The following is a 143070-nucleotide window of genomic DNA, read 5'->3' on the forward strand; positions in this document are numbered from 1 at the left end:
AGTGTTCACCACAGTGGCAGAAGCAAAGCAGTTGGAAGGGGAGTGGAAGGCCCCTGCTGGACACTATGTGATGTTACCCTGGTGGTAGTGTTTGTTTAGAGTGGGGTGAATGCCAGCACAAGTCTGTGTGCCTTCTCTGTGTCCTGCATGAAGAATTGATCACTCAGGGTATGGGAGGATTCTCTGTCCTCTGTGCAGCATCAGGGAAAGGCGGGCACTGGCCAGACAGGGATTTCTGGTTGTGTGCCCATCAAGGCTCTGTCTGCAATGCTGCAAAGGTTGTCAGTGATTTTAGTGAATGTGGTGGGGGGCGTGGAGGGATGCACTGCAGCCCTGTGTGCTGTTGGGTCAAGTAGAACAAAACCCATCCATGCAGACAGACACTCAACAAAGTGGTGTGAGGAGTTTCTGTAGGCTCAGGGGAAGCTGCAGTATGGGAGAGAACATGCAGACTGGTGCACAGTGGTAGGGGCTGTCTCAGTGGAACTCTCTATCATTCAGGCCTGGTCCTCTGTTGCAGAAACTATGATGTGGATCCCCAGGGTATCAAAGACTGCCCTGTAAGTAGGCATGACAAGGCTGGGGTCCCAGGGTAGGGTAGAAGATCAAGGAGTGCTCAAGTCAGACCAGCCTCATCTGATGTGCAGGATCACCATGCAGGGATCAGGTCTGACTCTTACCCGAGGGCTAGGGTCTCTTATTAATGAAACTTGAACTTGAAGAGATCTCCACACTTTGCTACAGATTCTCCTGCACCCACCCCTCTGGACTCCATATCAGTTGGCTTGCTTCTTTGCTACTGTGTTCCTGTGGCTTCATCTCAGAGAGATGCAAGTCAGCAATGGCTCAGTGTCTTTGCTCCTTTGTTGGTCCAAGGGAGGCAAGGAAACTTCCATTGCAGAGGCAGTGGTCGAGAGGCTTTCTGTTGCCCCAGGGGCTCTCTCCAAAGAGTTGCCAAGTTGCTACTAGCTAGATAGATTGGGCAGGTGTTGGCTAGAAACTCAGGCCTGGAAAATCTGCCTGATGAGGACATACAGGAGCAGGCAACCACATTAGACTCTGAGCATTTTTTTCTGTAGGGTTGCTGTGGTATGCTAGGGCCCACTCCAGTCACTAGTCACCTCAGATTTTCTAGTACCTGGAGGTATCACCAGTGAAGGCTGAGAAACAGGAAAGATAGAAGCCTGCCCTTTTCTTTGGTAGCTCCATCCCAGGGAGATATAGACCTGTTTCTGGCACAAAGACACCTCTAAGAGGTGGCTGGAGGCTGCAGTTGGGAGATCAGACCCATACTCAGAAGGAATGGTATCAGGGACCTGTTTAAGGTAGCCAGTCACATTTTCATAAAGCAACTATGCTGTGCTAGGGGTATACTTCAGCGCATGTTGCCTTGGACACTCCAAAGCTAGGAGGCTGGAATGGCTAAGTTGCCCAAACAGCAAAGATGTCAGCCAGCCCTGCCCCCTGGGGTCTCTTTACCAGGAATGCCTGGAAATTCTGTCAGCCAATACCAGAGGTGGTAGCTAAAAATCCCTGTTGGGAGGCTCCATCCAGTAATGAAGATGAGGATCAGAAACTCAATTAAAAAAGCAGTCTGGACCCATTTTTATATGGTTGTTGGGTTCTTCTAGTGTATCATTTTCACCCCAGTCACCTTGGGCTCTTCCAAGCTTACAGACTGGAATTGATAAGTTCCTCAAACAGCAAAGATGCCGGCCCATACCTCTTTCTGAGATCTCTACCACAGGGAGTTTTCAAATCTCTGTAGACTCAAGAACACTGATGGGAGTGTCTGGAGTCCCCTGTTGGGAAGTCGTACCCAGTGAGGAGGAACAGAATCTGGTAGCTACTTAAAAAAGCAGTCTGGCAATGTTTCTGTAGAGCAGATGTTCAGCAACTGGTGGATTCCTTCCACCACCAGTACATTTGGACTCTCCAAAGCTTGAAGGGCAGAACAGCTAAGTTGCCCAAACAGCAAAAATGGCAGCCCGCTCTGCACACCACGCTTCAGTTGAAGGTGCTGTGTATAAATTATGTGTAAACAAAGTATACAAAAAAAAGGTTATGTTTCTGGAAACTCTTCTAAAATAAATTACATAAGACAAGTGATGTGTCCATACAAGAACATTGATATTAGCTCAAAGATAACACTTGTAAACATAAAAGGGACATTAAACACCCTTGTGTAAACAGGTCACTTATCTTAATTTATCTTCTTGCCATATACATGCTCAGACTGTTAATCTAATGATAATATATTTACTTTGAAGTGTAAAAGTTACGTTTGAACTTCGTGATTGATTTATCCATGGATATAACCATAAGAAATGACAGAAAAAAACAACAAATGGGAAAAGGCATTGCATTGCACCAGGATGTATATGAAATGGACTTCAGTTTTTTTGCTGACACAGCTGAGCTGTTACATTAGCTCTGGGAGTTGTGGAAAGGTACTGGTGTGGCCCACCGATTTCAATCATTGGATGAATGTAAAGACAATCATGGATGAGCTTGTCCAGAGGGGTCATGAGGTGACTGTATTGGCATCTTCAACTTCCAATTTTTTTTTTTTTAAATCCCAACAGCCCATGTACTCTTAAACTTGAAGTTTATCCTGCATCTTTAACTAAAACTGAGTTTGAGGATATCATCATGGTCAGACCTTCCATAAGACACATTTTGGTTATATTTTACACAAGTACAAGAAATCATGTGGACTATTAATGACAATTAGAAAGTTCTGTAAGGATGGAGTTTCAAATAAGAAACCTATGAAGAAACTACAAGAATCAAAATTTGATGCTGTTATTGCAGATGCTATTGTTCGCTGTGGGGAGCTGCTGGTTGAGCTATTTTAACACACCCTTCATGTACAGTCTCCCCTTCTCTGTTGGCTACACACTTAAAAAGCATAAAGGAGGATTTCTATTTCTACCTTCCTACATACTTGTTGCTATGTCAGAATTAAGGGACCAAATGACTTTCATGGAGAGGGTAAAAAAATATGATCTATGTGGTTTATTTTCAATTTTGGTTCCAAATATTTAATATGAAGAAGTGGAATCAGTTTTCCAGTGAAGTTCTAGGTAAGTAATTTTTTCAGTTGGTAACATGGAGATCTAACTTTCCTGTGCCTTTGAAGCTGAGCTTATATAAAGCAATAAAGTCAGAGTACATGGTTTTTTTAACTCCTTTTTGTTTTGTTTGTTTGTTTTTGGTGGAGTCTTTCTCTGTCTTCCAGGCTGGAGTGCAGTGCTGCAATCTCAGCTCATTGCTGGGATTACAGGCGTGTGTTAGCACGATTGGCTAATTTTATGCATTTTTAGTAGATATGGGGTTTCACCATGTTGGCCAGACTGGTCTCAAACTCCTGACCTCAAGTGATATGCCTGCCTCGGCCTCCCAAAGTGCTGGGATTACAAGCATGAGTCACCACACCCAGCTGGTAGCGGAGTTTTTTTGTAAGTGAATTTATGAAATGAAAACACAAGATGATCTATCAATTGCACAAATATTATTGAAAACCTTAAATTATAAGGTCAGTTAAAACCCTGTGGCCATTGCTCATACAGAACACTCTAGGAAGTCATAAACCTGTAAATTAGTGCACCTAATATTTCTTTAAACAATCACGCATCTATTTTATTATTAATTATTTTTCATTTTAAAAAAAGTCAGGCCCATCCACAAACATCTTACTGAATGCATACATGTAGATTGAGTAGTTACACAATTTTCTACAACAACTGTCTAGGCAACATTGCAGAAATTGTTTTTCCTTGTATACCTCAGTTTCCTTAATCAGAAACTAAAATATGTTCCCATGTTACCAGAAAGTTTCCTTCACAGTTGAGAGAAATAGTGCCTCTATCTCAAACGCAAAAACAAATAAGGGTAAATTGTAGTTTCTAATGTCTTTACATTCCTTCACTGAAAGGTTGGAAATTATTATTTTAAGACCAATCATCTTGTTGAAGTCTGAACATTGTTATATCTATATAGCTTTCAAAAAAAAAAAAAGTCTCTGTATTACAAAATATGAGCCAAATTAAGTTTGGTACAAATCTCTATTTGAATAATTTCTCAAAATTTTCTGTCTGCAATTTGCAAATATATTTACTTAAAAGCCAATATGATTAATACCTTAGCATGAATCAAAAGCTGTAGTGGGTATAAAGATTTCAGTTACACTCTCAAAAAGCCCACAGTTCAGTTGAATAACCAAAGATAAAAGAATTAGCTTAATGAACTGTGAAAACTAGACTATTTATTAGAAAATTGTTTTATGGGTACATCAGAATTAGTTGATCATGGAGCTCGAAGAGTAGTTTAAATGTTTATATGCTACTATTGAAGCTTTAAAGGGTAAAGAAATGGATGTTTACTTCTCTCTAGATTATTTTAATAATGGTTTATGATTGTATTCTGATGTGACCTTAGCATGATGATGTAGTTTGCCCTCAAAATTCTCTTATCACTTTGCTTTTCTTATAAACACACATGGGCAAAATATATAATACATAAATATTAAATTATGCTTATATTTGAATATATGTTTATGTATATCAAAGTACAGACACTTTGCCTACATTTCTGTCTACATTATTCTAATCCCTTTCAGAAAATTACCTAATGTAATTATCTTGTGTCAGCCATCTTTTCTTTGCTTTTGCTTCTCAGGAAGACCTATTACCTTATCTGAGACAATGGGGAAAGCTGACATATGACTTACTCAAAACTCCTGGGATTTTCAAATTCCTCATCCACTCTTACCAAATGTTGATTTTGTTGGAGGACTGCACTGCAAACCTGGCAAATCCTTACCTACGGTAAAGATAATTTTGTTGGTTTTGTATTGTTGGCTTTGAAATTTTAGTAGGAATAATTCTACAGTCTTCATGCAGAGTGTTTGAGTTACACAGAAAGAAAGATGGGCAGTGGGCAGGGTAAAGCAGATACCAATTAGGAACTCGTGTACATGTTGATTTGTCGATACCATCACAAGTACATGAGTTTCATCATTATTATAGATAGAGAGGGATACTAAGAAGATTTTGAAAATGGGGTTGGTTACATTTAAGTCTTGATTATGCAACACATAAGAAGGTATTGGTCATTCATTAAAAGAATTTTTATAAAAAGTTTAAGACAAACCACAGGCAAGAGGAAAAAAAAAATAGACACAATTTCTGTACCCACACACATTACATTCTATTTCAAAAGATAGAATATATGCAAGTAATAAAAATTGCGCAAAAGCTATTATCTCAAGGAAAAACACATTGTCAAGATAGCATCAGTGGAAATAATAGAAAGTATCCTGGACTCAGTGATAATGAAGCTGAGAGCTGAACAATGTGTAGAAATTGGTGAAATAATGAGGGGTCAGGAAAACACAAAAAAGAAAAGAAGGTAAAGTATTGAGGAAAGTTCTCAAGACCCCAAATTTAGTTTACAGGGAAAGGCTGAGTGAGAATCAGATGATGCTGAGACGCAAGTTAGAGCCAGATATTTATTAGGAGTTAATATATTTATTAAGCACCTTTGAGAACTACTAAAAAGAGTTAGGAAATGAAGATATATGATAAGGTTATTTAAAAAAAAAAAGAAACAAAGAAAGAGCAGACCATTTGGGAAATTTTGCGTGGAATCTGGTAACAGATGATGGAAAAGTGAACTAGAATGTTGATTGAAACAGTTATGTCTACATTTACAGTAATAGTACCCACTTCACACCGTGTTTTGTGGAAAAAATGTTAATACAGACAAAACACTTAAAATGTCTCTGTTATATAGTTAGTGATTCAGAAATATTAATTTTGCAATTATGATTATTTTGTTAGGATTACTAACACTACTAATTACTTAACATATGCTAGTCACTTGAGATATCATTCTTCATTTAATAGAACCAGATTGTTCAGCACATCAAGATTACATTCTCTTGAAAAGTCGTGGATGACAGATATATTGTGGACTTGAATAAAAGAATACTAGATTTGCCAGTAAGATGGGCAAGTTGCACATGTGCCCTAGAATTTAAAGTATAATAGTAATAAAAAAAGAAAGCTATTCTAAAATTCTACTGTAAGTGATGCAGATCTTAAGTATTCTAACTTAAAAGAATAACTCAGTGATATAAATGTGTACTCCTAATAATCTTTGCAGCCAAACCCAGTGTTCCCTTGATTTTACTCAAGAATGTAACTCATTCTACGCTGAGATACCAGAAGTTTACATCTTAGAACAGAAACATGCCCTACTAGAGAAGGTGTTTTCAGTGTTATGACCAGCAACTCAGTACGGCTTCCTGATGGAACTTGTGTCTAGACACCAAATCTCCCTACAGAAAAGCATGGAGAAAATGAACGATGCTTATATTATAAATAACAAATAATTTCTATCACTTGTATCTGTATGGTAGTAAACTTAGTTTACAATAACGAAAGAATTCTGTCTGCTTAGAAGATGATATTCTTTATGAAGGAACACAAGACCCTCATGCGTTTTAAATTAAAATCATACTTTTAAGACATATGTAGAAAGTAAGCATTCTTTAATAGATAATTAAGTAATCTCTTAAGATTTTTGTCTCCATAAAACTGAGAATGTATTCCATGGTTAAAATACAATATCTATGTCGAATGCAAATTGTATGTGCTTTATAACTTTTGAAAGGGACAAAAGTTGAGGTAAGACTAATGAAAATTCTATGCCACCCTACCCTACTATTGAAAGATTTCCCTGTTCATATTAAGGGAAAGCAATAGTGCCAATAGGAGGGGAAGAGAGTAGGAGGTGTAGGAGGACAAGGAAAAGGATGACTAGTAGTACAATAGTGATAATTACTAATAGTAGCTGTTGTTATTAATTTGCAGAAAGATTTGAATGAAAATCAATGGTTGTAAAATTGTTTCTCTAATTGTTTATTATGTAGAATAATTGTTAACCCAAGTTGTTTCCTTTTCATTCAAATATTAAATTCTCAGAATATATGTGTATATTTTAAGAGAAAAAGACACGGCAAAATGATTCTAGTGATTTAAAAATGCACATAACCATTGGTTTCATAATATAGTCTCATGCAATCATACTGAGAAAAAAAAATAAGTCAAGATGTGCATATTTAATATTTATGGAAAATATTCATAAATTAACATTGGAAGTAATCTAACATCTTAAATGAAGGAATGCTTAAAAACTTATACTATGTGCATACTATGGCTTTACAATAATTTTATCAAATATTCAATTACACTGTGAGCCAAAATGCAAGTAAAGTGAGGTAGAAAATGGTAAATATAACAAGATGACAAATTTTTTGTAGGAGGAAAATGTACACACAATAAGGTTAAAACTTTCTAAATAAATGGCATGTGTGTACATGTGTAAATAGAATAAAAGCCATGATGAGAACATACATATTTTACATTGGTAATATCTCTAGATAGAAATTTTAGAAATATTTCCTTTTCTTTTTTAAACTTTTCATACTTTTATTAAATTACTTACATTGATTTTGTATTATTTTTATGAAGTTGTCACAGAGTGGGAAACAACTAGACCATATCAGTGATGAATCAGTAAACAGAGGTTAGATTACTTCAACACTGAGTGGATGAAGAAGACTCCGGGCATCAAGACACTGAGAGTAAACACTGAGCATGTGTTACATTACATGTGGCAACAGGTAACTGCAATCACACAGAATGCCTAGATGCCCCATGTGTCATCTGGAATAGTGGTACAATGACTCTCACAATAACATTGATGTCTTAAGATTAAAAATCATACTTGAAAAAATATACAGCAATATATGGTCTTCACAGTCAATATTTGGATCTTTTTCTTTGTTTCATAAACAACAATTAAAAACAGTTTTACCCTAATGATTAAATCTGAAGCTTTATAAATTTAAATATTGGCATAGCTTTGAGAAAACAAATCAGAATAAATATCAATCAATTTTAGCCAAGCACATCTTCACCAGGAAGTGTAGTGTGAGTGAGCTTCTCATGAGGGTGGCAGATCTCCCCTGCGGAAAGCCCTGGGGGCATCTCCCATTATGGTACAAGTGCTGCTGCCTCCGAGACACAGCAAAGTGATGATGAGAGCTCCTCACATGCAGTTATAGATAACCCATCAATTTAACAGTGTGATTTCAGGGAAAAGTCCTTCCACCTAAACAATAACCTGAAAAATATGATCATTCAACCATCTAACTATATACTGTATAATTCTGTATTATAAACGAGACTCTCAGGACTAATTCATAGAAATTCCAAACCACAACCAGACTCCAGAATGTCAGTGATTCTTCACCACCTTTCACAGTTACTTTTTTTCTTTTTTGAAAAAAGACTGGAAACCTCTGACAAAATTTAAGGAAATGTAAAGAATTATAGAGGAAGATAAATGTAGACATAAAATCATCCCAGATGTGAGTAACTTATCCTCAGGGCTTATAGTTAGGGAAGCAAACCATTGATGGCTTCAAACCAAAACAATTCTGTGGAAAACCTGCCTGAAATAAACATATGTGATTTAGTAGGATGACTATATAGAATTAAAGCCAGGTAGTGTCACTTTCCAAGGACCTATATTAGTAACTCTAATATTATAAGTGAAGAGTCTGGGTATAATATTTTCTAACATTATCTCCCTGACTACTACGTAATAGCTCCATTTCATTTCTCCCTTATGCACACACACATATTTACATAAATACCCTTAGTAGAGGCCCACTGTCTCATATTACACATCTTCTTGATAAGAAACTGAGTGATTGAGTCAGTTAAAATACATAATTTCCTCCAATAATTCCTAGTAATACTTGATTTTCTCTCTTTAGTAATTTGTACCAATTATTTCAGTAGTGCCTGCTGTGCTGTTACTCTTTTGTGATGGAAAAAATTCTTTTGTCACGGGAAATGGAAGAGTTTATCTAGAGTTCTGAAGAAAATGGTGTTGTGGTATTTTCTCTGGGGTCAATGGTCATTAACATGACAGAAGAAAGGGCCAATGTAACTGAATCAGCCATTGCCAAGATCCCACAGAAGGATAGATAAAGTTCCTTACTGGTATGGAAAACTACTAAAAGAGCCTGTGAAAGTCTGTAAATAATTCAATTATAGAAATTTCCTGCCTAGAAATGTAGCTCCTGGAAAAGCTCTAATTATCAGATATTAGTTCAAAATAAAAAATATAGGCTGGGCATGATGGCTCACACCTGTAATCCCAGAACTTTGGGAGGCTGAAACAGGCAGATCACGAGGTCAAGAAATTGAGACCATCCTGGCCAACATGGTGAAACCCCGTCTCTACTAAAAATACAAAAAAAATTAGCCGGGCCTAGTGACGGACTACTGTAGTCCCAACTACTCGGGAGGCTGAGGCCGGAGAATGGCATGAACCCGGGAGGCAGAGCTTGCAGTGAGCCAAGATCGTGCCCCTGCACTCTAGCCCAGGTGACTGAGCGAGACTCTGTCTCAAAAAAATAAAAAATCTGAAATATACATGGAAGAGGCTAAAATAATACAAAGGGTATTCTCATGGATCACAAATGTGGCACTAATATTGTGATCAGGAATAAATATATTAAGACGTGTAGGTAAAGTTTTGATATTATCATGATATTGGGATCGCATAAGAGATATCACCAAATTATTTGCCTGTCATTTGATACTTATGTTTAGGGATTTCTGAGGGTGTTGGACACACTACAGATGTTATCAGAAGAAGTTACATTTTAACGGGTAACTTCACTAGCACAATAACGATAGCAGGTATTTCAAAATATCTAACATGCATCATGCAGTTTAGGCTAGCCATGTAATCCAGCCTCATATACTGCCTCTACACATTTTGGAATAGGCCTATCTGAATGATGTTCAGGGTACTATTCAGAGAAAGAATGGCCTAGGCTGACAGACTTAGTCCAAGTTCCCACCAGCCATGTAGATTTAGAGAAAGAGTAAAAGCAGCCTCCCTTGCTGGACTGGGCCCAGCCAATGTCTGAAGCAGGAAGATGAATGAGAAAGGATGGAGATAGATCCTGACCTGAAGGTGAACCTGTGCTGCATAAAATGTGGTCCCACAAGGACTCAGCACTAACTCTCAGATTAACAACTCCTCCCAATAGAGGCAGCAGAAGGAAATATAGGAAGGAGTCAAACAGAAGGAAGCCAGGTGGGGGAATAGGTTCAGATGCTCCCTCCATAGAACATAGTAGGAAACATATTTTCTTCTGTATAGAATAAAATGGTGACATTTGTGTATTTGTCAATTACTTTTTTAGTTCCCTATCTGATACAGTCTTCTTGTAATGACCTATACTAACGTTTTTTGCTGAAAACTCAGTTATTTTAATACTGATATAACAAGTAAAAGTTAAACACTGTAAATTATTGTTCAGTTTATGAGGATTGCTTGGGAGTTCCCAAATTAGTAACTTAAACATAAAAATGTCTTGGCTATAGTAGAACATATTCATCACTGTTGTCAAAGCTTTGTAGCACATTGTCTAAGTGTTAAGAATCAATTGACCAAATTCAGAAAAACACAATTTTGAATTTATTCAACAGCTCTATCTTTATTTATGATACCAAAATGTTCCTCATTTCAGTGCTGAAAAAAACAACCAAAATTAGCAATACTGATAATGCTCTAAATTTGTCTCAGAAATTGTCCCTTGAAATTTATCCTTGAAGTAGTGCTTGATAATTTGTAATTTGAAAGAAATTATACATAGTCCCTTTGTAGCATTGATTTATTTCTTACAATTAGCTTATTTTATCGACTTGCTTTTTTGTCCATCAAAGAACACAAAACTCTAGTATAACAACTTACAGACAAGCAGAATTACATGAACTACTTCCTATGTTACTAAAAAATGAATAAATTAATATTTAATGTGGAAGATGAAAACTAGTATAAAACACATAAAAAAATAAACATATAGGTCACTACTAAATTGTTACTACTTATTCTCACTAGAATTATAAAGACTATTTAAATTGTTTTCATACATATAATTTTTTAGAATTTTTATATGTTTAAAATTAAATTTATTTTTTTTTTAACTTTCATTTTAAGTTCAGGCATACAGGTGTAGGTTTCTTACATAGATAAATCTGTGTCATGGGGTTTTGTTTTATATATTGTTTAATCATCCAGGCATTATGACCAGAACCCATTAGTTATTTTACCTGATCTTCTCTCTTCTCCTGCCCTCCACCCTCCAATACACCCCAGTGTATGTTGTTCCCCACTATGTTTCCATGTGTTCTCATCTTTTAGCTTACCCTTCATAGTGAGAACATGTGATATTTAGATTTCTGTTTCTATGCTAGTTTGCTAAAGTTAACAGCTTCCAGCTCCATATATGTCCCTATAAAATACAAAGTCTTTTTTTTATGGCTGCATAATACTCCATGATGTATATGTACTCCATTGCATTTTCTTTATTCAGTCAATCATTGATGGACATTAAGGTTGGTTCCATATCTTTACTATTGTGAATACTATGCTATTAATAAACATATGTATGTGCCTTTATAAGGGAATCATTCTTCATCCTTTGCTTGTATGCCCACTAATGAGATTGGTGAGTTGAATTGTATTTTAGCCCCTAGGTTTTTGAGGAAGTGCCACACTGTCTTCCACAATGGTTGAACCAACTTACACTCCCACTAACAGAGTATAAGCATTCCTTTTTCTACACAATCTCACTAGCATGTACTACCTTTTGAGTTTATAATAGCCATTATGACGTGCAAAAGAGTATCTATTGTGATTTTGATTTGCATTTCTCCAATGAGCATTGATATTAAGCTTTTTTCATATGATGGTTGGCCACACATAGGTCTTCTTTTGAAAAGTGTAACAATTTTTTAAATACTTGAACTTTTCATTTATAATCTCATTTTTCGAAGCTATTATTTGGAAGATCCTGATTTCCTGATGTATTTAACTAATTATAGAAGTTAAGAAAATGAAATGTTGGCATCCTGTTTACATCAGTCTTTGAGTAGTTTTATTACCCAGCATCTCCTGATCTCATTCTTAATCTCTTTAGTGCTCTAACATTCTATAACTTTGGAGTTCTACTCATGGAATAAGATATTTTCTTTACTGTAGCAGGTTCTGTGGAGATTTGATGGGAATAGACCACATGCCTTAGGATTCAGTACTCGGGTGTACAAGTGGATACCCTAGAATGATCTTCTTGGTATGACTCTGGAGTACAAATACTGCATATATTAGTAACAGCCCATTGGAGCATTCATAACTAATCATGAAATAAGCTTATGGAAAATGTATTATGGAAAAACTTAAAAATAAAATGAAACTTCTTTATATTTATTTTCCTGTCCTATGGGGATAATCATAAGCTAGAATTGTCGGCATTTTATGATATACATTCACATTCTTTATGGTCAGAATCAGACTGTTTTTACTTCAGGTGTTATTACGTCTCATCGAATTTTTTACAACTTCATAGATTGTCTTTTTGTCTCCTATTTCTATAACTTTACACCTGTTCTTTCTTTTTATGCAGGTTATTTCAAATGTCACTAAAAATAACAGCTCTTCTGCTATCACCAGGGACTCTGCATTTTCTGTAGGATTAAATTCCTAATCTTAATCATAATGTGATGACATATTTCAAGATGAAGTGTGACCTGTCCTTTCTCAATCTTAGCACCACCACCACCCCACTGCCTGCTGCCTTGCACATCTCACATTTCACATTCTGTGACTGCATTTAGAAGAACACATTCTTACATGTTCACGTTCATCTCTTTTCTTTGCTTTTTTTTTTTTTTTTTTTTACACATTTTATTTAGATTGCACTTTTTCTTCAGTCCAATTGGTAATCTTGTTTAATTTTTTTTCAGTCTGAAGTCACACACACCATACAGCTTTCACTTACATCTCCAGCAGAAGTAGGCGTTCCTTCCTCTGAGGTCGGAAACACAATATTAATTTAGTTCCATGTTTTAGCTAGAAAACACTGTCACTTGAGCGTTTAGTTGTTCATTCCTCATTTTATTCCTATGAATAATATTGCTAAAATTTATCCAATCCTAAGTCATCCAAAAACCAGGATTTTTATAACTCATGGTGGATCCAATGGCATCACAAGGTGATCTACCATGGGATCCCTATGGTGGGCATTGCATTGTATGAGGAGTAACCTGATAACATTATATAAATGAAGGCCAGGGAAGCAGCTGTTAGATTGGGCTTCAACACAGTGTCAAGTACAGACTTGCTCAATGCACTGAATACAGTAACTAATGACACTTTGTGAGTGTAACAATATTTTTGTACTAGGTGGTATTTTTAGATAGCTTATCTATTCAATAGTAAGCATGAGTTTCATCCTTTTTTTAAGAGTCTAATTTTGAAAGAATTTACATGATGTAACCAACCTAAAATCATCTTTTATTTTTGAGCGGTTATTTAAAAATTGTGTTTTGAACTCCATACATGTAATGGGTATCCAATAGTGAAAAAATTTTCTACACAAAAGTAATTTTAAAGTAATATAACTAATATAAAAAAGGCAGTTTTTTAAAAAAATTATATGATCAATCCGCAGTAGAAAGGAAGGACAAACTTAAAGAAATATGGTAAAATATTTTAATTAAATATCTAAAATGTCTAAAAGTATAACTATTTTCTTGATGAAAAATTCATTTTTGTTTTCATTATTTTAACAGGCTTGATAATTACATGTAATTTTCATGACTTAAAACCCACGTATTTAAGGTGTAAAATCCCAATATATTTAGAATGCTTACGAGTCATGAAGCCATCTGGAATGATACAATTTAGGGTGTTGTGAAAGTGACTTCTTTCACTGAGCATAATTTTTTTTTTTTAAATAGTTTTTAGATTCATTCATGTTGCAGTGTGTATTAATACTTCATTTCTTTTTGCAGCAGTATAATATTTTATGGTATGGATATGCCATATTTTCTTTGTTCACCTAGTTCATTGGCCTTTTGATTGTGTTCAGCTGTGGCTACTAGGAACACTGCTACACATGTTTTTGCATAAATATGTTTGTCTTTGGGATTGATACTATAAGTGGAATTCCTGGCTCATGTGGGAACTATATGTTTATGAAGAGCTGCTAAACTGTTTTCCAAAGTACTTGTTCCATTTGTCATTACTACCAACAATGAAAGAGGGTTCAAATTCCTCCACACTGTTGCCAACACGTGTTATTATCTTTTTGCTGTAGCCTTCTTAGTGAGAGTGAAATGATCTCTCATTGTGGTTTTCTATTGGATTTTCATTACAGCTAAAAATGTGGAGCATTGTTACATGTGCTTACTGACCATATATCTTCTTTGGAAAAATGTCTATTCCAATCCTTGAAACATTTTTAAACTTTACAACTTGTCTTATTATTGAGTTTTAAGAACTAATTATATATCATGAATATTATGTTAGATATATGATTTTCAAATATGTTGTTTCATTCTTGGTGTGCTAACATTTTACTTTTTTGACGATGGTTTTTGAAGCACAAAAATTTTAACTTTAGTAAATTAAATTTTTAACAATTGATTTTTTTTATACTCCGAAGATACAACGTGCAAAATATCTACCCAGTCCAGTTACCATCAATTCAGCATTTATAACTACTATCAATAATGTTTTTATGTAAGAAAGTTATCACCTAAAGGAATGTTTTTATAACAGATTGTACCATAAACGGGTTGGACCAACATAAAAGAAACATAAAATAAAGTGGTTTGTTTAAATGTAAATATACAGATACTTCCATTAAATCTAAACAGACTTTAAAAAGAGGAGCAAATAATGAGAAATGACATAGAACATTAGAAGAACACAGTTAACAAATGGAACTTTATAATGTAACATGATACACACACACACATGCATGCATATATATACATATATATGCACACATATGTATTTTATATATATCAACTGGAAGACACATTTTCTTAAAGCATATTGAAGTTTTTTTTTTTTTTTTTTTTTTTTTTTTTTTTTTGAGACGGAGTCTCGCTCTGTAGCCCAGGCTGGAGTGCAGTGGCGCAATCTCGGCTCACTGCAAGCTCCGCCTCCCGGGTTCACGCCATTCTCCTGCCTCAGCCTCCCGAGTAGCTGGGACTACAGGCGCCCGCCACTGCGCCCGGCTAATTTTTTTCTATTTTTTAGTAGAGACGGGGTTTCACCGTGTTAGCCAGGATGGTCTCGATCTCCTGACCTTGTGATCCGCCCGCCTCGGCCTCCCAAAGTGCTGGGATTACAGGCATGAGCCACCGCGCCCGGCCGCATATTGAATTTTTAATAATTATTTGAAGTGATATGTGGTGGGGCATAAATAAAGTTTTTTCCTAAAATTTATGGCAAAATGTTTATCATTTTAGAGCTTTATTCATTTCCACAGTGGAATGTATGTGAAATTAGAAATATAGCAACTGCTACCTGCTTCCTACATTAATATTGAACTATTTTACAATATCAACAAAATCAAGACATCTTTGTCCAAAAAGAAATTAGAAATGTAGCAACTGCTACCTGCTTCCTACAGTAATATTGAACTATTTTACAATATCAACAAAATAAAGACATCTTTGTCCAAAAAAAAAATTAGAAATGGAGAAATAAGTGAGTGAGTGGTGGAGAGAACACTGGACTAAAAGTCAGGAGAGCTGGGGTACAGTCCCACACTTCTGCTGAACCAAACTTTCACCCTGAGCCTCAGTGTACCCATTTTTTTCTGGTCACTTAAAAATATTCATCTCGTTGATTTTATTCTATTTTAAATTATTTCAATAGATTTTAGGGAACAGGTGGTGTTTGATTAGGTGGATAATTTATTTAGTTGTGATCTCTGAAATTTTGGAACTCCTATCACCCAAGCAGTGTACACAGCACCCAAAGTGTAGTCTTTTATCCCTCTTCCCATTCCGACCTTTCCCGGAGTGCTGACAGTCCATTATATTACTCTTATGCCTTGGCGTTTTCATAGCTCAGCTCCCACTTAAAAGTGAGAACATCCAATGTTTGACTACCTAATCCTGAATTACTTCACTTAGAATAATGGTCTCTAACTCCATCTAGGTTGCTGTTAATGGCATTATTTTGTTCCTTTTTATGGCTGAGTAGTATTCCAAGGTGTGTGACTGTGTGTGTGTGTGTTTGTGTGTGTGTGTGTGTATCACATTTTCTTTATGCACCCATTGGTTGATGGACACTTAGGTTTGTTCCATATTTTTACAGTTGGGAATTGTACTGCTGTGAAGATGTGTGTGCATGAGTGTTTGCATATAATGACTTCTTTTTTTCTGGGTAGATATCCAGTAGTAGAATAGCTGGGTAAAAATGTAGATCTATTTTTAGTTCTTTAAGGAATCTCCATACTGTTTTCTACAGTGGTTGTACTAGTTTACATTCCTACCAGCAGTGTAAAAGTGTTCCCTTTTACCACATCCATGCCAGTATTGTATTATTTGGGGGTTTTTAATGATGTCCGTTCTTATAGGAGGACAGTGGTATTGCATTGTGGTTTTGATTTGCATTTCCATGATAATTAGTGATGTTGAGCATTTTTTTTATGTTTGTTGGACATTTGTATATTTTTCTTTTGAGAACTGTCAATTCATGATCAGCCTACTTTTTGATGATATTATTTTTTTTTTCTTGTTAATTTGTTTGAACTCTTCATAGATTCTGAATATTAGTCTTTTGTCAGGTGCATAGTTTGTGAATATTTTCTCCCATTCTGTGAGTTGTCTGTTTACTCAGCTGATTATTTCTTTTGCCGTGCAGAAGCTTTTTAGTTTAATTAAGCCACATTTATTTGTCTTTGTTTTTGTTGCATTTGATTTGGGTTCTTGGTCATGAAGTCCTTGTTAAGCCAATGTCTAGAAGAGACTTTCTGATGTTATCTCCTAGAGTTTTTATTGTTTCAGGTCTTAGGTTCAATTTTTTCATCCATCTTAAGTAGATTTTTTAAATAAGTTGAGAGATGTGGATTCAGTACCATTCTACTACATGTGGTTTGTCAATTATCCCAGCACCATTGGTTGAATAGGGTGTTGTTTTTCCACTTTATGTTTTTGTTTACGTTGTCAAAGATCAGTTAGCTATAAGTATTTGGCTTTACTTCTGGATTTTGTATTCTGTTCCATTGGTCGACATGCCTGTTTTTATACCAGTGCCACCCTGTTTCAGTAGCTACAGCCTTGTAGTAGTTTGAAGTTGGGTAGTGGGACACCTCCAGATTTGTTCTTTTTGCTTAATCTTGCTTTGGCTATGCAGACTTCAAACTGAGAATCAAATCAAGAATTCAACCCTTTTCACAACAGCTGAATCAAAAAGGAAAAAAAAAAAAAAAAAAAAAAAAAAAACATAAAATACTTAGAAATATACTCAACCAGGAAGGTGAAAGACCTCCACTAAGAAAACTACAAAATACTGTCAAAAAAAATCATAGGTGACACAAACAAATGGAAACATCTCCCATGCTCATGGATGGGTAGAATCAATGTTATGAAAATGAGCATACAGTCAAAAGCAGTCTATGAATTCAGTGCAATTCTCATCAACATATCATCATCATTCTTAACAGAGCTAGGAAAAACAATCCTAAATTTCATATTGGTTTTATTCTCATTTATGACCTTTAGTAGCAAATGTAAGTTCTTAATTTTAGTTTGTGATAATATAGGAAATGCATTCTAAAGGGACTTAGTGATTTTTCAATCTTTCTAAACATACATGCACATATACATGTCCATTTCTTTTGAAACAAGACACAGAATCACTTTACTATCTAATAGGTATGTTGGGAAATTCAATGTGTTTATTGAAGATAATTTGAAATAATAATAATTATTCTACATAACTATACTTTAAATGATGTCTAATTTTTTCTCTTTTCCACAGTCGTTTGATCCTTCCCTCCTATAAATATAATGTGGCAACATTAAATTTTTAGTATAACAAAAACATATATACAAACAATACAAAAAGTTTATCAATTTTGTGGAAAATAGCTAAATCACGCCATATACCTTTAATCTGCACATCAGTGAAGCACTTTATGATCACAGTGGTCCAAACTGACAGAAACCTATTTGTCTTTGTTAACCAGAAGTCTCATCATTAAACAAGTTTCCCAACAAATATTCTTGAGCCTAAGGCATGATTTAAATATATTTCACTATATATATATATATATATATATGTGTGTGTGTGTGTGTGTGTGTATATACACCCACATATATATCACTGTATACAGATCACTAAATATACAGCTTTATATTTGTATATGTATATATAAATTATGTCATACACAGACACACATACACTAAAACACTGATGTTAAAAAAATTACAGGAAGTGTTTACAACAGAATATTTTATACAAATCATCCAGGTATTGATACAGAAAAGCAGGAATAATAAAGTGGCAAAGGTTAATAATGTTGTTTTATCATTCTTATAAGCCTGAATTAATTCACATTAAACCTATTCTACAACACACTTAAAAAATGGGTATCTATTGTTTAGAAAGTACTACAATCACCAACCAAAAAAGAGAAATATTCCAATATAAAACTTTATGCAACTATAAATGTGCACTTCAAAGTAAAAATTGCCAAAAACATATAAAAGATTATAAAGTAACTGGTGCTCAGGAAAAGAGAAACAATGTCAATAAATTAATACTATAGAGATTTGCAATCTACAAAAATCTGAGAAATCTCTTTTTGAGGGAGTATAATGCAAAATAACCTTCTAAAATAAAATGCCAGCATACAGTTTGAAACTGAAGTTCTACATCTAGAAATCTGTCATGCAGAAATCCTTCCACATAAGCACATGTATGAACAGAATATTTCCTCCAGCACTTAATTGGCTCCAGTCAATGAACACATATAGTTCCAACAAATGTATGAGTGTAGCCATTGCAGAGAACAGTTTATTCCACTGCTAAATAGAAAAAGTAGTTTCCAGAAAAAAAAGTCTTCCTTGCAATGAAATTAATTAAAATATATGTAAACTCATACAAGGAAAAAAAATATCTAGAAGAATACACATAAATCCAAGGATGGGAATATTAGATTTTATTCTCAGAATTCTGCAGTATTTAACTTTTTACAATATTTTCATGTGTTATTTATGAGGTTTAAAAATTAATTTGTGAAATAAACATAAAATCAATACAGGAAGTTTGAAAAATTAACATCTCATTATTAATTCATTAGTATTATTCAAAAAACTTGATCATGTTTCTCATATGTGATTTTATTCATGTGCAGCTTTTTTTTTAGAACATTTATTCCATGTTTAAAATACCTATGGATACATACAATACAGTGTTTAAAATTTGCAGGAACTGTAGATATCTAAATTCTCAAAATTTTCATATTTGTTTTTTTATTATTTTTAATATTTTATGAATCTTACAATAGCTTAACAACTTCTGCTGTCTTCTTCAAAAAGTTATATTGGTTGTGATTTTGTGACATGAATATAAATACTTTGACAATTATCCTGTCAAGTAAACTCCCCTCCCTTAGAAGTTTGGCAGACCTTGTAGCTGTCTCAACAAAAAACGATGTAGTGGAAATAATGCAGTTTAACTTTCAAAGTTCTGTTTGAAACACAACGTGTTCTCTCTCTCTTTCTCTCCCTCTTTTTGGATCTTTTGTTTATATGTTTCTTTTTCTCTCCACTCCTCCTCAACTCAATCTGTAGTCCCCGTAATAAATGACAATTTGGCAGAGAGATACAAATATATGCCTAAGAAATCCTGGGAGCCCACAAGCACTTTTATCCCTTCAACTTGAATCATTAAGTATGTAACCGAATGACCTTCAGATAATTATAGAGCAAGGCACCATAGGAAAGTAGCTACATAAGAAACTCTGTGGAAGGAACACATACCTTAGCCCAACCAACAGCCCCAAACTCTGAGCAATGATAATAAAATTGTTACAGTTGTTTTAAGATCTGACATTTGGAAACAATATGTCATGCAGTGATACATAACTGGAATAATGAATCTACATGTTTTAAATTATACATTTGTAAAAAAATTATCATTAATATATAGCTACAAGAGTTGAAAATAGGGAATACTATATTTTGAGAATATCTGTTCCCCAAATAGAAGAGTCAGCATAACATGGTGGTTAAGAGCTGGCACTCTGGATCCAGATGCCCTTGATTCAAGTCTCTGAGAAAGCACTACATGATGATGTGGGGTTGGACAAGTTGCTTGGGCTTTATTTGCTTCAACTTCCTCACCGATGAAATGGCAGTGGTGGTCACAGTATTATCACTCTCATGGGGTTCCTGAAAGGATGAATTCATTAATATTTCAAAGCACCAAAAACAATTGTATATATAGCACAGTAAAATTTTTTGGAACACTGAATTGGCAAGGTTTTTAAATATCACACCAGGAGCAGAAGCAACCAAAATAAAACTGATAAACTGGGTTTCATCAAAATTAATATTTTCACACATCAAACAACACCATCAATAAAGTCAAAAGAGAAACCAGAGTTTGAAGTATAATTTGCAAGTACATACCTGATAAGTGACTTATATAAAAAATATATAAAGAAAGCTTACAGCTCAATGTTAAAAAGACAAATAACCTAATCAAAAGATGTTTAAAAGATCTAAACGGGAATTTTACCAGGGAATATGTAAACGTCCAATAAGAACATGAAAAAAATGTTTTATATTAGATTATACAGTTGTGAGAAGTATATAACGTTTTCCCAATAACAAGTAACTTTTCCTTTGTGCTCATAGTCAGGTAAATAAATCCTCATGACTAAACAGAAAAGCTGCCTGGAATAAATACAAGTTATTTAGCAGAACTATAAAAATATAAAATTAAAGATAAACAAATAACACTAGTTTTCCTAAGAATCCATACAAGTGATTAAAATATTATAAATGAAGAGTCTGGTTTCCATATTTTTTAACAATATCTTTCCCAACCACTGTGCTAAGATGCTATTTTAATTCTTACTATATGTACTAAGTCAAACACGCACACACACGCACACCTGCATGACTATGCATTAATAATAGAGGAAATGTATCTTGTGGCACATACCTCGTTCCAAAGGAACTGAGTGATGAGGTTTGTTTAAAAAATTGGCACTACTGAAAACAGTGTGAGGTTTCTCAAAAACATTAACATAAGATTACCATATGATGCAGCAATTCCTCCTCTGGATATTTATCCATAACAATTAAATCAGGATCTCAAAGAGATATTTACACATCCATATTCATAACAGTACTATTCTGAAAGCTCAGACCTTGAAGCAATCCCAGCATCTATCCAAGCAAAGTGTAGGACCAACCGGGCCTGATTGGTCTAAAATGAAAGGAAAGGTGCTTGTGCTGTGTCATAACCAGGAGGGAATGGGAGGAAAAGCATCGAAACCCACCCCATTGGAAAGCATGTTAAAGAACTTTAAGAAAGGCTTTGCGGGGGGTTAGGAAGTCAAGTTAACCCATCGAACGCTGAGAGCTCTCTGTGAATTAGAAAAGCCCTCTTTTGGTGTTGGCTGGCCGACCCAATGTACTACAGATAGGGAGACCATTGGCCATGTGTTTAAAGGGGGTGACCGGAGTCGGAGAACAGTCTCCGCCTTCAGACCAAATTTTCTTATACGAACTCATGGCCGAATGCCGCCCTGTTTAGCAGCTTTTTGCGGAATGCTCGCACTGGAGCAGAGAAATCAGCTGCGCTGGCAGCTACAAAGACAAAATGAAAGCTTTACCTGTAAACAGAGTTAAAGAGAAAGTCATAGGAGCTGGTAGCATGAGCTGAGCAGAGAGTGAAAGCTTCTCTGGCAAACAAGGAGACAGAAAGAAAGCTGCAGGAAAAACCGGTTTTGCAAGAATCAATGGAGGGAAAAGAGACCCCTCCTCCATATGTTCCAATCTACCCCCCTTTACCCAGAGTTACTGACTCTGAAGAGTCAAGCTCAAAAGGATACAAGCCCCCAGTCTCTGCTGAGATGAAAATCTGAGCGCTCCATCCAGGAAGTTAAGGTGAAATGCTAGGAAGTCAAGCAAGCTGTCTCTAGTCAGGTCGTGTTCCGGCTATGCAAATGCGTCTCTGGGAAATAAGGGGACCCCCATAGGATCCAAATGAGGCAGCCCAGCTACAGCAGCTGCCCAGATACCAAGAGGCACTCCTGCAAAATTTAAGTGAAGGCGGGAGAAAGGCAATTTAGGGAAAATCTCAGAGGCGCTTCAGGGCGCAGATGAAAGCCCCAGTCAGTTTTATAAAAGACTTAGTGAGGCCAGCCCATGGTGAACACCGCATTTGTATTGCAGGCCCAGGGGAATATCAGGCGAAAATTGCAGAAAGTGGAAGGTTTTGCAGGCATGAATGCTACTCAGCTCACTGAAGTGGCCACAAGTTGTACATTAACCGAGATCGGGAGGCAAAGAGGGAGGCTCATTGAAGGCTTAAGAAAAAGGCTGATTTGCTGGCAGCAGCCCTCACAGGGAGGGAAGCTGGCTTTGCAAGGGGTCGTGATGTGGGCAAGGACGTGGGCGGGGAAGAGGCCAGTATGGACAGGGATTTGAGAGCGGACCGAGGCTGGAAAGAGATCAGTGTGCACCGTGCAAAAGACAAGGACACTGGAAGGATGAGTGTCCAGAGAATAATATCAAGGAAAAGTGTCAGGGCCATGGTATACTAAGGCCACCAGTTGGGGGCTGCCACACTCAGGAGAAACCAGACACTGATCTGATCAGACTGGCAGGGGATGAAGGATATGAGGACTAGGACAGACCAGGCTGCTTCACTTTGGGCCCGGAGGAGCCCACATCAGATTAGAAGAGAGAGGCCAGCTAATGGACTTTACGTTAGACACCAGAGTTAAACACTCAGGAGTGACCCAACCTATAGGGCCACTATCCAAGAACTGTGCAGCTATTGTAGGAGGCACTGGAGTCTCTGAAAAGAGGCACACCTGTCGGTCAAAGAGGTGTGTTATAGGAGGATGAGAAGTCCAACACGAATTCCTATACCTCCCAAATTGTTCAGTTCCTTTGCTGGGAAGAGACCCACTTCAAAAACTGCAGGCACAGACTATATTTAGGCCAAAAGGGAATGTAACTTTAAACCTACCTCGCGAGAGGCTATGATGTTAACCCTTATTGTTCCGTAAACTGAAGAATGGAGACTATATGCAAATAAGACTCTGGAACCAGCAGTAAATGAAATGCGTAGGTTGCTTACTAAAATTCCCGGAGTTTGGGCTAAAGTATCCACCTGGACTGGCCGTAAGTCAGGCACCAGTGGTGGTAGAGTTAAAACCGGGAGCAACTCTGGTTCTGGTCCGACAGAACCCGGTACTCCCCAAGATCCTACGGGGTGTCCGCAAACACTTAGAGCAGCTTCATAAGCATGGAATCATAGTCAAATGCCAGTCATGACGGAACACCCCTCTCTTGCCAGGGCGGAAGCCATCTGGTGAATATAGACCAGTACAGAATTTGTGTGTGGAAAATCAGGCCACAGTAAACATCCACCCAGTGGTGCCAAACCCATCTACTTAATGGGACATATTCCAGCAAGGGTCACTGGGTTTACAGTCCTAGATTTAAAGGGCACATTTTTCTGTCTCCGGCTTGCACCAATCAGTCAGCCTATTTTTACTTTTCAATGGGGTGTATCACAATACACTTGGACAAGATTCCCACAAGGATTTAAAAACTCTCCTACAATCGTTGAAGAGGCACTGGCCTCAGACCTTAAAGCATACACTCCACCGAAGAGTGACTGTGTCTTGCCCAGTACATTGATGATCTTCTTCTAGCAGTCCACACCCGAGAGGACTGCTTCCAAGGGAACCAAGACCTCCTGCACCTGCTATGGAAGGCAGGGTATAAAGTGTCAGAGAAAAAGGCTCAAATCTGCCTAAAAGTGGCCAGTATTTAGGCTTCTATATAAGCCAAAGGAAAAGATGGCTCACTAGCAAATGGAAGCAAGCTGTTTATGTGCTTTCTACTCCAATCACCCGGTGACAAGAGAGTTCCTAGGGGCAGCAGGATTCTGCCACATCTGGATCCCAAATTTCTTGCTCGTGATTAAGCCATTATATGAAGCCAAAAAGAGGGGAAAAAGGAGTCCTTCCTCTGGAAGTCTGACCAGGAGAAGGCCTTTAAGGAAATCAAAGAAGCCTTGACTCAGGCCCCAGCTTTAGGACTGCCAGATCTAACTAAGCCTTTCTTTTTATACGTCCATGAGCAAAAAGGAATGGCCATAAGAGTTCTAACTCAAGCCATAGGGTGATGACATCACCCGGTGGCACACTTATCCAGGCAATTGAATTCTGTGGCACTTGGATGGCTTCCTTGTTTTAAGGCACTAGCTGTCACTGCTTTGCTGGCACAGGAAGCTAATAAACTGATTTTAGGACAGCAACTGACAATCCAAGTACCATACTCAGTTATAACTTTGACCGACCAAAGGGGACACCATTGGTTACCAAATCTGAGAATAACTCAATAAAAAGGGCTCCTATGTGAAAATCCCTGCGTAACTTTAGAAACTGCGCATACCCTGAACCCAGCTACCTTGCTCCCCATTGAATCAATGCCAGGAAGCCCCCTTCATTGCTGAGTGGATGTGGTAGATGAAGTGTTCTCAAGCCAGAGAGATTTGACAGACCGATCCCTCAGAGACCTGGACATTAAATATTTTACTGATGGGAGCTGCTTCATACTAGAGGGGTCTGCCACACTGGGTATGCAGTGGTGACTTTGGACTCAGTAGTAGAGGCACAGTCTTTGTCTACAGGAACTTCCTCTCAGAAAGCAGAGGTCTTATAGCAGCAAATATTTACATACAGTCTAAATATGCTTCAGTCATTTTGCATGGTCATGGGGCTACTCACAAAGAAAAAGGACTCTTAACTCCTGGAGGTAAAGAAATAAAGTACAATGAAGAAATTCTACAGCTCTTAGATGTGGTATGGACCCCCAAACAGGTAACAGTAATGCAATGTAGGCAAAAAGCAGGAACATTAGAGGCTAAAGGACACAGAAAAGCAGACAAAGAGGCAAAGCAAGCTGCAATGGCAACTCCACCTTCTAAAGAAGAAGCTTTAACTATGCACCCTCCTCCCGGAGATTTCCCTTCCAGGGACCCCCAACCTACACTCCAAATAAAACGGCTTGGTTTGCCCAGGAAAATGGGAATGACTTTGAAGGAGGATGGTGGAAATTCTTCAATGGGAGGCTAGCCATACCTGAAATGTTGGCCCCCAGATTTGTAAAACAGTTCCACCAAGGAACTTACAGGAGAAAAACGGCGCTGGAGACATAATTAGGGCATCATTTTCTATGTGCTATGGCTCACTGCTATTACTTGAGCCATTTGTAATCAGTGTTTAACTTGTGCTCAGAACAACTCCCGAAAAGGGCCCACTCAGCCCCGGGGAATTCAGGAAACAGGAGCCGTGCCCTGTGAAAACCTGCTTATGGACTTCACCGAATTGCCCCGAGCAGGGGGATATCAGTACATGTTGGTGCTTGTCTGTACCTTTTCAGGATGGCTCAAGGCCTTCCCCACCCAGACAGAGAAGGCATGAGAGGTGACCAAGGTGCTGTTAAGAGACATTATTCCCAGATTTGAACTGCCCCTAACTTTGGGGTCAGATAATGGACCAGCATTTGTGGCTGAAATAGTTCAAGATTAACTTGACTATCAGAAATAAAATGGAAGTTGCACACAGCCTGCCAGCCTCAGAGCTCAGGAAGGATGGAGTGCATGAATCCGACACTCAAGCAGCTGCTGAAGAAATTTTGTCAGAAAACTCATCTGAGGCAGGACCAGGTCTTGCCCATGGTCCTTCTCTGAGTCAGGTGCACGCCCACAAAACAAATCACACTGGCTATTTGCCCGGTGAGATTTTGTTCGGCCAGCCACCCCCAATCATAAGTCAGATTAAAGGTAATATCCATGAGCTACAAAAACTAACTTTAAGGAAGCAAATGCAGGCTTTAGGTATGGCCATGAAAAACGTCTATTTTGGGCACAGGAAAGAATGCCTATAAGTCTGGCGGACCCAGGGCACCCTTTCAAACCTGAAGACTTTGTTTAGGTTAAGAAATAGAATCCAACTACTCTGTGCCCCATATGGGTTGGGCCCCATACTGTCCACTTCCACTGTTGTTAAAGTTGCAGGTGTCGTGCCTTGGATCCACCACAGTCAGCTGAAACCATCTGCCCAGGACCAGTGGATAAGCCAGCAGGACCCAGACCATCCGACCCAGCTGATCCTGCAATGAGACCACGGTGCCGGTGGAGACAACAGCCCTGCTCTGGTCACTCTGGAAGATGACCAGTCTATGCACGGTGGAAGCTTGAGAAAACAGCAAGCCCTGCTCTAGTCACACCAAGAGTTGACTAGTCTATGCATGGCCAAAGCTTGAAGAATCATCATCAAACAAGTCAATATGACTAGAAATCTTAGGCCAACTAATCTTCTTTGTATTATTCATTATATTGCTCTTGTGCTATTGCTTTAACCAACCACCTACATACCTTTACTGCCCATGCTGGCCGTAAGAATGCGACTGTTTGCTTTGTTTGTGCTGATCCCCATATCTGTGCTAGAAGGAGGAGGACCCATATTAGGATGCCCTCACTCCACGCACACTCCATTGATAAGAAACATAGTAGTTAAGACTTTATTGTACCATACATACTGTAGGTACCTGGACACAAGATAAGTCAGGGGGTACTGTACCCCTATTTACACGCTTAACCACATCATAAGATTGGAGGCAGTACTCGAAATCATCACTAATGGGACAGCAAATACGTTAGACTTACTAGCCCAGCAGAAATAAGGAACACCATCTATTAGAATAGACTGACATCAGACTACCTCCTAGCCCAGAAAGAGGGAGTATGTGGAAAGTTGAGCCTGATGAATTGCTGCCTAGAAATTAATGATATTAGGAAAGCCATCATAGAAATAACTGCAAGGATGTGGAAGAGAGCTCATGTCCCAGTTCAGATCTGGAATTCGGATGGTCTCCAGATTCCCTCTTAGAAGGTTGATTTTCATCCTTTGTTGGTTTTAAAACATTAGGGGTCATGTTGGCTGTATTAAAGCATTGCCTAATGCTCCCTTGCCTTTTACCCCTCCTCATCAGAAGCATCCAATCAACCATAGACTCTATAGTTAACAGAACCACCTCCACTCGACTGACGGCACTCACGAAGTATCAACCTGTACCAAACAGAGAAGAACTGACTTGTAATGAGGAACCAAATGATAGTGATGCCTTCCATTAAATTCTATTACAGGAGGCATCAAAGGGGGAGATGAAGTGGGAAAGAAAGAAAGAAAGAAAGAAAGAAAGAAAGAAAGAAAGAAAGAAAGAAAGAAAGAAAGAAAGAAAGAAAGAAATTAAAAAGAGAAATAAGCTTTCCTTTATTAGACTAACATGTCCCAGAGGCAGCAATGCGTGAAGTCCAGGCCCAGGGAAAGTCTGGGTAATACTATCTAAAAAAACAGGACACACACCAAAAAAATGTGGTCTGGAAACTCTCCCAGCACTCCTTCAACATAGGGAGAAAAAAACAAATTTTCCTCTGTTTTATGGTATGAGTTTATAGATTTTTTTCTCTCTAACTAGCAACTTCAAATATTCTGTTTTGTCTAAAAAGTACAGTGAAGGTCATGAGAAGCCTGAGCAGGCCTGAACTACAGCTGTCTGGGCACCACATTGAAGATTATAAGGTAAACCAATGCAGGCTGTTTTGAGCAAAACCTAGATAACAGACATCTAGGTTGCAAAGCAAAAGTCATGCGTAATCCTGACTTATGAGCTTTCACAATTTGATCAATTGTTCTCCCTCTGTATCCCTGCTTTTGCTCCACTGTAAGCCTATATCAAGTTAGCCCACCCCTTTTGGAAAGTGTGTATAAAAGTCAAGTGCTGTCTTTGTTGGGGTCCCAATCTTTGGATGTTAAGTCCACTGAGTCTGAGTGTACTCAATAAAGATATCCACTTGTATACACCCCAAGGTCTCTCTCTGGTCCTCCTTATTCCCACAATAGGATGTCAGTTTAAAAACAATATACATGACAGATGATAAAATAGCACAAAGAGTGTTGTTGATTAGTAATACTTTGCCATTAACATTGTGATTAGAAAAAAATACGTGATTAGGAGGTGCAGTGTGGCATTTTGGTATTATCACGATAGTGGAAGCAGGTAATGGATATCACCAAATTCTGCTCTGCCATTCATTTCTATAACTTATAGGATTCCTAAGTGTGCTGTACATACCATAAATGTTATCAGAAAGGAGTTATACTTTATGTGTTACTTCACTAGCACAATAACAATAAATAGGTTTGAAAAAAAATGGAAACGTATCATGGAGTTTAGGCTTTCCATGTAATCTGGGCCTCTTTACTTACCCTAATTTTGAAATAGGTCTATTCAGTGTATTGTTCAGAGGGCTATTCAGAGAAAGGAAGCTCAAACTCATCCACCCTGAGTCTAAGTACCCACTTAGCCATGTAGATTTGGAGAAATAGAAAAACCAAACTGCCTTGGTGGACGGACTTGGCCAATATCTGATAGGAAGATGTAATAAAAAGAGGGGGATCAAATCCTGCCCTTAAGGTAGACAGAATCTGTCAGCGCTTTAGAGTATACCGTCAAAGAGTTAACAGTCAGCAGAACAAAATTTAGCACCATCACAATTTTGGAAGTTTTTTAACAGCCCTATTATTTATAAACTACCAATCAATATTTTTACATTTAAATAATTTGCAGTGGTAGTAAATGTGATAACATTCTCGATATATGTGAAAAATATCATTTACAATTTTTTCTTGGAAGAAGCACTTAATAATTTGTAATCAGAAACAAATTATATGTACTTTCTAAGTAGATTAATGGATCTCTCATATAGATGATGACATAGATTTTCATTTTTAGTAAATTATCAAATATAAGACTCTAATTTATGGAAGAAGTGAAAATAAGTAAACTCCCTTCCATTTCATTTTTTATAAATGAAAAGATTAACATTAAATTTGTAAGATGAATGTATATGTAGTAAATACATTAATAAAATAGGTGTAAACCATTAGTAGTAACTTTTTACTCTTCTTTATACTAGGATTATGTCTGCCTAACAATTACTTAAATGTTTGAAGTTTTAATTTATTATCACAATTCTCTAAGCCACTATATATGAAACCTCATGATTGCATTTAGCTTCACAATATAAAAATTAGTGAAGATAATATCGTTGTTCTATTTACTTCAGTCTTCTAATAGTTCTCGTTACTTAACTTGTCCTCTTTTCCTTATTAGCCATATGGAAGACATTTGACTAGGTGATCTCAATCTGTTTAGAATTCTAACAGACATGCTATAAATTTAATTTTACTCATAGAACAAGGTGCATTCATTTTTAAAACTTTTAAATTCAGGGGTACATGTTCCAGTTTGTTACATATGTAAACTTGTATCATGGGAGTTTGTTTGACAGATTATTTCATCACACAGGCATTAAGCCTAGTACCCATTCGTGATTTTTTCTGCTCCTCTCCCTCATCCCACCCTCCATCCTCTGCAAAGTCTCAGTGTATGTTGTTGCCCTCTATGTGTCCACGTGTTCTCATCGTTAGGCTCCCTTATCTATACAGTTCTATGGAAATTTGATGACAGGAAATCAGATACTTTAGTACCAATATTCAACAATATAGTGGGTATTCCAGAATCACCTTCTCAGTAAGACTCTGAGGATCAAATATTGAAAACTTGGGTAACAGCATGTGAGGATGAAAATGGCTCAGTGGAAAACACACTGTTGAAATAATAATTGATTCAACATTTATCATTTAAAAAGTCAAAAATAAAATCTAACTTCTTTATATTTATCTTCCAGTCCTAGGAAAAATATAATAAACTAAAAGGGGTTGACATTTTATTATGCACAGTGGCATTCTTTATGGCCAGAAACAAACTGTCTTTATTTCAAGTGTAGTTACCTTTCACAAAATTGTTTTTCTATAATTTTCTGGGTTGTCTGTCTCCTAATTCAATCATCACACCTACTCTTTCTCCTAATGTATAGATGTCACAAATGCAACAGAAAAATGACAGTTCTTCTTTCATTATCAGTTGCTTCATTTTCTATGAGAGTAAATCCCCTATCTTTATCATGGAGTGGTGGTAACACATTTCATGATGGAGTGTGGCCTGTCCTTCCTCTATCCAAGCACGACCACCACCCCTCTCCCTGCTGTACTGGATACTGTGCCCTATCAAACTCAGTGACTGCATCATTTCTCTAAGAGAACAAGTTCTGGCATGTATGCTGCTTCTTTTTTGGGGGAGGGTGGTAATGAGAAATGGGTGATACACCATTATCTTTATCCACAGTGTTCTCTATTTGTCCACATGACAATCTTGTATGATTTCTTCAAGTCTCAAGTCACATACCATGTCTTAATGTGTAACCTTCACTTACTGCCCCAGAGGACTTGGTGCTTCTTCCTTTGTGATCTGAAACCAATTTTAATGCAGTTTTACTGTTACAATAATTTGTGATCTAGAGAACAATGCCTGTCTCATTGACTCATACTGTGCGTTGCTCATTTTATTTCTAAGACTTATAATGCATACTTTTTCAAAAAATCATCTACTCTTAGGTCATCCACAAATGAAAGCTTTTATAACTCATGATGGATCCAATGGAATGTATGAGGGAATGTACCATGGAATCCCTACGGTGAGCCTTCTTTTATTGCAGATCAACCTGATAACTTTGCTCACATGAAGGCTAAGCGGGAAGCTGTTAGATTGGACTCAAAAACAATGTAAATTACAGATTTGCTCGATGCATTAAAAGTAATCATTAATGACCCTACAGGAATGTAAATTTTTTAAGCTCATTGCATGTATTCATACTTTCTCACATGAAGGCCAAGGGAGCAGCAGTGACTCTGAACATGAACACAGTGCTGAGTACATATAGTTTTTGTAACACTGAAAGGCCATGATCAATACATTATTGTATCACAATATGTTATTTTCTTTGTTTGATTTAGTGACAACATTTGTCCGAGGTTTTAGGATAGTGCATAAGTTCTAAGATAGCCAAAAAGCGAAATAAGAGGAATTGCTAAAGATGGTAACAGAAGGATTATAAGGAAGATTGAGGATAAAGTTGAAGCAGAAAACTGCAAATATTATTAGAGTATTGACTAATTTTCAGCACACTTATGTTGTCTTTCAGCATGAGAATTCATCAAACGTTCATTTTTAAATATTTTTTGTGTATATTGAAGGTATATAAAATGATATTATGGAATACAAATACATGTTTAAAAAGTTACCATAATAAAGCAAATAAACATATTCATGATCTCCTGTTAGTTATACATTTCTTTTGTTTTTAAAGCATTCCTAAGATGATTTATTTTCAGTAATCATCATGACATAATCAATTTCTAATCACATCATGTTCAATGTTTTGCAAATTTTCACACTACATTTTGACCCCACCATTGATAATTTGTAAACAGCTAGAGCTTTCAAACTTGCCTTTTAAAAATTATTGAAAAGAGGAGATATTAGTATAAATGTAGCCATTTCTTTGTTCTTACAGTGGTGGTTGATTTGCTTATTTGGAAGAATTATAAAATCAAAAAATAGATGACTTGAAAGAGATATGTTGGAATATTTCTGTTTAATAGTCAAAATGTATGAAACCAGAAATATGTGGTTGAAAAATTATTTCGGCCGGGCTCGGTGGCTCAAGCCTGTAATCCCAGCACTTTGGGAGGCCGAGACGGGCGGATCACGAGGTCAGGAGATCGAGACCATCCTGGCTAACACGGTGAAACCCCGTCTCTACTAAAAAATACAAAAAACTAGCCGGGCGAGGTGGCGGGCGCCTATAGTCCCAGCTACTTGGGAGGCTGAGGCAGGAGAATGGCATAAACCCAGGAGGCGGAGCTCGCAGTGAGCTGAGATCCGGCCACTGCACTCCAGCCTGGGCGACAGAGCCAGACTGTCTCAAAAAAAAAAAAAAAAAAAAAAAAAAAAGGAAAAATTATTTCAGCACATACATTAATTTCAGTTATGCTATTACTATTATATTAGTAATAGCAATAATTTTTAATAAACATAGCTCTGGTATTGAAAAATGACAATTTTTAATTAGCTGATACATACTGAATGTGTGTGACACACATTCTATTGGTTATTTGTATTATGAAACCCAATTGTATGAAAAAATATATCAGAATTGGTGCCATCTTCTGAAAAATACCGTTCCACCACGTGCTCTTTTAAGTAACAAGGAGAAAAGTTACCTCCATTGCTATTGTTATGGTGCCATGCTTTAGCACTTTGTGGTTTTGACTTGGTGAGCAATATACTTACATGCATCCTTATTCTTTGTCTATTAGTCCATAATTATTTCAACACTAGAAACAAATGTAACTGCAACACCTCAAAGTGAAATATTGAAAGCCACTTAGATTCTAAAATACCAATACAAGAAAAATAGTAATGACAGTGATCATTTACTGATAATCACTTTATGATGAGAATAATTCTACCAAGTATTCTGAGAATCATTACATGACGACTCACAATAATCAGGCAGGAAAGATACAATTCTTATTCATTCAAATTAACAATTAAAAAAACTTGGAACAGATACAATTTTTTTTAAAAAAAAGGATCAGTAGATATCAGGTTAGGATTCAAACTAAGGTCATCTACTTTCATACTTTTAACCATGAATCCACTGATGTAATGTTAATTCCAACTCTTGGTCAGTGCCAACTTCTTATGAGCTTTGCCCTGACATGTGCCTGACCTCGTCAGATTTGTCTGCTATCTCTAGACTTTGATATTATTTTGAAACTTGTACACCAGGTCCATTAATTTTTTTTTTCACTGGCTAATTCAATTTCTGTACTCTCAAATGATTTTTTTAACCCTTTGGACTTATCTGATTTCAATTTCTAGGCTAAAAATACTTGTTCTCTCTTAAATTATCTCTTTACATCTTGAAATCTTATGCATGAAACAAATTCTAGCCCATAAACCAAAATCTCTATAACCACCATGAAATAAAATATTTTATTTTTCATCCATTTTTATGTGGCATTCATTTTTAACATTTACACAAAAATTTCACATATTTGTCTTTTCTGGTTCATTATATAAGTTTATGTCTATTTGATTTTCCAGTAGCTGTAAAAAGAATGTGACGTAGTTTCAATCATTTATTATGATCAGTCTCTGAAGCCCTTGAACCAAAAACTCTTCTGGATTGAGTTTGTCATGCACCACAATGGAGCCAAGTACCTGCTGCCACCTACCCACAACCTCACCTGGTTGCAGTACTGCTCTATGGATGTGCTGGCCTGCATGGCAATTGTTACTCTCTTTTTCATAATATGTGGCTTGATTATCAACTGTTTGTTAAGGTAAGAAAGAAAGAAAAGAGATTAGATCTGTTTGAGATCTAAGGCAGGCAGGCATGATACAGAAAATCATGCCACTTAATGCCACCACTATGTATCAAGGTATGGACTAAATTCTTTACTGCATTTTACAAAATCTGTGCCTTCTTGATTTGTTTGAAATTTTTAATCTTTGTTAAGTATTAAGTAATGTTACTTTTAATTCACTTTTAATGTAGTAATTCACTTTTAATGTTTATCTATGTATATTTTTAAACTGAAAATAAAAAGAGATTCATTAGAAACTCAATCTGTTTCCTTGAGAGGGCCAGAAAGACTAGATATATTTTGCATTTTAAGAAATTTCTTCTTTTATATATATATTTATATAATATATAATAAATTCATATATTATGCATTTATATAACATATAAAATAAATATATTTATATATTATATTTTTATTGTTTAATTTTAACTTTTATTTCAAGTTCAGAGATACATGTGCAGGATGTGCATGTTTATTACGTAGGTAAAGAACACTCTTCTATATAAACAAATACAATTATATGGAATATATGTGTGCATGTCAGAAAAAAAAAGAAACACTGAGCAACATCCTTGTCAAAAATTGCAAGACAAATTTTATTTTGACTAATGAAGTAGGGGATAGAGACTGCAATATGAACTGAACTCAACCCCAACTAAGACAAAAGTTAACTGAGACTTTTAAAGAAAATCTATTTGTGAATAAAATGGGAATATGAGGAAATAAAAATAAGGAAACCAAAAAGAGAGTAGTTGGCTATATGGAAATAGAAAATTACATAAATATTAAGTGTAAATGATTGATTATTAGACAAGATGAGTTAGACAGGGTAATTTTGCAATTTGACAGGATCACATTTTATTGAGCAAAGCCTCAGCATGAAGGCTAGGGTCACCTTCCAGGACAAATCCATGACATAGCGCACATATAAGCTGGACTAAACTTAGCCAACTCTCTTAGCATGGTGTTTACCAAGTTCTTTGTGTTAAATGGGTGTTTCCAATTCATATCCTTCATGAAATGCCATATATTTTCTTATGAAAATTTTCTTTATTTCAAAACTCTAGATAGTCATAACTGGCTTCCTATGTAAAACTATACAACCTGGTAAAATGTTTGGTTAGAAAGACTGAAGATATTTTCCACATGAGACCTTGACTAACTTGAGTTACTATTTTTACTTTAGTAATGACAATTTGCAATTGGATAGTAATACATAAAAGAACAGAAAAGAAAAGGCTAGTTCCCTTTAGTCAGGAATGATAGATATGGTCCAGCAGGTTTAGTCCAGTCCCTCTAGATTATAATGTTACATGATTTCTCTCCTGCAATAAGATCTCACATTTCTTGTCCTTACTTTGTCAAGTATGATATCTCCACCTACTTTAATGCCTGGAATACTGAGGATATACAAACCGGAAATGTATATAATTATTTACTTATTCTCTTCACATAATATATTAAAAACTAAATTGTAGGTGGAATAAGGAGCCAAATATCACATACAACAATTTTTAAAGTCTATGCTGGAGATAATGTTGTAAATGGCAAAAAGCTCTCCGATACCTTCATTCAACTGTTGTTCATTATAGCCTTTGACTCAGAACAAGGTTTTAAAAGAAAATAACAGAGAAGAAGGGAACCAACTTAAGAGCAGTTCTTCTGTCTGAAAAGAGTTGTGTCTAAAACAGTTGAAAGAAAGAAAGGCATAATGATTATTTCTGACACAAGAAATAGACTTTTATAGTACTCTTCTCTAGGAGAAACTGTTGTAGCAATAATTGGTACCAAAATGAATTATTATAATATCTAGAAAAGAAATATACAGTAAATATTTTGCTTTACTACACTTTGAATATATAGTCATGCTACTAGAAAGAAAAAAATAACAAAGTACAAGAAAAAAAGTGTAATGTACTAGTGCTTTTTATAGAAATGTCTTCTTTATAAAAGGGGAAACCTTATAGATAAATATTAGTCTGGGGAAATAATGTAACTCAATGTGTACTACACAAACTAAATTTTAGTCTATTTATATTTTCTTAATGAAACAACTTCTGAAAATTCATCAAGGACCTTGCCAAAATAGATCTTCTTTGAAATTCGTAGACCATATAGCCAGATACCAAAATCTATGTCTATTCATGAGTTATCAAAGAATACTTTCATTTGTTTTCATATTGAGAAATCTTTTCACATAAAATACTATGTACACATATAGTTAGGAAAGTATGCAAATGTGAAGGTTTACCTGAGACTCATAAAATCACATAGTATATCAAATTCCAAAAATGTCAATATTGTGCATGTGTCTGTTTCTCTGAGATTGATTCTAAAAGCTTTTAAATATCTCAGGAGTTAACAAAATGTAAACACAGTAACTCTAATCACCTAGAATCATTGAATCAAAATAATATTCTTCATCTCCGTGATCATTTTTTTCTATAAAATTTTGAATATGCTGCTTAAATACTGGAATATGGAGCACTACAGAAGTTGAAGACAAAAATAACATAATTGTGAATTTAATGATGAAAGCAACATGTGAAGCTGAATCTGTTTGTGTCAAGGACAAATGGTTTATGTAGTTTTCTGAATTAATATCTATGCAGAAGGCAATGTTTCTTAAAAGATAAAACAAATGTGCTAATTAGAAGTTTCCTTCTTATATTCTTTAAGTATATTCTTTAATAGTCTTAAATATATTCTTTCACATACAAATTCTTAAAACCCAATAATAATTGTAAAAATTGCTAAATAACAGTAAAGGGTAGGGTCTTAGTAGGGATGTGTCTTCCAGCATCTAACACCTCACAATCACTCCAGTATTCTCTATTGATGAAGCTTAACATTCAACTAGCTGGCAAAGGAGGAATGTTTACAGGATCCATATTCAGTATCATGAAGTTGTATTTGCACCCAGGGGACAATAAATTGAAAACTCATAAAGCATACATTTTCAAATTTTTCATTTGCTATCATTCTAAAAGTTGTGTTCCTTCTGACACTGAATCTTGGAAAAATTTGAATGAGTAAGAGGCATGACTTTCTTTTTAAAATAACATTTTTGAAAGTGGGGGCATGTAGAGGTTCTGAGAAAGATGGCTTAGAGTTGGCCCACTGAGTTCACCACCCCCCTGGTGGTCATTTCCCTAATGTCCAAATGTATAATAAGAATTGGCGTACTAGCAGGTTGGATTTTTTATTTCAGTAGTGGCTAACTCAGACTTGGTTAGAGGAAGTTTTGTTGTGCTGGACCCATGCATACCCTTAGCCTATCACCACTCTATTCATACTCCCAAAAATCAACACTGGAGTAGCCAGGTATTTAGTGTTTTACCTATAATGGATATTAACCATCACCAATTCAAGCATATCAAGATGTCTCATTGATTTCATTGCAAGTTCCTAATTATTAGCCTCATTAATCACTTTTTGGGTTTGTGATTCAGTGAGAATTTCATTCATGTACTGCACTGATTTTTTCAAGTGACAGTTTTCTATAGATTCGTCTTTGGTATAGAGACTTTATTTAAGGATGAATTTGTTCTTCATAATAGATCTAGAATCCTGACTCATCATGACAGTTTCTCAGAGTGATTGTCTAAAAGAAGATTGATAAAGGTCAGATAAACAAGTAAAAATTAATGAATAATCCTCAGTCAGATAAGGTGAACTTTGCTGTTGGATTAATCCATCATGATGAGGACATGCAGCTTGCAAGCGTTAAGACAGAATGAAATACAACTTGAGACAAACACATTGAATCAGGTTATAAATGTTTGATCAAAGCATATAATGAGTAGTTAAGACCAAGAAAACAACTAGAAACAAGAGAGTTTTGGGAAAAAACTGGTAATCAGAAAATTTCTAATGTAAGGTGCTAACAAGTAATGCTTTTAGGTTTTAATCTGTTTACTGACAATTTCTAGAGCATTAGGTGATTCCTCTTGGGGGCTCTACCAGTCATGCATTTGATTTCATTTTATTTCATGCACTCAACCATTATTTCGTATATAATTAGGGAGCCTATTTCTGATTTCAGAAATATCTGATGTTTTTTTATTCATCCTTCTCACCTCATCCCATTCTTGTCTTAAATTAGTGATGCTTGCATCTGTGAACATTTGAATCATGCTTATTTAAATATCTCATTTTGCCCAGGCATGGTGGTTCACATCTGTAATCCCAACACTGTGGGATGTTGAAATAGGACGATTGACCCCAGGAGTTTGAGATCAGCCTGGACAACCTAATGAGAGCTCATCACTACAAAAAATTAAAATACTCGTTGGGTGCGGTGTCATGCATCTGTGGTCCCAGCCACTTGGGGGACTGAGGTGAAAGCATCACTTGAGCTTCGGAGGTTGAGGCTGAAGTAAGCTGTGATCACACCATTGCACTCCAGCCTGGACAACGGAGTGAGAGAGTCACTTGAGCATGGTAGGTTGAGGCTGCAGGGAGCCCTGAACACACCATTGCATTTCATTCAGCCTGGACGACGGAATAACACCTTATCTTAAAAAATACATATATAAATTAAAATCAAAGCGTCATTCTGTTTATGTCCTCTATCTACAATCCTTGGTTGAAAATCTTCCAACTGTGTATCACTGGTTATTTCCTCATATGGTTTTCTTGAAGAAATCTTCAACATGTGTTGTTTTCTGCAACATTCCTCATATTCTCTATTGTAAGAGAATCCCTTCACAATATTTAAAATTGCCTCCGTTGCAGTCTAGGGAGATCTCCAGTTACACACATATTTTATTATTTTTTTTTTTTAACAAAAGTAACTTCACTCTGTACATTTTTGTTTCTTACTTCAAGGTACTGTGCCTCATTTGGTTTCCTCCCAAAAGTCACTTTTTCATAATTTTCACAAGCATCTATTCATCGAATTCCCTCCAATTTTAACAATTGGTGGGCATTCTTCCTTCATTTTATACTAGGCTATATAAGTCTTTTGACATCATTTTTTAATGCATGTATATGTGTCTGGAGCAGAATAAGTTGGAAAAAGTTGAGTCACTTATGATCACCTCAGTATACTACGTCATTTAATTTATTAGAGTCTAGTTTTTAGGACACCTATTTCATGTATAAAAATCTATGAGTAAATATTTTAAAATGCTTAATGAATGATTCAGTAGTTATAAAAATATAAATTCACATACATTTTATGATTTTATTGTGTTTTTAATGTCTATATGTAATGAATTTCATAGTTGCTTAGAGGCTTCTGTTGACCAAATCAATAGCTTAAATTTGTGGAATTTTGAGAGATCACTGCAAATACTTTGACATTCTTATTAAACTGTGGTCCCTCCTCTTGAAATGTGGCAAGGCTTGTGGCTTGCTTAGCTAATAAATTATGGTGAAAGTGACAGCATAATTTTGAAGACTGTGTTAGAAAAGGCAGTACATTATCTTCATCTCTCTGTCTCTGTCTGTCTGTCTCTGTCTTCTACTTACACTTTTTTCCTTCTTTCTTTCTCCTTCTCCCTCTTTCTCTTTTTCTCCCTGTATACACTTTGGAGCCCAGTGTCACTCACAAAGTCCTGATGATAAAGGACAATTTCAAGGAGAGATGCAAAGAGGAGACTAAAAAGTCATGATTATTCATTCTCACAGGAATTTGGATCTTTTGACATCAATTACCAAGTATGTGAATGAATGACCTTCAGATGATTACTTCCCCAGCCACCATATGAAAGTAATGGCCTGAGAAATACTATGTATGAACCACCTGACTGAGGCTACCCAATACTCACGCTATGGGAGTTTTAATAAAATGCTTGCTGTTTTTCAAAATACCCACAATTGAGGGTAGTTTGTTATAAAGTGATAAATAACTGCAAGGATATTTCTTTATTGTATTATGTTTATTATACTTTAAGTTCTGGGATACATGTGCAAAACATGCAAGATTGCTACATCGGTATACGTGTGCTATGGTTGTTTGCTGCACCCATCAACCTGCCACCTATATAAGGTATTTCCCCCACCTCATGACAGGCACCATTGTGTGATGTTTCCCTCCCTGTGTAAATGTGTTCTCATTGTTCAACTCCCACTTATGAGTGAGAAGATGCACTGTTAGGTTCTCTGTTCTTGTGATAGTTTGCTGAGAATGATGGTTCTAGTGTCACCCATGTCCATGCAAAGGACCTGTACTCATCCTTTTTTATGTGTGCATAGTATTCTATAGTATATATGTGCAACATTTTCTTTATCCAATCTACAATTGATGGACATTTGGGTTGGATCCAAGTCTTTGCTCTTGTGAACAGTGTCACAATAAACATATGTATGCATGTGTCTTATAGAATGATGTATAATCCTTTGTGTATATGTCCAGTAATAGGATTGCTGGGTCAAATGGTATTTCTAGTTCTAGATCCTTGAGGAATCACCACACTGTCTTCAACAAAGGCTGAATAAATTTACACTCCCACCAACGTGTAAAAGCATTTCTATTTCTCCACATCCTCTTCAGCATCAGTTGTTTCATGACTTTTTAATGATCACTATTCTAACTGGTGTGAGATGGTATTTCCTTGTGGTTTTGATTTTAGATTACAAAAATGTTTCCCATTCTCTAGGTTGCCTTTTCATTCTGATGATAGTTTCTTTTGCTATGCAGAAGCTCTTTAGTTTAATTAGATCCCATGTGTCTATTTTGGCTTTTGTTGCTATTGCTTTTGGTGTTTTAGTCATGAAGCCTTTCCCACACCTATGTCCTAAATAGTATTGCCTAGGTTTTCTTCTAGGATTTTTATGATTTTAGGTCTTATCTTTAAGTCTTTAGTCCATCTTGAGTTAATTTTGTATAAGGTATAAAGAAGAGTTCCAGTTTCAGTTTTCTGCATATGGCTAGCCAGTTTTCCCAGCACCTTTTATTAATTAGGGAATATTTTCCCCATTGCTTGTTTTTGTCAGGTTTGTCAAAGATTAGATGGTTGTATATGTGTGGTGTTATTTATGAGGCTTCTGTTCTGCTCCATTGGTCTATATATCTGTTTTGGTACCATTACCATGCTGTTTTGGTTACTGTACAATTATAATAGTTTGAAGTCAGGTAGCATGATACCTCCAGCTTTGTTCCTTTTGCTTAGGTTTGTCTTGCTTCTGCAGGCTTTTTTTGGGGGGTTCCATATGAAGTTTAAAGTAGTTTACTTTTTTCCAATTCTGAGAAGACAATCAATGATAGCCTGATGGCAATAGCATTGAATTTATAAACTACTTTTATAAAGTAGTTTATAAAAGTACTGTTTCTTCCTATCCATGAACATGGAATGCTTTTCCATTTATTTGTGTCCTATCTTATGTTCTTAAGCAGTGGTTTGTAGTTCTCCTTGAAGAGATCATTCACACTCTTTGTAAGTTGTATTCATAGGTATTTTATTCTCTTGTATCAATTGTGAATGGGAGTTCGCTCATGATTTGGCTCTCTGGTTGTTAAATCATTATTATGATTATTGGTGTATAGGAATGCTTGTGATTTTTGCACATTAACTTTGTATCTTGAGACTTTGCAGAAGTTACCTGTCAGCTTAAGGAGATTTTGGGCTGAGACAGTGGAGTTTTCTTAACATATAATCATGTCACCCGCAGAGACAATTTGACTTCCTCTTTTCCTATTTCAATACCCTTTATTTCTTTATCTTGCCTGATTTCCCTGTCCAGAACTTGTAATACTACGTTGCATAGAAGTGGTGAGTGAAGGCATCCTTGTCTTGCACTGATGTTCAAAGGGAATTCTTCCAGCTTTTGCCCATTAAATATGATACGGGCTGTGAATTTATCATAAGTAGCTCTTATTATTTTGAGATATGTTCCATCAATACCTAGTTTAATGAGAGTTGTTAGCATGAAGTGGTGTTGAATTTTGTCAATGGCCTTTTCTGCATCTATTGAGATAATCATTTTTTTTTTTTTTTTTTTTTTTTGGTTCTGTTTGGTGTCAGGATGATGCTAGCCTCATAAAATGAGTCATGCAGGATTCCTTTTTTTTCTATGTTTGGAATAGTTTCAGAAGGAATGGTACCATCTCCTTTTTGTACCTCTGGTAGAATTCACCTGTGAATCCATCTGGTCCTGAACTCCTTTTGGTTGGTAGGCTATTAATTACTGCCTCAATTTCAGAACTTGTTTTTTCTTTCTCTTTTCTAGATGCTCTTAGGGGTTTAATTATGAAATAAGATGAATTCAGTTGACTATCTTTGATTCTAGTCCACTCCTGGGTCTTAGAGAAGCCCCTTCTGATTACTTTCTCCATGCCTGTGTGTCTTTTGTTAAATGCTGTGGCCATGTGTCCTACTCAGGAAGGGACCATAGATGGCACACAAAACCATAACTTTGACTTGTCAGCCCTAATCTGCTGTCTTTGTGCTTCCTGAAGTTCAGATGAAAGTGGGAATGCTACGTGCGTTGGAAGCTCTTGCAGATATGGCCCATCTGATTATGGAAGGTGGGGACAAGTGAAGTTATTTGCCATGCTGTCGGTGTGTTACCAGGGTAATAGGAATCTGCAACGCCTAGTGACAAGTGGCCGTGGTTGGTGGAATGTAACACATCCTGCCATATGAGTGTTTCCTGGGGGTAACAGTAGGCTACACACTTTACCTGAACTCACACAAAGCAAGACTACTAGGCTGGAAGCTCTATCAGGTATTACTTGCCTGGTTACCAGTGACAGGTTCAGGTGGAATATGCTGTGCTATTCAGGTATTTCCTGGTACAATAGGAAGCTGAGCCCTCCAGCTGAGTTCACACAAAAAGGAGGCCACTTGGCTGGAAGCTCTAGCAAACATTGTCCATCTGGCTAACAGCAGCAGAATGGGTGAGGTTGTGTGCCATGCCATCTGGGTGTTTCCTGGGACAACAGGAAGCTGCACCCTTCTGCTGCATTCAAATAGAAGTGAAACTGCTGGACCAGAAGCTCTGGCAAGGATGATAGTAATACAAGTTGATTCTTAATAATTAATGTACATAGAGGAGCTGATCCAAAAAGACAAACACTGTTAAATCTCTCAGAGTTTAAAAATACAGTCATATTCATTTTTCACAACATAGCATATTGTGACTGGTCTTTCTTGGTTTACTACATTTACTTATTATCCTCTGAAGTACATCTTTATACCTGAATTTTACCTAAGCTTCAATCTTCCATTAACTCTGCATTCATTCTTAATTTTTGTAAACCACTATATTTTCTAGAAATTGGTGATTATATTCTAGAATCACTGTAGTCACCAAATCATATGAATACTTGTTTGACCTCTCTGGATAGGGTCAAGTTTCTCACATAAGCATAATTTACTTTTATTTGGCATATACAATGTGAATATAATCTTAAAACCTGAGATTGGCTTTTGGTGTTATTAATAAGGTTTTTAATCCAATTTGTGTTTTTTACAGAAGTGATACAGCCATTCTCTAATCCTAGCATGTCTGAATTTTGCATATAACTTCGTAATGATATTTATTGTCAAATAATTTTAAATATTTAACTTTCTTCTAAGATATTTATTAATCCCAGCATCTTTTTCTTTTTTTGCATTCCTTCCCCGTGAAGTGCCATTCTCACTATCAATTACTTCCAGAAAATCTGTTGTCACCTTGACTATTTATGCAAAGCAAATCATTCTCCAACTATTGACTCTAATCTTTCCTCTGAAATAGCTTCTGCTAAGTAAATGAACCTGAGTCTCTGAGTCATTTGTTGTATCAAAGCATAACAACATTTACAGTAAAACAAAAAATATTGGGAAATATGAAATATCTGATCCTTTCTCCCTCTCTCAAAAATTTTATCAGCAAGGTGTGGTGGCTCACACCTGCAATCCCAGCACTTTGGGATGACAAGACGGTTGGATCACCTGAGGTGAAGAGTTTGGGACCAGGGTGGACAACGTGGTAAAACCCCGTTCCTACTAAAAATACAAAAATTACCCAGGCATTGTAGCACATGCCTGTAATCCCAGCTACTTGGGAGACTGATGTATAGAACATGTAGTGTTTGGTTTTCTGTTCTTGTGATAGTTTGCTGAGAATAATGGTTTCCAGCTGCCTCCATGTCCCCACAAAGGACAAAAACTCATCCTTTTTTATGGCTGCATTATATTTCATGGTGTATATGTGCCACATTTTCTTAATCCAGTCTGTCACTGATAGACATTTGGGTTGATTCCAAGTTTTTGCTATTGTGAATAGTGCTGCAATAAACATAAGTGTGCATGTGTCTTTAAAGCAACATGATTTATCATCCTTTGGGTATATACCCAGTGATGGGATGGCTGAGTAAAATGGTATTTCTAGTTCTAGATTTTTGAGGAATCATCACACTGTTTTCCACAATGGTTGAACAAGTTTACAGTCCTACCAACAATGTAAAAGTGTTCCTATTTCTCCACAACCTCTCCAGCACCTGTTGTTTCCTGACTTTTTAATGATTACCATTCTAACTAATGTGAGATGGTATCTCATTGTGGTTTTGATTTGCATTTCTCTGATTGTCAGTGATGATGAACATTTTTTCATGTGTCCGTTGGCTGTATGAATGTCTTCTTTTGAGAAGTGTCTGTTCATATCCTTTGCCCACATTTTGATGGGATTGTTTGTTTTTATCTTGTAAATTTGTTTGGGTTCTTTATAAGTTCTGGATATTAGCCCTTTGTCAGATGAGTAGATTGCAAAAATCTTCTTCCATTCTGTAGGTTGTCTGTTCACTCTGATGGTAGCTTCTTTTGCTGTGCAGAAGCTCTTTAGTTTAATTAGATCCCATTTGTTTTTTGGCTTTTGTTGCCGTTGCTTTTGGTGTTTTAGACATGAAATCCTTGCCCATGCCTGTGTCCTGAATGGTATTACCTATCTTTTCTTCTAGGGTTTTTTTTTTTTTTTTTTTATGGTTTTAGGTCTAACATTTAAGTCTCTAATCCATCTTATATTAATTTTCATATAAGGAGTCAGGAAAGGATCCAGTTTCACCTTTCTACTTATTTCTAGACAATTTTCCCAGCATTGTGTATTAAATAGGAAATCCTTTCCCCATTTCTTGTTTTTTCAGATTTCTCAAAGATCAGATAGCTGTAGATGTGTGGTATCATTTCTAAGGGCTCTGTTCTGTTCCACTGGTCTATATGTCTGTTTTGGTACCAGTACCATGCTGTTTCAGTTACTGTAGCCTTGTAGTATAGTTTGAAGTAAGGTAGCATAATGCCTCCAGCTTTGTTCTTTTGGCTTAGAATTGTCTTGGCAATGTGGGGTCTTTTTTGGTTCCACATGAACTTTAAAGCAGTTTTTTCCTATTCTGTCAAGAAAGTCATTGGTAGCTTCATGAGGATGGCATTGAATCTATAAATTACCTTGGGCAGTATGGCCATTTTCACGATATTAATTCTTCCTATCCATGTGCATGGTATGTTCTTCCATTTGTTTGTGTCCTTTTATTTCACTGACCAGTGGTTTGTAGTTCTCCTTGAAGAGGTCCTTTACATCCCTTGTAAGTTGGTGATTTGTGATTGGTGATTGTTCATATTACTATTGTAATTGGTTTGGGACATCACAAATTATGCCCATATAAGATGTTCAACTTAATAAATGGTGTCAACTGAGTGCCCCACACATCAGTTGTTTCCTAATCTCTCTCCCACCCCTCAGGCCTATTTCCTGAGACACAGCAACATTGAAATTAAACCAGTTAATAAACTTACAAAGATCTCTAAGTAGAAGGGAGAGTACCACATCTTTCACTTTAAATCAAAAGCTAGAAATAATTAAGAAACATGAGGAATGCATGCTAATAGCTTGGAAAAACTAAAAGCTAGACCTCTTGGATCAAATGGCCAACTTGTGATTTACAAAAAAAAAAAAAAGATAAAGCAATGTTCATGAAGGAAATTAGAAGTGTTACTCCAGTGAATGCCCAAATGGTTTAAAAAAAAAAAAAAAAAAAGAAAAAGTAAAACCTCATTATCATTGATGTGAAGACGTTTTAATCTGGATATATCAAACCAGCCACAATCATAACTTAAGTCTCGCTCTAATCCAGTGCAAGACCCTACCTCTTTTTAATCTTTGAAGGCTGAAATAAATGAGGAAGCCACAGAGAAAAATTTGGAAAGCTAGCAGACATTGGCTCATGAGGCTGAGAAAGAAAAAAAAAAATCTATCTCTATAACAAAGAAGTACAAAGTAAAATAGCAAGTGCCAATGTAGAAACTGAAGAAAATTATCTAGGCAACCTAGCTAAGATCATTTATGATGGTGATTACACTAAACAACAGAATTTGAATGTTGAACAAACAATCCTTTACTGAAAAAATATGTCATCTGAGACTTTAATAGCTAAAGATGGGAAATCAATGCCCGGCTTTAAAGTGTTAAAAGACAGGCTGATTCTTTTGTTAGTGGCTAATTCAGTTAGTGAATTTAAGTTGAAGACAATGTTCATTTATTATTTTGAAAGTACTAGAGTCTTTGAGAATTATGCATTGAGAGCCCTTGAGAATCCGCTCTGCCTGTGTACTATAAACAGAAAAACAATGCCTAGATGACAGCACATCTGTTTAAAGCATGACTCATTGAATATTTTAAGTTAATTGTTGAGATCTACTCCTCAGAAGATAAAATTTATTTCACAATATTACTGTTTAATGACAATACACATGGACACCCAAAAGTTCTGATGAAAATGTACAAAGAGATTAATGTTGTTTTCATGCCCACCAACATTACATCTATTCTACAGCCTACTAATAAAGGTGTAAAGTTACTTTCAAGTTTTATCATTTAAGAAATACATTTTGTAATGCTATTGTTGTCTTAGATTGTGATTTCTGTGATTAATATGAACAGAGTAAATTGTAAACCTTCTGTAAATAATTTATCATATTAGAAACTAAAACATTTGTGATTCATAGGAACAGGTCAGCATGTCAACATTAACAGGAGTTTGGAAGAACTTGATTCCAATCCTCATGATGACTTTAGGAGTTCAATACTTTGTAACCATAGATGTGTTTTCTTTCATTTCTTTCATCAATGTTTTATCACTTTTATTGTGACGATCTTATATCTTCATGGCTAAATCTATTCCTACATACTTCATTTTGGTAGCTTTGTAAATGTGCTTTCTTTTTTTCACTTTTTTTTTTTTTTCATTTAGATATTAGAATACAGAAACACAACTGATTTTTTGGATGATGATTTAGTAACCTCTGCCTTTACCAGATGTGTTGATCAATTTTAAGAGCTTCTGATGGAGTCCTTGGATTTTCTATGTATAAAATCATGTCATATGCAGAGAAAGATAATTCGAGTTTCTCCTTTCCAATGGATGCCCTTTATGTCTTTCTCTTGGCTAATTGCTCTGGCTAGAAACTCTAATGTTTTATTGAATAAGAGTGGTCAACGTGGACATATTTGTCTTGCTCCAGATCTTGGAGACAAAGCTTTCCAACTTTCTTTTTCTAGTGTGATGTTACCTGTGCATTTGTCATATATGGCCTTTATAAGTTTGAAGTGTTTTCTAATATACTTTATTTGTTGAAAGTTTAATGTTTTCTTCATGAAGAAATGTAAATTTTATCAAGTCCTTTTTGTGCATCTACTGATAAAATTATATGTTTTTTCTTAATTCTCTTGATATAATGTATCACATTTACTGGTTTGAATATGCTTAACCTTCTCTGCATCCCTGGTATAAATCGCAGTTCATCATTGTGTATAATCTCTTTGATGTGCTCTTGGATTTGGTTGGCTAGCAGTTGTTGGGCATTTTTGCATCTATGTTCAACTGGATTATTGGTCTATAAATTTTTCCTCCCTCTCTCTCTCTGTCTCTCTCTCTGGCTCCTTCTTTCTGGTTTTAGTATCAAGGTAATCACACTCTTGAAAAATTATTTTTAAAGCATTTACTTTAGCGTTTTAGAAAAAACACTTGAGAAAAATTGATTAATATTTTAATTATACTTTTAGTTCTGGGATACATGTGCAGTTCAGGCAGGTTTGATACATCGGTATACATGTCCCATGGTGGTTTGCTGCACCCATCAACCAGTCACCTAGATTTTTAAGGCCCACATGAATTAGGTATTTGTCTTAACACTCTCCCTCCACTTGCCACCCACCGCGACAGGCCCCAGAGTGCTATGTACCCCTCCATGTGTTCTCATTGTTCAACTTGCACTTAGCAGTGAGGACATGAAGTGTTTGATTTTCTGTTTCTATGTTAGTTTGCTGGCAATGATGGTTTCCAATTTGGTCTATGTTCCTACAAACAACACCAACTCATTATTTCTTATAGCTGCATAGTGTTCCATGATGTATATTGCCACATTTTCTTTATCCAGTCTATCATTGAGGGGCATTTGTGTTGGTTCTAAGTCCTTGCTATTGTGAATAGTGCTGTAATAAACATATTTGTGCATGTGTCTTTATAGTAGCATGATTTATAATCCTTTGGGTAGATTCCCAGTGGTAGGATTGCTGGATCAAATGGTATTTCTAGTTCCAGATCCTTGAGAAATCGCCACATTGTCTTCCACAATGGTTGAACTAATTTGCACTCAAACCAACAGTGTAAAAGCATTCCTATTTCTCCACATCCTCTCCAGCACCAGTTGTTTCCTGAGTTTTTAATGATTGCAATCCTAAATACTGTGATAGAATTTTATCACATTCTCATTGTGATATCTCTTTGCAGTTTTGCGGTATCTTATTGTGGTTTTGATTTGCATTTCTCTAATGATAATGATGAGAAGGTTTTTTTTATATGTTTGTTGGCTGCATAAATGTCTTCTTTTGAGAAGTGTCTGTTCATATCTTTTACCCAGTTTTTGATGGGGTTATTTTCTTTTGTCTTGTAAATTTGTTTAAGTTCTTTGTAGATTCTTGATATTAGCCCTTTGTCACATGAATAGATTGCAAAAATTTTCTCCCTGTCTGCAGGTTTCCTGTTCACTGTGATAGTTTATTTTGCTGTGCAGAATCTCTTCAGTTTAATTAGATCCCATTTGTCTATTCTGGCTTTTTTTTGCAATTGCTTTTGGTGCTTTAGTAATGAAGTATTTACCCATGCCATCGGTTTATGGTTTTTAGTTTTTGATTTTGATGTGAGTTCTTATTACTGCTTCAGTCTTTTTACTCATTATTTCCCTGTTCATGCTTCTATTTCTTTTAAATTCAATCCTGGATGGTTGTGTGTGTCCAAAAATTTTTCTATATCCTTTAGATTTTTTTATTTGTTGACATGAACTTGTTTAAAATAGTATCTTATAATCCTTTGTATATCTGTGTATCAGTTGTTATGTATCTTTTTCATCTCTCATTTTATTTATTTGAGTCATCACTTTTTGTAGTTAATGTAGCTGAAGATTTTTCAATTTTATGTATTCAATAAACCAACTTTTGTCTTGTTGATTTTTAAATATTTTAAAAATCTCTTTTATCTATTTCCACTATAATTTTGTTATATCCCTTATCTACTATTTTTTAGTTTAATTTCTGTTTTCACATTTCTTGAGGTGGTATAGGTTGCTTATTTAAGATATTTCTGCATTTTTAATGAAGACATTTATTGGTATGTATTTGTTGTTTTAGAACATATTTTTTTCTATATCTTCTAGGTTTTTTTATGTTGTCTTTCCATTTTTATTTTTCTCATATATTTTAAAATAATTTATCTATATACCTAAAGGTTGTTTATGAGCACAGTTAATTTTCATATAGTTACACATGTTCCCATATTCTTTCTTTTATTGATTTCTAGTTTTATTCCGTTGTGGAAAAAATTGACCTAATTTTGATTCAAAAAAATGTTAAGCCCTATTTTGAGCTAAAATATTGTCTATTCTAGAAGAAGTTTCATGTGCTGTTGAGAAGATTACATATTCTGCAAATGTTCAGTGGAATGTTCTGTAAATGTCCATGTTACGTTTATCTTACCTAGAGTGTAGTCTAACTCTGAGATTTCTTCTTTGATTTTCGGTCTGAATTATATTTTTATTGTTGTAAGTAAAGTGCTAAAGTCTTCTACTATCATATCATAGTAAATCCCTCTCTTCAGCTCTGTAAATTTTGCTTTATATATTTGGATGTTCCAGTGTTATGACCATACATATTTACAATTTTATTCTGTTGCTCTATTGTGCTCGTGATTATTATATAATGGCCAACTTCTTATCAATCCTGACTTAAAATATATTTTAACTAAGTATAGCTACTACTGTAATTTTTTTATTGTTTACAATGACAAGAAACAAAATTTTCTATTTCTTTCCTTTTAGTTTGTGTATGCCTTCATGGGGAAGTGAGTTTACTGTTGGGACAATAGAGTTAAGTTTTAATTATTTATCCACTCAGTCACTCTATATCTTTTACCTGGATCATTCAATAAATTTCATTCTGTAATATTATTAATAGATAAAGATTTACTACCTCCATTTTGTTAATTGTTTTCTGGGTTACTTTTTGTATATCCTTTCTCTCTTGATCTTTCTCTCTTTCTCTGTCTCTATCTCTCCTTCTCTATTTCTCTCTCTCTCTCTGTCTCTCTTTCTCTCTCTCTCTCTCTGTCTGTCTTTCTATCTCTCTTTGTGTCTTCCTTTATGGTTAAGTAATTTTCTCTAGTAGTAAGTTTTGATTTCATGCCACTTTTGTGTATTGTGTCTAAGTTTGACTTCTTAGTTAATGTAAGATTTATAAAAATATTTTATTGTTAGATAGTTTAAACTGATGACAACTTTGAGCACAAAGAAAAATAAACAAAACTGTATTTTGACATAATTTTGTCTTCCACATAATGACTTTTTGATGTCTCCATTTATATCTTTTGAAATTTCCATCTCTTAACCAATTGTAGTTACTACTTTCTTTAATATCTTTGTCTTTTGCATTCATGATAAAGATATAAATGGCCTACATACCACAATTATAGTATTACAGCATTCTTAATTTGTCTTTATAATTGCTTTTAGAAGTGCTTTTTACACCTTCAGATGTTTTCTTATTACATGTGAGTGTCCTTTTCTTTCCAATAAAAAATTTTTCCTTCCTATTATTTCTAAGATTGGTCTGGTAAAGCCTTAGCTTTTGTTTGTGTGGGAAAATGTTATCACTCTTTCAGGTTTTAAGAATTGCTTTGGTAGGCACAGTATTTTTGTATGGCAGATTTTTTTTTTCAGCACCTTAAATGTGTATCTTATTGTCTTCTTGCTCACAAGTTGATTTTTTTTTTTTTTTTTTTTTTTTTTTTTTTTAGAAATTTGATGAAACTTGAATTAAGACATTGTTTAATATGGTACAAACTTTTTCTCATATTGCTATCACTATTATTTCTTTGTATTTACCTTTTAACCATTTAAATAGGATGTGCCTTTGGGAAAGACTCTGTAGATTAAATTTGATTAGGGTACCTGGATACTGTCATCTTTCTCTAGATTTACAAAATGTTCCATCATTATTTTCTTAAGTATGCTTTCTAGACCTTTTTATTTCTTATCTCCTTCAAGAATTCCTATTATACAGAGGTAGTTTGCTTAATACTCTTTGGTTCTTTCCATAGGATTATTTCACTAATGCTAATTATTTCTCTTTTTTTTGCTCTTCTGACTGGGTAATTACATATATTTTATCTTTAGGATTGTTGATTTCTTACTCTGTTTGACCAAGTCTGCTGTTGAAGTTTTCTAATGAGTTTTTCAATTCACTTCACTTATTTTTTATCAATTGAATTTCTTTTTATTTTTAAAATATTTCCATTTCTTTGCAAAATTTATCATCTTTTTCCTGGATTATTCTCTAAAGTGTGTTTTTTTTTCAACTTTCTATCCACATGTGCTGTGATTTCTGAATTTTTAAAATGGGTGTGCACTGAATTTCTTATCAAAAATTTTACAGAGCATCGGAACTTTAATCCTGCACTGGAACTGAAAACCAGACTTGCAGTGATTTCTAGGTCTTGGAGAGACTTAAGCAATAACGGAAACTTAATCTCAAATGTTATACTTGTTTACAGGTCATAGAAAAGCTCCTTATGAGGACCTGAGAATTGTAAAAAATACGTGCCAAAGATTCAGACCTTCTTTTGGATTTTGGCCCCTGCAGTATTATGGTACTGGTCAAACTCTGCAGTGTGGCATTCCTGCTAATAGGAATGCCAAGCAGTTGCTGAGATCTGTGTGCATGTCAGTGTGATTAGTACTCCCACTCTCATTTCCAGTTCACCCCAGGTCATTCAACCCCCTAGCCGCTCCTAATGCCTCTCCTGGGGTAGGACAAAAATGGGCTTACCAAAAAGAATCACAGATCCATGAAGAAACTGAACATTCCCCTCACATTTCCTACTCTGATCTTGGTAACTTCAGATAAAGTTCTCTCACAGTGCTGTCTTCTTGGTGTGTGGAAGGGGTGTCATAATCCAAAAGAATTATTCATCTTACAGATCATGAGTTTTCCCATGTCTATGAGTCTTGGGATTTTCTTCTCTTTTTTTAGCTCTGGTGAATTCAGTGTGACTTTTTGTATTTCCATAGTTACTAGTTGTATTTTTGTGTGAGAATTAATTTGGGGGGCGTTATTTCATCATTTTACTGACATCACTCCTCAAGGAATATTTCTGTGAGTTTGTAAACCATTATGATTTTAGAATTTAGAGTATCTACCAAATACTTAAAAAGCTGTATATTTATTACTTAAGTGTCCTGTATAACTATTTGGTTGGGTACTGTTTCTACTAAATAATTACTATGTATTGAAGCCATGCATTTCTAACACAAACTTTCTTGTAGAGATGGAAGTATATGGCAGAATATAGGAACAATATAACTGTACATATGGAAACTTCTTTAGATTTTTATTAAAGCGGAAGTAAACTACATTATTCTACATAATATTGCATCGTTATGATGCAGAAATTATTTTCTTTGTAGGAAATGAAAGAATTTGTCCATATCTCTGGCAAAGATGGTACTGTGGTGTTTTCTCTGGGACCAGTTGTGCAAAACTTTACAGAAAAGGCTGATCTCATTGTTTCAGACTTGGCCCAGATTCCACAGAAGGTGAGTACAACCTTCAATCCTTACAAGCAGCCATTTACACAGTGAAGAAAGTGTGGTTTTCCATTTGGAATTTGAATCTCATTTTCTACTTTGCATTAACAGGCACTACTTCTACATAAAAAATTTTAAAGTATTATAGTAGTGTATGTGGGAGCAACTAATCATTTGCCTATGAATTCTTGAAATTACTTTGGAAATACTTATCTTTGTTGTCATTTGTTTGTGACAAAATGAAAAGAAAATATTAAGTTTCTATCTCACATTTTGTGATTTTAAATCTTTTTTTTTTTTTTTTTTTTTTTTTTTAGACGGAGTCTCACTCTGTCGTCTAGTCTGGGGTGCAGTGGCCTGATCTCGGCTCACTGCAAACTCTCCCCTCCCTGGTTCATGCCATTCTCCTACCTCAGCCTCCCGAGTAGCTGGGACTACAGGCCCCTGCCACCATGCCCACCTAGTTTTTGTATTTTTAGTAGCCGAGTAGTTGGAACTACAGGCACCCGCCACCACGCCCGGCGAATTGTTTTGTAATTTTAGTAGGCGAGTACCTGGGACTACAGGCGCCCGCAACCACGCCCGGCTAATTTACTGTATTTTTAGTAGAGAGGGGGTTTTACCGTGTTAGCTAGGATGGTCTCAATCTCTTGACCTCTTGATCCATCCGCCTCGTCCTCCCAAAGTGTTGGGATTACAGGCCTGAGCCACTGCTCTCGGCCAAGATTTTAAATCTTAAGGTCTGTGCTAACTACTCAAAAACAAACAAACAAAAACAACGCTGAAGTGTGCTAACTCCAGGGAACATATAAAGGGAGGGCCGATATAAGAAAGATAGAGAAGAATTATGCCCTAGAATCTCCTCAACATATTTGATTACATAAGAACTCCATCCAGTGTACTTGGATGTGAAAGTAGAAGCTTAGATTCATGTAGTCTTTCTTATGAATTAGATTTTTCTAGAATTAAAAGGCGATTACAATTTTGATATTATAGTCCAGCAATCAGTTAATTTTAACTTTCTTGTTATTGCAATTGTAGATTTCCACTCTTTAGGTAGTACTATTTATACACTATTCAATGAGTTTTTAAAAATTTAATGGTTAATTAAATTTCATAAAGCTCAATAAAAGCAAGTATGCTAATTAGGAATGTGAAATTCATTTTGCTTATGAAATTGGAACATCTATGTATTTCTATGTTTTCAAATGTAATATTTTCATATAGCTTTCCGATTAACAAAAAAGTGTGTGACAAAGGCATAAAGATGAACAAAATTCAACATTGAACATAAAATCTAAGTAACTTCATTTTCTTTTTTAATTGAAAATAAATAAATATATAAAATCAAGGAGCGAAGGAGGCATGAAGAAAAGCAGAAAGTAAGAAAACTATCCAAAAACAAATAGCAAAATCTAAAGCAAAGATTTTCTATGAAGAGAATAGCATGGAAAAGACTCATCTCCATGATTCAATTAATTCCATCAAGTCCCTCCTACATCATGTGGACATTGTGGTAGTTACACTTCAAGATGAGATGTTGGTGGTGACACAGCCAAACCACATCAGGCCATTATGATCTCCTGTTTTGGTTACAAACGCACTGTTTTAATAATCCTTTCTAATTTTAAGGTCTTGACTTTACATGCCAATATTAGTTGATACAGTTGCTTGCTAAAGGAAAATCTTGATTTCATAACTGTCATCCTTTAAAAGATGTGTAAGTAAATTTTGGTGGAGTATTAAACTCAAATCCATAGTATGACAAGTAAGACTGCCTAAGGTCTTCATTCCAAATTAACTGTCGTTTGTAATCTCCTGCCCTCAACTTTCTCTGTGATCCATACACATTGGGATGCTCTCCGTATGTACGTGATTTTTATCTTTCTGTTCTTTATTGGAAAATCCCTTCTTGGCCACACACTGCCTAGGTCCAATCAAAGCTTTCATCTTCTATCATATGTTTCCTGCTTTGTTAAGTTTTTCTAATTATTTCTTATAGAAGTCCTTGTTTTTCTTCTCTGGAACTGTAAACATCCTGTATTGTTCATGTGATTCACATCAAAATAGTCTTTATATTATAGCTATTCAATATATTATCAGCTAATTAGTGAGGGTCCACATAGGTAAAGTGATGTAAAATATTTGTTTTCCAAAACCATCTTGTACCTTTGGGCTTTGTGTGGAATGACAGAAAGTCTGTGTATGTTTGTGTCTTGTGTGGATTAGAAACTTTAAAAAAATATTTTGTGAAAGAGTAGGTTAATGTATGTGGCCAAGATGACTGATTGAAAGTAGATAATGTGCATGGCTCTCACAAAGAGGAACAGAAGGGGTGAGTAAATAGAGCTCCTTCAACTGAAATATATATTTTAGAGTTTATCCCATATTAAGTGTTTTCACTAATACAAGGCATACTTCTGAGATGTTGCAGATTTGGTTCTCGAATACTACAATAAAGCAAATATTGCAATGAAGTGAGTCCCACAATTTGCTTTGGTTTCTAAGGCATAGAAAAAGTTACGCTCACACAATGCTGTAGTGTATTCAGTCTGCGATAATATTAAGTCTGCAAAGTGCATGCCTTAATTAAAAACACTTAATTGGTAAGGAGTGCTATTTATCATCTGAATCTTCAGTGAGTGCAACTTTTGTTGATGGAGAGTATGGCATCAATACTGATGTTTGATAACTTATGGTGGTGGCTGCTAGTAGTTGGCATGGCTGTGGCAATTTCTTAAAAATAAGGCAACAATGGCATTTGCCACATACATTAACCCACCCTTTCACAAAAGATTTTTTTCAGCATGTAATGCTGCCAGATAGCATTTTACCCATAGAGAATCTTTTTTCAAAATTGGAATTAATCCTCTCAAACTCTAATGCTACTTTATAAAGTAAGTTTAAGTAATATTCCATATCTTCTGTTGTCATTCAACAATGATCATAACATCTTCACCAGGAGTAGATTCCATCTCAAGAAATAAGTTTCTTGCTCTTCTCTAAGAAGTAACTCCTCGGCCGGGCGCGGTGGCTCAAGCCTGTAATCCCAGCACTTTAGGAGGCCGAGACGGGCGGATCACGAGGTCAGGAGATCGAGACCATCCTGGCTAACACGGTGAAACACCGTCTCTACTAAAAAGTGCAAAAAACTAGCCGGGCGAGGTGGCGGGCGCCTGTAGTCCCAGCTACCTACTTGGGAGGCTGAGGCAGGAGAATGGCGTAAACCCAGGAGGCGGAACTTGCAGTGAGCTGAGATCTGGCCACTGCACCCCAGCCTGGGCGACAGAGCGAGACTCCGTCTCAAAAAAAAAAAAAAAAAAAAAAGAAGTAACTCCTCACTTATTTGTTTTATCATGAGATTTCATCATTTCTGTTACACCATTAAGTTCCACTTCTAATTATAGGTATCTTTCTAGTTTTATTATATTTGCAGTTACTTATTCCATTGAAGTTTTGTTAAAGGACCAACAGGTTCATATGCTTACTGTCCAATAATAGTCCAATTACACTAAGACGTCAGGTTTGGCAGCAAAGAAGGAGTTTAATAATTGCAGGGCACTTAACAAGGAGATGAGAAGAGAATCTCAAATCCAGCTCCTCAAGGAGCTCTGGACTGGAGGTTTTAAGGAGATCATACACGGTGATGGACTGGAAAATTTGGGTAATTAATTGGTCAGGGTAGTAGGAACAAAGTTATCAGAACAAGAAACGACATTATTTGCTGAGTCAGTTCCTTGTGGGGTCCTCTAGATTACCTGGCATCAGTGAAGTCCCTCAGATCAGCTGGCATCAGTGAGGTCCTTCAGACCTGCTGAGTCAGTAGTTTTATCAGTGTGCTGGACCTGAAGGAATACCTCAGAAGGAAAGTTGATCATTTCATAATGTTTAAGTTATTATCTATAGAAGAGTTAAGAGGAACTGTAATCTTGTAACAGGGTCTACATAATTATAGGACAATAGCCAAAAAACTATGAGGAAGTGAGTCAGAGAACAAGCTAAGCTAATGATTAATGCTGAATATACTACAAGCTTGATTTACTTTTCTCTTTTTCTCTCATTATCGTTGATTACCTTAACAAAGTTTATAAAGATAGTGTCATCTTCACACTCTCAATATCTTACATGATGGTTGCAAGAATCAACATGTATATGCTATATCATAAATGAACATTTAAAATATTACATTACATAAAAGAAGCCACTCACGAAATACCACATATTGCATGATTGCATGTATTAAAAATCATCCAGAATAGGCAAATCTATAGAGATAGAAATTCAGATAGCAATTACCCAGCACAGGGGAAATGCAGAAACTAGAGGTGGAGAGGAAAAGGCTAAAGGTTATAGGGCTTATTTTGGGGAGATAAAAAGGCTCTCAAATTGATTGTTATGGTAGATGCATAATTCTGTGGCTATACTATGAAACATTAAATTTTACATAATAATTGATAAATTGTATGATATTTAAATTATATGTCAACAAGGTGTACAAAATATGTGCACCATGTTTAGTCATTTTATCTTTAGCTTTGTGTCAAATGGACTGCAGAAACATGACCTTTCACTGCTACAATTCTGGACACTCTTCTAAATATATTTCATAAGACAAATGGCATGTCCATACAAGATCCCTGATATTAGCTGAAGGGTAGCACTCAGAAACATAAACGGGAAATTAATCACATCTGTGTAAACAGGTCATTTACCTTCATTTGTCTCCTTGCCATCCACATGCTCGGAATGTTGATTTAATGATATTGTATGTACTTTGAAGTATAAGGGTTACATTTTAACTTCTTGGTTAATTTACCTTTGGATATAACCATGAGAAATGACAAAAAGGAACAGCAACTGGAAAACAAGCATTGCATTGCACCAGGATGTCTGTGAAATGGACTTCAGTAATTCTGCTAATACAACTGAGCTTTTACTTTAGCGCTGGGAGTTGTGGAAAGGTGCTGGTGTGGGCGGCAGAATATAGTCATTGGATGAATATGAAGACAATCCTGGAAGAGCTTGTCCAGAGAGGTCATGAGGTGACTGTCCTGGCATCTTCAGCTTCCATTATTTTTGATCCCAACAACTCATCCGCTCTTAAAATTGAAGTCTTTCCTACATCTTTAACTAAAACTGAGTTTGGAAATATAGTCACGCAAGAGGTTAAGAGATGGATAGACCTTCCAAAAGATACATTTTGGTTATATTTTTCACAAACGCAAGAAATCATGTGGAAGTTTGGCGATATAAGTATAAATTTCTGTAAAGATGTGGTTTCAAATAAGAAATTAATGAAGAAACTACAAGAGTCAAGATTTGATGTCATTTTAGCAGATCCTATTTTTCCCTGTAGTGAGCTGCTGGCTGAGCTATTTAACATACCCCTTGTGTACAGTCTCCGCTTCACTCCTGGCTACGTTTTTGAAAAGCATTGTGGGGGATTTCTTTTCCCTCCCTCCTATGTACCTGTTGTTATGTCAGAATTAAGTGATCAAATGACTTTCATGGAGAGGGTAAAAAATATGATCCATATGCTTTATTTTGACTTTTGTTTCCAATTGTATGACATGAAGAAGTGGGATCAGTTTTATAGTGAAGTTCTAGGTAAGTATTTTTTTTTCAATCTGTAACTTATTTGTGTCTTTGAAACAGAGCTTATATAAAGCCATAAAGTCAGGGTAGTGGGGTTTTGGTCAGTGAATTTATAAAATGAAAATACAAGATGATCTATCAATCTCACAAGTATTATAGAAAAGTTCAAATTATAGGCTCAGTTAAAACCCTGGGGCCATCACTGACACAGAACACCCAAGGAAATCATAAACCTATGTATTAGTGCATCTAAGACTTTAAGCAATTACACATCTGTTTTACTATACATTGTTTTACATCTTAAATACAGTAAAACCCATCAAATAACATCTTACTGAAAGCATAGATTTAAAATGAGTAGTTACACATTTTTCTACAACTATCTATGTAACCGCAAAAATTACTTTTTCTTGTAAAGCTTGGTTTTCTTCTTTAGAAATCAAAAGATGTTCCCATGTTACCAGAAGGTTTCCTTCACAGTAGAGAGGGAGAATGTCTATATCTCTGATGCATAAATCATTAAAGGTAATTTGAAATTTCTAATGTTTCTATACTCTTTCATTAAAGAATTGGAAACCATTCATTTAAAGTCCAATCATCTTGTTGAAGTGTGAAGGTTGTTATATCTACATAGATTTTTTCAAACTATGTCTCTTTATTAAAAAATATAAGACAGATTAAAGTTGAGTACAAATCTTTATTTCAATAATTTCTCAAAAATTTCTAGCTATAATTTATAAATATATTTACTTAAAAATAATATTATTAAGATCTTACTTTGAATCTAAAAGAGTACAAGGATTTCAACCATACTCACAACATAGTCCACAGTTCACTTGAAGAACCAAAGATAAAAAATTAGCTTAATAAGTTGTGTAAGCTAGTCAATTTTTAGAAAATTATTTTTATGTGTACAGTGGAATTAATTGACTATGGAGCTCAAAGAGTTGTTTAAATGTCCATATGCTATGAATGAAGCTTTAAAAAGAAAAGAAATTGATGTTTAATTCTCTATGGCTTATTTTAATAATTGTTTGTGATTGTGAGTATACTGATGTGACATTAGAGATGTAGCTTAACCTCACAATTCTCCTACTACTTTGCTTTTCTTATAAATATACTTGGACAAAATAAATAATACATAAAATAAAATTATGTCTATAGATGAATATATGTATATATTTTTCAAAGCACAGACATTTTGCTTATACTTTTGCCTTCATTATTCTAATCCCTTTCAGAAAATAACCTAATGTAATTATCTTGTGACATCCACCTTTTCTTTTTTTTATCCTTGTCAGGAAGACCCACTACATTATCTGAGACAATGGGGAAAGCTGACATATGGCTTATTCGAAACTCCTGGAATTTTCAGTTTCCACATCCACTCTTACCAAATGTTGATTTTATTGGAGGACTCCTCTGCAGACCTGCCAAACCCCTGCCTAAGGTAAACATACTTTCATTGGTTTTATTTTGTTGGTTTTGAAGTTTCAGTAGAATTGATTCTACGGTCTTCATTCAGAGTGGTTGACTTACACTGAAAGAAAGATGGGAAGTGGGTGGGGTAAAGCAGATACCAATTAGAAAGTCATGTACATATTGATACCATCACAAGTATATGAGTTTTATGAGTACTACAAGTAGAGGGGAATACTAAGGAGACTTCAAAAACAGAGTTGGTTAAATTAAAATCTTCATTATTTAACACCTAAGAAGGTATTGATCATTCATTCAAATAATATTTACAAAGGGATTAGCACGAAACACAGTTAAGTACAGAATTTTCAGAGAAAAAAAAAAGGACACAGTTTCTGTCCCCACATACTTTACATTCTACTTGAAAAGATAGAATATGTGCAAGTAATAAAAATTATATAGAAACTATTATCTCAAGGAAAAACCCAATGTCAAGAAAGCATCAGTGGAGATAATAGAAAGTATCCTGGAGTCACTGATTACTAGATGAGAGCTGAACAATATGCAAGAATAAGTAAAAGAATGATGGGGAGAGACAGGCAAAAGAAGGAAAGCAGGTAAAGTGGTCAGGACAGTTCTCAAGTCCTCAGGTTTAGTTTGCAGGAAGAGACTAAGGATCAGATGATACTGAGAAGCAAATTAGAGCCAGATACATATTGGGAGTTGAAATATTTATTAAGCACATTGAAAGACTATGAAAAGAGTTAAGACAGAAAGATATATGAAAAGATTCACTTCTTTAAGAAGAGCTTTCAAGATATTCAATGATTAAATTGCAAGAGGGTCAGAATAAAGAGCCAACCCTTCAGGAAATTTTGCATGGATTCAGGTAGTAGATGATGGAAAAGTAGACTAGAATGTTGATAGAAATAATGATGCCTACATTTACAAAAATAGTGGCAACTTCCCGTTGTGTGGAAAAAATATTAACACAGACAAAACACTTGAAATGTCTCTGGCCTGTAGTTAGTTACTCATAAATATTATTAATTTTGCAATTATTGTTATTTTGTTATTTTGCTAATACTAGTAATTACTTAACATGCGCAGGTCACTGGAGATGTCATTCTTCATTTAATAGAGCAGATTTTTCAGTACATCAGAATTACATTCTCTTGCAAAGTCACAGCTGACAGGCACCTGTGTCATGCGCGTCCGTGTGAAGAGACCACCGAACAGTCTGTGTGAGCAACATGGCTGTTTATTTCACCTGGGTGCCGGCGGGCTGAGTCCGAAAAGAGGGTCAGCAAAGGGAGATAAGGGTGGGGTGTTTTATAGGATTTGGGTAGATAAAGGAAAATTACAGTCAAAGGGGGAGTGTTCTCTGGGAGGCAGGAGTGGGGGTCACAAGGTGCTCAATGGGGGAGATTTTGGAGCCAGGATGAGCCAGGAAAAGGAATTTCACAGGATAATATCATCGCTTAAGGCAAGGACTGGTCATTTTCAATTCTTTTGTGGGATCCCTGACTTCCCACAACAATGAGTTAGTTGAAATTCTAAAATTCTCCCATAGGTAATGAGGATCTTTACCAGTATTGCAGCTTAAAACACTTCCTCAATAAAATAAAAGTGTTCCTGTAATATTTGCATACAAACTCAGTTTCACTTGATCTTACTAAAGCATTTAAATCATTCTTCATTGAGACCCCAGGGGTTTACATATTACAGCATAAACATACGCTATGAAAGCAGATGATTTTTGCCATATGACAAGCAACTGATTAAAGCTTCCTGTGTCAACTTGTCTTAACATCATAGTTGCCTGACAGAGAAGCACAGAGATGAAGAACAATGCATATATAATAAAGACCAAATAATTTATACCACTTGTATCTGAATAGTGCCCTTAGTTTCAATACCAAACTAATTCTGTCAGCATATAAGATTATATTCTTTATGAAAGAACACAATAAATCCATATATTTTAAATTAATATCACACTTTTGAGACATATGTATAAAGCAAGCATTCTTTATCACATTAATATGTAATCTCTTAGAATATAATTTTTGTCCACATAAAGTTGAGTTTTTATTCCGTTGTTAAAACTCAATATCTATGATGAATGCAAATTGCATGGACTTTATATGATAACTTTCCCAAGAGACAAAAGCTGGGGTAAGGCTAATGAAAAATCTAAGCCACCTTACCCTACTCTTCAAAGATTTCCCCACTCACAATAAGGGAAACTGATAGTGTCAGTAGGAAGGGGAAGAGAGTAGGATTTGTAGAAAAACAAGAAAAAGGATGACTAGAAATACAGTAGTGATAATTACTACTATTAGCTGTTGTCATTAACTTGCAGAAAGATTTGAATGCAAGTCAATGGTTGTGAAACCAATTCCTTGTTTATTATGTAAAATAATTGCTAACCCAGTCAGGTTGCTTTCATTTCAATTAAATATTAGATTCTCAGATAATTTCTATATAAGAGAATAAAACACTTGACAAAATGCATCAGGTGTTTTAAAAATGAACATTGCCATGAGTTTTATAATATATTCATGTGAAATCATACAGAGAAAAAAATTAATCAAGGTGTACCTATTCAACATTATGGAAAATAGGCATAAAATTAACATTGGAAGTAGTCCAACATCTTAAATGCAGGAATGACTAAAAACTTATACTATGTGCATACAATAGCATTACAATAATTTTATCAATGAAATATTCAATTACACTGTCAACTGTAATACAAATAAAGGGAGTTAGAAAATGATAAAGGTAAAAAGATGATAAGTTTTTGCAGGAGGAAAATACTGAGTAACATTAACATTTTCTAAGTAAGTGTCACATGTGTACATTGAGCTATATAAATAGGACAAAAGTCATGATGAAAAATATATTTTACATAAATAATATCACAACATAAAAATTTTAGAAAAATTTTATTTAAAAAGTTTTTCATGCTTTTTAAAAATTCTTGACATTAATCTTATATTATTTTTATTACATTATCACAGAAGAAGAAACAACCAGTCCATATCAGTGATGAATCTGTAAACAGAGGTTAGGTTCCTTCAACACTGCATGGATAAACAGGGCTCTTGGCATCAAGCTAGTGAGGTAAACCACTGAACACCAGTTACAGTAAATATGGCTACAGTCAACTGCAATCACACACAATACCTAGATGCCCCAAGTATTACCTGGAAGAGCAGTACAATGACTCTTACCTTAAGATTAAAAATCATATTTTAAATAACACTCTGTTATATGTGGTCTGCACAGTTAACATTTGGACTTTTTTTCTTTGTTTTGTTAAGAACCATTAGGAAAATTTTACCACAATGATTAAATCTGAAAGTATTTAAGTTTAAATATTGGCTTACATTGGAGAACGCAAGTCAGAATAATTCTCAATGAATCGCAGCCAAGCACATCTTCACGAGGAGTGTGATGTGGTGTGAGTGAGCTACTCAAAAGAGAGACAAGATCTCCCCTGCAGAAAAGCCTGGTGGCCTCTTCTATTCTGATGCAGGTGCTGTCTCTGACACACAACAAAGTGATGATGAGAGTTCCTCACATGTAATTATAAATAGTAAATCAAGTGAGCAGTGTGATTTCAGGTCAATAGGTGCTCCACCTAAACAATAACCTGAAAATATGATCATTCAACTATGTAACTGTATAGTGTAAAATTCTGTATTATGAATAAGACTCCTGGACTTACTCACAGAAATTTCAAATTACAATACCCGACTCCAGAATGTCAGTGGTTCTTAACTATCAGCTTTTATTTATTTATTTATTTATTTATTTATTTATTTATTTATTTTAGTTTTTCAAAAACTACCGGAAAACTCTGACAAACTTTCAGTGAAGTATAAAGCACTGTAGAGAAACATATATGTAGATAGAAAATTATCCCAACAGTGAGCAGCTTATCCTCAGAGCTCATAGTGAGGGAAGTAAACACTAATGGCTTCCAACTAAAAGAATCCTACAGAAAACCTGCCTGAAATCAACACAAGTGATTTAGTAGAACAACAATATAGAATTAAAGCTGAGTGGTGCCACTTTCCAAGAACCTATATTAGTAATTTTAGTAATATAAGAGAAGAGTCTGTGTGTAATATTTTTAACGTTATCCCCTGACTACAGTGTAATAGCTCCATTTCTTTTCTCCCTTACACACATGCACACAAATACATACATATACACACATAGTTACACAAATATCCTAACAGAGTCCACCTATCTCACATTATATATTTAATTGCAAAACCCAGAGTGATTGAGTCAGTTAGAAAATATTATTTACTCCAATAATTCCTTAAAGTACCTGATTTTCTCTCTTTAGTAACTTGTACCAATTCTTTCAGTTGTGCCTGCTGTGCTGTTATTCTTTTGTGATGAAACAAATTCTGTTTCACAGGAAATGGAAGAGTTTGTACAGAGCTCTGGAGAAAATGGTGTTGTGGTGTTTACTCTGGGGTCAGTGATCACTAACATGAAAGAAGAAAGGGCCAACGTAATTGCATCAGCCCTTGCCCAGATTCCACAAAAGGTAAGATGAAGTGTCTTACTGGTGTGGAAAACTACTGAAAGAGGCTGCTAAAGTTTGTAAGTAATCCAATCATAGAAATTTCTGACAAATGTGAAGTTGGCCAAAATTAAATGTGAGTATTCTATTTACATCAGTCTTTGAGTAGTTCTGATTTACTAACATCCCATGATCTCGTTCCTACACTTTTTCTCTTTTTACAGTTTAAACATTCTATACGTTTTGAATTCCACTCATGGAATAAGATATTTTCTTTACTGTAACAGGTTCTGTGGAGATTTGATGGGAAAAAACCAGATACCTTAGGTCTCAATACTCGGCTCTATAAGTGGATACCCCAGAATGACCTTCTAGGTAAGACTCGGGTGAACAAATACTGGATATATTAGTAACAGCACATTAGAGTGTTAATAGTTAATCATGAAACAAGCTTTTTCAATGTTTGTTAAGGAAAAACAAAATGTAACTTCTTTATATTTTTTTACCAGTCCAAGGGGAAAAAGAATATGCTATAATTATTGGCATTTTATGATATACACTCATATTCTTTATGGTCAGAATCAACAAGAATCTTTATTTCTGGTATTACTATATCTCACAGAATTTTTCAATAACTTCCTGAACTGTCTCTCTGTCTCCTATTTCTACAACTTTACACCTGTTGTTTCCTCTCCTGCAGGGTTATTTCAAGTACCACCAAAAATAATAGCTCTTCTATCATCAATGACTCTGTATTTTCTGAAAGATTAAATTGCTAATCTTAATCATAAAGTGATGACAGGTCATGATGAAGTGTGACCTGTCCTTCCTCAATCCTAGCACCACCATCAACCCACTGCCTGCTGCCTTGCACACCCCACATATCACACTCTGTGACTGCACTTAAAATAGCAGTTCACTTCATGCCCATCTCTTTGCTGTCTTCTTTATTGTATATTTTAAAAATCTAGATCACACATTTTTGCTAGTCCAACTGGAAATCTTGTATTGTTTTGCAGTCTGAAGTCACACACACCATGCAGCCTTCACTTGCATACCTAGCACAAGTACGTGTTTTTCCTCTGAAGTCTGAAAGCAATAGCAAAATAGTTCAATGTGTTATCTAGAAAACACTGTCACTTTCAGAGCCTTTCATTGTGCATCTCGTTTTATTCCTATGAATAATTTTGCTAAAATACATGCAATCCTAGGTCATCCAAAAACCAGAGCTTTTATAACTCACGGTGGAGCCAATGGCATCTACGAGGCGATCTACCATGGGGTCCCTATGGTGGGCATTCCAATGTTTGCCGATCAACCTGATAACATTGCTCACATGAAGGCCAGAGGAGCAGCTGTTAGATTGGACTTCAACACAATGTCGAGTACAGACTTGGTGAATGCACTGAAGACAGTAATTAATGATCCTTTGTGAGTAGAACAATATTTTTCATTAGATGGTATTTATAGATAACTTCTCTTGTCAATAGTTAGTGTGAGTTTCATCCTTTTTATAAGAGAGTAATTCTGAAATAATTTAAATGATTTAACCAGTCTGAAATCTACTTTTATTTTGTATCAGTTATTTAAATATCGTATTTGAAAACCATACATCTAATGAATAGCCAGTTAGTGAAACAATTTTCTACACAAAAATACTTTTAAAATGATATAGAGAATATAAAAAATACATTTCTTAAAATTTTGACATAATGAATCCTTAGTAGAAAGGAAGAATAAATGAAATAATATAATAAATACTTTAATTCAATATCTAAAATGCCTCAGAATATAACTATTTTCCTGCTGAAAAATTAACTTTTATTATTATCATTACTGTAATGGACTTGAAAATGAGATTTAATTTTGATACCATAAAATCTTTCTGTTTATGGTATAAAATCCAAATATATTTGCTATGTTTACAGAGCCATGAAGCCATCACTATTGCATAATTTTAGAACATTTTTGTCGGCACAAAAGAAACTACAATGACACAGAATTCATTTCCTATGACAGCTTAGCCCTAGTCTAACACTAGTTTGTTTTCTTTCTCTAGAGATTGTTATCTATAGGTATTTCATATAAATGGAATCATACAGTTTATGGTGCTGTGTAAATGACATTTCACCTAGCTTAATTTTTTGTTGTTTTTTATGATGTTAGTTTTATCCACATTGTTGTGCATTTTAATACTTCATTTCTTTTTACAGCAGTTTAACATTTTTTAGTAAGGATATGTCATATTTTAGTTGTTAACTTATCAGGTCATTGGCCTTTGATTGTTTCCAATTGTGGTTACTAGGAATATTGCTACACAAGTTTTTGTATAAACCTGTTTTCCTTTCTTTTGGGTTGATACTACAAGTGGAATTGCTGGCTCATGTAGGAACTGTAAATTTCTGAAGAACTGCTAAACTGTCTTCCAAAGTACTTGTTTCATTCATCACTACCACCAGCAGTATAACATGGTTACGATTCCTCCACACTTTTGCCAAATGAGTTATTATCTATCTTTTTGTTACAGCCTTCTTAGTGGGTGTAAAATGATCTCTCATCCTGGTCTCGGATTGCATTTTCATTACGGCTAAAGACGTTGAGAATCCTTATATGTGCTTACTGATCATTCGTATATCTTCTTTGAAAACATGTCTACTACAATCCTTGGAACATTTTTAAACTTTGCTATTTGTCTTATTATTAAGTTTTAAGAACTATTTATATATTAAGGGTCATTTCAAATATATAATTTTTAAATATTTTGTCCCATTCTGGGTGCACTAAATTCTCCTTTTGGATAATGGTCTTTGAAGCACAAAAAATATAATTTTAAGTCAAATTTTTAGTAATTGATTTTTTCACACCCAAAGATATCAATGCGCAAAATTCCTTGTGGAGTCCAGCTATCATCAATTCAGCATTTATAACTACTATCAATAATGCTATCAAATAAAGAGAGTATCATCGAAAGGAATACGTTAAAATTACTTTATCACAAAAAAAAAAGAAGGTTAATGAATGATAAAAATGCCTTTAAAGAAGATAGGAAATAATTGGAAAGAAACACAAACCAACTTGGACAAACAGAAAAAATATATACAAAGCAAACTGGTTGATTTAAATGTGATTATGGAAATACTTTCACTCAATCTAAAGAGACTTAAAAAAAGAGCTAATAATGGGTAAAGACATAAAACATTTGAGGAACACAATTAACAAATGGAATCTTATAATGTAAAATGATACATACACATGCACATATGTACATATACAACACACATGTATGTATTATACATATCAACTGGAAGACATATTTTCTTAGAGCATGTCAAATAGTAATTTGAAGTGATTTGTGGTGGGCAATAACCAAAGACTTAGTAAATATAATAAGATTTAATGTCATAGAAACTGTATGATGCAGTCATAGTGAAAGTAAGGGAGGTTATAAAAATTATAATATACCTTTAAATTTTAGAGATCAAAAAATACACTTCAAAAAAGGTTAAAGTCAAGAAGCGGATCACAATTATGCATCCAATTTTATCTCAGCAATTCTACTCTCAATTATATACCCAAGAGATATGTATAAATACATAAATCTAATACCATCTAGGAGAATGTTTATGATAGAGTTATCAATAGTGTCTAAAAATTGTTAGCAACACAAATACATATTAATCTTAAAATGAAGAAAAAATTTGTGCTTTATCAATCAACAAAATACTATACAGCAAAGGAATTATCCAACAACTACTACATTAATAAAAGACACTAATGAGTACATATTATATAATTCAATTACATAAACAAGCAAAACTAATGCATGCTATTTTAAGTCAGGTTAATATTTAATTGGAGGACAAAAGTAGTGATTAAATGGATCAAAAAAGAGAGTGATTCTAGGCAGGTTGTGATATCCTATCCTATACCACAATCTGAGCAGTATGTAAATAGATATCTTCACCTCAAAATAATGTTCAAGATGATCTTACGTTTTTGAACTATTCATTTAGTGTGCATATATTTGTCTTTTGTATTTAATATTTAAATGTTTATTTTATGAGATATAATGCATTTTAAAATTCTAGGAATCAAATAGCAAAATAAGCACAGAAAATAGAGAAAATTCTAGAGGTTCCATCATAGTGTGGTCAATAAAAGCCTCTCTTAGAAATAATCTTAGAAGGAAGCCATAAAAATGCAGAGAAGCATACTTTGGGTTGTAGCAAGAGAGAATACTCCAAGAGCAAGAGAGAGGGAAAACATGTGTAAGGTGCTAAGACAAGAACACCTTTGGGAGGTTAAAGAAAAAAATAAAAGGGCAATCTAGAAGACAGTGTGCAATGGAAAAGTGTTAGGAAAAGAGCTTGCCAGTGTCTAACAATGTAGGTTTCTGTAGACCAAATAACAGAGTTGGATTTTATCCTTTAAATAATGAGAAGCCAGGCAAAAGTCTTAATCAGTGGAGTGCTATAAACTGACTTTAATTGCAAAAAGTCATTCCGGCTACAGGGTGGGAAACAGTAGGAGACAAAAGAGTAATGTAGAAGCATAGTGACTAGCTATGAGGCCTGTCACTCACCATGACACAATTACTTTTTAGGAACTTAGAGATGGTAATTCTCATATTACATTTTCATGATCTTTGTTACAGCACTTAAAATGGTTCATGATGTTGAGCACATTCTCCATATGTCTGCTTGAGAACTAACAGTGTAATTGAATTGTTCATAATACAAAGGATAAATGCTTAAGGAATGAATATCCTATTTTTCCTGATGTGATTATTTCACATTGTATCAAAACAACTCATATACCCCATAAATATATGCACTTAATATATACCCATAAAAACTTAAAATTAAACAATTAAAAATATTAAAATGCTTTACATTTTCTCTGCTTCAAAAAAAATTAACTTTCTCACCTCACATTCAATTTCTACTTTAGAAAACATTTGTCAGTGAGAAAAGTTCAATTTAAAAGCCAAACTTTCTATGATGACTCAAATTAAAGTACACAAAGTCTATGTCAATTCTTTGACATTTACATTGAATTATTTGACACTTTAAAGTCTTTCATAAACTTGATATGCAGAGGCAAATTAACTTACTTTCAGTGTTAGTAAGGGAGGAGATCACTCCTCATATTGTCTTATGTCCAATTTCTGCCTCCAAAGAAAAAAGAAGAAAATACTAAAAGGTAGAAATGAAATCCACAAGCAGATAGCCCGGTGCCACTCTCTGGGCCGGGTAGTTAAAGATCGACCCCTGACCTAAGTGGTAATGTTATCTATAGATTCCAGCATTTTATGGAAAAGCATTGCAAAAATCCCTGTCCTCTTCTCTTCCGTTCTGATTACTGGTGCATGCAGCTCCCAGTCATGTACCCACTGCTTGCTCAATCGATCACGACCCTCTCACGTGGACCCTTGTAGAGGTGTGAGCCCTTAAAATGGACAGGAATTGCTCACTCAGGGATCTCAGTTCTTGAGACAGGAGTCTTGCTGATACTCCCAGCTGAATAAAACCCTTCCTCCTTTAACTTGGTGTCTGAGGAGTTTTATCTATGTCTCTTCCTGCTGCATTGGTATCTTTATTTTTATCCTTCAGATATAAAGAGAATGTTATGAAATTATCAAGAATTCAACATGATCAACCAGTGAAGCCCCTGGATCGAGCAGTCTTCTGGATTGAATTTGTCATGCGCCACAAAGGAGCTAAACACCTTCGGCCTGCAGCCCATGACCTCACCTGGTTCCAGTACCACTCTTTGGATGTGATTGGGTTCCTGCTGGCCTGTGTGGCTACTGTGATATTTATCATCATGAAATGTTGTCTGTTTTGTTTCTGGAAGTTTGCTAGAAAAGGAAAGGGAAAAAGTGATTAGTTATATCTGAGATATGAAGCTGGAAAACCTGAGAGATGAGACTACTTCAGTTTATTTCAGGAAGAAAGGTTATGATGCAAGATTTCTTTCTTCCTGTGACCAAAAAAATAAAAATAAAAACAAAAAACTTTTCAAAATTTACTTTGTCAAACAAAAATTTGTTTTTCAGAGATTTACCACCCAGTTAATGGTTAGAAACATTTTGTGGAAATGAAGAAAACACTTGGGAAAACACAAAATGATGTAAATCCATATGAGTTTGTATTGAAATTTGTTTAAGTTATATTGAAATTTGTTGTTCTAATTCATAGTTTACACAAAAAAAATTTACTCAGCTTAACTGTATTTCACACATTCTACATAAACACAAGAACATGAAGAAGTCCACTGACAGTATCAGTGCTGTTTTGCACATACTTAGAATAATTTGGCTTCATTTCGAACAGCATTGTTTGTTTTAACTGCTACGAAAGAAACCATTACATAGTGAAATTGTATAGAAAGTCTCTCTTCCTTTTGACATTTTAAGATGGGTAGTACTGCCAGCAAAGGAACAAAGCTGGATGGAGAATGACGTTGATGAGTTGAGAGAAGAAGGCTTCAGTCAATCAGAATTCTCAGAGCTAAAGGAGGAACTACATAATCAGCGCAAAGAAAGTAAAAACCATGAAAAAAGAATGGATGAATGGATAACGAGAATAATCAATGCAGAGAAGACCTTAAAAGAACTGATAAAGATGAAAGCCATAACAGGAGAACTATGTGATAAATGCACAAGCTTCAGTAACTGACTCGATCAACTGGAAGAAAGAGTATCAGCGACTGAAGATCAAATGAATGAAATGAAGTGAGAAGAGAAGTGTAGAGAAAGAAAGAGTAAAAAGAAATGAACAAAGCCTTCAAGAAATATGGGCTTTTGTGAAAAGACCAAATCTACATCTGACTGGTGTGCCTGAAAGTGACGGGGAAAATGGAACCAAGTTGGAAAACACTCTGCTGGATATCATCCAGGAGAACTTCCCCAACCTAGAAAGGCAGGCCAACATTCAAATTCAGGAAATACAGAGAATGCCACAAAGATACTCCTGGAGAAGAGCAACTCCAAGACACATAATTGTCAGATTCACCAAAGTTGAAATGAAGGAAAAAAATGTTAAGGGCAGCCAGAGAGAAAGGTCAGGGTACACACAAAATGAAGCCCATCAGACTAACAGCAGTTCTCTAGGCAGAAACTATGCAAGCCACAAGAGAGTGGAGGCCACTATTCAACATTCTCAAAGAAAAGAATTTTCAACATAGAATTTCATATCCAGCCAAAGTAAACTTCATAAGTGAAGGAGAAATAAAATCCTTTACATTCAAGCAAATGCTTAGAGATTTTGACACCACCTGGCCCACCCTACAAGAAATCCTGAAGGAAGCACTAAACATGGAAAGGAAAAACCAGTACCAGCCATTCCAAAAATATGTCAAAATGTAAAGTCCATCAATGTTAGGAAGAAACTGCATCAACTAGCAAGCAAAATAACCAGCTAATATCATAATGACAGGCTCAAGTTCACACATAACAATATTAACCTTAAGGGTAAATGGATTAAATGGTCCAATTAAAAGACACAGGCTGGCAAATTGGATAAAGAGTCAAGACCCATCAGTTGACTGCATTCAGGAGACCCATCTCATATGCAGAGACACACATAGGCTAAAAATAAAGGGATGGAGGAAGATCTACCAAGCAAATGGAGAACAAAAAAAAAAAAAAAAAAAAAAGGCAGGGGTTGTAATCCTAGTCTCTGATAAAACAGACTTTAAACCATCAAAGATCAAAAGAGACAAAGAAAGCCATTACATAATGGTAAAGGGATCAATTCAACAGGAAGAGCTAACTACCCTAAATATATATGCACCCAATACAGGAGCACCCAGATTCATAAAACAAGTCCTTAGAGACTTACAAAGAGATTTAGACTCCCATGCAATAATAATGGGAGATTTTAACACCCCACTGTGAACATTACACAGATCAATGAGACAGAAAGTTAACAAGGATATCCAGGAATTGAACTCAACTCTGCACCAAGCAGACCTAATAGACATCTACAGAACTCTCCACCCCAAATCAACAGAATATACATTCTTCTCAGCACCACATCACATTTATTCAAAAACTGACCACATAGTTGGAAGTAAAGCACTCCTCAGCAAATGTAAAACAACAGAAATTATAACAAACTGTACCTCAGACCACAGTGCAATCAAACTAGAACTCAAGACTAAGAAACTCAATCAAAACCGCTCAACTACATGGAAACTGAACAACCTCCTCCTGAATGACTACTGGGTACAAAACAAAATGAAGACAGAAATAAAGATGTTCTTGAAACCAATGAGAACAAAGATACAACATACCAGAATCTCTGGGACACTTTTAAAGCAGTGTGTAGAGGGAAATTTATAGCACTAATTGCCCACAAGAGAAAGCAGGAAAGATCTAAAATTGACACCCTAACATGACAATTAAAAGAACTAGAGAAGCAAAACTAAACACATTCAAAAGCTAGCAGAAGGCAAGAAATAACTAAGATCGTAGCAGAACTGAAGGAAATAGAGACACAAAAAACCCTCCAAAAAATCAATGAATGCAGGAATTGGTTTTTTGAAAAGATCAACAAAATTGATAGACCAGTAGCAAGATTAATAAAGAAGAAAAGAGAGAAGAATCAAATAGACACAATAAAAAATGATAAAGGGAATATCACCACCGACCCCACAGAAATACAAACTACCATCAGAGAATGCTATAAACAACTCTACACAAATAAACTAGCAAACCTAGAAGAAATGGATAAATTCCTGGACACTTACACTCTCCCAAGACTAAACCAGGAAGAAGTTGAATCCCTGAATAGACCAAGAGTAGGCTCTGAAATTGAGGCAATAATTAAAAGCCTACCAACCAAAAGAAGTCCAGAACCAGACAGATTCACAGAAGAATTCTACCAGAGGTACAAGGAGGAGTTGGTACCATTCCTTCTGAAACTATTCCAATCAATAGAAAAAGAGGGAATCCTCTCTAACTCATTTTACAAGGCCAACATCATCTTGATACCAAAGCCTGACAGAGATACAACAAAAAAAGAATGTTAGACCAATATCCCTGATGAACATCGATGCAAAAACCCTCAATAAAATACTGGCAAACCGGATTCAGCAGCATATCAAAAAGCTTATCCACCATGATCAAGTGGGCTTCATCCCTGGGATGCAAGGCTGGTTCAACATACACAAATCAATAAACACAATCCAGCATGCAAACAGAACCAAGGACAAAAAACACATGATAATCTCAATAGATGCAGAAAAGACCTTTGACAAAATTCAACAACCCTTCCTGCTAAAAACCCTCAATAAATTCGGTATTGATGGAACGAATCTCAAAATAATAAGAGCTACTTATGACAAACCAACAACTCATGTCGTATTTAATGGGCAAAAGCTGGAACCATTCACTTTGAACATCGGTACAAGACAAAGATGCCCTCTCTCACCACTCCTATTCAACATAGTATCGGAAGTTCTGGCTAGGACAATCAGGCAAGAAAAAGAAATAAAGGGTATTCAGTTAGGAAAAGAAGAAGTCAAATTGTCCCTGTTTGCAGATGACATGGTTGTACATTTAGAACACCCTATTGTCTCAGCCCAAAATCTCCTTAAGCTTCTAAGCAACTTCAGCCAAGTCTCAAGATACAAAATCAACGTGTAAAACTCACAAGCATTCCTATACACCAGTAACAGACAGAGAGCCAAATCATGAATGAACTCCCCTTCACAATAGCTTCAAAGAGAATAAAATACTTAGGAATCAAACTTACAAGGGATGTAAAGGACTTCTTCAAGGATAAACCACAAATCACTGCTCAGTGAAATAAAAGAGGACACAAACTAATAGAAGAACATACCATGCTCATGGATAGGAAGCATCAATATTGTGAAAATGGCCATGCTGCCCAAGATAATTTATAGATTCAATGTCATTCCCATTAAGCTACCAATGACTTTCTTCACAGAATTGGAAAAAACTTATTTAAAGTTCATATGGAACCAAAAAAGACCCCACATTTCCAAGACAATCCTAAGCCAAATGAACAAAGCTGTAGGCATTATGCTACCTGACTTCGAACTACATCACAAGGCTACAGTAACCAAAAGAGCATGGTACTGGTACCAAAACAGAGATATAGACCAAAGGAACAGAACAGAGCCCTCAGAAATAATACCATGCATCTACAGCCATCTGATCTTTGACAAACCTGACAAAAAGAAGAAATGGGGAAAAAATTCCCTATTTAATAAATGGTGTTGGGAAAATTGGCTACCCATAAGTAGAAAGTTGAAACTGAATCCTTTCCTTACTCCTTATAGAAAAATTAATTCAATTTGGATTAGAGACTTAAATGTTAGACCTAAAAAGATAAAAACTCTAGAAGGAAACCTAGCTAATACCATTCAGGACATAGACAAGTGAAAGGACTTCATGTCTAAAAACAAAAGCAACAGCAACAAAAGTCAAAATTGACAAATGGGATCTAATTAAACTAAAGAGCTTCTTCACAGCAAAAGAAACTACTATCAGAGTGAACAGGCAACCTACAGAATGGGAGAAAATTTTTGCAATCTACTCATCTGACAAAGGGCTAATATCCAGAACCTACAAAGAACTCAAAAAAATTTACAAAAACAAAACAAACAACCCCATCGAAAAATGGACAAAGGATATGAACAGATACTTCTCAAAAGAAGACAGTCATTCAGCCAACAGACACATGAAAAAATGCTCATCATCACTCGCCATCAGAAAAATGCAAATCGAAACCACAATGAGATACCATCTCACACCAGTTAGAATGACAATCATTAAAAAATCAGAAAACAACAGGTGCTGGAGAGGATGTAGAGAAATAAGAACACTTTTACACTGTTAGTGGGACTGTAAACTAGTTCAACCATTGTGGAAAACAGTGTGGCGATTTCTCAAGGATCTCGAACTAGAAATACCATTTGACCCAGCCATCCCACTGCTGGGAATATACCCAAAGGATTATAAGTCATGCTGCTATAAAGACACATGCACACGTATGTTTATTGCGGCACTATTCACAATAACAATGACTTGGAATCAACCCAAATGTCCATCAGTGACAGACTGGATTAAGAAAATGTATCACATATACACCATGGAATACTATGCAGCCATAAAGAAGGATGAGTTCGTGTCCTTTATAGGGTAATGGATGCAGCTGGAAACCATCATTCTCAGAAAACTATCGCAAGAACAGAAAACCAAATACCACATGTTCTCACTCATAGGTGGGAATTGAACAATGAGATCACTTGGACACAGGAAGGGGAACATCTCACACCGGGTCTTATTGAGGGGAGAGGGAGAGGAATAGCATTAGGAGATATACCTAATGTAAATGATGAGTTAATGGGTGCAGAACATCAACATGGCAGATGTATACATATGTAACAAACCTGCATGTTGTGCACATGTACCCTAGAACTTAAAGTATAATAAAAAAAATTAAATTTTTTTTTTTTTTTTAAAAAGAATGTTGAATATTGGCCACAAATCTCTCCTGGCTTCTGGGATTTCGGCTGAGAAGTCCATTTTTAGTCTGATGAGATTCCCATTGTATGTAATTTTTCCTTTCTCTCTAGCTGTCTTCTACATTTCTTTTTATTTTGACTTTAGAGAATCTGATCATTGTTTGTCTTGGGGATGATCTTCTCATGGATTATGTCACTGGGGTTTTTCGCATTTCTAAATTTGAATATTGGCCTCTCTGGCTAGATTGGAAAAGTTCTCATGGATGATATCCTGAAGCATGCTTTCCAAGTTGATTTCATTGTCCTCATCTTTTTCAGATACTCCAATTACTCATAGACTCATTCTTTTCACATAATTCCATATTTCTTTAGGTTTTGTTCATTCATTTTTATTTTTTCTCTGTTATTGCCCACCTGTCTTATTTCAGAAAGCCTGTCTTAAAGATCTGATAGTCATTTTTCACTTGTTTTACTTTGCTATCAATACTTGCGATTGCATTATAAAAGTCTTATGGTGTTGTTTTCAACTCTATCAGGTAGGTTACATTTTCTCTTTATAGGCTACTTTGTTAACTTCTGCAATGTTTTATTATTATTTTTAGCTTTCTTGCATTGGGTTACATTATACTCCTTTAGCTCAGCAAACTTTGTTTATATCCCTATTTTGAATTTTACTTCTGTCATTTCAGCCATCTTAGCCTCAACCCAGTTCCAAATCCTTGTTGGAGAGGTGATGCTGTAATTTGGATGAAACAAAGCACTCTGTCTTTTTGAGTTTTCACTGTTCTTGCACTGATTCTTTCTTATTTTCGTGGGCTTATCTGCCTTCAGTGTTTGAGGTCGCTGTCCTTTTTTTTTTTTTTTTTTTTTTTTTTTAAATGCTATTTGATTGCCTTGAGGGTTTGTTTGTTATATAAGGTGGATTCAGTCAACAGGCTTTGTTTGTAGAGGGGGCAGTCTTCAGTTCCCAGTTCCTGGACTGCATGTTTTAACTCTGGTGGACTTGCATTGAGCCCCAGCTTTGTTCTCTGACTTTTCAAGGCTTTAAGCCTACTGTACTGGAGTGATCAAGGTGCAGCAACTGCAGTAGAGTGCTAGTGAGTGCAGGAGTGTCTGCCTCTTTCTGAGTGTTCACCACAGTGGTAGAAGCAAAGCAGTTGTAAGGGAAGTGGAAGGCCCCTGCTGCAGACTGTGTTATGTTACACTGGAGGTGGTATTTGTTTAGAGTGTGGTGATTGCCAGCACAAGTCTGGGTGCCTTCTCTTTGCCCTGCTAGCAGAAGTGATCACTCAAAGTATGGGAGGATCCTGTCCTCTGCACAGCATCAGCATAAAGGTGGGCACTGGCCAGACAGGGATTTCTGCTTCTGTGCCCATCAAGGCTCTGTCTGCAATGCTGCAAAGACTGTCAGGGTGATTTGAGTGAATATGGTGGGTGGGTGGGCATGGAGGGATGCACTGCACTCCTGTGTGCTGCTGTGTCAGGTACAGCAAAATCCACCCATGCAGACATGCATTCAGCAAAGTAGTGTGAGGAGTTTCTGTAGGATCAGCGGAAGCTGCAGTATGGGAGGGAACATGCAGACTGGTGCACAGTGGTAAGGGTTGCCTCCGTAGAACTCTCTATCAGTCAGGACTGTTCCTCTATTGCAGAAACTATGGTGTGGCACCTCAGGACACCCAAGACTGCCCTGTAAGCAGGCATGACAAAGCTGGAGTCCCAGGAGAGGGTAGAAGATCAAGGAGTGCTCAAATCAGACCAGCCTCATCTGATGTGCAGGATCATCATGCAGGGATCGGGTCTGACTCTTACCCAACGGCTAGGGTCTCTTATTCATCAAAGTTGAACTTACAGAGATGGCCACACTTTGCTACAGATTCTCCTGCACCCATCCCTCTGGACTCCACATCAGTTGGCTTGCTGCTTTGCTACTTTGTTTGTTCCTGTGACTTCATCTCAGAGAAATGAAACTCAGCAGCTGCTCAGTGTCTTTGCTCCTTTGTTGGTCCAAGAGAAGCAAAGGAAATTTCTTGTAGAGGCAGTGGTGAAGAGACTTTCTGTTGCCCTAGGGGCTCTCTCCAAGGAGTTGCCAAGTTTCTACTATCTACATAGATTTGGCAGGTGTTGGCTAGAGACCCAGGCCTGGAAGATCTGCCTGATGAGGACATACAGGAGCAGGCAACCACATTACACTCTGGTCATTTTTCTGTAGGGCTGCTGCAGTGCGCTAGTGGCCCACTCCAGTCACTAGTCATCTCAGATTTTCTAGTACCTGGAGGTATCACCAGTGAAGGCTGAGAAACAGGAAAGATGGAAGCCTGCCCTTTTCTCTGGTAGCTCCATCTCAGGGAGATATGGACCTGTTTCTGACACAAACACTCTTCTAAGAGTTGGCTGGAGACCTCAGTTGGGAGATCAGACTCCTAGTCAGAAGGAATGGTATCAGGGACCTGCTTAAGTTAGTCTAGCCACATTTTCATAAAGCAGCTGTGCTGCCCTGGGGTATACTTCAGCCCCTGTTGCCTTGGACACTCCAAAGCTAGGAGGCTGGAATGGCTAAGTTGCCCAAACAGCAAAGATGTCAGCCTGCCCTGCCCCCTGGGGTCTCTTTACCAGGGATGCCTGGAAACTCTGTCAGCTGGTGAATGCCAGTGGTGGTAGCCAAAAATCCCTGTTGGGAGGCTCCACCCATTAATGAGGACGAAGGTCAGGAACTCAATTAAAAAAGCAGTCTGGCTCCATTTTTATATGGTTGCTGTGTTCTTCTGGTGTATCATTTCCACCCCAGTGAGCTTGGGCTCTTCCAAGTTTACAGACTGGAATTGATAAGTCAATCAAACAGCAAAGATGTTGGCCTATATCTCTTTCTGAGATCTCTGCTACAGGGAGTTTTCAAATCTCTATAGATCCAAGAACACTGACGGGAGTGGCTGGAGTCCCCTGTTGGGAAGTCGTACCCAGTGAGGAGGAATAGAATCTGGTAGCTGCTGAAAGAAGCAGTCTGGCAATGTTTTTGGAGAGCAGATGTGCAGCAACTGGTGGATTCCTTCCACCACAGTACATTTGAATTCTCCAAAGCTTGAAGGACAGAACAGCTAAGTTGCTCAAACAGCAAAAATGGCAGCCCGCTCTACACATCACACCTCAGCTGAAGGTGCTGTATATAAATTATATGTAAGCAAAGTATATAAAAAGTATTTGAAACATGTTTTGTTTTTATCTTTAGTTCTGTGTCAAACAAAATGCAGAAACATGAACCTTTCATGATTACATTTCTGGAAACTCTTCTAAAATAAATTACATAAAACAAGTGATGTGTCCATACAAGAACATTGATATTAGCTCAACGATAGCACTTATAAACATAAAAGGGACATTAAACACACTTGGGTAAGCAGGTCATCTACCTTCATTTATCTTCTTGCCATCTACATGCTCAGACTGTTAATCTAATGATAATATATTTACTTTGAAGTGTAAAAGTTACATTTGAACTTTGTGATTTATTTATCCGTGGTTATAACCATAAGAAATGACAGAAAGAAACAGAAAATGGGAGAAAGTGATTTATCCATGGATATAACCATAAGAAATGACAGAAAGAAACAGCAAATGGGAAAAAGCATTGCATTGCACCAGGAAGTGTATGAAGTAGACTTCAGATTTTTTGCTGATACAGCTGACCTGTTACATTAGCTCTGGGAGTTGTGGAAAGGTACTGGTGTGGCCCACAGATTTCAGTCATTGGATGAATATAGAGAGAATCCTGGATGAGCTTGTCCAGAGGGGTCATGAGGTGACTGTATTGGCATCTTCAGCTTCCATTTTTTTATTCCAAACAGCCCATCTACTCTTAAATTTGAAGTTTTTCCTGCATCTTTAACTATAACTGACTTTGAGGATATCAACATGATCAGACCTTCCAAAAGACACGTTTTGGTCATATATTTCACAAGTACAAGAAATCATCTGTACATTTAATGACATAATTAGAAGGTTCCGTAAGGTGGAGTTTCAAGTAAGAAACTTATGAAGAATCTACAAGAGTCAAAATTTGTTGCTGTTCTTGCAGATGCGATTGCTCCCTGTGGGGAGCTGCTGGCTGAGCTATTTAACATACCCTTTAGTACAGTCTCTCCTTCTCTGCTGGCTACACACTTGAAAAGCATAGTGGAGGATTTCTATTTCCACCTTCCTAAATACCTGTTGTTATGTCAGAATTAAGTGACCAAATGACTTTCATGGAGAGGGTAAAAAAATATGATCTATGTGGTTTATTTTCCATTTTGGTTCCAAATATTTAATATGAAGAAGTGGGATCAGTTTTCCAGTGAAGTTCTAGGTAAGTAAATGTTTCAATTGGTAACATGGAGATTAACTTTCCTGTGCCTTTGAAGTTGAGCTTATATAAAGTAATAAAGTCAGGGTACTTGGTGTTTTAAATTTGTTTTTGTTTTGTTTGTTTGTTTGTTTGTTTGTTTGCTTTTGGTGGAGTCTTTCTCTGTCTTCCAGGCTAGAGTGCAGCGATCCAATCTCAGCTCACTGCTAGGATTACAGGAATGTATCAGCACACTTGCCTAATTTTTTGTAAATTTAGTAGGTACGGGGTTTCACCATGTTGGGCAGGCTGGTCTCAAACTCCTGACCTCAAGTGATATGCCTGCCTCAGCCTTCAAAAGTGCTGGAATTACAGGCATGAGCCACCACATGGGGCTGGTAGTGTGATTTTTTGTAAGTGAATTTATGAAATGAAAACACAAGATGATCTATCAATTGTACAAATATTATAGCAAAGTTTAAATTATAAGGTCAGTTAAAACCCTGTGGCCATTGCTCACACAGAACATTCTAGGAAGTCATAAACCTGTAAATTAGTGCACCTAATATTTCTTTAAACAATCACACATCTGTTTTACTATTAATTATTTTCATTTTAAAAAAAGTCAGACCCATTCACAAACATCTTATTGAATGCATACATGTTGATTGAGTAGTTACTCAATTTTCTACAACTATCTATAAAACATTGCAGAAATTATTTTTCCTTGTATACCTCAGTTTCCTTATTCTGAAATTAAAATATGTCCCCATGTCACCAGAAGGTTTCCTTCACAGTTGAGAGAAATAGGACTTCTACTTCAAATGCAAACACTACTAAGGGTAATTTGTAGTTTCTAATGACTCTACATTCCTTCACTAAAAGATTGGAAATAATTTACTTTAAGACAAATCATCTTGTTGAAGACTGAATATTGTTATAACTGTATAGGTTTTTTTTTTTAAACTATGTGTTTTACAAAATATGAGCCGAATTAAGGTTGGGTACAAATCTCTATTTGAATAATTTCTCAAAATTTTCTATCTGTAACTTGCAAATATATTTACTTAAAAGCTAATATGATTAATACCTTAGCATGAATCAAAAGCAGTAGTCTGTACAAGGATTTCAGCCACACTCTCAAAATAGCCCACCGTTCACTTGAATAACCAAAGATAAAAGGATTAGCTTAATGAACTGTGGAAACGAGACGATTTCTTAGAAAATTGTTTTTATGGGTACAGCAGAATTAGTTGATCATGGAGTTCGAAGAGTTGTTTAAATGTTTATATGCTACTATTGAAGTTTTAAAAAGTAAAGAAATGGATGTTTACTTCTCTGTAGATTATTTTAGTAATTGTTTATGACTGTGAGTGTTCTGATGTGACATTGGCTATGATGTAGTTGACCTTCAAAATTCTCTTATCACTTTGCTTTTCTTATAAATACACACAAGCAAAATATATACTACATAAAATATAAATTATGCTTATAATATTTGACTATATGATTATATATCTCAAAGTACAGACACTTTGCCTACATTTTTGCCTACATTATTCTAATCCCTTTCAGAAAATTACCTAATGTAATTATCTTGTGTCATCCATCTTTTCTTTCCTTTTTCTTCTCAGGAAGACCCACTACCTTATCTGAAACAATGGGGAAAGCTGACATATGGCTTACTAAGAACTCCTGGGATTTTCAATTTCCTCATCCACTCTTACCAAATGTTGATTTTGCTGGAGGCCTATACTGCAAACCTGCCAAACCTCTACCTACGGTAAGGATAATTTTGTTGGTTTTGTTTTGTTGGCTTTGAATTTTTAGTGGGGATAATTCTACAGTCTTCATGCAGAGTGTTTGAGTTACACAGAAAGAAAGATGGGCAGTGGGCAGGGTAAAGCAGATACCAACTAGGAACTCGTGTACATGTTGACTTGTTGATACCATCACAAGTACGTGAGTTTCATCATTATTATAGATAGAGAGGGATACTAAGAAGACTTTGAAAATAGGGTTGGTTAAATATAAGCCTTGATTATGCAGTACATAAGAAGGTATTGGTCATTCATTAAAAGAATGTTTATAAAAAGTTTAACACAAACCACAGGCAAGAGGGAAAAAAATCAGACAGTTTCTGCCCCCACACACATAACATTCTATTTCCAAAGGCAGAATATGTGCAAGTAATAAAAATTGTGCAAAAGCTTTTATCTCAAGGAAAAATCCAATGCCAAGATAGCATCAGTAGAGATAATAGAAAGTATCCTGGACTCACTGATAATTAAGCTGAGAGCTGAACAATGTGCAGAAATTGGTGAAATAATGAGGGGTCAGGAAAACACAAAAAAGAAAAGAAGGGAAAGTATTGAGGAAAGTTCTCAAGACTCTAAGTTGAGTTTGCAGGGAAAGGCTGAGTGAGAATCAGATGATGCTGAGAGGCAAGTTAGAGCCAGATACTTATTAGGAGCTAACTTATTTATTAGGCACATTTGAGAACTACTAAAAAGAGTTAGGAAATGAAGATATATGATAAGGTAATTTAAAAAAAGAAACAAAGAAAAAAAGAGCAGACCATTTGGGAAATTTTGCATGGAATCTGGTAGCAGATGATGGAAAAGTGAACTACAATGTTGATAGAAATAATCATGCCTACATTTACAGTAATAGTACCCACTTCATACTGTGTTTTGTGGAAAAAATGTTAATACAGTCAAAACACTTAAAATGTCTCTGTTATATATTCAATGATTGAGAAATATTAATTTTGAAATTATGATTATTTTGTTATGATTACTAACATTACTAATTACCTAACATGTGCAAGTCACTTGAGATATCATTCTTCAGTTAACAGAACCAGATTGTTCAGCACATCAAGATTACATTCTCTTGAGAAGTCGTGGATGGCAGATATATTGCAGACTTGAATAAAAACAGACATACTAGTTTTGCCAGTAAGATGGGAAAGCTGCACATGTGCCCTAGAATTTAAAGTATAATAATAATAATAAAGAAAGCTATTCTAAAATTCTACTCTAAGTGATGCAGATCTTAAGTATTCTAACTTAAAAGAGTAACTCAATGATATAAATATGTACCCCTAATAATATTTGCAGCTAAATCTAGTGTTCACTTGATTTTATTCAAGAATGTAACTCATTCTACGCTGAGATACCAGAGTTTTACGTCTTAGATCAGAAACATGCCTTATTAGAGAAGGTGTTTTCAGTCTTATGACGAGCAACTCAGTACAGCTTCCTGGTGGAACTTGTGTCTAGACACCAAAGCTCCCTACGGAAAAGCAGGGAGAAAATGAACGATCCAATTATTATAAATACCAAATAGTTTCTATCACTTGTATCGGTATAGTAGTAAACTTAGTTTACAATAATGAAAGAATTCTACTTAGAAGATGATATTCTTTTCAAAGGAACACAAGACCCTCATACATTTTAAAGTAATATCATACTTTTAAGACGTATGTAGAAAGTAAGCATTCTTTAGTACATTATTAAGCAATCTCTTAAGATTTTTGTCTATATCAAACTGAGAATTTATTCCATGGTTAAAATACAATATCTATGTTGAATGCAAATTGTATGTGCTTTATAATTTTTGAAAGAGAGAAAAGCTGAGGTAAGACTAATAAAAGTTCTATGGCACCCTACCCTACTATTGAAAGAGTTCCCTATTCACATTAAGGGAAAGTGATAGTGCCAATAGGAGGCAGAAGATAGTAAGAGGTGTAGAAGGACAAGAAAAAGGATGACCAGTAGTAAATAGTGATAATAACTAAGAGTAACTGTTGTTATTAAGTTGCAGAAAGATTTAAATGAAAATCAATGGTTGAAAAAACGACTCTGTCTGATAGTTTGAAGAGAGCAGTGGATCTCCCAACACGGAGGTTGAGATCTGAGAAGGGACAGACTGCCTGCTCAAGTGGGTCCCTAATCCCTGAGTAGCCTAACTGGGAGACATCCCCCCTAGGGGCAATCTGACACCCCACACCTCACAGGGTGGAGTACACCCCTGATAGGAAGCTTCCAATGCAAGAATCAGACAGGTACACTTGCTGTTCAGCAATATTCTATCTTCTGCAGCCTCTGCTGCTGATACCCAGGCAAACAGGGTCTGGAGTGGACGTCAAGCAATCTCCAACAGACCTACAGCTGAGGGTCCTGACTGTTAGAAGGAAAACTATCAAACAGGAAGGACACCTACACCAAAACCCCATCAGTACGTCACCATCATCAAAGACCGGAGGCAGATAAAACCACAAAGATGGGGGAAAAGCAGGGCAGAAAAGCTGGAAATTCAAAAAATAAGAGCACATCTCCCCTGGAAAAGGAACGCAGCTCATCGCCAGCAACGGATCAAAGCTTGACGGAGAATGACTTTGACGAGATGAGAGAAGAAGGCTTCAGTCTATCAAACTTCTCAGAGCTAAAGGAGGAATTACGACTCAGTGCAAAGAAACTAAAAATCTTGAAAAAAAAAAAGTGGAAGAATTGACAGCTAGAGTAATTAATGCAGAGAAGGTCATAAACGAAATGAAAGAGACGAAAACCATGACACAAGAAATACGTGACAAATGCACAAGCTTCAGTAACTGACTCGATCAACTGGAAGAAAGAGTATCAGCGATTGAGGATCAAATGAATGAAAAGAAGCGAGAAGAGAAACCAAAAGAAAAAAGAAGAAAAAGAAATGAACAAAGCCTGCAAGAAGTATGGGATTATGTAAAAAGACCAAATCTACGTCTGATTGGGGTGCCTGAAAGTGAGGGGGAAAATGGAACCAAGTTGGAAAACACTCTTCAGGATATCATCCAGGAGAACTTCCCCAACATAGCGGGGCAGGCCAACGTTCAAATCCAGGAAATACAGAGAACGCCACAAAGATACTCCTCGAGAAGAGCAACTCCAAGACACATAATTGCCAGATTCACCAAAGTTGAAATGAAGGAAAAGATCTTAAGGGCAGCCAGAGAGAAAGGTCAGGTTACCCACAAAGGGAAGCCCATCAGACTAACAGCAGATCTGTTGGCAGAAACTCTACAAGCCAGAAGAGAGTGGGGGCCAATATTCAACATTCTTAAAGAAAAGAATTTTCAACCCAGAATTTCATATCCAGCCAAACTAAGTTTCATAAGTGAAGGAGAAATAAAATCCTTTACAGATAAGCAAATGCTTAGAGATTTTGTCACCACCAGGCCTGCCTTACAAGAGACCCTGAAGGAAGCACTAAACATGGAAAGGAACAACTGGTACCAGCCATTGCAAAAACATGGCAAAATGTAAAGACCATCGAGGCTAGGAAGAAACTGCATCAACTAACGAGCAAAATAACCAGTTAATATCATAATGGCAGGATCAAGATCACACATAACAATCTTAACCTTAAGTGTAAATGGACTAAATGCTCCAATTAAAAGACACAGACTGGCAAACTGGAAAAAGAGTCAAGACCTATCAGTCTGCTGTATTCAGGAGACCTATCTCACATGCAGAGACATACATAGGCTCAAAATAAAGGGATGGAGGAAGATTTACCAAGCAAATGGAGAACACAAAAAAGCAGGGGTTGCAATACTAGTCTCTGATAAAACAGACTTTAAACCATCAAAGATCAAAAGAGACAAAGAAGGCCATTACATAATGGTAAAGGGATCAATTCAACAGGAAGAGCTAACTATTCTAAATACATATGCACCCAATACAGGAGCACCCAGATTCATAAAACAAGTCCTTAGAGACTTACAAAGAGACTTAGACTCCCATACAATAATAATGAGAGACTTCAACACTCCACTGTCAACATTAGACAGATCAACGAGACAGAAAGTTAACAAGGATATCCAGGAATTGAACTCATCTCTGCAGCAAGCAGACCTAATAGACATCTATAGAACTCTCCACCCCAAATCAACAGAATATACATTCTCCTCAGCACCACATCACACTTACTCCAAAATTGACCACATAATTGGAAGTGAAGCATTCCTCAGCAAATGAACAAGAACAGAAATTATACAAACTGTCTCTCAGACCACAGTGCAATCAAACTAGAACTCAGGACTAAGAAACTCAACCAAAACCGCTCAACTACATGGAAACTGAACAACCTGCTCCTGAATGACTACTGGGTACATAATGAAATGAAGGCAGAAATAAAGATGTTCTTTGAAACCAATGAGAACAAAGATACAACATACCAGAATCTCTGGGACACATTTAAAGCAGTGTGTAGAGGGAAATTTATAGCACTAAATGCCCACAAGAGAAAGCAGGAAAGATCTAAAATTGACACTCTAACATCGCAATGAAAAGAACTAGAGAAGCAAGAGCAAACACATTCGAAAGCTAGCAGAAGGCAAGAAATAACTAAGATCAGAGCAGAACTGAAGGAGATAGAGACACAAAGAAACCCTCCAAAAAATCAATGAATCCAGGAGTTGGTTTTTTGAAATGATCAACCAAATTGACAGACCGCTAGCAAGACTAATAAAGAAGAAAAGAGAGAAGAATCAAATAGATGCAATAAAAAATGATAAAGGGGATATCACCACCGACCCCACAGAAATGCAAACTACCATCAGAGAATACTATAAACACCTCTATGCAAATAAACTGGAAAATCTAGAAGAAATGGATAATTTCCGGGACACTTACACTCTTCCAAGACTAAACCAGGAAGAAGTTGAATCCCTGAATAGACCAATAGCAGGCTCTGAAATTGAGGCAATAATTAATAGCCTACCAACCAAAAAAAGTCCAGGACCAGATGGATTCACAGCTGAATTCTAGCAGAGGTACAAGGAGGAGCTGGTACCATTCCTTCTGAAACTATTCCAATCAATAGAAAAAGAGGGAATCCTCCCTAACTCATTTTATGAGGCCAACATCATCCTGATACCAAAGCCTGGCAGACATACCACAAAAAAAGAGAATTTTAGACCAATATCCCTGATGAACATGGATGCAATAATCCTCAATAAAATACTGGCGAACCAGATTCAGCAGCACATCAAAAAGCTTATCCACCATGATCAAGTGGGCTTCATCCCTGGGATGCAAGGCTGGTTCAACATTCGCAAATCAATAAACGTAATCCAGCATATAAACAGAACCAAAGACAAGAACCACATGATTATCTCAATAGATGCGGAAAAGGCTTTTGACAAAATTCAATAGCCCTTCATGCTAAAAACGCTCAATAAATTCGGTATTGATGGAATGTACCTCAAAATAATAAGAGTTATTTATGACAAACCCACAGCCAATATCATACTGAATGGGCAAAAACTGGAAAAATTCCCTTTGAAAACTGGCACAAGACAGGGATGCCCTCTCTCACCACTCCTATTCAACATAGTGTTGGAATTTCTGGCTAGGACAATCAGGCAAGAGAAAGAAATCAAGGGTATTCAGTTAGGAAAAGAAGAAGTTAAATTGTCCCTCTTTGCAGATGACATGATTGTATATTTAGAAAACCCCATTGTCTCAGCCCAAAATCTCCTTAAGCTGATAAGCAACTTCAGCAAACTCTCAGGATACAAAATTAATGTGCAAAAATCACAAGCATTCTTATACACCAGTAAGAGACAAACAGAGAGCCAAATCATAAATGAACTTCCATTTTATTCTCAATAGCTTCAAAGAGAATAAAATACCTAGGAATCCAACTTACAAGGGATGTAAAGGACCTCTTCAAGGAGAACTACAAACCACTGCTCAGTGAAATCAAAGAGGACACAAACAAATGGAAGAACATACCATGCTCATGGATAGGAAGAATCAATATTGTGAAAATGGCCATACTGCCCAAGGTAATTTATAGATTCAATGCCATCCTCATCAAGCTACCAATGAGTTTCTTCACAGAATTGAAAAAAACTGCTTTAAAGTTCATATGGAATCAAAAAAGAGCCCGCATCTCCAAGACAATCCTAAGTCAAAAGAACAAAGCTGGGGGCATCATGCTACCTGACTTCAAACTATACTACAAGGCTACAGTAACCAAAACAGCATGGTACTGGTACCAAAACAGAGATATAGACCAATGGAACAGAACAGAGTCCTCAGAAATAATACCACACATCTACAGCCATCTGATCTTTGACAAACCTGAGAGAAACAAGAAATGGCGAAAGGATTCCCTATTGAATAAATGGTGCTGGGAAAATTGGCTAGCCATAAGTAGAAAGCTGAAACTGGATCCTTTCCTTACTCCTTATACAAAAATTAATTCAAGATGGATTAGAGACTTAAATGTTAGACCCAATACCATAAAAATCCTAGAGGAAAACCTAGGTAGTACCATTCAGGACATAGGCATGGGCAAAGACTTCATGTCTAAAACACCAAAAGCAACGGCAGCAAAAGCCAAAATCGACAAATGGGATCTAATTAAACTAAAGAGCTTCTGCACAGCAAAAGAAACTACCATCAGAGTGAACAGGCAACCTACAGAATGGGAGAAAATGTTTGCAATTTACTCATCTGACAAAGGGCTAATATCCAGAACCTACAAAGAACTCAAAAAAATTTACAAGAAAAAAAAAACAACCCCATCAAAAAGTGGGCAAAGGATATGAACAGACATTTCTCAAAAGAAGACATTCATACAGCCAGCAGACACATGAAAAAATGCTCATCATCACTGGCCATCAGAGAAATGCAAATCAAAACCACAATGAGATACCATCTCACACCAGTTAGAATGGCGATCTCTAAAAAGTCAGAAAACAACAGGTGCTGGAGAGGATGTGGAGAAATAGGAACACTTTTACACTGTTGGTGGGATTGTAAACTGACGTGACCTGAAGGTGGATGCTGTGCTGCATAAAATGTGGTCCCACAAGGAGTCAGCACTATCAGATTATCAACTCCTCCCAATGGAGGCCGCAGAAGGAATTACAGCAAGGAGTCAAACAGAAGGAAGCCAGGTGGGGGGACAGGTTCAGATGTTCCCTCCATAGAACATAGTAGGAAACATATTTTCTTCTGTATAGAATAAAATGGTGACATTTGTGTATTTGTCAATTACTTTTTAGTTGCCTATCTGATGTAGTCTTCTTGTAATGACCTATACTAATGTGTTTTGCTGAAAACTCAGTTATTTTAATATTGATATAACAAGTAAAAGTTAAACACTGTAAATTATTGTTCAGTTTATGAGGATTGCTTGGAAGTTCCACAATTAGTAACTTAAACATAAAAATGTCTTAGTTATAATAGAACATATTAATCACTGTTGTCAACGCTTTGTAACACATTGTCTAAGTGTTAACAATCAGTTAATCAAATTCAGAAAAATACAATTTTGAATTTATTCTACAGCTCTATCTTTATTTATGATACCAAAAGATTCCTCATTTCAATGCTGAAACAGCAACCAAAATTAGCAATACTGATAATACTCTGAATTTGTCTCAGAAATTGTCCCTTGAAATTTCTCCTCGAAGTAGTGCTTGATAATTTGTAATTTGAAAGAAGTTATATATACTCCCTTTGTAGCATTAATTTATTTCTTACAATTAGTTTATTTTATCAACTAGCTTTTTTGTCAAAGGACACAAAACTCTAATATAATAACTTATAGACAAGTAGAATTACATGAAATACTTCCTATGTTACTTAAAAAATGAATAAATTAATATTCAATGTGGATGATGAAAACTAGTATGAAATACATAAAACAAAATAATCATAATATAGGTCATTACTAAATTGTTACTGCTTATTCTCACTAGAATTATAATGACTATTTTAATTTTTTTATGCATATAATTTTTTAGAATTTTTATATGTTTAAAATTAAGTTTATTTTATTTTTTAACTTTCATTTTAAGTTCAGGCCTACAGGAGCAAGTTTCTTACATAGATAAATCTGTGTCATGGGGGTTTGTTTTACAGATTGTTTAATCATCCAGGCATTATGACCAGAACCCATTAGTCATTTTACCCGATCTTCTCTCTCCTCCTGCCCTCCACCCACCAACACACCACAGAATATGTTGTTCCCTGCTATGTTTCCATGCGTTCTCATCTTTTAGCTTCCACTTAATAGTGAGAACATGTGATATTTGGATTTCTGTTTCTATGCTAATTTCCTAAGGATAACGGCCTCCAGCTCCATCTATATATCTGTAAAATATAAAATCTTGTGTTTTTTTTTTATGACTGCATAATATTCCATGGTGTATATGTATACTATTCCATTTCCTTTATTCAGTCAATCATTGAGGGGCATTAAGATTGATTCCATATCTTTACTATTGTGAATACTACTGCTATTAATAAACATGTGTATGTGCCTTTATAAGAGAATCATTCTTCATCCTTTGCGTATATACCCACTAATGAGATAGGTGAGTTGAATTGTATTTTAGCCTCTAGATTTCTGAGGAAGTGCCACACTGTCTTCCACAATGGTTGAACCAACTTACACTCCCACTAACAGAGTATAAGCATTCCTTTTTCTACACAATCTCACTAGCATGTACTACCTTTTGAGTTTATAATAGCCGTTATGACTGATGCAAAATAGTATCTATTGTGATTTTGATTTGCATTTCTCCAATGAGCAGTGATGTTAAGCTTTTTTCAAACAATGGTTGGCCACACATGGGTCTTCTTTCGAAAAGCTTAACAATTTTCTAAATACTTGAAATTTCATCTATAATCTCATTTTTCCAAGTTATTATTTGGAAAATCCTGATTTCCTTACACATTTAATTAATTACAGAAGTTAAGAAAATGAAATGTTGGCATTCTATTTACATCAGTCTTTGAGTAATTTTATTACCCAACATCCCTGATCTCATTCTTAGTATCTTTAGTGTTCTAACATTCTATAACTTTGGAGTTCTACTCATGGAATAAGATATTTTCTTTACTGTAACAGGTTCTGTGGAGATTTGATGGGAATAGACCACATGCGTTAGGACTCAGTACCCAGGTGTACAAGTGGATACCCCAGATTGACCTTCTTGGTATGACTCTGGAGTACAAATACTGAATATATTAGTAAGAGCCCCTTAGAACATTAATTATTAATCATGTAATAAGGTTATTGAAAATGTGTTATGGAAAAAATTAAAAATAAAATGAAACTTCTTTATATTTATTTTCCATTTCTATGGGGAAAATAATAAGCTATAATTGTTGGCATTTTATGATATACATTCACATTCTTTATTGTCAGAATCAGAGTATTTTTATTTCAGGTGTTATTACATCTCACAGAATTGTTTGCAACTTCATAGATTGTCTCTTTGTCTCCTATTTCTGAAACTTTACATCTGTTCTTTCTTTTTATGCAGTTATTTCAAATGACACTAAAAATAACAGCTCTTCTGCTATCACCAGGGACTCTGCATTTTCTGTAGGATTAAATTCCTAATCTTAATCATAATGTGATGACACATTTCATGATGAAGTGTGACCTGTCCTTCCTCAATCCTAGCACCACCACCACCCCACTGCCTGCTGCCTTGCACATCTCACATTTCACATTCTATGACTGTACGTAGGAGAACACATTCTTACATATTCATCTCTTTTCTTTGCTTCTTTTTTCTTTTTCTCTCTTTTTTTTTTTTTTTTTTTTTTTGCACATTTTATTTAGATTGCACTTTTTCTTTAGTCCAACTGGTAATCTTGTTTATTTTTTTTTTTTTCAGTCTGAAGTCACACACACCATATAGCTTTTACTTACATCTCCAGCAGAAGTAGGTGCTCCTTCCTCTGAAGTTTGAAACACAATTTTAATTTAGTTCAATGTTTTAACTAGGAAACACTGTCACTTGAGCATTTAGTTGTTCATTCCTCATTTTATTCCTATGAATAATATTGTTAAAATTTTTCCAATCCAAGGTCATCCAAAAACTAGTGCTTTTTTTACTCATGATGGATCCAATGGCATCACGAGGTGATCTACCATGGGATCTCTATGGTGGACATTCCATTGTATGAGGAGGATCAACCTGATAACATTACATAAATGAAGGCCAGGGGAGCAGCTATTAGATTGAACTTCAACACAGTGTCAAGTACAGACTTATTCAATGCACTAAAGACAGTAATTAATGACCCTTTGTGAGTGTAACAATATTTTTTTACTAGGTGGTATTTACAGATAGCATATCTTCTCAATAGTAGGTATGGGTTTCATCCTTTTTTTAAGAGACTAATTTTGAAAGAATTTACATGATGTAATAAATCTGAAATCATCTTATATTTTTGAGTGGTTATTTGAAAATCGTGTTTTGAACTCCACACATGTAATGGGTATCATATAGTGAAACAATATTCTACACAAAAACAATTATAAAGTAATATAGCTAATACAAAAAAGACAGTTTTTTTTATTTTTATTTCTTTAGACTTTAAGTTCTAGGGTACATGTGAACAACCTGCAGGTTTATTACATATGTATACATGTGTCATGTTGGTGAGCTGCACCCATTAACTCATCATTTACATTAGGCCTATCTCCTAATGTTATCCCTCCCCCTCCCCTTGCGCCCTCCCAAAATAGGCCCCTGTGTGTGATGTTCCCCTTCCTGTGTCCAAGTGATCTCATTGTTCAATTCCCACCTATGAGTGAGAACATGTGGTGTTTATTTTTCCGTTCTTGTGATAGTTTGCTGAGATGATGGCTTCCAGCTGCATCCATGTCCCTACAAAGGACACAAACTCATCCTTTTTTATGGCTGTATAGTATTCCATGGTGTATATTTGCCACATTTTCTTAATCCAGTCTGTCACTGATGGACATTTGGGTTGATTCCAAGTCTTTGTTATTGTGAATGGTGCTGCAATAAACATACATGTGCATGTGTCTTTATAGCAGCATGACTTATAATCCTTTGGATATATACCCAGTAATGGGGTGGCTGGGTAAAATGCTATTTCTAGTTCTAGATCCTTGAGGAATCATCACACTGTTTTCCACAATGGTTGAACTAGTTGACATTCCCATCAACAGTGAAAAAGTGTTCCTATTTCTCCACATCCTCTCCAGCACCTGATGTTTCCTGACATTTTAATGATTGCCATTCTAACTGGTGTGAGATGGTATCTCATTGTGGTTTTGATTTGCATTTCTCTGACACCGAGTGATGATGAACATTTTTTCATGTGTCTGCTGGCTGTATGAATGTCTTCTTTTGAGAAATTGCCCACTTTTTGATGGGGTTGTTTGTTTTTTTCTTGTAAATTTGTTTGAGTTCTTTGCAGGTTCTGGATATTAGCCCTTTGTCAGATAAGTAGATTGCAAAACTTTTCTCCCATTCTGTAGGTTGCCTGCTCATTCTGATGGTAGTTTCTTTTGCTGTGTAGAAGTTATTTAGTTTAATTAGATCCCATTTGTCAATTTTGGCTTTTGTTGCCATTGCTTTTGTTGTTTTAGACATGAAGTCCTTGCCCATGCCTATTTCCTGAATGGTATTATCTAGGTTTTCTTCTAGGGTTTTTATGGTTTTAGGTCTAACATTTATGTCTCTAATCCATCTTGAATTAATTTTTGTATAAGGAGTAAGGAAAGGATCCAATTTCAGCTTTCTACTTATGGCTAGCCAATTTTCCCAGCACCATTTATTAAATAGGGAATCCTGTCCTCATTTCTTGTTTTTGTAAGGTTTGTCAAAGATCAGATGGGTGTAGATGTGTGATATTATTTCTGAGGACTCTGCTCTCTTCCATTGGTCTATATATCTGTTTTGGTACCAGTACCATGTTCTTTTGGTTACTGTAGCCTTGTAGTATAGTTTGAAGTCAGGTAGCGTGATGTCTCCAACTTTGTTCTTTTGGCTTAGGATAGTCTTGGCAATGTAGGGTCTTTTTTGGTTCCATATGAACTGTAAAGCAGCTTTTTCCAATTCTGTGAAGAAAGTCACTGGTAGCTTAATGGGGATGGCATTGAATCTCTAAATTACCTTGGGCAGTATGGCCATTTTCACAATATTGATTCTTCCTATTCATGAGCATAGTATGTTCTTCCATTTGTTTGTGTCCTCTTTTATTTCACTGAGCAGTGGTTTGTAGTTCTCCTTGAAGAGGTACATCCCTTGAAAGTTGGATTCCTAGGTATTTTATTCTCTTTGAAGCTATTGGGAATGGGCGTTCATTCATGATTTGGCTCTCTATTTGTCTGTTACTGGTGTGTAAGAATGCTTGTGATTTTTGCACATTGATTTTGTATCCTGAGACTTTGCTGAAGTTGCTCATCAGCTTAAGGAGATTTTTGGGCTGAGATGATGGGGTTTTCTAAATATACAATCATGTCATCTGCAAACAGGGACAATTTGACTTCTTTTCCTAAAAAGACAGTTTTTAAAAAAATCATATAATCAATCCACAGTAGAAAGGAAGGCTAAACTGAAAGGAATATGATAAAATATTTTAATTAAATATCTAAAATCTCTAAAAGCATAACTACTTTCTTGATGAAAAATTTATTTTTATTGTTTCAATTATTGTAACAGGTTTAATAATTACATGTGATTTCCATGACTTAAAACCCACCTATTTAAGGTATAAAATCCCAATATATTTAGAATGTTTATGAGTCATGAAGCCATCTGCAATCATACAATTTAGGGTGTTTTATAAATGACTTCTTTCACTGAGCATAATTTTTTTGGTTTTTTTTTTTCTTTTTTAATGGTTTTTAGATTCATTCATGTTGTAGTGTGTATTTTCATTACTTTTGCAGCAGTATAATATTTTGTAGTACGGATATGCCATATTTTCTTTGTTCACTTATCACTTCATGGCCTTTTGATTGTTTCCAATTGTGGCTACTAGGAACATTGCTACACATGTTTTTGCATAAACATGTTTTTCTTTGGGATTGATACTATAAGTAGAATTGTTGGCTCATGTGGGAACTGTGTGTTTATGAAGAATTATTAAACTGTTTTCCAATGTACTTGTTATATTTGGCATTGCCACCAAAAAAGCAAGAGGTTTCCAATTCCTCCACAGTGTGGCCAACACGTGTTATTATCTTTTTGTTATAGCCTTCTTAGTGGATGTGAAATGATCTCTCGTGGTTTTCAATTGAATTTTCGTTACAGGTAAAAATGTGGAGCATTGTTATATGTGCTTACTGACCATATATCTTCTTTGGAAAAATGTCTATTCCAATCCTTGAAACATTTTTAAACCTTGCTACTTGTCCCATTATTGACTTTTAAGAACTATTTATATATCATAAATATAACCTTAGATATATAATTTTCAAATATTCTGTTTCATTCTTGGTGTGCTAACTTTTTACTTTTCTGATGATGGCTTTTGAAGTACAAAAATTTAATTTTAATAAATTAAAATTTTAATAATTGATTTATTTATACTCCAAAGGATACAGCGTGCAAAATGTCTACCCAGTCCAGCTACCATCAACTCAGCATTTATAACTACTGTCAATAGTGTTTTTATGTAAGAAAGGTATCACCTAAAGGAATACTTTTATAACAGATTGTACCATAAAACAGGTTGGACCAATATAAAAGAAATATAAAATAAGGTGTTTTATTTAAATGCAAATATACAGATACTTTCATTAAATCTAAACAGACTTTAAAAAGAGGAATAAATAATGAGAAATGACAGAAAACATTAGAAGAACACAGTTAACAAATGGAACCTTATAATGTAACATGATACACACACACATGCATGCATATATGCTTATATGCACATATATGTATTATGTATATCAACTGGAAGACACATTTTCTTAGAACATATTGAATTGTTGATAATTATTTGAAGTGACCTGTGGTGGGCCATAAATCAAGACTCAGTAAATTTGAAAAGATTCAATATCATAAACAATATATGATCCAGCCTTAATGGAAGAAAGGGAGATTTTTTAAAAATATAACTAAAATATCTTTAATTTTGGAAATTAAGAAAACACACTTCAAAAAAATTTAAAGTCGTGTCTCAGCCTCCCCAATAACTGGGATTACAAGCATGCACCACCATGCCCGGCCAATTTTGTATTTTTGGTACAAAGAGGGTTTCATCATGTTGGTCAGGCTGGTCTCAAACTCTTGACCTCGGATGATCCACCCACCTTGGTTACTCTAAGTACTGGGATTACAGGCATAAGCCATTGCTTGAACCCAGGAGTTGGAGGATGCAGTGAGCCAAGATCATGCCATTACACTCCTGCCTGGGCAACAAGAGCAAAACTGTTTCCAAAAATAAATTAACTAAATAAATAAAAGTTTAAAAATTAAAAATTTAAAAAAAAACCCACAAGGTCAAGAAGTGAATTGTAATTATGCATGCACTTTTATCTCAGCAATTCTACTTTCAATTATATATCCAACAGATACGTATACATATGGAAACCTAGTGCTGTATATGACATGGACAGGAAACAGGAAAATACTGGTTAGAAGTGGTTGGTTTCCCTGCAAATGTCCCACCCTCAAGCCTGAAAATTCTTACCCTAAATGAGAAGAGACATTCTGTTTCTGAGGCCCAAAGTTGCTGTTTGCCCACCACACACCCCTATTCTGTACCCATACAAACCCCAACACCCCAGCATGAACAGAAGAGCAGAAGAATGGCAGAATGGTGCATCAGAGAGAAGAGAAGGAGTTCCTGAATATCGAGAGTAGTTCAGCTGAAGACGGTTGGAGAGGAGAGGAGATTGGATGCTGGATGACCAAACTCCAGAGGAAGATCATCTTCCCACTCCATCACCATTCTGGCTCCCCACTCATCCCACTGAGAACCACCTCTACACTCAGTAAAACCCCTGCATTTGTACTCCAAGTCCATATGTGACCTGATTCTTCCCAGATGCTGGACAAGGACTTGAGTACTAACAGGACGTTGAACTGGTTAAAGTCATCAGTATATGGCAAGGCTAAAAGAGTACACTAACACATACCCACTTGGGCTTCAGGAGTTGCAGACTCCCACCCCTGTATGCTGCCATGGCGCCAGAGCCCTGGGGCGCTCACCCAGGCTCCTCCACTTCCCTGTCTGCGTGCTCCCTCTCCCATAAGGGGCTGGAACATGCATGGTGATTGAACAGATGAGTCACACAGCCGTCGCACATCTTGTGAGGTGGGGCAAAGAACTCGTGCATTTCATACACCAGAATGTTTGTGACAGAATTATTAACATTGTCCAAAAATTGTTAGTAAACCAAATGTCTATTGCTCATAAAATGATGACATAATCTGTGGTTTAGCCATCAACAAAATACTACACAGCAATGGTATAACCAACAACTGCTACACAAAAGTTTTAAAAAATAGACTCGAATATATGTTATATAATTCAGTTACATAAACAAAGAAAACTAATGTATGATATTTGAAGTCAGGTTAGTATTTAATTGGAGGACAAAACTAGTGACTAAATGGTTCAGGACAAGAGAGTTATTCTAGGCAGGTTGTGATATCCTACACCATGATCTGAAGAGTAGGTAAATTGGTATCTTCTCTTCAAGATAATGTTCAAGATGATCTTACACTTTTGACCTATTCACTTAGTTTATGTATATTTATCTTTTGGCTTTAATATTTAAAGGTTTATTTTATAGGATATATAATGTACTTAAAATTATAGGAATCAAATATCAAAATAAGCATAAAACAATAGAGAAAATCCTAGAGGTTCCATCATAGTGTGGCCAGGAAAAGCCTCTCTTAGAGGTAATACTTAGAGGGAAGCCCCAAAAAGAGATAGAAGCATGCCTTGAGTTGTTGTAAGAAAGAATGTCCCAGGAGTATGAGAGAGGGGGCAAAATGTGTAAAGATGCTATGGTGAGAACACTTTTGGCACCCTAAAGAAAAAGAGAAGGCCAATGTCTCTAGAATACCTAGTGTGTATGGAAAAACTGTTAGGAGAACAGCTTGCCAGTGTTTGACATTGCAGAGTCCTGTAGGCCAAATAACAGAGTTGGATTTTATTCTTAGTATGATGAGAAGTCAGGCAAAAATCTTAATTAGGGGAGTGGCAAAATCTGACTTTTATTTCAAAAATATCATTTTGGTTACTGGGTAGGAAACAGTAGGAGACAAAAGGTAGGATAGAAGCAGAGTGACTAGCTATGAGGCATTTCACTCAGCGTGACACAATTTCTTTTTGGAACTTAAACATGATAATTCTCAAATTGTATTTTCCTATCTTTCCTAAAGCACTTAAAATTGCTCATGACGTTGCCCACGTTCTCATATGCCTGTTTGAGAACTAAAAGAGTATAATTGGATTATTCACAACACAAAGGATAAATGTTTAAGGGAAGGATACCTTATTCTCCATGATGTGATCATTTCACATTGCCACCTGTATCAAAACATCTCATGCAACCCATAAATATATACACCTGGTAAATACTCACAAAAACTAAAAATTAACAAACAAGAAAATAATATTAAAATGGCTTATATTTGTTTTCCCTGTAAGAATTAATTTTCCTGACTTTCCGTTTTACTTTATAAAATTTGTCAGTGATAAAATTGCAATGTAACAGCCAAAGTTTCTATGATGACTCCAACTAAATTGCACAAATTCTATGTCAATTATATGTCATTTACTTTGAATCATTTGGCAGTTTAAAAACCTGTCATGCGCCGGGCGCAATGGCTCATGCAAGTAATCCCAGCACTTTGGGAGGCTGAGGCGGGTGGATCACCTGAGGTCAGGAGTTCGAGACCAGCCTGGCCAACATGGAAAATCCCTGTCTCTCTCTGCTGAAAATCCAAAAAGTAGCCAGGCGTGGTGGCGTGAGCCTGTAATCCCAGCTACTTGGGAGGCTGAGGCAGGAAAACCTCTTGACACCACGGGAGGTGGAGGTTGTGGTGAGCCGAACCTGCACCACTGCACTGCAGCCTGGGCAACAGAGTGAGACTCTGTTTCAATAAATAAATAAATAAATAAACAAAAACCTTACATGGACTTGATATGCTCAAGAAAATAAACTTACTTTCAAATTTGGTATCTCTATGTTTATCCTTCAGATATAAAGAGAACACTATGAAGTTATCAAGAATTTGTCATGATCAACCAGTAAAGGTTGGGCAGTCTTCTGGACTGAATTTGTCAGGCACCATAAAGGAGCCAAGCACCCTCAGCTGGTTCCAGTACCACTCTTTGGATGTGATTGGGTTCCTGCTGGCCTGTGTGGCAATTGTGATATTTACCATCATAAAATGTTGTATGTTTTATTTCTGGAAATTTGCTAGAATTGGAAAGAAGGGATAAAGAGATTAGCTGTATTTTGAGTCTTGAAGCTAGGAAACCAGATAGATGGGACTTCTTCAGTTTATTCCAGCAAGAAAGGTTATGATAAAATTTCTTTTCTTCTGTGACAGAAAATCTCTTTAAAACATTTTGTGACATGACTATAAACACTTTGACAATTATCCTGTCAAGTAACATCCCCTCCCTTCAAAGTTTGGCAGACCATGTAGCTGTCTCAACAAAAACGATGTAGTGGAAATAATGCAGCTTAACTTTCAAAGTTCTCTTGGAAACACAACATATTCTATCTCTCTTTCTCTCCCTCTTTTTGGATATTTTGTTTGTATGTTTCTTTTTCTCTCCACTCCTCCTCAATTCAATCTGTAGTCCCCGTAATAAATGACAATTTGGCAGACAGACAAAAATACATGCCTAAGAAATCCTCGTAGCCCACGAGCACTTTTATCCCTTCAACTTGAATCATTAAGTATGTAAGCAAATGACCTTCAGATAATTACAGAGCAAGGCACCATAAGAAAATAGCTATGTAAGAAACTCTGTGGAAGGAACACATACCTGAGTCCAACCAATGCCCCCAAACTCTAAGCGATGATAATAAAATTATTACAGTTGTTTTAAGGCCTGACATTTGGAAACAATTTGTCATGAAGTGATACATAACTGGAATAATAATTCTACATATTTTAAATTTTACATTTGTAATAAAATTATAATTAATATGTAGCTACATGAGTAGAAAATAGGGAATATTATATTTTGAAAATATCTGTACCCCAAATAAAAGAGTCAGCATAGGGGTGGTTAAGAGCTGGAACTCTGCATCCAGATGCCCTTGATTCGAGTCTCTGAGAAAGCACTACATGATGATGTGGGGTTGGACAGGTTACTTGGGCTTTATTTGCTTCAACTTCCTCACCGATGAAATGGCAGTGGTGGTCATAGATTCCTTTCTTTCTGTGACAGAAAATCTGTTTAAAATTTACTTACCTTGTCAAATAAAAATTTGTTTTCAGAGATTTAATACCTGTTTAACGGTTAGAAATACTTTTTGTCAAGAGGGAAAATATTGGTTGAAATATTAAATAGTATAAAGCCATATGAGCTGATATTTAAATTTGTCAAGCTTATATTGAAATTTGTTGCTCCCATTCACAGGTTACATGAAACAATTTTTACAGAGTTTAACTACATTTCATGTATTTTAGTTAAACACAAGAATATTAAGAAGTCCACTGACAGTATTGGTACTGTTTTGCAAATACTCAGATTACTAGACTTCATTTTGAGCAGGATTTTCATATTTTAACTGTTGTTAAAGGAATTACTAAACAATTGAATTGTATTAAAAAACTCTCTCTTCCTTTTAATATTTTGAGATGAGTAGTGCTGCTTGGCCTTTACGGTGCATACTGCTTCAGCGTCAGTTTTTTTCCCAAAACTTGTGGCAAAATGCTTATTATTTTAGAGCTTTATTCATTTCCCCAGTAGAATATATGTGGAATTAGAAATATAGCTACTGCTACCTGCTTCCTACAGTAATACTGAACTATTTTACTAAGTCTTTGGTTCTATGAGCCAATTCAGGCTTTCCCTGTGATATCCTGTTTTCTATAGTGATTGTACCAGTTTACATTCCCACCAGTAGTGTAAAAGTGTTCCCTTTTACCACATCCATGCCACTATTGTATTATTTGGGGGCTTTTTAATGATGTCCATTCCTACAGGAGGACAGTGGAATTGCATGTGGTTTTGATTTGTATTTCCATGATAAGTAGTGATGTTGAGCATCTTTTTATGCTTTTGGACATTTGTATATTTTCTTTTGAGAACTGTCAATTCATGATCAGCCTACATTTTAATGGTATTGCTTGTTTTTCTCTTGTTAATTTGCTTGAGCTCTTCATAGATTCTGAATATTAGTCCTTTGTCAGGTGCATAGTTTGCGAATATTTTCTCCCACTCTGTGAGTTGTCTGTTTACTCAACTGATCATTTCTTTTGCTGTGCAGAAGCATTTTAGTTTAATTAAGTCACATCTATTTATCTTTTTTTATGTTGCCTTTGCTTTTGGGTTCTTGGTCATGAAGTCCTTGTTAAGCCAATGTCTAGAAGAGACTTTCTGATGTTATCTCCTAGAATTTTTATTGTTTCAGGTCTTAGGTTTGATTTTTTCATCCATCTGAAGTAGATTTTTTTTAATAAGTTGAGAGGTGTGGATTCAGTACCATTCTACTACATGTGGCTTGTCAATTATCCCAGCACCATGGGTTGAATAGGGTGTCCTTTCTTCACTTTATATTTTTGTTTGCTTTGTCAAAGATCAGTTAGCTATAAGTATTTGGCTTTATTTCTGGATTCTGGATTCTGTTCCATTGGTCAACATGCCTGTTTTTATACCAGTGCCACCCTGTTTCAGTAGCTACAGCCTTGTAGTAGTTTGAAGTTGGGGAATGTGATACCTCCAGATTTCTTCTTTTTGCTTAGTCTTGCTTTGGTTATGCAGACTTCAATCTGAGAATCAAATCAAGAATTCAACCCTTTTCACGACAGCTGATTCAAAAAGAAAAAAACAAAACAAAACAAAACATAAAATATACTCAAACAAGAAGGTGAAAGACCTCCGCTAAGAAAACTACAAAATACTGTCAAAAAAATCATAGAAGACACAAACAAATGGAAACATCTCCCATGCTCATGGATGGGTAGAATCAATTTTATGAAAATGATCATAGAGCCAAAAGCAATCTATGAATTCAGTGCAATTCTCATCAACATATCATCATCATTCTTAACAGAGCTAGGAAAAACAATCCTAAATTTCATATTGGTTTTATTCTCATTTTTGACCTTTCACAGCAAATGTCAGTTCTTAATTTTGGTTTGTGATAATATAGGAAATGCATTCTAAAGGGACTTAGTCAATTTTCAATCTTGCTAAACATATATGCATATATACATGTCCATTTCTTTTGAAACAAGACACAGCATCACTTTACTATCTAATAGGTATGTTGGGAAATTCAATGTGTTTATTGAAGACAGGGTGAAATAATAATTATTATTCTACATAACTATACTTTAAATGATCATGTCTAATTTTTTTCTCTTTTCCAGTCTTTTGAGCCTTCCCTCTTATAAATATAATATGACAACACTAAATATTTAGCATAACAAAAAGATATATACAAAGAATACAAAAAGTGTATACATTTTGTGGAAAATAGCTAAATCAAGCCATACAGCTTTAATCTGCACATCAGTGAAGTACTTTATGATCAAAGTGGTTCAGATTGACAGAAACCCAGGTGTCTTTGTTAACCAGAAGTCTCATCACTAAACAAGTTTCCCAACAAATATTCTTGAGCCTAAGGCATGATGTAAATATATATCACTATATATAGATTGCTAAATATATAGATTTGTACTTGTATATGTATATATAAATCATGTAATACACAGACACACATACACTAAAACACTGATGTTAAAAAAATTATAGGAAGTGTTTACAACAGAATATTTTATACAAATCATCCAAGTATTGATACAGAAAAGCAGGAATAATAAGGTGGAAAGGTTAATAATGTTGTTTTATCATTCTTATAAGCCTGAATTAATTCACATTACACCTATTCTACAACACAATTAAAAGATGGGTATCTATTGTTTAGTAAGTACTACAATCACCAACCAAAAAAGAGAAATATTCCAATATAAAACTTAATATAAATATAAATGTGCACTTCAATGTAAAAATTGCCAAAAACATATAAATGATTATAAAGTAACTGGTGCTCAGGAAAAGAGAAACAATGCCAATAAATTAATGCTATAGAGATTTGCAATCTATAAAAACCTGAGAAATCTATTTTTGAGGGAGTATAATGCAAAATAATCTTCTAAAATAAAATGTCAATATACAGTTTGAAACTGAAGTTCTACATCTAGAAATCTGTCATGCAGAAATCCTTCCACATAAGCACATGTGTGAACAGAATATTTCCTCCAGCACACTATTGGCTCCAGTCAATGAACACATACAGCTCCAACAAATGTATGAGTGTAGCCATTGCAGAGAACAGTTTATTCCACTGCTAAATAGAAAAAGCAGTTTCCAGAACAAAAAGTCTTCCTTGCAATGAAATAACATAAAATACATGTACACTTGCACCCAAAAAAAAAAGAAAGAAATCTAGACTACACATAAATCCAAGGATGGGAATTTTAGATTTTTTTCTACAGAATTCTGCAGTATTTAAATTTTTACAATATTTTCATGTGTTATTTATGAGGTTTAAAAATTAATTTGTAAAATAAACATAAAATCAATACAGAAAGTTTGAAAAATTAACATCTCATTATTAATTCATTAGTGTTATTCAAAAAACTTGAATTGATCATGTTTCTCATATGCGATTTTATTCATTTGCAGCTTTTTTTAGAACATTTATTCCAGGTTTAAAATACCTATGGATACATAAAATACAATCTTTAAAAAATTGCAAGAACTGAAGATATCTAAATTCACAAAATTTTCATATTTTGTTCTTTTATTATTTTTAATATTTTATGAATCTTACAATAGCTTAACAACTTCTACTGTCTTCTTCAAAAGTTTATATTGATTGTGATTTTGTGACAGGACTATAAACACTTTGACAATTATCCTGTGAAGTAACATCCCCTTCCTTCGAAGTTTGGCAGACCTTGTAGCTGTCTCAACAAAAACGATGTAGTGGAAATAATGTAGCTTAACTTTCAAAGTTCTCTTGGAAACACAACATATTCTATCTCTCTTTCTCTCCCTCTTTTTGGATATTTTGTTTGTATGTTTCTTTTTCTCTCTACTCCTCCTTAACTCAATCTGTAGTCCCCATAATAAATGACAATTTGGCAGACAGACAAAAATACATGCCTAAGAAATCCTGGGAGCCCACGAGCACTCTTATCCCTTCAACTTGAATCATTAAGTATGTAAGCAAATGACCTTCAGATAATTATAGAACAAGGCACCATAGGAAAGTAGCTACATAAGAAACTCTGTGAAAGAAACACATACCTTAGCCCAACCAACACCCCCAAACTCTGAGTGATGATAATAAAATTATTACAGTTGTTTTAAGGCCTGACATTTGGAAACAATTTGTCATGTAGTGATACATAACTGGAATAATAATTCTACATATTTTAAATTATACATTTGTAATAAAATTATAATTAATATATAGCTACATGAGTGGAAAATAGGGAATATTATATTTTGAAAATATCTGTACCCCAAATAGAAGAGTCAGCATAACACGGTGGTTAAGAGCTGGCACTCTGGATCCAGATGCCCTTGATTCAAGTCTCTGAGAAAGCACTACATGATGATGTGGGGTTGGACAGGTTACTTGGGCTTTATTTGCTTCAACTTCCTCACCAATGAAATGGCAGTGGTGGTCATAGTATTATCAACCTCATGGGGTTGATGACAGGATGAATTCATTCATATTTCAAAGCACCAAAAACAATTGTATATACAGAAAAGTGAAATTTTTTGGAACACTGAATTGGCAAGGTTTTTAAATATCACACCAGGAGCAGAAGCAACCAAAATAAAATTGATAAACTGGGTTTCATCAAAGTTAAGATTTTCACCCATCAAAGAACACCATCCATAAAGTCAACAGAGAAACCAGAGTTTGATGTATATATTTGCAAGTACATACCTGATAAGTGACTTATATAAAAAATACATAAAGAAAGCTTACAGCTCAATGTTAAAATGACAAATAACTTAATCAAAAAATGTTTAAACGATCTAAACAGGAATTTTACCAGGGAATATGTAAACGTCCAATAAGAACATGAAAAAATGTTTTATGTTAGATTACATAGTTGCGAGAAATACATAACGTCTTCCCAATAACAAGTAACTTTTCCTTTGTGCTCATAGTCAGCTGAATAAATCCTCATGACTAAACAGAAAAGCTGCCTGGAATAAATACAAGTCATTTTGCAGAACTATAGAAATATAAAATTAAAGATATGTAAACAAATAACACTAGTCTTCCTAAGAATCCATACTAGTGATTAAAATATTATAAATGAAGAGTCTGGTTTCCATATTTTTTAACAGTATCTTTCTCCACTACTGTGCAAAGATGCTATTTTAATTCTTATTATATATACTAAGTCAAATACACACACACGCACACCTGCATGACTATGCATTAATAATAGAGGAAATGTATCTTGTGGCACATACCTCGTTCCAAAGGAACTGAGTGATGAGGTTTGTTTAAAAAATTGGCACTACTGAAAACAGTGTGAAGGTTTCTCATAAAAATTAACATAATATTACCATGTGATACAGCAATCCCTCTTCTGGATATTTATCCATAACAATTAAATCAGGATCTCAAAGAGATATTTGCACATCCATACTCATAACAGCACTATTATAAAAGCTCAGACCTTGAAGCAATCCCAGCATCTATCCAAGTAAAGTGTAGGACCAACCGGGCCTGATTGGTCTAAAATGAAAGGAAAGGTGCTTGTGCTGTGTCATAACCAGGAGGGAATGGGAGGAAAATCATTGAAACCCACCCCATTGGAAAGCATGTTAAAGAACTTTAAGAAAGGCTTTGCAGGGGGTTAAGAAGTCAAGTTAACCCATCGAATGCTGAGAGCTCTCTGTGAATTAGAATAGCCCTCTTTTGGTGTTGGCTGGCCGGCCGAATGTACCACACATAGGGAGACCATTGGTCACGTGTTTAAGGTGGTGACCAGAGTCGGAGGACAGTCACGGCGTTCAGACCAAATTTTCTTATACGAACTCATGGCCGAATGCAGCCCTGTTTAGCAGCTTTTTGCGGAATGCTCACACTGGAGCAGAGAAATCAGCTGCGCTGGCAGCTACAAAGACAAAGTGAAAGCTTCGCCTGTAAACACAGAGTTAAAGAGAAAGTCATAGGAGCTGGTAGCATGAGCTGAGGGGAGAGTGAAAGCTTCTCTGGCAAACACGGAGACAGAAAGAAAGCCGCAGGAAAAACCGGTTTTGCAAGAACTTCTGGAGGAAAAAGAGACCCCTCCTCCATATGTTCCAATCTACCCCCCTTTACCCAGAGTTACTGACTCTGAGGAGTCAAGCTGAAAAGGTTACACGCCGCCAGTCTCTGCTGAGATGGAAAAATCTGAAGCTCGCTCCAGGAAGTTAAGGTGAAATGCCAGGAAAATCAAACAAGCTGTCTCCAGTCAGGTCGAGTTCCGGCTACGCAAAAGCGTCTCTGGGAAACAAGGGGACCCCCATAGGATCCAAATGAGGCAGCCCAGCTACAGCAGCTGCCCAGATACCAAGAGGCACCTCTGCAAAGTTTAAGGGAAGGCGATCAATTTAGGGAAAATCTCAGAGGCGCTTCAGGGCGCAGATGAAAGCCCCAGTCAGTTTTATAAAAGACAGTGAGGCCAGCGCATGGTGAACACCGCATTTGTATTGCAGGCGCAGGGGGATATCAGGCGAAAATTGCAGCAAGTGGAAGGTTTTGCAGGCATGAATGCTACTCAGCTTACTGAAGTGGCCACAAGTTGTACATTAACCGAGATCAGGAGGCAAAGAGGGACGCTCTTTGAAGGCTTAAGAAAAAGGCTGATTTGCTGGCAGCAGCCCTCACAGGGAGGGAAGCCAGCTTTGCAAGGGGTCGTGATGTGGGCACGGACGTGGGCGGGGAAGAGGCCAGTATGGACAGGGATTTGAGAGCCGACCGAGGCTGGAAAGAGATCAGTATGCACGGGGCAAAAGACAAGGACACTGAAAGGATGAGTGTCCAGGGAATAATATCAAGGAGAAGGGTCAGGGCCATGGTATAGTAAAGCTACCAGTTGGGGCTGCCACACCAAGGAGAAACCAGAGACTGATCTGATCAGACTGGCAGGGGATGAAGGATAGGAGGACTAGGACAGACCAGGCTGCTTCACTTTGGGCCTGGAGGAGCCCACAGTCAGATTAGAAGACAGAGTTCAGTTAATGGACGTTAGGGTAGACACCAGAGTTAAACACTCAGGAGTGACCCAACCTATAGGGCCACTATCCAAGAACTGTTCAACTATTGTAGGAGGCAATGGAGTCTCTGAAAAGAGGCACACCTGTCGGTCAAAGAGGTGTGTTATAGGAGGATGAGAAGTCCAACACGAATTCCTATACCTCCCAAATTGTTCAGTTCCTTTGCTGGGAAGAGACCCCCTTCAAAAACTGCAGGCACAGACTATATTTTGGCCAAAAGGGAATGTAACTTTAAACCTACCTCGCGAGAGGCTATGATGTTAACCCTTACTGTTCTGTAAGCTGAAGAATGGAGACTATATGTAAAAAAGACTCTGGAACCAGCAGTAAATGAATTGCATGGGTTGCTTACTAAAATTCCTGGAGTTTGGGCTGAAGTATCCCACCTGGACTGGCCGTAAGTCAGGCACCAGTGGTGGTAGAGTTAGAACTGGGAGCACCTCTGGTTCTGGTCCGACAGTACCCGGTACTCCCCAAGATCCTACGGGGTGTCCACAAACACTTAGAGCAGCTTCATAAGCATGGAATCATAGTCAAATGCCAGTCACCTCGGAACACCCCTCTCTCGCCAGGGTGGAAGCTGTCTGGTGAATATAGACCAGTACAGAATTTGTGTGGAAAATCAGGCAACGGTGACCCTCCACCCAGTGGTGCCAAACCCATCTACTTTAATGGGACATATTCCAGCAAGGGTCACTGGGTTTACAGTCCTAGATTTAAAGGGCACATTTTTCTGTCTCTGGCTTGCACCAATCAGTCAGTCTATTTTTGCTTTTCAGTGGGGTGAATCACAGTACACTTGGACAAGACTCCCACAAGGATTTAAAAACTCTCCTGCAATCTTTGAAGAGGCACTGGCCTCAGACCTTAAAGCATACACCCCACCGAATAGTAACTGTATCTTGCTCCAGTACATTGAGAATCTTCTTCTAGCAGTCCAACACGAGAGGACTGCTTCCAAGGAAACCAAGACCTCCTGCACCTGCTATGGAAGGCAGGATATAAAGTGTCAGGGAAAAAGGCTCAAATCTGCCTAAAAGTGACCAGTATTTAGGCTTCTATATAAGCCAAAGGAAAAGATGGCTCGGTAGCAAATGGAAGCAAGCTGTTTATGTGCTTTCTACTCCAATCACCCGGTGACAAGAGAGTTCCTAGGGGGAGCAGGGTTCTGCTACATCTGGATCCCAAATTTCTTGCTCGTGGCTAAGCCATTATATGAAGCCAAAAAGACAGGAAAAAAGGAGCCCTTCCTCTGAGAGGCCAACCAGGAGAAGGCCTTTAAGGAAATCAAAGAAGCTTTGACTCAGGCCCCAGCTTTAGGACTGCCAGATCTAACTAAGCCTTTCTTTTTATATGTCCATGAGCAAAAGAGAATGGCCATAAGAGTTCTAATTCAAGCCATAGGGTCATGACATCACTTATCCAGGCAATTGAATTCTGTGGCACTTGGATGGCCTCCTTGTTTTAAGGCACTAGCTGTCACTGCTTCGCTGGTGCAGGAAGCTAATAAACTGACTTTAATACAGCAACTGACAATCCAGGTAACCACACTCAGTTATAACTTTGACCGACCAAAGGGGGCAGCATTGGTTATCAAATCCAAGAATAACTCAATAAAAAGGGCTCCCATGTGAAAATCCCTGCATAACTTTAGAGACTGTGAATACCCTAAACCCAGCTACCTTGTTCCCCATTGAATCAATGTCAAGAAGCCCCCTTCATTGCTGAGTGGATGTGGTAGATGAAGTGTTCTCAAGCCAGAGAGATTTGACGGATGGGCCCCTCGGAGACCTGGACATTGAATATGTTACTGATGGGAGCAGCTTCATACTAGAGGGGTCTGCCACACTGGGTATGCAGTGGTGACTTTGGACTCAGTAGTAGAGGCACAGTCTTTGTCTACAGGAACTTCCTCTCAGAAAGCAGAGGTCTTATAGCAGGAAATATTTACACAGAGTCTAAATATGCTTTAGCCACTTTGCATGTTCATGGGGCTACTTACAAAGAAAAAGGACTCTTAACTCCTGGAGGTAAAGAAATAAAGTACAATGAAGAAATTCTATGGCTCTTAGATATGGTATGGACCCCCAAATACGTAGCAGTAATGCAATGTAGGCAAAAGGCAGGAACATTAGAGGCTAAAGGACATAGGAAAGCAGACAAAGAGGCAAAGCAAGCTGCAATGGCGACTCCACCTTCTAAAGAAGAAGCCTTAGCTATGCCCCCTCCTCCCGGAGATTGGGGTCCAGGGACTCCAACCTACATTCCAAATAAAAGGGTTTAGTTTGCCCAGGAAAATGGGAATTACACTGAAGGAGGATGGTGGAAATTCTGCAATATGAGGCTAGCCATACCTGACATGTTGGCCCCCAGATTTGTAAAACAATTCCACCAAGGAACTCACGTGAGAAAAATGGCACTAGAGACATGATTAGGGCATCATTTTCTATGTGCTATGGCTCACCGCTATTACTTGAGCCATTTGTAAACAGTGTTTAACTTGTGCTCAGAACAACTCCCAAAAAGGGCCCACTCAGCCCCCGGGAATTCAGGAAACAGGAGCAGTGCTCTGTGAAAACCTGCTTATAGACTTCACCGAATTGCCCTGAGCAGGGGGCTATTGGTACATGTTGGTACTTGTCTGTACCTTTTCAGGATGGCTCAAGACCTTCCCCACCCAGACAGAAAGCGTGAGAGGTGACCAAGGTGTTGTTAAGAGACATTATTCCCAGATTTGAACTGCCCCCAACTTTGGGGTCAGATAATGGACCAGCATTTGTGGCTGAAATAGTTCAGGATTAACTCGACTATCAAAAATAAAATGGAAGTTGCACACAGCCTGCCAGCCTCAGAGCTCAGGAAACATGGAGTGCATGAATCAGACACTCAAGCAGCTGCTGAAGAAATTTTGTCAGAAAACTCATCTGAGGTGGGACCAGGTCTTGCCCATGGAGGAGGACCCATATTAGGATGCCCTCACTCCATGCACACTCCACGGATAAGAAACAGAGTAGTTAAGACTTTATTGTACCATACACACTACAGGTACCTAGACACAAGATAGGTCAGGGGATACTGCACCCCTATTTACATACTTAATCACATCATAAGATTACAGGCAGTACTTGAAATCATCACTAATGGGACAGCAAATACATTAGACTTGCTGGCCCATCACACCACAGAAATAAGGAACACCATCTATTAGAATAGACTGACTTCAGACTACCCCCTAGCCCAGAAAGAAGGAGTATGTGGAAAGTTGAGCCTGATGAATTGCTGCCTAGAAATTAATGATAACAGGAAAGCCATGCGTAGAAATAACTGCAAGGATGTGGAAGATAGCTCATGTCCCAGTTCAGACCTGGAACTCGGATGGTCTCCAGATTCCCTCTTAGAAGGTTGGTTTTCATTCTTTGGTGGTTTTAATACATAAGGGAGGGTGTTGGCTGTATTAAAACGTTGCCTAATGATCCCTTGCCTTTTACCCTTCCTCATCAGAAGCATCCAATCAACCATAGAATCCATAGTTAACAGAACCACCTCCACTCGACTGACGGCTCTAAACAAGTATCAACCCGTACCAAACAGAGAAGAACTGACTTGTAATGAGGAACCAAAAGATAGTGATGCCTTCCATTAAATTCCATTACAGGAGGCGTCAAAGGGGGAGATAAGGTGGGAAATAAGGAAGGAAGGAAGGAAGGAAGGAAGGAAGGAAGGAAGGAAGGAAGGAAGGGAGGGAGGGAGGGAGGGAGGGAGGGAGGGAGACAGAAAGAAAAAAAGAAAGAAAGAAAGAAAGAAAGAAAGAAAGAAAGAAAGAAAGAAAGAAAGAAAGAAAGAAAGAAAGAAAGAAAGAAAGAAAGAAGGAAGGAAGGAAGGAAGGAAGGAAGGAAGGAAGGAAGGAAGGAAGGAAGGAAGGAAGGAATCAAAAAGAGAAATAAGCTTTCCTGTATTAGACTAACTTGTCCCAGAGGCAGCAATGGGTGAAGTCCAGACCCAGGGAAAGTCTGGGTAATATTATCTAAAAAACAAGGACACACACCAAAAAAATGTGGTCCAGAGACTCTCCCAGTACTCCTTCAACATAGGGAGAAAAAAACAAATTTTCCTCTGTTTTATGGTATGAGTTTATAGTTTTTTGTTCTCTGTAACTAGCAACTTCAAGTATCCTGTTTTGTCTAAAAAGTACAATGAAGGTCATGACAAGCCTGAGCAGGCCTGAACTACAGCTGTCTGGGCACCATATTGAAGATTAGAAGGTAAACCAGTGCAAGGCTGTGTTGAGCAAAACCTAGATAACAGACATCTAGTTTGCACAGCAACAGTAATGCGCAATCCTGACTTATGAGCTGTCACAATTTGATCAGTTGTTCTCCCTCCGTATCCCTGCTTTTGCTCCACTGTAAGCCTGTATTAAGTTAGCCCACCCCTTTTGAAAAGTATGTATAAAAGTCAAGTGCTGTCTTTATTGGGGTCCCAATCTTTGGACGTTAAGTCCGCTGAGTGTGACTGAGTGCACTCAATAAAGATATCCTCTTGTATACACCCCAAGATCTCTCTCTGGTCCTCCTGATTCCCACAAAAAGATATCAGTTTAAGTACAATATACATGACAGATGATAAAATAGCACAAAGTGTGTTGTTGATTAATAATACTTTGCCATTAACATTGCGATTGGAAAAAAAATACATAATTAGGAGGTGCAGTGTGGCATTTTGGTATTATCATGATAGTAGAGGCAGGTAATGGATATCACCAAATCCTGCTCTGACATTCAATTCTATAACTTATAGGATTCCGAAGTGTGCTGTACATACTACAAATGTTATCAGAAAGGAGTTATACTTTATGTGTTACTTCACTAGCACAATAAAAATAAGTAGGTTTGAAAAAAAAAATTGAAATGTATCATGGAGTTTCGGCTTTCCATGTTATCTGGGCCTCTTTACTTAACGTAATTTTGAAATAGGTCTATTCAGTGTATTGTTCAGAGGGCTATTCAGAGAAAGGAAGCTCAAACTCATCCACTCTGAGTCTGGGTACCCACTTAGCCGTGTAGAGTTGGAGAAACGGAAAAACCAAACTGCCTTGGTGGACTGGACTTGGCTAATATCTGATAGGAAGATGTAATAAAAAAGAGGGGGATCAAATCCTGCCCTTACGGTAGACAGAATCTGTCAATGCTTTAGAGTATACCGTCAAAGAGTTAACAGTCAGCAGAACAAAATTTAGCATCATCACAATTTTGGAAGTTTTTTAACAGCCCCATTATTTATAAACTGCCAATCAGTATTTTTACATTTAAATAATTTGCAGTGGTAGTAAATGTGATAACGTTCTCGATATATGTGAAAAATACCACTTACAATTTTTTCTTGGAAGAAACGCTTAATAATTTGTAATCAGAAACAAATTATATGTACTTTCTAAGTAGATTAATGGATCTCTCGTACATAGATGATGACATAGATTTGCTTTTTTAGTAAATTATCAAATATAAGACTCTAATTTATGGAAGAAGTGAATACAAGTAAACTCCCTCCCATTTCATTTTTTTATAAATGAAAAGATTAGCATTAAATTTGTAAGATGAATGTGTATGTAGTAAATACATTAATAAAATAGGTATAGACCATTAGTAGTAACTTTTTACTCTTCTTTATACTAGGATTACGTCTGCCTAACAATTACTTAAATATTTGAAGTTTTAATTTATTATCACAGTTCTCTAAGTCACTATAAATGAAACCTCATGATTGCATTTAGCTTGACAATATAAAAATTAGTCAAGATAATATAGTTGTTCTATTTAGTTCAGTCTTCCAATAGTTCTCGTTACTTAATTTGTCCTCATTTCCTTATTGGCCATATGGAAGGCATTTGACTAGATGATCTCAATCTTTTTAGAATTCTAACAGACATGCTATAATTTGAATTTTATTCATAGAACAAGGTGCATTCGTTTTTAAAACTTTTAAGTTCAGGGGTACATGTTCCAGTTTGTTACATATGTAAAGTTGTGTCATGGGAGTTTGTTTGACAGATTATTTCATCACACAGGCATTAAGACTAGTACCCATTAGTGATTTTTTCTGCTCCTCTCCTTCATCCCACCCTCCACCCTCTGCAAGGCCTCAGTGTGTGTTGTTGCCCTCTATGAGTCCACGTGTTCTCATCGTTAGGCTCCCTTATCTATACAGTTCTATGGAAATTTAATCACAGGAAAACAGATACCTTAGTACCAATATTCAACAATATAGTGGATATTCCAGAATCACCTTCTCAGTAAGACTCTGAGGATCAAATATTGAAAACTTGGGTAACAGCATGTGAGGATGAAAATGGTTCAACAGAAAACACACTGTTGCAATAATAATTGATTCATCATTTATCATTTAAAAAGTCAAAAATAAAATCTAACTTCTTTACATGTATCTTCCAGTCCTAGGAAAAATATAATAAACTAAAAGGGATTGACATTTTATTATGCAGAGTCACATTCTTTATGGCCAGAAACAAACTATTTATTAAAAGTGTAGTTACCTTTCACAAAATCATTTTTCAATAATTTTCTGGGTTGTCTGTCTCCTAATTCAATCATCACACCTACTCTTTCTCCTAATGTATAGATGTCACAAATGCAACAGAAAAATGACAGCTCTTCTTTCATTACCAGTTGCTTCATTTTCTATGAGAGTAAATCCCCTATCTTTATCATGGAGTGGTGGTAACACATTTCATGATGGAGTGTGGCCTGTCCTTCCTCTATCCAAGCAGCACCACCACCCAACTCCCTGCTGCACTAGATACTGTGCCCTGTCATACTCAGTGACTTCATCATTTCCCTAAGAGAACAAGTTCTGGCATGCATGCTGCTTCTTTTTTGGGGGAGGGTGGTAATGAGAAATGGGTGATACACCATTATCTTTATCCACAGTGTTCTCTATTTGTCCATGTGACAATCTTGTATTAATTCTTCAAGTCTCAAGTCACATACCATGTCCTAATGTGTAGCCTTCACTTACTGCCCCAGAGGACTTGGTGCTTCTTCCTTTGTGATCTGAAACCGATTTTAATGCAGTTTTACTGTTACAATAATTTGGGATCTAGAAAACAATGCCTGTTTCATTGATTCATATGGTGCATTGCTCATTTTAGTTCTAAGACTTATAATGCATACTTTTTCAAAAAATCATCTAATCTTAAGTCATCCACAAACTAAAGCATTTATAAAACTCATGATGGATCCAATGGAATGTATGAGAGAATCTACCACGGAATCCCTAAGGTGGACCTTCCTTTATTGCAGATCAACTTGATAACTTTGCTCACATGAAGGCTAAGGGGGAAGCTGTTAGATTGGACTCAAAAACAATGCAAATTACAGATTCGCACAATGCATTAAAAGCAGTCATTAATGACCCCACACAAATGTAATTTTTTTAACTTTATAGCATGTATCCATACTTTCTCACATGAAGGCCAAGGGAGCTGCAGTGACTCTGAACATGAACACAGTGCTGAGTACATATAGTTTTTGCAACACCTAAAGGCCATGATCAATGCATTATTGTATCACAATATTTTTGTTTGTTTGTTTGATTTAGTGACAACATTTGTCCGAGGTTTTAGGATAGTGCATAAGTTCTAAAATAGCCAAAAAGCGAAATAAGAGGAATTGCTAAAGATGATAACAGAAGGATCATAAGGAAGATTGAGGACAAAGTTGAAGCAGAAAGCCATAAATACTATTACAGTACTGACTAATTTTCAGCACACTTATGCTGTCTTTCAGCATGAGAACTCATCAAATGCTCATTTTAAAATACTTTTTTATGTATATTGAAGGTATACAAAATAATATTATGGAATTAAAATACATATTTAAAAAGTTATCATAATAAAGCAAATAAACATATTCATGACCTCATATTAGTTATTCATTTCTTTTGTTTTTAAAGCTTTCCTAAGAAGATTTATTTTCAGAAATCAGCATGACATAATCAATCTGTAATTCCCATTATATTTAATGTTTTACAGATTTTTACACTACATTTTGATCCCATCACTGATAATTTGTAAACAAGTAGAGCTTTCAAATTTGCCTTTTAAAAATGATTGAAAAAAGGAGATATTAGTATTAATGTAGCCATTTCTTTGTTCTCACAGTGGTGGTTGATTTGCTTATATTTGGAAGATATATAAAATCAAAAAATAGTTGCCTTGAAAGAGATAAGTTGGAATATTTCTGTTTAACAGCCAAATTGTATGAAACCAGATATATGTGATTTAAAAATTATTTCAGCACATTAATTTCAGTTATGCTATTACTATTATATTAGTAATAGCAATAATTTTTAATAAACATAGCACCGGTATTGAAAAATGAAGATAATTTTTAATTAGCTGATACATACTGAATGTTTGTGACACACATTGTATTGGTTCTTTGTATTATATAACCCAATTGTATGAAAAAAAAAAATGTATCAGAATTAGTGCCCTCTTCTGAAAAACACAGTTCCCCCACTGTGTGTTTTTAAATAACAAGGAGAGAAGTTACCTCCATTGCTATTGCTACAGTGCCATGCTTTAGCACATGTACTTACATGCATCCTTACTCTTTGTCTATTAGTCCATAATTATTTCAACACTAAAAATTAACGGAACCACAGCGCCTCAAAGTAAAATATTGAAAGCCACTTAGACTCTAAAATCCCAATACAAGAAAAAGAGTAATAAGAGTGAACATTTATTGACAATCACTTTATGATGAAAATAATTCTACCAAGTATTCTGAGAATCATTACATGACGACTCACGATAATCAGGCAAGAAAGATACAATTCTTATTCATTCAATTTAACAATAAAAAAACTTGGAACACATAACATTTTTTTAAAAAAGGACCAGTAGATAGCAGGTTAGGATTCAAACTAAGACCATACACTTTCAAACTTTTAACCATAAATCCACTGATGTAATGTTAATACCAACTCTTGGTCAGTGCCAACTTCTTATGAGTTTTGCCCTGACATGAACCTGACGTCGTCAGATTTGTCTGTCATCTCTAGACTTTGATATTATTTTGAAACTTGTACTTCAGGTCCATTAAATTTTTTTAACTAGATAATTCAATTTCTGTACTCTCAAATGATTTTTTTTAACCCTTTGAACATACCTGTTTTCAATTTCTAGGCTACAAATAATTGTTCTCTCTTAAATTATCCCTTCTCCTCTTGAAATCTTATGGATGAAATAAATTCTAGTCCATAAACCAAAGTCTCTATAACCACCATGAAATAAAATATTTTATTTTTCATCCACTTTTAGGTGGCACTCATTTTTAACATCTACACAAAAATTTCACATATTTATCTTTTCTGATTCATTATATAAGTTGATGTCTATTTGATTTTCCATTAGCTGTAAAAAGAACGTGATGTAGTTATCAATCATTTATTATGATCATTCTCTGAAGCCCTTGGGCCAAAAACTCTCCAGGACTGAGTTTGTCATGCACCGCAATGGAGCCAAGTACCTGCTGCCACCTACCCACAACCTCACCTGGTTGCAGTACTGCTCTATGAAGTGCTGGCCTACATGGCAATTGTTACTCTCTTTGGCATAATATGTTGCTTGATTACCAACTGTTTGTTAAGGCAAGATAGGAAGAAAAGAGAGTAGATCTGTTTGAGATCTAAGGCAGGCAGGCATGATACAGAAAATCATGCCATTTAATGCTGCCACTATGTATCAAGGTATGGACTAAATTCTTTACTACATTTTACAAGACCTGTGCCTTCTTGATTTGTCTGAAATGTTTAATCTTTGTTAAACATTAAGCAATGTACAAAGTTAATTTCAGAAAACCTGTAATAATTCACTTTTAATGCTTCTCTATGTGTATTTTTAAACTGAAAATAAAATGAGATTCACTAGAAACTCAGTCTGTTTACTTGAGAAGCCTAGAAAAACTAACTATATTTAGCATTTTAAGAACTCTCTTATTTTATTTATATATTTATAGAATGTATAATAAATTCATATATTTTAAATATTATACTTTTTATAATATATAATAAATATATTTATATATTGTATTTTTATTTTTTTATTTAAAGTTCAGAAGTATATGTGCAGGATGTGCATGTTTGTTGCATAAGTAAAGAACCTTCTATATAAACAAATACAATTATATGCAATGTATGTGCCTGTCAAAAAAAAGAAAAATTGAGCAAGATCCTTGTTAAAAATTGCAAGACAAATTTTATTTTGTCTACTGAAGTAGGGGTTAGAGACCACAGTATGAACTGAGTTCAACTCCAACTAAGACAAAGGTTAACTGAGACTTTTAAAGAAAATCTGTTTACGAATAAAATGGGAGTATGAGGAAATAAAAATAAGGGAACCAAAAAGAGAGTAGTGGGCTATATGGAAATAGAAAATTACATAAAAATTAAGTGTAAAATGATTGATAATTAGACAAGCTGAGTTAGACAGGGTAATTTTACAGTTTGACAGGATCACATTTTACTGAGCAAAGCCTCAGCATCAAGGCCAGCATCACCTTCCAGGACAAATCCGTTACATAGCACACATACAAGCTGGAGTAAACTTGGCCAACTCTCTTAGCATACTGTTTAGGCAAGTTTTTGTGTTAAATGGGTGTTTCCAATTAATATCGTTCATGAAATACAAAATATTTTCTCATGAAAATTTTCTATATTTCAAAACTCTAGATGGTCATAACTGGCTTCCTATGTAAAACTATGCCACCTGGTAAAATCTTTGGTTAGAAAGACTGAAGATATTTTCCATATGAGACCTTGAATATGCTTGAGTTACTATTTTTGCTTTAGTACTGACAATTTGAAATTGGATAGTAATACACAAAAGAAAAGGAGAGGCTAATTCCTTTTAGTTAGGAATTATAGATATGGTCCAGCAAGTTTAGTCCAGTCCCTCTGGATTATAATGTTACATGATTTCTCTCCTGCAATAAGATCTCACATTTCTTGCCCTCACCTTGTCAAGTATGATATTTCCTACTACTTTAATACATGGAATACTGAGGATATACAAACCAGAAATGTATATAATTATTTTACTTATTCTCTTCTCATAACATATCAAAAACTAAATTGTAGGTGGAATAAAGAGCCAAATATCACGTGCAACAATTTTTAAAGTCTATGCTGGAGAAAACGTAGTAAATGGCAAAAAATTATCCAATACCTACATTCAAATATTGCTCATTACAGCCTTTGGACTGAGAACGAGGTTTGCAAAACAAATAACAGAGAAGAAGAGAACCAACTTAAGAGCAGTTCTTCTGTCTGACAAGAGTTGTGTCTAAAACAGTTGAAAGAAAGAGAGGCATAATGATTATTTCTGACACATGAAATAGACTTTTATAGTACTCTTCTCTAGGAGAAAATGTTGTAGCAACAATTGGTAATAAAATGAATTCTAGAAAAGAAATATACACTAAGTATTTTACTTTACTAAACTTTGAATATATCATCATGCCACTAGAAAAAAAAAAAGCAAAATACAAGAAAAAAAGTGTAATGTATTAGTGCTATTATAGAAATGTCTTCTTTATAAAAGGGGAAACCTTATAGATAAATATTAGCCTGGGGAAATAATGTTACTCAACGTGTACTACACGAACTAAATTTTAGTCTATTTATATTTTTTTAATGAAACAACTTCTGAAAATGCATCAAGGAACTTGCCAAAATAGATCTTCTTTCTAATTCATAGACCATATAGCCAGACACAGAAATCTTTGTCTATTCATGAGTTATCAAAGAATACTTTCATTTGTTTTCATATTGAGACAACTTTTCACATAAAATAATATGTACACATATAGTTAGGAATGTATGTGAATATAAAGGTTTACTTGATAGAGACTCATAAAATCACATAGTATATGAAATTCCAAAAATTTCAATATTGTGCATGTGTCTATTTCTTTTAGATTGATTCTAAAAGCTTTTAAATATCTCAGGAGTTAACAAAATTTAAACACAGAAACTCTAGTCATCAGGAATCACTGAATTGAAATAACATTCTTCATCCTCGTGATAATCTTTTTCTATAAAATTTTGAATATGCTGCTTAAAGACTGGAATATGAAGCACCACAGAAGTTGAAGACAAAAATAACATAATTTTGATTTTAATGGTGAAAGTAACATATGAAGCTGATTCTATCTATGTCAAGGACAAACGGTTTACGTAGTTTTCTGAATTAATATCTATGCAGAAGGCAATGTTTCTTAAAAGATAAAACAAATGTGCTAATTAGAAGTTTCCTTCTTATATTCTTTAAGTATATTCTTTAATAGTCTTAAATATATTCTTTAACATACAAATTCTTAAAACCCAATAATAATTGTAAAAATTACTGAATAACAGTAAAGAGTAGGGTCTTAGAAGGGATCTGTCTTCCAGCATTTAACACCTCACAACTGCTCCAGTGTTCTCTATTGATGAAGCTTAACATTCAACTAGCTGGCAAAGGAGGAATGTTTACAGGATTCTGATTCAGTATCATAAAGTTATATTAGCACCCAGGGGACAATAAATTGAAAACTTGTAAAGCATAAATTTTCAAATTTTTCATTCGCTATCATTCTGGAAGTTGTGTTCGTTCTGACATTTGGTTGAGTAGGAGGCATGGCTTTCTTTTGAAAATAACATGTTTGAAAGTGGGGACATGGAAAGGTTCTGAGAAAGATGACTTAGAGTTGGCCCACTGGGTTCACCACCCCCCTGGTGGTCACTTCCCTAATGTCCAAATGTATAATAAGAATTGACGTACTAGCAGGTTGGATTTTTTATTTCAGTAGTAGCTAACTCAGACTTGGTTAGAGGAAGTTTTGTTGTGCTGGACCCATGCATACCCTTAGCCTATCACCACTCTATTCATAGTCCCAACAAATCAACACTGGAGTAGCCAGGTATTTGGTGCTTTACTTATAATGGATATTAACCATTACCAATTCAAAGCATATCAAGATGTCTCATTGATTTCATTGCAAGTTCCTAATTATTAGTCTGATTAATCACTTTTTGGGTTTATGATCCAGTGAGAATTTCATTCATGTACTGCATTGATTTTGTCAAGTGATATTTTTCTATAGATTCGTCTTTGGTACAGAGACTTTAAGGATGAATTTGTTCTTCATAAGAGATCTAGAATCCTGACTCATCATGACAGTGGCTCAGAGTGATTGTCTAAAATAAGATTGATAAAGGTCAGATAAACAAGTAAAAGTTAATGAATAATCCTCAGTCAGATAAGGTGAACTTTGCTGTTGGATTAATCCATCATAATGAGGACATGCAGGTTGCAAGAGTTAACACAGAATGAAAAAAACTTGAGACAAACACATTGAATCAGGTTATAAATGTTTGAACCAAGCATATAATGACTAGTTAAGACCAAGAAAACAACTAGAAACAAGAGAGCTTTGGGAAAATACAGGTACTCAGGAAATTTCTAATGTAAGGTGTTAACAAGCAATGCTTTTGGGTTTTAATCTGTTTACTGACAATTTCTAGAGCATTAGGTGATGTCTCTTGGGGGCTCTGTCAGTCAAGCATTTAGTTTCGTTTTATTTTGTGTAATCAACCATCATTTCATATATAATTAGGGAGCACATTTCTGATTTCCGAAATATCTGATTTTTTTAATTCATCCTTCTCACCTCATCCCATTCTTGTTTTATATTAGTGATGCTTACGTCTCTGAACATTTGAATATGCTTATTTAAAAATCTCCTTTTGTCCAGGCATGGTGGTTCACATCTGTAATCCCAACACTTTGGGATGTTGAAATGGGAGGATAGACCCCAGGAGTTTGAGATCAGCCTGGATAACATAATGAGAGCTCATCACTACAAAAAATTAAAATACTGGTTGGGTGTGGTCTCATGCACCTGTGGTCCCAGCCACTTGGGGGACTGAGGTGAAAGCATCATTTGAGTTTCAGAGATTGAGGCTGAAGTGAACTGTGATCACACCACTGCACTCCAGGCTGGACAGCAGAGTGAGAGAGTCACTTGAGCGTCGTAGGTTGAGGCTGCAGTGAGTCCTGAACACACTACTGCATTTCATTCAGCCTGGACAATGGAATAACACCTTATCATAAATATATATATATATATTTGTATATATAAAAATAATATATATATTTGTGTATATATATAAATATATATATATATGTATATATAAAATCAAAGCCTCATTCTGATTGTGTCCTCTATCTACAATCGCTGGGTGAAAATCTTCCAACTACGTATCACTGGTTATTTCCTCATACGGTTTTCTTCAGGAAATCTTCAACATGTGTTGATTTCTGCAATATCCCTTACAATATTCTCTATTGTAAGAGAATCCCTTCACAATATTTAAAAATGCCTCTGCTGCAGTCTAGGGAGACCTCCAGTTACACACATATTTTATTTTATTTTTTAACGAAAGCCACTGCACTCTGTAAATTTTTGTTCCTTACTTCAAGGTACTATTTCTCATTTGTTTTCCTCCCAAAAGTCACTTTTTCATAGTTTTCACAAGCATCTATTCATAGAATTCCCTCCAATTTTAACAATTGGTGGACATTCTTCTTTCATTTTATACTAGGCTATGTATGTTTTTTGACATCATTTTTTAATGCATGTATATGTGTCTGGAGCAGAATAAGTTGGAAAAAGTTGAGTCACTTGTGATCACCTCAGGATACTACGTTGTTTAATATATTTGAGTCTAGTTTTTAGGACAACTTTTCATATATAAAAATCTATGAGTAAATATTTTAAAATGCTTAATGAATGATTCAGTAGTTGTAAAAATATAAATTCACACAATTTTTAGGATTTTTTGTATTTTTAATGTCCATATGTAATGAATTTCATAGTTGCTTAGTCTTCTGTTGACCAAATAAATAGCTTAAATTTGTGGAATTTTGAGACATCACTGCAAATAATTGGACATTCTTATTAAACCATGGTCCCTCCCCTTGAAACGTGGCAAGACTTCTGGCTTGCTCAGCAAATAAATTATAGTGAAAGTGACAGCATAATTTTGAAGACTGTGTTAGAAAAAGCAGTACATTATCTCTGTCTGTCTGTCTCTGTCTGTCTGTCTCTGTCTTCTACTTATACTTTTTTCTCTCTTTCTTTCTCCTTCTCCCTCTTTCTCTTTTTCTCCCTGTATACACCTTGGAGTTCAGTGTCACAAACAAAGTCCTGTTGATAAAGGACAATTTCAAGGAGAGATGCAAAGAGGAGACTAAGAAGTCATGATTATTCTGTCTTACAGGAATTCGAGTCTTTTGACATCAATCACCAAGTATGTGAATGAATGACCTTCAGATGATTACATCGATATGAAAGTAATGGCCTGAGAAACACTGTGTATGAACCACCTGACTGAGGCTACCCTACACTCATGCTATGGGAGTTGTAATAAAATGCTTGCTGTTTTTCAAAATATCGACAATTGAGGGTAGTTTGTTATAAAGTGATAAATAACTGCAAAGATATTTCTTTATTGTATTATGTTTATTATACTTTAAGTTCTGGGATACCTGTGCAAAACATGCAGGATTGCTACATAGGTATACCATGTGCCATGGTTGTTTGCTGCACCTATCAACCTGTCACCTATATTAGATATTTCTGCTAATGCTATTCTTCCCCTAGCCCTCCACCTCGTGACAGGCCTCATTTTGTGATGTTCCCCCTCACTGTGTCCATGTGTTCTCATTGTTCAACTCCCACTTATGAGTGAGAACATGCAGTGTTAGGTTTTCTATTATTGTGATAGTTTGCTGAGAATGATGGTTTCCAGCTTCATCCATGTCCCTGCAAAGGACCTGTACTCATCCTTTTTATGTGTGCATAGTAGTCTATAGTATATATGTACAACATTTTCTTAATCCAGTCTATCACTGATGGAATTTGGGTTTGTTCCAAGTCTTTCTTCTTGTGAACAGTGCCACAATAAACATATGTATGCATGTATATTACAGAATGATGTACAATCCTTTGGGTATATGCCCAGTAATGGGATTGCTGGGTCAAAAGGTATTTCTAGTTCTAGATCCTTGAGCAATCACCACACTGTCTTCCACAAAGGTTGAACAAATTTACACTCCCACCAACAGTGTAAAAGCATTCCTATTTCTCCACATCCTTTCCAACATCAGTTGTTTCATGACTTTTTAATAATCAGCATTTTAACTGGCGTGAGATGGTATTTCATTGTGGTTTTGAATTGCATTTCTCTAATGACAAGTGACAATGTGCTTTGTTTCATATTTTTGTTAGTTGTATACATGTTTTCTTTTGAGACGTGTCTGTTCATATCCTTCACCCACTTTTTGATAGGGTTGTTTGGTTTTTTTCCTGGTAAATTTGTTTAAGTTCTTTGTAGATTCTGAATATTAGCCCTTTGTCAGGAGGATAGATTACAAAAATTTTTCCCATTCTGTAGGTTGCCTGTTCACTCTGATGATACTTACTTTTGCTATGCACAAGCTCTTTAGTTTAATTAGATCCCATTTGTCTACTTTGGCTTTTGTTACTATTGCTTTTGCTGTTTTAGTCATGAAGGCTTTCCCACACCTGTGTCCTAAATAGTATTGCCTAGGTTTTCTTCTGGATTTTTATGATTTTAGGTCTTACGTTTAAGTCTGTAGTCCATCTTGAGTTAATTTTGTATAAGATGTACAAAAGGGTTCCAGTTTCAGTTTTCTGCATATGGCTAGCCAGTTTTCCCAGCACCATTTATGAAATAGGGAACGTTTTCCCCATTGTTTGTTTTTGTCAGGTTTGTCAAAGATCAGATGGTTGTATATGTGTGGTGTTATTTATGATGCCTCTATTCTGTTCCATTGGTCTATATATCTGTTTTGGTACCACTAGCATACTGTTTTGGTTACTGTACAATTGCAATATGGTTTGAAGTCAGGTACCATGATGCGTCCAGCTTTGTTCCTTTTGCTTAGGTTTGTCTTGGTTCTGCAGGCTCTTTTTTGGTTCCATATGAAGTTTAAAGTAGTTTTTCTTTTTTCCAATTCTGGGAAGAAAGTCAATGATAGCTTGATGTTAATAGTATTGAATTTATAAATTACTTTGGGCAGTATGGCCATTTTCATGATACTGACTCTTCCTATCCATGAGCATGGAATGCTTTTCCATTTATTTGTGTCCTGTCTTATTTTCTTAAGCAGTGGTTTGTAGTTCTCCTTGAAGAGGTCGTTCACACCCCTCGTAAGTTGTATTCATAGATATTTTATTCTCTTTGTATCAATTGTGAATGGGAGTTCACTCATGATTTGGGTCTCTGGTTTTTAAATTATTATTATTATCGGTGGGTAGGAATGCTTGTGATTTTTGCACATTGACTTTTATCCTGAGACTTTGCAGAAGTTGCTTATCAGCTGAAGCAGACTTGGGGCTGAGACAGGGGGGTTTTCTTAACATATAATCATGTCATCTGCAGAGACAATTTGACTTCCTCTTTTCCTATTTCAATAACATTTATTTCTTTATCTTGGCTGATTTCCCTGTCCAGAACTTCCAATACTGTTTTGAATAGAAGTAGTGAGAGAAGGCATCCTTCTCTTTCACCGATGTTCAGAGGGAATGCTTCCAACTTTTGCCCATTAAATATGATATGGGCTGTGGGTTTTCCTATTTCAATAACATTTATTTCTTTATCTTGGCTGATTTCCCTGTCCAGAACTTCCAATACTGTTTTGAATAGAAGTAGTGAGAGAAAGCATCCTTCTCTTTCACCGATGTTCAAAGGGAATGCTTCCAACTTTTGCCCATTAAATATGATATGGGCTGTGGGTTTGTCATAAGTAGCTCTTATTATTTTGAGATATGTTCCATCAAGACCTAGTTTATTGAGAGTTGTTAGCATGAACTGGTGTTTAATTTTGTCAATAGCCTTTTCTTCATTTACTGAGATAATCATTTTTTTTCCATTGGTTCTATTTACGTTATGGATTATGTTTTTTGATTTTCGTATGTTGAACCAGGCTTTCGTCCCAAGTATGAAGCCGATTTGCTTGTGGTGGATAAGATTTTGATGTACTGCTGGATTTGTGTTGCCAGCGTTTTATTTAGGATTTTCACATCGATCTTCATCAGGGATATTCACCTGAAATTTCCTTTTTTTGTTGTGGTTCTTCCAGGTTTTGGTGTCAGGATGATGCTAGCCTCATAAAATGAGTTAGGGAGGATTCCTTTTTTTTCTACGTTTGGAATAGTTTCAGAAGGAATATTACCATCTCCTTTTTGTACCTCTGGTAGAATTCAGCTGTGAATCCATCTGGTCCTGGACTTTTTTTGGTTGGTAGGCTATTAATTACTGCCTCAATTTCAGAAGTTGTTTTTTCTTTCTCCTTTCTTGATGTTCTTAGGGGTTTAATTATGAAATAAGATGAATTCAGTTGACTATCTTTGATTCTAGTCCACTCCTAGGTCTTAGAGGAGTCTGATTCTGATTACTTTCTCCATGACTGTGTGTCTTTTGTCCTCAGGAAGAGGCAATAGATGGCACACAAAACCATACCTTTGGTCTGTCAGTCCTAATCTACTGTCTTTGCGCTTCCTGAAGCTCAGATGAAAGTGGGAATGCTAGGTGGGTTGGAATCTCTTGCAGGTGTGGTCCATCTGGCTATGGAAGATGAGGACAAGTGAAGTTATTTGCCATGCTGTCGATGTATTACTAGGGCAATAGGAGTCTGCACCGCCTAGTGACAAGTGGCAGTGGTGGGTGGAATGTCACACATCCTGCCATACGAGTGTTTCCTGGGGTAACAGGAGGCTGCACACTTTACCTGAACTCACACTAAGCAAGATTACTGGGCTGGAAGCTCTATTAGCTATTACCTACCTGGTTACCATTGACAGGTTCAGGTGGAACATCCTCTGTTATTCAGGTGTTTCCTGGGACAATAGGAAGCTGAGCCCTCCCGCTGAGTTCACACAAAAAGGAGGCCACTTGACTGGAAGCTCTAACAAGCATTGCCCATCTGGTTAACAGCAGAAGAATGGGTGAGGTTGTGTGCCATGCCATCTGGGTGTTTCCTGGGACAACAGGAAGCTGCACCTTTCTCTGCATTCAAATAGAAGTAAAACTGCTGGGCTGGAAGCTCTAGCAAGGATGATAGTAATACAAGTTGATTCTTAATTAATTAAAGCAAATGGAGGAGCTGATCCAAAAAGACAAACACTATTAAATCTCTCAGACTTTAAAAATATAGTCATATTCATTTTTCACAATATAGCATATTGTGACTTGTCTTTCTTGGTTTACTACGTTTACTTATTATCCTCTGAAGTATATCTTTATACCTGAATTTTACCTAGCTTCAGTCTTCCATTAACTTTGCATTCATTCTTAATTTTCGTAAACCACCATATTTTCTAGAAATTGGTGATTATATTCTAAAACCATTTTGTCACCAAATCATATGAATACCTGCTTGGCCTCTCTGGATAGGGTCAAGTTTCTCACATCAGCAAAATTTACTTTTATTTGGCGTATACAATGTGAATATAATCTTAAAACCTGTCTTTAGCTTTTGATGTTATTAAAGTTTTTAATCCAATTTGTGTTTTTTACAGAAGTGATACAGCCATACTGTAATTCTAGCATATCTGAATTTTGCATATAGCATAGTAGTAATATTTGTCAAATAATTTTAAATATTTAACTTTATTGTATGATATTCATTAATCTCAGTATCTTTTTCTTTGCATTTTTTTCCCTGTGAAATGCCATTCACTCTATCAATTACTACCAGAAAATCTGTTGTCATCTTGCCTAATTATGCAAAGGAAATCATTTTCCAACTGTTGACTCTAATCCTTCCTCTCAAATAGGTTCTGCTATATAAATGACCCTGAGTCTCTGAGACATTTGTTGTATCAAAGCACAACAACATTAACGGTAAAACAAAAAATATTGGGAAATATGAAATATCTGATCCTTTCTCCCTCTCTCAAAAATTCTGTCAGCCAGGTGTGGTGGCTCACACCTATAATCCTAGCACTATGGGATGATGAGACGGTTGGATCACCTGAGGTGAGGAGTTTGAGACCAGGGTGGACAACGTGGTAAAACCCCCTCCTTACTAAAAATACAAAAATTACTCAGGCATGGTAGCACATGCCTGTAATCCCAGCTACTCGGGTTACTGAGGCACAGAATTACTAGAACCAAGGAGGCAGAGGTTGCAGTGAGCTGAGATCACACCACTGCCCATCGGCCTGGGCAACAGAGCGAGACTGTCTCAAAAAAAAAAAAAAAAAAAAAAAAAAATCTCTCAATGACTACACTTCCTTCCAAATTTGCTTGTGGTTCTCTTCTTAGCAAAATGAGGCTATTAAAGTTGATTGGGGTTTTTTTTGGTTTTTTTTTTGAGAGGGAGTCTCGCTCTGTCGCCCAGGCTGGAGTGCGGTGGCCGGATCTCTGCTCACTGCAAGCTCCGCCTCCCGGGTTTACACCATTCTCCTGCCTCAGCCTCCCGAGTAGCTGGGACTGCAGGCGCCCGCCACCTCGCCCGGCTGGTTTTTTTTTTTTTTTTTTTTTTGGATTTTTTAGTAGAGATGGGGTTTCACCGTGTTAGCCAGGATGGTCTCGATCTCCTGACCTCGTGATCCACCTGTCTCGGCCTCCCAAAGTGCTGGGATTACAGGCTTGAGCCACCGCGCCCCGCCTATTGGGGTTTTAAGTAACATTCCTTTGACTTTCTAAGCACCTATTGAAAAGTCTCAGCTGAAGCACAGCTTCATCCAAAAAAAATCAAATGCATTTGACTTTCTGTACTAAACATACTTCTCTACACACTCACCATGGACTATCTCTAATGGAGCCCTGTATTTATTATATATATATTTTTTATTATGTTTTAAGTTCTAGGGTACTTGTGCACAACGTGCAGGTTTGTTACATATGTATACATGTGCCAGGTAGGTGTGCTGCACCCATCAACTCATCAGCACCCATCAACTCGTCATTTACATCAGGTATAACTCCCAATGCAATCCCTCCTCCCTCCTCCCTCCCCGTGATAGGCCCCGGTGTGTGATGTTCCCCTTTCCGAGTCCAAGAGATCTCATTGTTCAGTTCCCACCCTTGAGTGAGAACATGCGGTGTTTGGTTTTCTGTTCTTGCGATAGTTTGCTGAGAATGATTGTTTCCAGCTGCATCCATGTCCCTACAAAGGACATGAACTCATCCTGCTTAATTTTGTCAAAGGCCTTTTCTGCATCTATTGAGATAATCATATAGTTCTTGTCTTTGGCTCTGTTTATATGCTGGATTACGTTATTGATTTGTGCATGTTGAACCAGCCTTGTATCCCAGGCATGAAGCCCACTTAATCATGGTGGATACACTTTTTGATGTGCTGCTGGATTTGGTTTGCCAGTAATTTATTGAGGATTTTTGCATCGATGTTCATCAGGGATATTGGTCTAAAATTCTCTTTTTTTGTTGTATCTCTGGCAGGCTTTGGTATCAGGATGATGTTGGCCTCATAAAATGAGTTAGGGAGGATTCCCTCTTTGTCTATTGATTAGAATAGTTTCAGAAGGAATGGTACCAACTCCTCCTTGTACCTCTGGTAGAATTCAGCTGTGAATCCATCTGGTCCTGGACTTTTTTTGGTTGGTAAGCTATTAGTTATTTCTTCAATTTCAGAGCCTGCTATTGGTCTATTGAGGGATTCAGCTTGTTGCTGGTTTAGTCTTCGGAGAGTGTATGTGTCCAGGAATTTATCCATTTCTTCTAGGTTTTCTAGTTTTTTTGCATAGAGGTGTTTACACTATTCTGATGGTAGTTTTTATTTCTGTGGGGTATGTGGTAATATCCCCTTTATCATTTTTTATTGTGTCTATTTATTCTTCTCTCATTTCTTCTTTATTAGTCTTGCTAGCGGTTTATCAATTTTGTTGATCTTTTCAAAAAACCAACTCCTGGATTCATTGATTTTTTGAAGGTTTTTTGTGTCTCTATCTCCTTCAGTTCTGCTCCAATCTTAGTTATTTCTTGCCTTCTGTTAGCTTTTGAATGTGTTTGCTCCTCCTTCTCTAGTTCTTTTAATTGTAATGTTAGGGTGTCAGTTTTAGATCTTTCCTGCTTTCTCTTCTGGGCATTTAGTGCTATAAATTTCCCTCCACACACTGCTTTAAATGTGTCCCAGAGATTCTGGTATGTTATATCTTTCTTCTCACTGGTTTCAAAGAACATCTTTATTTCTGCCTTCATTTCACTATATACCCAGTAGTCATTGAGGAGCAAGTTGTTCAGTTTCCATGTAGCTGGGCGGTTTTGATAGAGTTTCTTAGTCCTGAGTTCTAGTTTGATTTCACTGTGGTCTGAGAGACAGTTTACTATAATTTCTGTTCTACATTTGCTGAGGAGTGCTTTACTTCCAACTATGTGGTGAGTTTTGGAATAAGTGCGATGTGGTGCTGAGAAGAATGTATATTCTATTGATTTGGGGTGGAGAGTTCTGTAGATGTCTGTTAGGTTTCCTTGCTGCAGAGATGCATTCAATTCCTGGATATCCTTGTTAACTTTCTGTCTCGTTGATCTGTCTAATGTTGACAGTGGGGTGTTGAAGTCTCCCATTATTATTGTATGGGAGTCTAAGTCTCTTTGTAAGTCTCTAAAGACTTGCTTTATGCATCTTGGGTGCTCCTGTATTGGGCGCATATATATTTAGGATAGTTAGCTCTTCCTGTTGAGTTGACCCTTTACCATTATGTAATGGCCTTCTTTATCTCTTTTGATCTTTGATGGTTTAATGTCTGTTTTGTTGGAGACTAGGATTGCAACCCCTGCCTTTTTTGTTTTCCGTTTGCTTGGTTGATCTTCCTCCATCCCTTTATTTTGAGCCTAGGTGTCTCTCTGCATGTTAGATGGGTCTCCTGGATACAGTAAACTGATGGGTCTTGACTCTTTATCCAATTTGCCAGTCTGTGTCTTTTAATTGGATCATTTAGTTTGTTTACATTTAAGGTTAATATTGTTATGTTTGAACTTGATCCTGTCATTATGATATTAGCTGGTTATTTTGCTCATTAGTTGATGGAATTTCTTCCTAGCATTGATGGCCTTTACAATTTTGGTGTGTTTTTGCAATGGCTGATACCAGTTATTCCTTTCCATGTTTAGTGCTTCCTTCAGAATCTCTTGTAGAACAGGCCTGGTGGTGACAAAGTCTCTAAGCATTTGCTTGTCTGTAAACGATTTTAATTCTCCTTCACTTATGAAACTTAGTTTGGCTGGATATGAAATTATGGGTTGAAAATTCTTTTCTTGAAGAATGTTGAATATTGACTCCCACTCTCTTCTGGATTGTAGAGTTTCTGCCAAGAGATCTGCTGTTAGTCTGATGGGCTTCCTTTTGTGGGCAACCCGACCTTTCTTTCTGGCTGCCCTTATCATTTTTTCCTTCATTGCAATCAGAGATGCACTCTGAGTTTTTGAATTTCCAGCTTTTCAGCACTGCTTTTTCCCCATCTTTTTGGTTTTACCTGCTTTTGATCTTTGATGATGGTGATGCACTGATGGAGTTTTGGTGTGGTTGTCCTTTCTGTTTGTTGATTATGTTTCTATCAATCAGGACCCTCAGCTGCAGGTCTGTTGGAGATTCCTTGAGGTCCACTCCAGACCTTGTTTCCCTGGGTATCAGCAGCAGAGGCTACTAGGAGAGAATATTGCTGAACAGCAAGTGTTGCTGTCTGATTCTTGCTCTGGAAGCTTCGTCTCAGAGGTGTATCCAGCCATGTGAGGTGTGAGGTGTCAGTCTGCACCTAGTTGGGGATTTCTCCTAGTTAGGCTTCTCAGGGGTCAGGGACTCACTTGAGCAGGCAGTCTGTCCATTCTCAGATCTCAATCTCCATGCTGGGAGATCCACTGCTCTCTTCAAAGCTGTCAGACAGGGACATTTACATCTGCAGAGGTTTCTGCTGCTTTTTGTTTAACTATGCCCTGTCCCCAGAGGTGGTGTCTACAGAGGCAGGCAGGCCTCCTTGAGCTGCAGGGGCTTCACCAAGTTCCAGCTCCCAGTGGCTTTGTTTACCTACTTAAACCTCAGCAATGGTGGGCACCCCTCCCCCAGCCTCACTGCCACCTTGCAGTTAGATCTCAGACTGCTGTGCTAGCAATGAGAGAGGCTCCTCGGCATGTGACCATCTGGGCCAGGCGTGGGATATAATCTCCTGGTGTTCCATTTACTAAGACCCTTGATAAAGTGTAATATTAGGGTGATAGTTATCTGATTTTCCAGATGTTGTGTGTCTCATTTTCCCTTGGCTAGGAAAAAGAATTCCCATCCCCCTTGCACTTACCAGGTGAGGGGATGCCTCACCCTGCTTCAGCTCTGGCTGGTTGGGCTTCACCCACTGACCAGGACTGACTATCCAACACGCCCCTGCAAGATGAACCCACTATCTCAGTTGAAAAGGCAGAAATCACCCATCTTCTGTGTCACTCACGCTGGGAGCTGGAGGCTGGAGCCATTCCTATTCGGCCTTCTTAAGCCTCTGATTGGAGCCCCTTCTTTAATATAGAAATAAATGCCATTCAAATTCTTTAAATATAAACATATGAGCTACTTGAGCACAGAAACTATATCACATTCTCTTTTATTCTCTACATACCATTCATGAGTGGATTATGTAAGTGCTGTAAATTGTGCATTAAATGTGTAACATAAAAAAAACAAAAAACCGAAGCATAGATAATTGAGTAGATAAGTTATTATCTAATTCATATTATAAAACTCTATAACTTTACCCAACAATGAGTCTCCTAGGAATTTATAATTACTTACATAGAGAAGTATTATTACTAAATTAATCACTGAAGGAAAACCAGTTGCAGAAAGATCATATTTTTCCCAAACATAGCATTCATTTTTTTATATATATTTTACCTAAAGTCATTGTCAATGTTTTCACCATTCAGGTAGAAACCATATCTGTGTCTTTGTGGATACAATACTTTCAGCCTCAGATGTAGTCAGTCAGTAATCACAAATTCAAATTATATTCCTCACATTTACTTTCATCAATGCAAGCCACAGCCCTATAGTCTCCTACTTGGTTTCCTAATATATACTTTTAATTATTTTCCCTACATTTACACTCTTCTGTTTACTTGACAGTCTTTGGTTAGCTGCCAGACTGGCTTGTTAAAGAAACAAAACAAAACAAAACAGCAATGACCTTTTGACTAGTTTTCCTTATTACTAGATTAAATTATTTTGCCTGTAAATTAAAACAGAAACCCGTATACATCACATAAAGCTACTCAAGGCCTCCAATTTCAACCAAAATTTTTCTTTTATAATCCCTGGTATACAATTTACTCTAAAATTCATACTTGTGGGGATAATTTCCAAATATCAGGACTTTCTCTCATTTTGTGATTTGTTTCCTTTTGCCGCGCTCTGTCTAGAGCCTACCAAAGCTTTCATCTCACCGTATATGTGATCTGTCACTCCAGTTTTTTCTGATTGCTCCATAGATGGCTAATGGTTTTCTCTGGGTTTCTGATCATGTTGCACTATTTATATCACATATCAGAATATTCTTCAGAGTACAAGCATACCTTACTTTATTGTACTTTGTTTTATTATGTTTAGCACATATTTAGTTTCTTTTTGTTTGTTTTCTTTTTCTTTTTTTTTATAAATTGAATGTTTGTGGCAATTGCACATCATGCAAGTCTATTGACATCATTTTTCAAACTGTAAGTAACCAATTTATATCTCTGTGACCCATTTTGCTAATTTTCACAAATGTTCAAGCTTTTTCGCTATTATTATGTCTGTCATGGTAATCTGTGATTGGTGATTGTTCATATTACTATTGTAGTTGGTGTGGGGCATCACAAATTATGCCCATATAAGATGTCCAACTTAATAAATGGGTGTCTACTGAGTGCCCCACACATCAGTTGTTTCCTAGTCTCTCTCCTACCCTTCAGGCCTATTTCCTGAGACACAGCAACATTGAAAGTAAACCAGTTAATAAACTTACAAAAGTCTCTAAGTAGAAGGGAGAGTACCACATCTTTCACTTTAAATCAAAAGCTAGAAATAATTAAGAAATATGAGGAACACATGTTAAAAGCTTAGAAAGACTTAAAGCTAGGCCTCTTGCATCAAACAGCCAAGTTGTGAATAAACAAACAAACAAACAAACAAAAAGATAAAACAAAATTCATGAAGGATATTAGAAGCGATACTCCAGTGAATGCCCAAATGGTAAAAAATTAAAAGCCCATTATCATTGATGTGAAGACTTTTTAATCTGCATATATCAAATCAGCCACAATCATAACTTAAGTCTAACCCTAATCCAGTGCAAGACCCTACCTCTTTTTAATCTATGAAGGCTGAAATAGGTGAGGGAGCCTCAGAGAAAAATTTGGAAAGCCAGCAGACATTGGCTCATGAGGCTGTGAAAGAAAAAAAAAAATAATCTATCATTATAACAAAGAAGTACAAAGTAAAGTAGCAAGTGCCAATGTAGAAGTTGCAGAAAATAATCTAGACAACCTAGCTAAGATCATCGATGATGGTGATTACACTAAACAACAGAATTTGAATGTTGACAAAGTAATCTTTTGTTGAAAAAATATGTCATCTGAGACTTTAGTAGCTGAAGAGGGGAAGTCAATTCCTGACTTTAAAGCATTAAAAGACAGGCTGACTCTTTCGTTAGTGGTGCATTGAGAATCTGAGAATCTGCTTTGCCTGTGTACTTTAAACAGACAAACACTGCCTAGATGACAGTACATCTGTTTAAAGCATGATTCACTGAATATTTTAAACTGCTTGTTGAGATCTACTCCTTAGAAAATAAAATTTATTTCAAAATATTACTGTTTAATGACAATGCACATGGACACCCAAAAGTTCTGATGAAAATGTACAAAGATATTAATATTGTTTTCACATCCACCAATATTACATCTATTTTGCAGCCCACTAATAAAGGTGTAAATTTACTCTCAAGTTTTATCATTGAAGAAATACATTTCATAATGCTATTGTTGTCTTAGATTGTAATTTCTGTGATTAATATGAACAGAGTAAATTGTAAACCTTCTGTAAATAATTTACCATATTAGAAACTAAAACATTTACAATTCATTGGAGCAGGATAGCATATCAACATTAACAGGAGTTTGGAAGAACGTGATTCCAATCCTCAGGGATGACTTGAGGAGTTCAAGATTTTGTAAGTACAGATGTGTTTTCCTCAATTTCTTTCAACAATGTTTTATCATTTTTATTATAGAGATCTTATATCTTCATGGCTAAATCTATTCCTACATATTTCATTTTTGTAGCTTTGTAAATGTGATTTCTTTTCTTCACTCTTTTTTTTTTTTTTTTTTTTCATTTAGATATTGGAATACAGAAACACAACTGATTTTTTGGATGATGATTTAGTACCATCTGCCTTTACTGGATTTGTTGATCAATTTTAAGAGTTTCTGGAGGAGTCTTTAGGATTTTCAGTGTATAAAACCATGTCATATGCAGAGAGGGATAATTTGATTTTCTCCTTTCCAATGAATGTCCTTTATTTCTTTCTCTTGGCTAATTGCTATGGCTAGAAATTCTAATGTTATATTGAGTAAGAGTAGTCAACATGGGCATCTTTGTCTTGTTCCAGATCTTAGAGACAAAGCTTTCCAACTTTCCTATTTAGTGTGATGTTACCTGTGCATTTGTCTATATGGCCTTTATAAGTTTGAAGTGTTTTTCAATATACTTTATTTGTTGAAAGTTTAACATTTTCTTCATAAAGAAATGCAAATTTTGTCAAATGCTTTTCGTGCATCTACTGATAAAATTATGTTTTTTCTTACTTCTCTTGATGTAATGTATTACATTTATTGATTTGCATATGCTTAAACTTCTCTGCATCCATGGGATAAATCCCAGTTAATCATAGTGTGTAATCTCTTTGATGTGCTCTTGGATTTGGTTGGCTAGCAGTTGTTGAGCATTTTTGCATCTATGTTCATCGGGATTATTGGTCTATAAATTCCCCACCGCCAACCCCGCCTCTGTCTCCTTCTTTCTGGTTTTAGTATCAAGGTAATCACACTCTTGAAAAATTATTTTTAAAGCATTTACTTTAATGTTTTGGAAAAAACATTTGAGAAAAAATGGATTAATTTTTTAATTATACTTTAAGTTCTGGGATACATGTGCAGATCATGCAGGTTTGATACATAGGTATACATGTCCCATGGTGGTTTGCTGCACTCATCAACCAGTCACCTAGATTTTAAGCCCCACATGAATTAGATATTTGTCTTAATGCTCTCCCTCCCTTTGCCACCCACCATGACAGGCCCCAATGTGTTTAGTACCTATCCATGTGTCCATGTGTTCTCATTGTTCAACTTGCACTTAACAGTGAGAACATGAAGTGTTTAGTTTTCTGTTCCTGGGTTAATTTGCTGAGAATGATGGTTTCCAGCTTGGTCTATGTTCCTACAAGTGGCACGAATTCATTCTTTCTTATAGCTGCATAGAGTTCCATGGGATATATTGCCACATTTTCTTTATCCAGTCTATCATGAGGGGCATTTGGGTTGGTTCTAAGTGTTTGCTATTGTGAATAGTGCTGCAATAAATATATTTGTACATGTGTCTTTATAGTAGAATGATTTATAATCCTTTGGGTATATGCCCAGTAATGGAATTGCTGGATCAAATGGTATTTCTAGTTCTAGATCCTTGAGGGATCGCCACACCCTCCTCCACAATGGTTGAACTAATTTACACTCCCACCAACAATGTAAAAGCGTTCCTATTTCTCCACATCCTCTCCAGCACCAGTTGTTTTCTGACTTTTTAAAGATTACAATTCTAACTACTGTGAGATGGTATCTCATTGTGGTTTTGATTTGCATTTCTTTAATGATAATGATGATGATCTTTTTTTCATATGTTTGTTGGCTACATACATGTCTTCTTTTGAGAAGTGTCTGTTCATATCCTTTACCCAGTTTTTGATGGGGTTGTTTGTTTTTGTCTTGTAAATTTCTTTAAGTTATTTGGAGATTCTAGGTATTAGCCCTTTGTCACATGGATAGATTGCAAAAGTTTTCTCCCAGTCTGTAGGTTTCCTGCTCACTCTGATGATAGTTTATTTTGCTGTGCAAAAGTTCTTCAGTTTAATTAGATCCCATTTGTCAACTCTGGCTTTTTTTGCAATTGCTTTTGGTGCTTTACTTATGAAGAATTTGCCCATGCCTTTGTCCTGAATGGCATTGCCTAGGTTTTCTCCTAGGGTTTTTGTGGTTTTAGGTTTTACGTTGAAGTCTTTAATCCATCTTGAGTTAGTATTGAAGCCATCAGTTCACGGTTTTTATTTTTTGTTTTTTGATGTGAGTTCTTATTACTGCTTCAATCTTGTTACTCATTATTTCACTGTTCATGTTTCTATTTCTTTTTAATTCGATACTGGTTGGTTGTGTGTGTCCAAAATTTTTTTAAATCCTTTAGATTTTTTTATTTGTTGGCATGAACTTGTTTTTAACAGTATCTTATAATCCTTTGTATTTCTGTGTATCAGTTGTTATGTATATTTTTCATCTCTCATTTTATTTATTTGAGTCATCACTTTTTGTAGTTAATCTAGCTGAAGATTTTTCAATTTTATGTATTCAATAAACCAACTTTTGTCTTGTTGATTTTTAAATATTTTAAAAGTCTGTTTTATCTATATCCACGATAATTTTTGTTATATTCCTTATCTACTTTTTTTTAGTTTAGTTTCTGTTTTCACATTTCTTGAGGTGGTATAGGTTGCTTATTTAAGATATTTCTGCATTTTTAACATAGACGTTTATTGGTATATATTTGTTGTTTTAGAACTTATGTTTTCTATATCTTCTAAGTTTTGGTATATTGTCTTTCCATTTTTATATTTCTCATGTGCTTTAAAATAATTTATTTATATACTCAATGGTTGTTTATGAGCACTGTTAATTTCCGTATAGTTGTATATGTTCCCAAATTCTTTCTTTTATTGATTTCTAGTTTTATTCCGTTGTGGAAAAAAATTGACCTAATTTTGATTTACAAAAATTTTAAGACCTATTTTGACCTAAAATATGGTCTATTTTAGAAGATGTTTCATGTGCTCTTGAGAAGATTACATATTCTGCAGATGTTCTATGGAATGTTCTGTAAATGTTCATGTTAGGTTTATCTTACCTAGAGTGCAGTTTAACTCTGAGGTTTCTTCTTTGATTTTCTGTCTGAATGATATTTTTATTATTGTAAGTAAAGTGCTGAAGTCTTCTACTATTATATCACGGTAAATCTCTCTCCTCAGCTCTGTAAATTTTGCTTTATATATTTGGATGTTCCAGTGTTATGACCATATATATTACAATTTTATTCTATTGCTCTAGTGTGCTCTTGATTATTATATTATAACCAATTTCTTATCAATCTCGACTTAATATATATTTTAACTAAGTATAGCTACTACTGCAATTTTTTTATTGTTTACAATGACAATAAACAAAGTTCTCTATTTCTTTCCTTTTAGTCTGTGTATGCCTTCAAAGGGGAAGTGAGTTTCCTGTGGGGACAATAGAGTTGAGTTATAATTATTTATTTATTCAGTCACTCTTTATCTTTCACCTGGATCATTCAATCAATTTCATTCTGTAATATTATTAATAGATAAAGATTTGCTACCTCCATTTTGTTAATTCTTTTCTGGGTTACTTTTTGTATCTCCTTTCTCTCTCGATCTGTCTCTCTGTCTCTCTGTCTCTCTCTCTTTCTCTCTCTCTCTCTCTCTCTGTCTCTCTTTCTGTCTCTCTCTCTCTGTCTCTAGCCGCTCCTAATGCCTCTCCTAGGGTAGGACAAAAATGGGTTTCCCAAAAAGAATCACAGATCCATGAAGAAACTGAACATTCCCCTCAAATTTCCTCCTCTGATCTTGGTAATTTCAGGTAAAGTTCTCTCACAGTGGTGTGTCTTCTTGGTGGGTGGAAGGGGTGTCATAATCCAAAAAAATTTATTCATCTTACAGATCATGAATTTTCCCATGTCTATGAGTCTTGGGATTTTCTTCTTCTCTTTTTAGCTCTGGTGAATTCAGCATGGCTTTTTGTATTTACATAGTTACTAGCTGTCTCTTTGTATGGGAATTAATTTGGGGGGCATTATTTCATCATTTTACTGACATCACTCCTCAAGGAATATTTTTATGAGTTTTCAAACCATTATGATTTTAGAATTTAGAGTATCTACCAAATATTTAAAAAGCTGTATATTTATTACTTAAGTGTCCTGTATAATTATTAGGTTGTGTACTGTTTCTAGTAAATAATTACTATGTATTAAAGCCATGTGTTTCTAACACAAACATTGTTGTAGAGACTGGAAGTATATGGCAGAATATAGGGACAATATAATTATACATATGGAAACTTCTTCAGATTTTTATTAAAGCATAGGTAAACTATATTATTCTACATGATATTGCATCTTTATGATGCAGATATTATTTTCGTTGTAGGAAATAAAAGAATTTGTCCAGATCTCTGCCAAAGATGGCACCGTGGTGTTTTCTCTGGGGCCAGTTGTGCAAAATCTTATGGAAGGGAAGGCTGATCTCATCGTTCCAGACTTGGCCCAGATTCCACAGAAGGTGAGTACAACCTCCAGTCCTTATAAGCAGCCATTTACACAGTGAAGAAAATGTGACTTTCCATTTGGAATTTGAATTTCATTTTCTGCTTTGCATTAACAGGCACTACTTCTACATAAAAAATTTTAAAACATTACAGTAGTATATGCAGTAGTATATGTGGGCTCAACTAATCATTTGCCTATGAATTATTGAAGTAACTTTGGAAATACTTCTCTTTGTTGTCAGTTGTTTGTGACAAAATGAAAAGAAAATATTAAGTTCCTATCTCACATTTTTTTTTTTTTTTTTTTTTTTTTTTTTAAGACGGAGTCTCACTCTGTCACCTAGTCTGGAGTGCAGTGGCATGATCTCGGCTCACTGCAAACTCCACACTTGCTGGTTGACGCCATTCTCCTGCCTCTGCCTCCCGAGTAGCTGGGACTGCTACACCCAGATAATGTTTTGTATTTTTAGTAGCCTAGTACCTGACACTACAGGCGCCCACCACCACGACCCGCTAATTTTCTGTATTTTTAGTAGAGAGGGGGTTTCACCATGTTAACCTGGATGGTGTCACTCTACTGACCTCGTGATCCATCCGCCTCAACCTCCCAAAGTGCTGGGATTACAGGCCTGAGTCACGGCTCCCGCCCAAGGTTTTAAATCTTAAGGTCTGTGTTGACTGCTCAAAAACAAACAAATCAAAAAACAAACAAACAAACAAAAAAAAACAAAAACAACGCTGAAGTGTACTAACCCCAAGGAACATATAAAGGGAGGGCTGATATAACAAAGATAGAGAAGAATTATGCCCAAGAATCTCCTCAGTATATTTGATTGTGTAAGAACTCCATCCACTGTACTTGGGCATGAAAGTAGAAGCTTCAATTAATGTAGTCTTTCTTATGAATTAGACTTTTCTAGAATTAAAAAGCAATTACAATTTTGATGTTACAGTCTAGCAATCAGATAATTTTAACTTTCTTCTTATCGCAATTCTAGATTTCCACTCTTTAGATATTACTATTTATACACTATCCAAGGAGTTTTTAAAAATTTAATGGTTAATTAAATTTCATAAAACTCAATAAAAGCAAGTATGCTAATTAGGATCATAAAATTTGTTTTGCTTATGAAATTGGAACATCTATGTATTCCTATGTTTTCAAATGCAATATTTTCTTATAGGTTTCCCATTAAAAAGAAAAGTATGTGACAAAAGGCATAAAGATGAACAAAATTCAACATTGAACATAAATGCTAAGTAACTTCTGTCTTTTTCTTTTTTAATTAAAAATAAATTAATATATAAAATCAAGGAGCGAAGGAGGCATGAAGAAAAGCAGAAAGTAAAGAAAGCTAACTATCCAAAAACAAATAGCAAAATCTAAAGCAAAGATTTTCTATGAAGAGAATAGCATGGAAAAGACTCATCCCCATGATTCAGTTACCTCCATCAAGTCCCTCCTACATCATATGGGAATTGTGGTAGTTACACTTCAAGATGAGATTTTGGTGGGGGCACAGCCAAACCATATCAGGCCATTATGATCTCCTGTTTTGGTTACAAATGCACATTTTTAATAATCCTTTCTAATTTTAAGGTCTTGACTTTGCATGCCAATATTAGTTGACACAGTTGATTGCTAAAGGAAAATCTTGATTTCATAACTGTCATTTTTTAAAAGTTGTGTAAGTAAATTTTGGTGGTGTTTTAAAATCCAAATCCATAGTACGACAAGTAAGACTGCCTAAGGTCTTCATTCCAAATTAACTGTCTTTTGTAATCTCCTGCCCTCAACTTTCTCTGTGGATCCATACACTTTGGGATGCTCTCCATATCTCCATGACTTTTAATCTTTCTGTTCTTTATTGGAAAATCCCTTCTTGGCCACACACTGCCTAGGTCCAATCAAAGCTTTCATCTTATATCATATGTTACCTGCCTCATTAAGTTTTTCTAATTATTTCATATAGAAGTACTTGTGTTTTTGTCTGGAACTCTAAACATCCTGTATTGTTCATGTGATTCATATCAAAATAGTCTTTATATTATAGCTATTCAATCTATTATCAGCTAATTAGTGAGGGTTCACATAGGTAAAGTGATGTAAAATATTTGTTTTCCAAAACCACCTTGTAAATTTGGGCTTTGTGGGGAACGACAGAAACTGTGTGTTTGTTGTGTATGTTTGTGTTTTGTGTGAATTAGAAACTTTAAAAAAATCTTTTGTGAAAGAGTGGGTCAATGTATGTGGCCAAGATGATTGACTGAAAGTAGGTAATGTGCATGGCTCTCACAAAGAGGAACAGAAAGGGTGAGTAAATAGAAGCCCTTCAACAGCAATATATATTTTAGAGTTTATCTCATATTAAGGGTTTTCACTAATACAAGGCATACTTCTGAGATGTTGCAGATTTGGTTCTCGAATACTACAATAACGCAAATATTGCAATGAAGTGAGCCCCACAATTTGCTTTGGTTTCTAAGGCATAGAAAAAGTTACGCTCACACAATGCTGTAGTGTATTCAGTCTGCGATAATATTAAGTCTACAAAGTGCATGCCTTAATTAAAAACACTTAATTGGTAAAGAGTGCTAATGATCATCTGAATCTTCAGTGAGTGCAACTTTTGTTGATGGAGACTTTCGCATCAATGTCGATGGTTGATAACTTATTATGGTGGTAGCTGCTAGCAGTTGGCATGGCTGTGGCAATTTCTTAAAAATAAGACAACAATGGCATTTGCCATATACATTAACCAACTCTTCCACAAAAGATTTTTTTCAGCATGCAATGTTGTCAGATAGCATTTTACCCATAGAGGATCTTCTTTCAGAACTGGAATTAATCCTCTGAAACTCTAATGCTGCTTTATAAAGTAAGTTTAAGTAATATTCTAAATCTGTTGCCATTCAACAATGTTCATAACATCTTCACCAGGAGTAGTTTCCATCTCAAGAAACCAGTTTTTTTGCTCTTCCCTAAGAAGTAACTCCTCACTTATTTGTTTTATCATGAGATTTCATCAATTCTGTTACATCATTAAGTTTCACTTCTAATTATAGTTATCTTTCTAGTTTTATTATATTTGCAGTTACTTTTTCCATGGAAGTTTTGTTACAGGACCAACAGGTTCATATGCTTACTGTCCAGTAATAGTCTGATTACACTGAGATGTCAGGATTGGCAGCAAAGAAGGAGTTCAATATTTGCAGGGCACTGAGCAAGGAGATGAGAAGATAACCTCAAATCCAGCTCCTCAAGGAGTTCTGGGCTGGAGGTTTTAAGGTGATCAAAGATGGTGATAGACTGGAAAATTTGGGTAATTGATTGGTCAGGGTAATAGAGACAAAGTTATCAGAGCAAGAAACAACATTATTTGCTGAGTCAGTTCCTTGTGGGGTCCTCTAGATCAGCTGGCATCAGTGAAGTTCCTCAAATCAGCTGGCATCAGTGAGGTCCTTCAGACCTTCTGAGTCAGTAGTTTTATCAGTATGCTGGACCTGAAGGAATATCTCAGAAGGAAAGTTAATCATTTCATAATGTTTAAGTTATTATCTATAGAAGAGTTAAGAGGTACTACAATCTCGTAACAAGGTCTGCATATTTCTAGGACTATAGCCAAATAACTATGAGGGAGTGAGTCAGATAATAAGCTAACCTAATGATTAATGCTGAGTGTACTGCAAGCTTGATTTACTTTTCTCCTTTTCTCTCTTTATCTTTGATTACTTTCACAAAGTTTATAAAGATAGTGTCATCTTCACACTCTCAATATCTTACATGATGGTTGTAAGAATCAACGTGTATATGCTATATCATAAATGAACATTTAAAATATTATGTTACATAACAGAAGCCAGTCACGAATTACCACATATTGTATGATTGCATGTATTAAAAATCATCTAGAATAGGTAAATCTGTAGAGATAGAAATTCAATTAGCAATTACCCAGCACAGGGGAAATGCAGAAACTAGAGGTGGAGAGGAAAAGGCTAAAGGCTATAGGACTTATTTTGGGGAGATAAAAGGG

General features: G+C 35.9%; 1 protein-coding gene and 2 pseudogenes across 1 annotated transcript; all 3 read left to right on the forward strand.

The window, feature by feature from the left end:
* Positions 1-2375: 2375 nt before the first annotated feature.
* Positions 2376-56289, forward strand: LOC103235583 (UDP-glucuronosyltransferase 2B4-like; annotated as a pseudogene).
* A 1056-nt stretch (positions 56290-57345) lies between these two features.
* On the forward strand, positions 57346-70210 carry LOC103235587 (UDP-glucuronosyltransferase 2B33). The gene is made up of 6 exons (XM_037989378.2): positions 57346-58224; positions 59514-59662; positions 64073-64204; positions 64468-64555; positions 65392-65611; positions 69793-70210. The coding sequence occupies exons 1-6, from the start codon at positions 57504-57506 to the stop codon at positions 70067-70069; spliced, it is 1587 nt and encodes a 528-aa protein (XP_037845306.2). The 5' UTR covers positions 57346-57503; the 3' UTR covers positions 70070-70210.
* Positions 70211-78796: 8586 nt separating this feature from the next.
* Positions 78797-99646, forward strand: LOC103235584 (UDP-glucuronosyltransferase 2B4-like; annotated as a pseudogene).
* Positions 99647-143070: the final 43424 nt, after the last annotated feature.

Source organism: Chlorocebus sabaeus, chromosome 7 (assembly GCF_047675955.1).
Source record: "Chlorocebus sabaeus isolate Y175 chromosome 7, mChlSab1.0.hap1, whole genome shotgun sequence".
NCBI classification, from domain to species: Eukaryota; Metazoa; Chordata; class Mammalia; order Primates; family Cercopithecidae; genus Chlorocebus; species Chlorocebus sabaeus.

Coding starts and splice junctions, on each gene's coding strand:
- LOC103235587 (XM_037989378.2), top strand. CDS start 57,504: ATGTCTGTGAAATGGACTTCAGTAATTCTGCTAATACAACTGAGCTTT. Junction 64,205..64,467: donor TTGCCCAGATTCCACAAAAG/GTAAGATGAAGT, acceptor TTACTGTAACAG/GTTCTGTGGAGATTTGATGG. Junction 65,612..69,792: donor ACAGTAATTAATGATCCTTT/GTGAGTAGAACA, acceptor TTTATCCTTCAG/ATATAAAGAGAATGTTATGA.